Source organism: Taudactylus pleione, unplaced genomic scaffold (genome assembly GCF_031769625.1).
Source record: "Taudactylus pleione unplaced genomic scaffold, aTauple2 ptg000103l, whole genome shotgun sequence".
NCBI lineage: Eukaryota > Metazoa > Chordata > Amphibia > Anura > Myobatrachidae > Taudactylus > Taudactylus pleione.
In genome coordinates, this window is record NW_028284505.1 from 245,691 (window position 1) to 389,869 (window position 144,179).

A 144,179-nucleotide genomic window follows, 5' to 3' on the forward strand; every position below is an offset into this window, starting at 1 on the left:
CAAGTAAACACTGGTAACGTTATTCTGTAGTCTTTCAATGCACTGGTTATAGGCTGCACTAATTCAGTGACTGGAGTAACCCCACGTACACATACAGGGCTGATCCAGCGATGTACACTATATGCCAAGGCATGCAGAAGGAAAGAGACATCTCATATCGGATCAACATCGCTAACCATCTGCCATGATGTTTGCAGCATTGGCCATCCCAAGAAGCCTAAGCTTACTCAGAATGACCACCTCCTGCCCGCTTGCGAGGCCTGTAAGTCTGCGTCATCAGATGCAGACACTGCCTCAGCACTCCAAAAAATGGAGGCAGACCCGCGCGTCACTCATGCTGCAGCTTGGGGGCACTGTGTGCGACCTCGCAGGACTTAGGCCCTCATTCAGAGCCGCTCGTTCGTTCTGACCGATGTTCGCACATCTGCGCATGCGTACGGTTTGTAATACGCATGCGCGAACCAGTCACTGCGGCCGAAAATCGTTTGTTCGCTATATAGCGAATGCCTGCTACTTTGAGTGACAGAAGGAGGCGTATGTGGGTGGTAACCAGGGGAAGGTGTTTGAAAACGGGGAGTGGAGATCAGAACGCAGGCGTGCTTAAAGGTCAAAACGGGCGTTTTAAGGGAGTGCATAATTAATACAGCAGCATCATTGACCACGTCACTTGGTTTTTTTTTTAATCAGAACTGCTCGCAAAATAGCGGTTGAAAAAACCAACCTCAAGAATAGCGAGCAGTTCATACGCTGTACGATGTACTCGATTAATCTATTAAATAGCGGATATGACGTATGGTGCGAGCGGCCAGGGGGTGTATTTTTCAAATTTACATTTGCATGTTTTGCTCGCTCGTTCAGACTTAGAGGCGTGAACAGACCGCAAAGTGCGAACGGTTCATTTGAATAGCCACCCCTTTTTAGAAAACGAACGACCGCAAATAGCGAGCGGCTTTGAATCAGGCCCTTAATCTGCTCATGCACATGATCTGTCCTCCTGTCATTGGAGATGTACACAAACTATCGGGTGTGCTTGCACCTCTGAATCAGGCCCACAGGTACTTAATGGATAATAAAAGCACACGGTTTATCATTGATGCCTACGAGCACTGTGGCCTTGGGTGAATACAAGAGAGCGCTCAGTGTGTAGGTTATACACTAATTAGACATAAAATTAAAGCACCTGCCTAATATTGTGTAGGTCCCTCTCGTGCTGCTAAAACAGTGCTGACCAGGGGCTTATCTACAATGGGTGCAGGGTGTGCGGTGTACACGGGCCCCTGGGTCCAGGGGGGCCCGCACCACACACCCTGCACTCTTTGTAATACTTACCTCTCCGATGTCCTGCGTCGGGTCTCCCAGTGCTCCTTTTGGTCCAGTTCTGATGCTTTCGGCGATGGACAGGGGGTCAGCATGAGCACTCTGACTGGAGTGCAGATACACAACAAGCTTGGAGCACTTTTGGTAGTTACTAATCACTGCATACCGGGAACACCGCACAGGACTTGCCGTTTAGTGATGCTCTGACCCAGCCCTCTAGCCATCACAGTTTGCCCCTTATCAAAGTCGCTCAGATCCTGACACTTCCCATTTTTCCTGCTTCCCACACATCAACTTCAAAAGCTGACTGTTCACTCGCTGCCTAATATAGCCCAGCCCTTGTCAGGTGCCATGGTAACGAGATAATCAATGTTATTCACTATACCTGTCAGTGGTTTTAATGTTATGGCTGATGGGTGTATACTCTCCCTGTATTCGCTATGCCGTTGCTTCGGGTGCTCCAGTTACCTCCTACAGAAATGTAGCCTGACAGCAGAGCCAAGAGATTCACATCATCTGCCCATTTCCATGTTACTTGTTTTGTATTCTAGATCCATATATCTTAGTGAATGTGTAAAATGTTAGGTCACACCATGTAATACAATTAAAGGACAGAGGACTTCATTCAGAGTCGGTCGTTGCGGCCGCACGGTCGAATAGGAAAAGGGGCCGGATATGCAAATGATGCACACGCATGTTGCGTCCCTAAGGTCGGATCGTTAGCTGGCCGACCAAGGGGTGGATGTGGTCGGACAGCTAAAAATACGCCCACATCTCGTACGCATAGCACGTCATCTCCGGCTATTTAAGGATTAATCGCGAGCATCGGAATCCATCGGAACTGGTCGTAGAGCTTAAGGTTGACCATACTCTCTCTTAAGCTCTACGATCATGTCAGTGTAAAACCTCCCGTCACATGTGCCATGACACTACTTTGTTAATTATGCACTCCCATAAAACGCCGTTCGCATAATTACCACCCACAAACGCCGCAATCTGTCACTCAAACTACCGACCTGGCTGTGTTCAAGGAGAGAGAAATTTCTGATCGTAGCAGCTAGTTTGCGCACGCGCATTGTGAACTGTACGGATGCGCAGTTTAGCGAACATCGGCTGCGTACGACCGCTTCGACCGACTCTGAATGAGGTGCAGAGTTACATGAATGTTTTATATAAATTATCCAAAGCATTAAACACAACAAGACACATGTCCTGAAATAGTTAGTATCAAAGAAAATGGCCACCACATACATGTATTTTATTACCAGTTTCTCCTGTAGTGCTAGGAATCCTGCTCAATGGTTAGAATGAATCCATTGTACGAGCTGCATTCCCAAAGTGAAAGACGAGTTGAAAACTGTATTGGGACCACACGCCTTAACAGAGCAATAATACAATACTATGCAGGTTATGGTTCAAAAAGAAGAGGTAAATCAATGCAGCCTTAAGGAACACTAAACGCAGGGCTCCCGTTGTGTCACAGTTCAATGCGGGCAGCCACAGTGCTCATTTCCCAATAATTCACATTTTAATTATATCTATATTAGAGGCAATCAGTTTTTAAAAGTATTAATTTATTGTATTTGGCATCCATGAAAAGAGAGGTATTAAGACAAAAAAGGTGTATAATGGTATAATGCAGCTCCAGACTGCTACAGATGTGACCAGGGAAGAGGGTCCCCATTCCTTACACCCCCAGGCTGGGAACCACTGTGATCAGGGAACAGGGCCCCCCATTCCTTACGCCTGGACTGGGAACCAGCGTGACCAGGGAAGAATGCCCCCCATTCCTTACGCCCGGGCTGGGAGCCAGCGTGACCAGGGAAGAAAGCCCCCCATTCCTTACGCCCGGGCTGGGAACCAGCGTGACCAGGGAAGAATGCCCCCATTCCTTACGCCCGGGCTGGGAACCAGCGTGACCAGGGAAGAATGCCCCCATTCCTTACGCCCGGGAACCAGCGTGACCAGGGAAGAATGCCCCCATGCCTTATGCTCAGGCTGGGAGTCAGCGTGACCAGGGAAGAATGCCCCCATTCCTTACGCCCGGGAACCAGCATGACCAGGGTAGAATGCCCCCATTCCTTACGCCCGGGAACCAGCGTGACCAGGGAAGAATGCCCCCATGCCTTATGCTCAGGCTGGGAGTCAGCGTGACCAGGGAAGAATGCCCCCATTCCTTACGCCCGGGAACCAGCATGACCAGGGAAGAATGCCCCCATTCCTTACGCCCGGGAACCAGCGTGACCAGGGAAGAATGCCCCCATTCCTTACGCCCGGGAACCAGCGTGACCAGGGAAGAATGCCCCTAATCCTTACCCCTGGGAACCAGAATGACAAGGGAAGAGGGCCCCTATTCCTTATGCCCCGGCTGGGAACCAGCATCACCAGGATAGAGTTGCCCCCATTCCTTACGCCCCGGCTGGGAACCAGCGTGACCAGTGAAGAATACCCCCATTCCTTACACCCCGGTTGGGAACCAGCGTGACCAGGGAAGAATGCCCCCATTCCTTACACCCCGGTTGGGAACCAGCGTGACCAGGGAAGAATGCCCCCATTCCTTACACCCGGGCTGGGAACTAGCATGATCAGGGTAGAGTTGCCCCCATTCCTCCAGGGCGTTATCAGCATTACTGATCCTGCTGGTGCAGTGAGACTAAGCCTTGTTGTTTCTTGGATCCCGGATTACAAACACTAAGATTCCCCAAACACAGCACTGTTCCTGCACTCATTTCAGTGGGGTAGATGTATTTATATCTGTAATAACAGAATCACAAATTACTAATCTATACTGGTATCTTATCCACTCAATCAATTATAGGGCCTCTACTACCTGCACTGTGAGAAAAACGTGCAGCGTCCTCATGCTGATAAGATTATACATGTGCAATAAGGTTCCTTCCCATAGAGAGCAGCAGATGTCACACGGGAAACACTCAGGACGTTTCTTGCTCACTGTAACCTCTTCCAATTAGCTACTCAAACACCTTTATGACCTCTTGCTGTATCCACTTTCTTAGTAATACAATTAGCTGCACTGCATACATAGTGTGATCATTCTTTATAACAAACAGAATAAAACCAAAAATACAGAGAATTTAAGTTATAAGCTGTACAAGAAGTGGAAACGAATGTTCTTGACCCAGCTCCCTGCTTCCTCCTCTGTGCCAGAATTCCTGGCAGCAGAAAACAGTCAGGGAACAATAGCAGCGGATGGCGGCGGCGGCGAGCCTTCTCCTCCCCTTAGCTGACCAGCTCCGGCTGTACGTTGATCCTACGCAGGACGTCCTCCGGCATACAAAACACTGGATTCACAGGGTTTATCCCTTCCTCTCCCAGCAGAGACAAACCAGCAATCCCAAACAGGGTGTGAAACGGATCCACCTGCATAACGAGAAAGAGCTTTACCAACTGGTACATCAAGGCAGCAACACAACGGCGATGTAACCAGAGAGTCCAATAAAGGAACAAATGTACCAGATCCCAACACATAACGGCAGCTCTCATATTTGGCATAAGCAGTAACGGTCTTCAGCCGGCTACGAGCTTGTCACCAGCGTCATCCCCCCAAATAAACCATTAGATCATAACTTCTTAATAGAGGCGGAAGAACTGCACCCAGATAATTATAAGAGCACAGATATAGCATCACCTATATACAATTCCCAATCCATAACATCATGTGCAATGTGCATGATCTAACTTTGAATTTATAAAGTAATAAACTGTTATAATTGATTATACTGTACGGGTCTTGTTTGTGCACTTCTCTATAAGGACTGGGGCTCCCCCGTTAGGTATCGGCCCTGAAAATGTGTTTTATGGTTGTGATTTGCTCAGGTGCCATATATGCTCCATCGCTTAGTAAGACACTTCAGCTTGTTCAAAATGTTTTCACTTTAGTGTCAACCAGCCACGTTTTAGGCCCCAGAAAGGCTGACTTCCATGCCCTGCGGAGGTTAATTACAGGAATCAGAAGTTCATACAGAAAAGATTCGGACATGCTCCCAGCAGCTCTGGCTCAGGACAATTAGAGTTATTACAGATATAGAGAACATGAAGCGGGCCGCACTCAGGGTTTGGATAAAACAATCAAATAAAAAAAAGTAGACAACATCCAAATTTACTCCATCGTTTCAGCATATAACATACTTGTCAGAGATACCACAGAAAAAAAAAAAAAGAAGGATTCCCTCCAGCACACTGCAGCAATATCAACAAAAAATGCTTAAATCCTATATGATAATAGAGATTCAAAAGGTATTCGTTACATACATTTGCAAATTTATGAATAAGCGCCAGGCCATCGTCAAGGCTCCTCTATACCAACGTCCCTAACATTAAGGGGTTCACGTCCGAGACGCAAGGTACTCCAAAAAATTCCAGCCAAGGACCATCCCCAGGGCATCACACGAAAAGGGGAAAAAGGTGATAGTGAAGTGTAAAGAATAGATGTGTAAGGATAAATCAATAAGTGTTAATGAAATGAGAAAGAATTAAAATGACAAATAATAAACAATTAGAAAAGGGATAAAAAAAATATCTATGTGAATTAAGTGGTGATGCCCTGAAAAAGGTGGTTCAGTGTAAACCCCGCCCTTTACGAGCACCTGTGCAATGTCATTAAGCTGATATGAGCGACCACCATACTTTATGTTTGCAGTTTTGAGAGGCATGAAGGCAGCCAGCATTGGGAGGATGTGCTGGTCCTTATAGTGCCATGTGGAGGTTTCTCGGGTACCTCCAAGGTGAGTCAGCTTATACATCTGCTGTTATTATGCAGTACATTAATTTGTAATTATATGACCCAGAGTGGGTGCTACTATTAGGTAGCAACAATTATTTTGGGGTGAGCGTTTGGGAGCGTGGCCCCCGGAGTTGTTCTGGCTGGGTCTTTTTCAGGGCATCACCACTTAATTCACATAGATATTTTTTTTATCACTTTTCTAATTGCTTGTTTATTATTTATGTCATTTTAATTCTCTCTCATTTCATTAACACTTATTGATTTATCTATACACATCTATTCTTCACACTTCATTATCACCTTATTTTCCCCCTGGGGATGGTCCTTGGCTGGATTTTTTGGGGTAACTTGCTTCTCGGAAATGAACCCCTTAATGTTAGGGATGCCAGTATAGAGGAGCCTTGACGCTGGCCCAGCGCTTATTCATATATTTGCAAATGTATTTAACTGAACCTCTGAATCTCTATTATCATGTAGGATATAAGTATTTTTTGTTGATATTGCTGCAGTGAGCTGGAGGGATTTTTTTTTTCTGTGGTTCAGTGTAAACCCCGCCCTTTACGAGCACCTGTGCAATGTCATTAAGCCGATATGAGCGACCACCATACTTTTTGTTTGTGTCAGGGATACCCTGAGGAAATTACACACTGAAACAGTGGCGCAAATTTAGCTGTGGTCTAACCTTGCCCCACTGTTTCAGTGTGTGTAATACTTTCCTCAGGGTCTCCCTGACACCACCTTCATTCCACGTCACAAGTGTCACTGTGAGAGGAAGGCAAAGGGCAGAGCTTGGATACCAATTTGAAAGATATATAAGACACAGAAAATACACATTTGCTTGAACGATAAGACTATCAGAGAGGGAAGGTCACATGAAAGCTCCTGGACCTTCACATACATAATCTAATTGCAGATTCAGTGATCATTACAAATCACAGCGTTGGCTGCTTTACATTGTGTTAATGCATTAGTAAGATCAGACAGTGTATAACGGCTCTACAGAGGGGCTTACCATGTCCCCCGGCCTGTCTGCGAATCCCCCCGTCTCTTCATCCTGACAGGCCAAAATAAATAAGCGCAACTTCTCTCTGTCTATCCAGTGTAGTCTCCCAATAATCTTTAGGGACGCCAGAACCCACCATGAGTAACACACATCCGGGAGCTGGAATACACATTCAGTTTCTGTTAATAAATTATTGTGTGACAAAGTAATAGTAACAAGGTATAATGAACAAAGGATAGTGCTAAATAAAAGGGACACAAACGACAATTACTGTAACACCCATTTTATGTCATTTGTCAATTAAAATCACATTTTCGTTTAGATCTATACCCGATTCAGCATTGACCGTATGTGCATTTAGGATTCCCGATTATCTGGAATCTGCGCGTGAGCAGGACCCGTTCTGCAAATGTGATGGAGGGTTCCTGTGTGATCGCACGCAGAACCTACTATGCCTCTGCCTGATTGACAGGCAGAGGCATTTAAGGGGCTATGCGGGGCAGGGACAGCTGGCGTTCCAGGAAATGGATGTGTGTCGGTCCCGTTTTCCGGGAGTGGCAAGGCCATAGACTACGGACGCAGTATCCCGGCCTCGCAAGCCGGCCAACCTGAGTAAGCTTTGAAGATGAATCACCTCCTCTGTTCCCTAATGACTCTGCCTCCACTATCCCCCTCCTGCACAGCCTTCAGGAGGCCTCAGAGAAGCCACAATCGAGGCCAGGTCTGATCCATAGCAAGCAGCCAGCACTGGTAATTGGTAACAGAGTAGGCTGCTGGCTGTAAGGCACTATGAGCGGTGGCTGACAAGTGTTACATGCGCAGAACTAATTGTAAGCAGTCTACTCCGCAAAACAATACAAAGCGGATGGCGTCTTATAAATCTCTATGATTTGTGCATATGGGATCGGTGATTGTTGCCGTTCATAGTAACTTACAGCCTGCCAGGTCATGGGCTACTAGTATGCGCTGCCTGCTATGAGCTGACACTGGTTCTAACTCTGGTCCCAATAATGCTGCACCAGACTGTACAGGAGGGAGGGGGGGCAATGGTAATAGTGGGTTAAATAGGGTACCCTCCCCAAAAACACCATCAAAGTGGTTTCAGACTACACAGGCAGACTGGACTGGCATACACCTCTTCCTAGTGTCAATGGTTGGTCTAACAGAGCTGAAGATACACATGGTAGTGCTGAGACTGGCACAATGCCCCCGAGTCGTGTAATCACAGTAAAGGACTAGCCAGGGGTTGGATACGGGGGGGATAGGTACGGGATGCCGGCAGTCAAAATCCTGATGCCGGCATCCCAACAGAGTTAGGGTACAGACACCCGTCAGTCGGTATCCTAACCTTCCCTCCCCCTAGTGCCTAAACCCTCCCCCTAGTGCCTAACCCTAACCCCACTACTTACCATTGGGATGCTGGCGCCGGGATTCTGACAGGTGTCGGGATTCCGGTGCCAGTATTCTAAGTGATGGCATCCTACACGCAGAGATGCGGACCGCTTCCCGATACGGGATTCAGACAGTCAGAATGCACACAGCGGCATCCTGACTGATTTTGATAAGTATTTTAGCCCAAATCTTAACCCTTACCATAACCCACCCCTCCCGCAGCATAACCCTAACCCACCCCTCCCACAGCCTAACCCTAACCCACCCCTCCCGCAGCCTAACCCTAACCGTCCCACAGCCTAACCCACCCCTCCCGCAGCCTAACCCTAACCCACCCCTCCCGCAGCCTAACCCTAACCCACCCCTCCCGCAGCCTAACCCACCCCTCCCACAGCCTAACCCTAACCCACCCCTCCCATAGCCCAACACACCCCTCCTGCAGCCTAACCCTAACCCACCCCTCCTGCAGCCTAACCCTAACCGTCCCGCAGCCTAACCCTAACCCACCCCTCCTGCAGCCTAACCCTAACCCACCCCTCACCATCCCGCAGCCTAACCCTAACCGTCCTGTCCCGCAGCCCAACCCTAACCCACCCCTCCCGCAGCCTAACCCTAACCGTCCTGTCCCGCAGCCCAACCCTAACCCACCCCTCCCGCAGCCTAACCCTAACCCACCCCTCCCACAGCCTAACCCTAACCCACCCCTCCCGCAGCCTAACCCTAACCGTCCCACAGCCTAACCCACCCCTCCCGCAGCCTAACCCTAACCCACCCCTCCCGCAGCCTAACCCTAACGCACCCCTCCCGCAGCCTAACCCTAACCCACCCCTCCCATAGCCCAACACACCCCTCCCGCAGCCTAACCCTAACCCACCCCTCCTGCAGCCTAACCCTAACCGTCCCGCAGCCTAACCCTAACCCACCCCTCCTGCAGCCTAACCCTAACCCACCCCTCACCATCCCGCAGCCTAACCCTAACCGTCCTGTCCCGCAGCCCAACCCTAACCCACCCCTCCCGCAGCCTAACCCTAGCTCACCCCTCCCGCAGCCTAACCCTAACCCACCCCTCCCGCAGCCTAACCCACCCCTCCTGTAGCCCAACCCTAACCCACCCCTCCCGCAGCCTAACCCTAACCCACCCCTCCTGCAGCCTAACCCTAACCGTCCCGCAGCCTAACCCTAACCCACCCCTCCTGCAGCCTAACCCTAACCCACCCCTCACCGTCCCGCAGCCTAACCCTAACTGTCCTGTCCCGCAGACCAACCCTAACCCACCCCTCCCGCAGCCTAACCCTAGCTCACCCCTCCCGCAGCCTAACCCTAACCCTAACCCACCCCTCCCGCAGCCTAACCCTAACCCTCCCGATTGGAATCTGTCAGGATAGTGACAGTCTGCATTCTGATGGTCGGGATCCTAACTACATTCCCAAGCCTGTAGTGACTTAGGAAAGCTGGTATTATGAGGAGGATAGGAGGACAGGTCATCTGAGGTCAAATAACAGCGCGCGTGTATGTATGTGTACACAATAGAAAATAAATTAGATTTTATATTTATATAGAAAAATCTTTTTAAAATCTGCAAAATTCAAACAAACTACTGACGCCATTATTCAGCAAACACTACTTCTCACATGTCCATGTGTCTATAATACTATACTATACCTTTTCCGGGCGCCCGTTGAGTCCTCCGGATGGGAGCTGCCGTTCACAGAGCCACCAGCCCAGCAAGTCACCGTTTATTTGGTGTAACTGGTTTGTGATGGCAAGAAATCCTGTGCAACAATATATCTAGGATTACAAACAGAAAGTATGAACATGAACTAATGATGAAAAGAGAGAGAGCGAGAAAAGAGAGAGAGCGAGCGCGAGAAAAAAGAGCGAGAGAGAGAGCGAGCGCGAGAAAAAAGAGAGAAGAGAGAGCGCGAGAAAAAAGAGAGAGCGAGAGCGCGAGAAAAAAGAGAGAGCGAGAGCGCGAGAAAAAAGAGAGAGCGAGAGCGCGAGAAAAAAGAGAGAGCGAGAGCGCGAGAAAAAAGAGAGAGCGAGAGCGCGAGAAAAAAGAGAGCGCGAGAGCGCGAGAAAAAAGAGAGAGCGAGAGCGCGAGAAAAAAGAGAGCGCGAGAAAAAAGAGAGAGCGAGAAAAAAGAGAGCGCGAGAAAAAAGAGAGAGCGAGAAAAAAGAGAGCGAGAAAAAAGAGAGAGCGAGAAAAAAGAGAGAGCGAGAAAAAAGAGAGAGCGAGAAAAAAGAGAGCGAGAAAAAAGAGAGAGCGAGAAAAAAGAGAGAGCGAGAAAAAAGAGAGAGCGAGAAAAAAGAGAGAGCGAGAAAAAAGAGAGAGCGAGAAGAGAAAGCGAGAAGAAAGAGAGAGAGAGCGCTCTGCACAGCAAATAAATATAAACAGGGAAGGCTGGAACAGCGTGTAATGAATAGAGATCTAGTAGCAAAAAGACAAATATTTGGAGCACTACCAAGAATTTGCATTATCTGGAGAAGCAAACTAGACGTCCCATGTAGAGAAGTGAGAGTATTACCTGCCCAGCATGGGACTCCGAGCCTGGTCTGCAGCCAAAGCCGCCATCAAAATTCATACACGACAACACAAACTCTATCGCTTTCTCTATATTAACGGCATCCAGCTTCCCCTGCAAGGACACAGAGAGGTATCACGCACACGTGGCCAAGGACACAGAGAGGTATCACGCACACGTGGCCAAGGACACGGAGAGGTATCACGCACACACGGCACAATGCAGAGCACGTATGAGGAGGGAGACAGTGCAGCCATCAGCTATCATCACGTATGCATACAGGGGCCTATGTACTAAGCTTTGGAGAGAGCTAAGTGGACGGCGAGAAAGTACCAACCAATCAGCTCCTGTCATTATTCAAACGCAGCCTGGAAAGTGACAGTTAGGAGCTGATTGGTTGGTACTTTTATCTTTGTCCGCTTTCTTTCTCTCCAAGGCTTAGTACATAGACCCCACAGACTGTAGCACATTTTGTAGGGTTTAGTACTCAATGCAAACACCTTATTTATTAAAGGGGTGTATCATGACAATAGTAAAGCCATCTATTGTAATGTATGGATGAAATAATAGCATTATAGTGCACGCTGGCATCACCTTGGCCCATACTGTACACTAGCATGTTGGATGCAGGTCAAGGGCTTAAGGGTTCTCACCCCCACGTACTGACCCTGGCTGCACCATCATTCGGCTGACCCCCAGCTCCCAGCCTCGCCACTAATGCCCTGCGGTCCCTTCACTCTGTGCCCCCACATTGGGTACTGTTCGTGTGGGACTCCAGCGTATCACAGAGATAGGACAGACCATAGTGGGTTATTATATAGATCCCATATTGTGTTTCTCCTCCCCTTACTCAGGGACCTAACACATCGGCGCTTCAGAGACCTAATTAGCATATCGCCACTCAATGCAGTGATGTCACAGCGGTCAGTCTCTGATTCAGCACGTACAGGTCACAGAGCAGTCAGCGTGCCCCGATCACCCAATACCTCCCCCTCCCCTACACCACAGCAAGTCTCTCCACCAATCAGCAGTAAGCTCTCTCCTCACTAATCTTACTGCACACAAGTGTCAGCTTTAGGACAGAGAGAGCATGCTTGCGATTGGTGGAGGGATTTACTTTGCTGTAAATATACCTGACAGCTGTGGCAGAGACCTTTCCCATAGGTGTTTCTATGGAGTGTCAGCCTGATGACGAGGTCTCTGAGAAGTAACCACATATTCCTAATAAGGGGAGGAACATAGTGACACACACACACACACACGCACGCACGCACACACACACACACACACACACGATTAGCGATCAATTGGGCCAAACTTTACAGAAGCCGATTCAAAGTTTTGCATGAAACAAACTCTTTTGTAATCCAAAAGTTGTATGTGATAAATACCTGTAACCATTCACTGACTAAGCAAATTAATTGGGCTAGGGAGCATCGCTGGGAAGAAGTTTATTCTACTCATTTTACATGTATTTTCTCCAGAGAGATTTCTTTGGTTGCATATTGGAATAAATATATTATTGTTATATAGGTGTTAAAAAATAGCAAACAAACATTTAGCAGATTCTCCTTTTTATATTTTGACACCATTGGTGCAAGCCCATTAGATAGTAATGAGCGTACTCTCCTGACTAATGCCCCTTTCACATCTCAAACCCGGGTCCGACCAGGGATATTGAACCCGGGTCCGACCCTTTCACACTGCACTTTCGATCCGAGTTATTCCCGGGTTGGCCCTTTTCCAAAACTCCATGGATGTCATTATAAATGGACTTTTAGGCTCAGAAAGATGAGGTGTCAGAAAGCGCTCACTCTCTCTCTGTGTAGTGTGCTGGCAGGGCTCGGGCTGCTGACATCATCAAGGCATCAGGTCTGACAACCCGGGTCAGACACTTAAGTGCACATAGACCAGAGTCCCACCAGTGTTTAACACGTATAACCCGGTTTATTCCAAAATGGTGCTTTAAGAATGCAACTCGACCCGGGTCGAGCCGCCTCAACATGGCAATAACCCGGGTTATTTTGGAGATGTGAAAGGGGCAATAGAGACATCTCATGTCTGCATTATACCCCTTTCACATCGCAAACACAGGTCGGACTCGGGTTTTGAACCCGGGTCTGACCCGTGTCAGGGCCTTTCACATCGCCTTAATAACCCGGGTTATTGCAGATTTGGTGCCTTTTAACTCAACCCGGGTTGCCCATGTTAAAACAGTCTGATGTAATTTTTAAAGGATTTTATTGGCTCACAATTATGATGATGTTTTAAGTAAAGAAAAAGGAGGGGCTGGGGAATGCTCGCAGTGCAGCAATCATGGCCGACAGCGCACATGTCACAGATGCAGCCCACATTTTGCTGATGTTGCGATAAGTTATCGTATCCCTGACAGTGCCAGTTATCGGTTTACATATTTCTTCCTCACCCCTGATCCGCAGCAGCTCCATTACTTCTTCATCACTCCAGTTTGCCATGATTCCTCCAGTGAAAGTAAAGTGCAGTATAGTACACTGTGCTGTCTGTATATAGCTAATTATTAGCTGCCTTTTCCCCATAGTGTGCAGTGCAGGACAGATATGTAAATACAGAGACATGTGCTCTGTGTGCATGCTGGTCAGCTGACTGGAAAAAGCCAATCAGCACTATTTTCTCAGACCCGGGGCGAATATCCCGGGTCTGTACCATTTAAAAGCCAAATAACCCGGGTCCGACCCGTGTTTAACCCTTTTTTTTACCCGGTTGAAATACCGGGTCGGTCGACCCGGGTTATTCATTTTGGTGCATTTAAAAATCACATCGACCCGGCAACAACCCGGGAATAACCCGGGTTATTCTGGCAATGTAAAAGGGGTATTAGTGATTAGTGTCTCTTAAGGTGCATACACACGGTACGATATCTATGAACGATAACGTTCAACTATATATCGTTCATATAGATCATTTCTATGCAGTGAACGACCACGATATCTATGATCGTCCGTACATGCAGGACAACTTGCACGATATTGTCAACTTTGCCTGTTCAGAGATGTGGCAGGATGACTTCACTGAAAGATATCAAGTCGTTGGTGGAACAGATCGTTCAGTGTGTACGCAGCTTAAAGGTGGGTACACGCGCACCAATATTTTGGACGACGGAACGATAACGATATTGTTCAGTTTCTGCCCCAAAACGATGACCGATAACGACCAATGCGCGCTTCCGCTGGTTGTTGGCCGTTGCAGTTCATCGCCCGAACCACCTGTCTAACCTGACGATATTGTCAGGTTGTAGCATGTTCGGGGATGAGGGAGGGAGCCCGGCACTGAATGAAATCGTTCTTGATATTGTTCAGTGTTTCCGCTCAGTGTCGTTAACGACATCACTAAGCACACCCCTGCCAGGGACACACTGGATTATGTCGCTCATAGAGCAAATCGTCCCGCGTGTATGCAGCTTCAGACTGCAAACATAAGTGGTATAACTTTCTATTGTCTTATTGAATGATGGATTTAACTTCGGGAGACCCTTTGTCTGTCATTTTTTTTCTAGCACACAAGGATTCAGCATTTACTGGATCGGACAGAGCAGCTACTATGATATTATATGGATGTGCCAGTAGGCAGGAGACCTGATATAAGCTATATAACAGCAAGCTAGGACACTGCTATAATACAGTATGTGGTTGGAAGCTGCTACAGGGCAAGTGCACTCTAGTTCTCATTTGTGAAATCTCTGTACAGGTGTCCCTATGCACCAGTGTTCGCCCCAGGCTGTTTTCTGTGGGCGCATCGCCCGGCAGAAACAGCCTGCCGCCCGGCAGTTTCCCCCGCCGTGGAACGCTGTCCTCTGAAGTGACCGGAGGCTAAAGAAGCCTCCGATCGCTTCAGAGGCCAGCGTTCCCAGTGATGCACTGCACGGGTGACGTCACCCGCGACGTGAGGAGCCTGCCCCGCGCGTCTGCTGGATCTAGTTAGATCCAGTCAGTGCATGGCAGTGGGAGCGGGAGCGGCCAGCAAGTAAAGGTAAGTGCTTGGCTGGGGCCAGGAGCAGTCTGGGGGCACTATTTAAGTCTGGGGGCACTGCATAAGGGACACTATTAAACCTGGGGGCTCTGCATAAGGGACCAGTCTGGGGACACTACTTCAGCCAGGGGGCAATGCATAATGGGCACTTTTGACTGAGAGCCAGTGGGGGAGCAGCCTGAGACCTGTCGGGCTGGATTGGTAAGGGAGATACCCCTTTTCCCGGCGCGCGCATAATTGCGAAGGTCCCCACCCGGCTACTTTTAGATGCCACCCGGCTGGAAAAAAATTCTGGGGAGAACACCGTGCATTATTGCTGCAGTCACCCCAAACAGCCCTTCTCGGCAAGCCAGGTCACGTCAGACTCAGCTTGTGCCGAGCGTCTAGTCAAACGGATGCGACAAGCCGCTTCACGAGACTGCACTGATTATTTGTGACATACGTGTAACTGTCCTAGATCTGACTGTGGATAACGCCACACGGTGGCCACAAAAAATAATTTCTCAGTATGAGCATATCCCACTAGAAATGGCGTAACCAGTTACTGACACGCGCCATCTGCTGGGGGGGTGGTGCATGAACACCCGGGCAATGGGCTGCAATAGGATAGCAACGACACCAAATTTTCATGCATCGCACAAATCTTTTAACCTACCAGGAGTGCAAGTGTGGCAACAGCGCAGAAGGAGAAGCGGGTGTCTATCTCCCCTGAAACACAGAAAACACAACAAAATCACCTTGTTTCTACAATGAGAAAAAAAGAACAATGGCGGCAATGTGGGACAGTCACAGAAGCTGGCGTGATGCGCATAGAGCCAATAACATTTTCATACCTGCCCTTGACAAAATACAGACAGAATTGTATTGGTTGCTACAGGCAACGGCATTTTTTTTTTTTTTTTTTTACAGCAGCTTTCACGAAGATCCCAAAAAGTTTTATTATTAGAGAAACATTTCCAAAGCCAGAAAGGAAACGAGGGCGATGGTTTGTTACGTTCTACGTGTACACCAGGAGCACACGGACGGAGCACATTGTGGGGTCTATGTACTAAGCAGTGTTAGGAGACAGAGTGAAAAGTGATAAGGTGCCAGCCAATCAGCTCCTAACTGTCATATCACAGGCTGTGTTTGAAAAATGACAGTTGGGAGCTGATTGGCTGGTACCTTATCACTTTTCACTCTCTCTCCTAACACTGCTTAGTAACTAGACCCCTATGTCCCCAACATGCAGCTTGGGGTACACAGATGAAAGCGATCCTCAGCGGTGGGTGCAGGACACTCCTATGGTCCTTTTCTGTCATTTTATACAACAAAGGGGCAGGAAGGTAAAACATTGCCTCATTTATCAGGTGATTTACCCCATTTGTCCCCAGAAAACGACCCGTCCTCTTTCTGTAAGCTCTGCACGTACTCCACTATCTTCTCCGTGTCTACTTCAGAGAGGCTGCCGAAGAGAGTAAGAATCTGGAAGAGAAACAGCCAAAGAATATGATGTCTATACAATCACACCAACAATACAGATAAAACACCATCGGTCCTTCTGAGGAAATAGCCAGTCCAGAAGGCAGAGAAACGCATCATGGCACAGAGCCTGCGACTGCCTAGGACAGAGGTACCCTGACTCCATACCCACCAGTGGGACTACGATCACCAGGACCCCCTCTGTGTCCGCGGCACGCTGAGGGAATCCCAAGCGCAGCTGTATATACAGCATCCAGCATAATCCCCTCAACCCACACGGCAGACGGAACAGAGCCGTATATTAGAGTATTCATACAGGCGCTGGATAAACAGAAATGTGCGGACAACCGCCGGAGAAGTCTTCTCCCCCCCTACACTGCATGGGAGAGCGGACTGCTCGGTTAAAGGTCTTGACAGCTAATAGGACTTAGACCCATTCAGAGATCCTATATGGGAATTACATAGCGGTGAGATGCACTCTATTTTTCTATGATTATAATGTACAGCACTGGCTCTAATTGCTGATGACCATGCATCCAGTCATTTTGGTTATATGGTCAATTATATAAATATTTATAACAGTTGGATTTTTTTTCAAATTTACAAGATTGTGATAACACGGACTCTATCTGCTTACTAATACCTGCTGCATTCATTTTACCTTTATACATATACCTTTAATAGGTCTTTGCTCAATTTTTTATTTATTTCATCTTTTGATATATGATGTGAAATGTATTATTGCTCTGATGAATAAAATAAATTATAGAGAAAAAAAAATACAACTCTACTAATCTTAAAATATTTGTATAACTATGTACGCTTGAAACATATACAGTATACTTTTTAGTGCATTTTATTAATCTTTGTGATAGCCTGGAGCACCGACGTGTATTCCCGAATAATTCTGTGCTATACTGCACGCTGACAATCATGGTTGTAGTCACTGCTTCCTGTAACAATTGAGGAATATTGCAACAATAACATATGAAACAAATGTATAACCCAGAGGTTCCCAAACTTTTTGTGAATCACAGCACCCGAGAGGATCAGTATTTTTTCCACAGCACCCCTGAGACAAAAGTTTCTTATTGAGAAATTCAGAAAAAAAAATTAAATTGAAGTAAATTGTGCTTCTATGTCACCCTTAGTTTCAGTTATGTGGTGGGTGATAGGGGCCGCGCTTCTCTCTGTCCACATATTCTTTAATTGGCGGCCATTAGCTCTGGTTTCACCGATCACACTGACTAAAATTAAATTTTATTTGGTACTGGACCACCAACCCAAGGCGCCCGGCACACAGTTTGAGAACCACTGGTATAACCTCTTATGCATGTAGCTTCTACATGTTTTTTTTTTTTTTTTACTTTCTAGTCTGTATATTTTAGTCATTGTGTAATATATTTTTCTTTTGGGAGCAAATGACAATCAACCATTTGCTCCCAAACACCAAAAAACACAAAAAAAGGTTGTTCAGGCAAGTAAATCTAAAGGGGCCTATCCGCTAGGCGACCTGAAAGACTGAAGTCTAGCGTTCAGACCTTCAGGTCGCCGAGGTGCGGTGCCCGGCACTGAACGGCGTTCACTGAACGTCATTCAGTGCAGGAGCCAGACCTATCTCTGAACATGCCGAACCTGACTAGCGTAGTCAGGTTGACGAGCATGTTCCACAGATAGTCGGTGTCGGCAAGGACCCAGCGTGCACGCGCATCGCTGGTCCTTGCCGGCTATCCATTACCCGACTTTGTGAACAATGAGACCAAAACCTCCTGGTTTTGGTAGGATTGTTAAACTCGGGTAATGGATAGGCCCCTTATGATTCAAAAGAGAATTAATTTTTTGAGGTGCACTCTTATCCTCAACTAACACCCTGTCTAAAAACAATTTTTATTAGATATGCATTAAAAAAAACAAGTATTCTCTTGTCTATATATAGTGACAAGAGTACGGATGTCCAACTCTATATATTGTATTGAATAAAATGAGAACCGTATGTCCTTAAATAAGATCACTTAAGCAAATTATAATATAAAACATGATATAGAGATATAGGCCTGTATTCAATTTGAGGCGGAAAGTCCAGATTTTTCGCCTGCTGGACTTTTCGCCTCCTTCGCCGGTTTCCCAGGTGGAAAAATATTGCGCGCTTGCCCGCTATTCAATTCCAAAAGTAGGCGAAATCGGGAACCGGCAAAACTTGGATCGGCGAAAAAATACGGGAATTTTCGGGAAATAATTGTAGGACCCCCCTAAAGATGTCCAGACCTGGGGGGGATCACTATGGGTACCCCCGTTTTTGCCTGCAGAAGACAGTAGGGTTTTTAAATAGCCGCGGCAGGTGTTTTTTTCCCGACATTGAAGAAGTGATGCAGAAGAGCACTTAGCTTTACTATTTTCGTTTTTAAAAGTGGGCCCATCAAATTTGGGGTACATGAAAACAGGTACTAGCATATTTTTAAGTCCCTAAACTAATTTTTTTTTAAATTCTGCAAAAATGCACCTGCCGCTAATAGCCTATTCTAGAAAACACGTGCCGCATACTTACAGAATGCCCCTGAACAGATATCGCTATTTTTAAACACTGTTCCCCTTTTTTTTCTTTTTTCCTCACAAAAATGTAATTAATTAATTTTTTTGGGCTGTTTTTTTTTTTTTTAAGCCTGCACCCTTAAACCCCAACTCTGCATTTTTTTCGCCTGCTATATAGGCTGGCGAAAAATTATCCCCGTTTTTTTACATTGAATTTTCGCACCGGTGAAAAGTCAATGTAATTGAATACGGGGATGTTTCGAATAGGCGAAAATGACATCATCGGCGATAAATTATCGCAGATTCCGACATTTTGCCTCAAATTGAATACGAGCAATAAAGTGATAAAGAAAATGTTAATAAAGAGATATTACAAACTCAACTGTGTGCTGTCTTTATTCATAAATATAATCAAGTCTATCCATTGTGTGTCTCCAAAGATAAATCTGTTATTTCAAGCTCGACACATCTGTTGCAAGGTCATACTGGACACATCTGTTGCAAGGTCATACTGGACACATCTGTTGCAAGGTCATACTGGACACATCTGTTGCAAGGTCATACTGGACACATCTGTTGCAAGGTCATACTGGACACATCTGTTGCAAGGTCATACTGGACACATCTGTTGCAAGGTCATACTGGACACATCTGTTGCAAGGTCATACTGGACACATCTGTTGCAAGGTCATACTGGACACATCTGTTGCAAGGTCATACTGGACACATCTGTTGCAAGGTCATACTGGACACATCTGTTGCAAGGTCATACTGGACACATCTGTTGCAAGGTCATACTGGACACATCTGTTGCAAGGTCATACTGGACACATCTGTTGCAAGGTCATACTGGACACATCTGTTGCAAGGTCATACTGGACACATCTGTTGCAAGGTCATACTGGACACATCTGTTGCAAGGTCATACTGGACACATCTGTTGCAAGGTCATACTGGACACATCTGTTGCAAGGTCATACTGGACACATCTGTTGCAAGGTCATACTGGACACATCTGTTGCAAGGTCATACTGGACACATCTGTTGCAAGGTCATACTGGACACATCTGTTGCAAGGTCATACTGGACACATCTGTTGCAAGGTCATACTGGACACATCTGTTGCAAGGTCATACTGGACACATCTGTTGCAAGGTCATACTGGACACATCTGTTGCAAGGTCATACTGGACACATCTGTTGCAAGGTCATACTGGACACATCTGTTGCAAGGTCATACTGGACACATCTGTTGCAAGGTCATACTGGACACATCTGTTGCAAGGTCATACTGGACACATCTGTTACAAGGTCATACTGGACACATCTGTTACAAGGTCATACTGGACACATCTGTTACAAGGTCATACTGGACACATCTGTTACAAGGTCATACTGGACACATCTGTTACAAGGTCATACTGGACACATCTGTTACAAGGTCATACTGGACACATCTGTTGCAAGGTCATACTGGACACATCTGTTACAAGGTCATACTGGACACATCTGTTACAAGGTCATACTGGACACATCTGTTACAAGGTCATACTGGACACATCTGTTACAAGGTCATACTGGACACATCTGTTACAAGGTCATACTGGACACATCTGTTACAAGGTCATACTGGACACATCTGTTACAAGGTCATACTGGACACATCTGTTACAAGGTCATACTGGACACATCTGTTACAAGGTCATACTGGACACATCTGTTACAAGGTCATACTAGATACAAATGTTTCAAAAGATTATCTTCACTCTCTCAGCCAGAAATGTGTCAAATGATATTCTCTCTGTATTCATTGAGTCCGAACAGTGTATTAATATATTGCGATCTTCACTTATTGTTTTTATTCACCCAATAAGGTTGTATGTTTCTTTTTTAGGTAGCCCAAAATAATCAGTGCCTACAGGGACATCCAATCTCCTAATTCAATATATTGCTGTTTGGATGTCTGTGATCCTAAAGCTTAAATGACAGCAATACACACCTGATCCATGCCTATCTTTACTTATTTATTAACAGTTTCTTATATAGCGCAGCATATTCCGTTGCGCTTTACAATTGGAAACATTAATACAACAAAACTGGGTAATAACAGACAGATATATAGGTAGGAAGGCCCTGCTCGCAAGCTTACAATCTATAGGACTATATCATATTGACTGTTGCGTCAGTATACGTCTCTATTAGTAAAAGCTATAATATATATAACACAGCTTTATATTCACAAGCCTGCACAACTGTATTGCTGGACGCATATACTTTGTAGTACTGGCACAGCAGTCAATATAATAGATAATGCGATTTTCATTCCAACCAACCAACTAGCTGGATGACTGGAGGAAAGTCGGTCTGGTGTATGGCCAGTATAAGGGTAGCTGCTGTGAGGTCATTGGTTACACACAGCTGGATATATCCAGGGCCTAGTACTGTCTACTGTGTACACTGGTTTCATTTAAGTTTCTTAAAGCTGCAGTGTCCTTCAATGGGTTTACCGAGAGATAGTTATCTGTGTGTAGGAAAACACCTGTCCCTATGATCACAGCTCAAATAACCTCTGTTCCTCAAACACACACTATAAAAAAAATTATATATATATATATATATATATATATATATATATATATACACACACACACACACACATACATACATATACACACATACATATACACATATACACACACACACACACACACACATCAATTAAAAAAAGATGAAATTTCAGACATAATCCAGTTTGAATATCAAACCAATAAATTGTCCAATATATTTCCTTTGGTAGAAGATTTTACTGCGTGATTAATTAACCATGATTGTGCTGGAAAATTGCCATAGATTTCAATACACTTACTATTCAATTTTCCAGCACAATCCTGGTTAATTAATAGCTGTATCCATGTTATGCTTTTTCATGTCAATTGATTAGCAAATTTATTATTATCATTAATGGTGTTATTTATTATGATTTAAAATTATTATTCAAATAACCTAAATTTACTATTGTAATATATGAAGAATACATTTATTATGGGTTTATTTAGTAAATATTTTGACAAAAACATCTCTAGGTAGATTGATGCTTTGATTATATCACAGGTTAAAATATTTGTAACCTATGTAGGTACGAGTTTAGATATGAATCGTGAGTAATGTTCTCTGAAATTGTATTTATCTGATGAAAACATTCTCTAATGTGTAGGTCCATCTTACAGGCAGTATTTTGCCAGTTTCTTTCTGGATTTTGTACATTTTCCAAAATTCGGTATGTACGATACATTTTTTTGAATATGAGTTCGGATGAATGTTCCTTGAAATTATATGATGAATTATATTATATGATGCAAATTTTTCATGTATAGGTTAATTTTTGAAGACAATACCTCGCCAGTTTCCCTTTGGATCCTGTGCGCCTCCAAAACATATTGTGGTATGTACTAATTTGAGTTTGTCCCTGGAAATTTTACTATATGATGGTAATTCTTTGTAATTATATTTTATAATTGAAATTTTTCAATGTATAGGTACATTTGAGGACTGTCTTGCCAGTTTCTTTTTTGGATCCTGTGCGTTCTCAAAAGAATGTTCTGGTATGTACAACATTATTGATATTATAGGCATTATGATAAAGGCCCCCCACCTTTATTTTGTACACTTTCTTACTCATGTTTATTTTTAATTGAAGATATTTATGCCCCTGATGAAGTCTTAACAGACGAAACGCGTTGGGTTTGATCTATTTCGATTATCAGAAGGGAGAAACCTACATATTCGATTCTGACCCTTAGGGGTTAAGTACAGGATACTCTCTCCTTATGTAAAATCATTGTGTAAGAATTTTATATAAAGAATTTTCTTGTCATGTGACAAGAAATTTTAATAAATTCATTGTTTATCTGATCTAATAGTGGGCCTATTGGCCATCTTGTTTCGGGTGTCTTTTTGGTGAGTGGGTATTTTTTAGATTATTTTGGAGCGTATGGAATTTACTTACATCTCTATTGAAATTGGTCAAGTCCAATAAAGAAGAAAAGTGAACCATCACACAGTAAAATCTTCTACCAAAGGAAATATATTGGACAATTTATTGGTTTGAAATTCAAACTGGATTAGGTCTGAAATTTCTTCTCTTTTTAATTGATGTTCATTGTACCCTCGAAACATTTTTTGTATTCTTAGATTTGTATTCCCACTAACAGGAGTTCTATTTGGGGAGCAGCATTTGTATCATAGCACAAAATAAGGGCATTTTTTTCTTATATATATATATATATATATATATATATATATATATATATATATATATATATTACACACATCCCTGTTGCAGCCTACTTGCATATTGGAATTGGACATACATAAATGTACACATGGCGACCTTTACAGCATGTATTACCTGCACAGCGCTTAGTGTATACAGGAGATGGGGATCATGTCCAATACTGGCGCTAAATCCGCCGCAGTCGTGCTGGCAGGACTTGATAAACGTCAGGATCTCCTCTTTGTTCATGCGATGAAGTTCACCCATCAGATCCATAACAGTCAGCCCCCAGTACACGCCGCTCATCCGCAGGTACTCAGACATGCAGTATTCCTGCAATCACAGCAACAAGCCATGAAGTCCAACATAAAACCACCAAGATCACCCAAATATCATATAAGCACAGCAATAGGCCATGAAGGCCAACATAAAACCACCAAGATCACCCAAATATCATATAATCACAGCAATAGGCCATGAAGTCCAACATAAAATCACCAAGAAAATTTGAGAAGTTTGTGTTTTGTTTTTAAAGGGGAACCCCACCCAAATATCATTATCACAGTCACTTTCCCTCTTTCCTTCCCTACACTAGCAGAACGCTTAAGACTGCCGAGACACCCTGTGAGACGCAAAACCCATACTTCTTGGTTACAGCCGGCAGAAGTCAGAGCATAAATTGCCACCTTTGGAGACTTCTCAATGGGACGGACTGGAGAAGCCCCGGAAGACTGGAGAAGGTGCTTTGGTGTTGTTGGGAAGGGGAGGTGTTTGGGAATAGGCAGCATAGGATAACTCAATATAACACTTTATTATATAATAAAAAAGGTACAAAGAACCCAAGACAGCGCTGTTAACATTGGGAGAAGAGCTGTTGAAGCCTCGATAGGGAAAACTCCACTAAAGTGCCAACTGCCCTGGCGCGAGTTCCACTCTTATACCAGGTGTTTAAGTAATGTCTCCATCAAACGCTTGTTCTATGTTGGCGATGGCAAAATACATACACAATGATCCACTGAAGCGGACGCCCTTTGCGATCATACACCCGCCATTTATACAGTACAGTTTAGAAAATGAACACCAACACCTGGCTGGATGCCATGGGCTACACCATCGTTTTTTACGTTACCTGTGGTAGTTACTCACATAATCATCTTTCTTTGCTCCATACGATTCAATGTACTCGGCGTGTTTATCCAGCAGCAGCGCCTTTAGCGCATCAGGTTTTATTACAACGTCCTTCTGTGGCGTCCCCTTTAAGGCAATGAGTGACCATTGTATAAGCTGATAATATAGCCACAGGAATATCAATACTATAGGGTCAGATCAGTAATAAGCAGCCAATTGACGTTCTCTGTACATAGGGACGCCTTCTTCTGAGCACAGATTACATGTTCTCCTACTATGTGAAACCCATGGCTCACACACGGGATTGGAACCGCATGTCCGGCGGTTCAAATCCCGACGCTGGAAGACCGGCAGTAAAGATCCTAAGAAGTATTTAAAGTATTCACTAACCTTACCCCCCCCAACGCTCCCTTAAGGGTGCCTAACCCTAACCTCCCACCCAAGTGCATAAGCCCCCCTGTAAGTGCCTAAACCTAACCCACCCTTCCCCACAGCCTAATCCCAAGTCTCCCGGGATGGGGGTTGCCTAGCCCTAAGTCCCCCCCAAAGCCCAGGAGCCCCTAACCTAACCCTCCCCCCCCGCGTGGCTGTCCACGCCTGCCGCCCGGCTTACCTTCCCTGCCGGGATTAGACAGTCGGGAAGCCGGCGGTCGGCATTTCGACCATCGGCTTCCTGACTGCATCCCCTTACAAACACCTATTGGAATAGTCAATGATAGATAATGGGTTTCTCGCACACTGGGCCTGATTCATTATGGATCGCTATTGCGATCGTAGCTCCATAATCGCACGCCGGTTTGCTGCAAAAATATGCTAATGAATGCTATCGCAATGCCGTCACACTGCCAGCATAGAGACGCCCACTACCTCCTACTACCGCCATCTCACATCCGTAATACCTCGCAGTCCTGCGTATACATCGGAAACATGGGAGTACCATCGCCCCCTCACGCACAATTACAGCAGCCCTGACCTTACTCAGAACGGTGAGTACCGAAACTGCGTATGCCGTCGCAGTGGCTAATTTATGCACACCCATGCAATGCCGTTCAAACGGACTGACACGCCAGCTTTTCTACAGATACCCCTGTCAAAAATCACTCTGCGTAGGTTTACCGTGCTCTGCGTGATCGCAGAGTGGACACCTCGATGCATACGTAGTACGCAACTATCGCCCAACTGCGTACACTGTTGCAGTTGTGATCTGTAATGAATCAGGTGCATTAATTCCATTGCACCTTTTTGGGGAGATGTATCAAACCATCAAGAGAGATAAAAGGGAGCAATAACCTATAGTAACCAATCACCTTCTGTCATTTATCTATATAGTCTATAACATGACAGAAGCTGATAAGTTACTATACAGTCTATGAAATGACAGAAGCCGATTGGTTACTATACAGTCTATGAAATGACAGAAGCCGATTGGTTACTATACAGTCTATGAAATGACAGAAGCCGATTGGTTACTATACAGTCTATGAAATGACAGAAGCCGATTGGTTACTATACAGTCTATGAAATGACAGAAGCCGATTGGTTACTATACAGTCTATAACATGACAGAAGCTGATTGGTTACTATACAGTCTATGAAATGACAGAAGCTGATTGGTTACTATACAGTCTATGAAATGACAGAAGCTGATTGGTTTCTCTGGGCAACTTGTTCACTTCATCTCTCTCCGAGGCCTGATACATCTGCCCCATTTGTATCTTCATCAATTATATAACTACTACGGACCATTATTCAGCATGCACAGGGCGAGATAGGGGAGGATAACGATGACAGATATTACAGTAGGGAACAAGGGATTATATGGTGTTGGAGGGGGGGGTGCACATAAGGATAACAGGTGTCACAGTAGGGGTACATGGGCGAGAGGGTGTACAACATATACAGGTGTTACTTGGGGAGGTGAAGGTGGTCATTACATAGGAGCAAATGTAATCTGCTAGGGTGAGAGGGTGTCACTGGATAGGAAATACGGGTGATAGGGAGTCACCAGGAGAGATGGGGTGTTACCAGGAGAGACGGGGTGTCACCAGGAGAGGAGATTGTGATAATCAGGTGACAGAGAAGTTAGCACAAGGGGGGCAGAGAGATTAAAGGGTCACAGGCTTGGAGTAGGTGTCCAAGCAGCGGACATAGTGATTATAGACTGTGAAATATAGGGGTATCAAAAGGTGACATTGGATGGCAAGTGGCGATATGAGGGAGCCATGAGGGGCACACAAGTAATTGTAAATTAATTGGGGATCAGTAACATAAAAAGGAGATAAGGGGGGCACATGGGTGATAGGGAGGATGGTGGGGGCACCTGGGATCAGTAACATGCAGGGGGGATAAGGGCACATGGGTGACAGGGGAGGATGGGGGTGATGGTGGGGACACTGGGGATCAGTAACATACAGGGGGATAAGGGTACATGGGTGACAGGGGAGGATGGGGGTGATGGTGGGGAGACTGGGGATCAGTAACATACAGGAGAGATAAGGGCACATGGGTGACAGGAGAGGATGGGGGTGATGGTGGGGAGACTGGGGATCAGTAACATACAGGAGAGATAAGGGCACATGGGTGACAGGGGAGGATGGGGGTGACGGTGGGGAGTCTGGGGATCAGTAACATACAGGAGAGATAAGGGCACATGGGTGACAGGGGAGGATGGGGGTGATGGTGGGGAGACTGGGGATCAGTAACATACAGGAGAGATAAGGGCACATGGGTGACAGGAGAGGATGGGGGTGATGGTGGGGAGACTGGGGATCAGTAACATACAGGAGAGATAAGGGCACATGGGTGACAGGGGAGGATGGGGGTGATGGTGGGGAGACTGGGGATCAGTAACATATAGGAGAGATAAGTGTACATGGGTGACAGGGGAGGATGGGGGTGATGGTGGGGAGACTGGGGATCAGTAACATATAGGAGAGATAAGTGTACATGGGTGACAGGGGAGGATGGGGGTGATGGTGGGGAGACTGGTGATCAGTAACATACAGGGGAGGATGGGGGTGATGGTGGGGACACTGGGGATCTGTTACATACAGGGCAGATAAGAGAGGCACATGGGTGACAGGAGAGGATGGGGGTGATGGTGGGGAGACTGGGGATCAGTAACATACAGGAGAGATAAGGGCACAAGGGTGACAGGGGAGGATGGGGGTGATGGTGGGGAGACTGGGGATCAGTAACATACAGGAGAGATAAGGCCACATGGGTGACAGGGGAGGATGGGGGTGATGGTGGGGAGACTGGGGATCAGTAACATATAGGAGAGATAAGGGTACATGGGTGACAGGGGAGGATGGGGGTGATGGTGGGGAGACTGGTGATCAGTAACATACAGGGGAGGATGGGGGTGATGGTGGGGAGACTGGTGATCAGTAACATACAGGGGAGGATGGGGGTGATGGTGGGGAGACTGGTGATCAGTAACATACAGGGGAGGATGGGGGTGATGGTGGGGAGACTGGTGATCAGTAACATACAGGGGAGGATGGGGGTGATGGTGGGGAGACTGGTGATCAGTAACATACAGGGGAGGATGGGGGTGATGGTGGGGAGACTGGTGATCAGTAACATACAGGGGAGGATGGGGGTGATGGTGGGGAGACTGGGGATCAGTCATACAGGGGAGGATGGGGGTGATGGTGGGGAGACTGGTGATCAGTAACATACAGGGGAGGATGGGGGTGATGGTGGGGAGACTGGTGATCAGTCATACAGGGGAGGATGGGGGTGATGGTGGGGACACTGGGGATCTGTTACATACAGGGGAGGATGGGGGTGATGGTGGGGAGACTGGTGATCAGTAACATACAGGGGAGGATGGGGGTGATGGTGGGGAGACTGGTGATCAGTAACATACAGGGGAGGATGGGGGTGATGGTGGGGAGACTGGGATCAGTAACATACAGGGGAGGATGGGGGTGATGGTGGGGAGACTGGTGATCAGTAACATACAGGGGAGGATGGGGGTGATGGTGGGGACACTAGGGACCATACAGGGGGATTGGGGCCGCAGTAGGAGTGACATCACCGGGCTCTCACCATGTCGGTGCTGGGAGGAGCTGATATGACCGGACACCGGGCAGGCCAGGGATCGGGACAGGGAGTCTCCCCGGTGGGTAGTGGATGGATCCCCTTCCGTAGAAGAACCCTGACGTCATCAGTCACTGTGCGCAACCGTCAGTCACAGCGGCCTCATATAGCCGCCCTCAGCACTGCCTGTCTGCCATCACTGCGTCATCTGTAATGTGCGGCTGCACGGGGCCTCACTGAGGTGTCCGCGGCGCTGCCTGACAGCTGCATATAATAATATAATATAAATAAATATGATGATAGAATTACAGTAGCAAGTTATATTATTGGGTATGGCTGAGAGGGCTGCCACTGCTGGTGCAAGATGTATCTATCTACCTAAAGATACATTTATATATTTATTTCAATATGTATTAGTAGTATATAGTAATTAAAGAACGTATCCCTGTGTGTATGAGCGGTATATAGAGCGTATCGCAGTTTATGAGCGGAATATAGAGATGATCGCAGTTTATGAGCGGAATATAGAACGCATGGTTGTGTATGAGCGGTATATAGAGAGTATCGCTGTGTATGATCCGTATATAGAGAGTATCGCTGTGTGTATGAGCGGTATATAGAGCGTATCGCTGTGTGTATGACCGGTATATAGAGAGTATCGCTGTGTGTATGAGCGGTATGTAGAGCGTATCGCTGTGTGTATGATCCGTATATAGAGAGTATCGCTGTGTGTATGAGCGGTATATAGAGCGTATCGCTGTGTGTGTATGATCCATATATAGAGAGTATCGCTGTGTGTATGAGCGGTATATAGAGAGTATCACTGTGTATGAGCGGTATATAGAGCACATCGCTGTGTGTATGAGCGGTATATAGAGCGTATCGCTGTGTGTATGAGCGGTATATAGAGCACATCACTGTGTGTATGAGCGGTATATAGAGAGTATCGCTGTGTGTATGATCCGTATATAGAGAGTATCGCTGTGTGTATGAGCGGTATGTAGAGCGTATCGCTGTGTGTATGAGCGGTATATAGAGCACATCACTGTGTGTATGAGCGGTATATAGAGAGTATCGCTGTGTGTATGATCCGTATATAAAGAGTATTGCTGTGTGTAAGAGCGGTATGTAGAGCGTATCGCTGTGTGTGAGCGGTATATAGAGCGTATCGCTGTGTGTATGAGCGGTATATAGAGCGTATCGCTGTGTGTATGAGCGGTATATAGAGCGTATCGCTGTGTGTATGATCCATATATAGAGAGTATCGCTGTGTGTATGAGCGGTATATAGAGCGTATCGCTGTGTGTATGATCCGTATATAGGGCGTATCGCTGTGTGTATGAGCGGTATATAGAGAGTCTCGCTGTGTGTATGATCCATATATAGAGCGTATCACTGTGTATGTGCGGTATATAGAGCGTATCGCTGTGTGTATGAGCGGTATATAGAGCGTATCGCTGTGTGTATGAGCGGTATATAGAGCGTATCGCTGTGTGTGTATGATCCATATATAGAGAGTATCGCTGTGTGTATGATCCGTAAATAGAGAGTATCGCTGTGTGTATGAGCGGTATATAGAGCGTATCGCTGTGTGTATGAGCGGTATATAGAGCGTATCGCTGTGTGTATGAGCGGTATATAGAGCACATCGCTGTGTGTATGAGCGGTATATAGAGCACATCGCTGTGTGTATGAGCGGTATATAGAGCGTATCGCTGTGTGTATGAGCGGTATATAGAGCACATCACTGTGTGTATGATCCGTATATAGAGCGTATCGCTGTGTGTATGATCCGTATATAGAGCGTATCGCTGTGTGTATGAGCGGTATATAGAGCGTATCGCTGTGTGTATGAGCGGTATATAGAGCGTATCGCTGTGTGTATGAGCGGTATATAGAGCGTATCGCTGTGTGTATGAGCGGTATATAGAGCGTATCGCTGTGTGTATGAGCGGTATATAGAGCGTATCGCTGTGTGTATGAGCGGTATATAGAGCGTATCGCTGTGTGTGTATGATCCGTATATAGAGAGTATCGCTGTGTGTATGATCCGTATATAGAGAGTATCGCTGTGTGTATGAGCGGTATATAGAGCGTATCGCTGTGTGTATGAGCGGTATATAGAGCGTATCGCTGTGTGTATGAGCGGTATATAGAGCGTATCGCTGTGTGTATGAGCGGTATATAGAGCGTATCGCTGTGTGTATGAGCGGTATATAGAGCACATCGCTGTGTGTATGAGCGGTATATAGAGCGTATCGCTGTGTGTATGATCCGTATATAGAGCACATCGCTGTGTGTATGAGCGGTATATGAAGAGTATTGCTGTGTGTATGAGCGGTATGTAGACCGTATCGCTGTGTGTGAGCGGTATATAGGGCGTATCGCTGTGTGTATGAGCGGTATGTAGAGCGTATCGCTGTGTGTATGAGCGGTATATAGAGCGTATCGCTGTGTGTGTATGAGCGGTATATAGAGAGTATCACTGTGTATGAGCAGTATATAGGGCGTATCGCTGTGTGTGTGAGCGGTATATAGAGCGTATCGCTGTGTGTGTGAGCGGTATATAGAGCGTATCGCTGTGTGTGTGAGCGGTATATAGAGCGTATCGCTGTGTGTATGATCCGTATATAGAGCACATCGCTGTGTGTATGAGCGGTATATAGAGCGTATCGCTGTGTGTGAGCGGCATATAGAGAGTATCGCTGTGTGTGAGCGATATATAGAGCGTATCGCTGTGTGTATGAGCGGTATATAGAGCGTATCGCTGTGTGTGTGAGCGGTATATAGAGCGTATCAATGTGTGTGAGCGGTATATAGAGCGTATCGCTGTGTGTGTGAGCGGTATATAGAGCGTTTCGCTGTGTGTGTGAGCGGTATATAGAGCGTATCGCTGTGTGTATGAGCAGTATATAGAGCGTATCGCTGTGTGTATGAGCAGTATATAGAGCGTATCGCTGTGTGTGAGCGGTATATAGAGCGTATCGCTGTGTATGAGCGGTATATAGAGCGTATCGCTGTGTGTATGAGCGGTATATAGCGCGTATCGCTGTGTGTGTGAGCGGTATATAGAGCGTATCGCTGTGTGTGAGCGGTATATAGAGCGTATCGCTGTGTGTGTGAGCGGTATATAGAGCGCATCGCTGTGTGTGAGCGGTATATAGAGCGCATCACTGTGTATGAGCGGTATATAGAGCGTATCGCTGTATGAGCGGTATATAGAGCGTATCGCTGTGTGTATGATCCGTATATACAGCGCATCGCTGTGTGTATGAGCGGTATATATGGCGTATCACTGTGTATGAGTGGTATATAGAGCGTATCACTGTGTGTATGAGCGGTATATATAGCATATCGCTGTGTGTGTGAGCGGTATATAGAGCGCATCGCTGTGTGTATGAGCGGTATATAGAGCATATCGCTGTGTGTATGAGCGGTATATAGAGCATATCGCTATGTGTATGATCCGTATATAGAGAGTATCACTGTGTGTATGAGCGGTATATAGAGCGTATCGCTGTGTGTGTGAGGTATATAGAGCGTATCGCTGTGTGTATGAGCGGTATATAGAGCGTATCACTGTGTGTATGAGCGGAATATAGAGCGCAACGCTGTGTGTATGAGCGGAATATAGAGCGCATCGCTGTGTATGAGCGGTATATAGAGCGTATCGCTGTGTGTATGAGCGGTATATAGAGAGTATGGCTGTGTATGTGTGGCATATAGAGCGTATCGCTGTGTATGAGCGGTATATAGAGCGTATCGCTGTGTGTGTGAGCGGTATATGGAGCGTATCGCTGTGTGTATGAGCGGTATATAGAGCGTATCGCTGTGTGTATGAGCGGTATATAGAGCATATCGCTGTGTGTATGAGCGGTATATAGAGCGTATCGCTGTGTGTATGAGCGGTATATAGAGCGTATCGCTGTGTGTATGATCGGTATATAGAGCGTATCGCTGTGTGTGTGTGAGCGGTATATGGAGCGTATCGCTGTGTGTGTGAGCGGTATATGGAGCGTATCGCTGTGTGTGTGAGCGGTATATGGAGCGTATCGCTGTGTGTGTGAGCGGTATATGGAGCGTATCGCTGTGTGTGTGAGCGGTATATGGAGCGTATCGCTGTGTGTGTGAGCGGTATATAGAGCGTATCGCTGTGTGTGTGAGGTATATAGAGCGTATCGCTGTGTGTATGAGCGGTATATAGAGCGTATCACTGTGTGTATGAGCGGAATATAGAGCGCAACGCTGTGTGTATGAGCGGAATATAGAGCGCATCGCTGTGTATGAGCGGTACATAGAGCGTATCGCTGTGTGTATGAGCGGTATATAGAGAGTATGGCTGTGTATGTGTGGCATATAGAGCGTATCGCTGTGTATGAGTGGTATATAGAGCGTATCGCTGTGTGTGTGAGCAGTATATGGAGCGTATCGCTGTGTGTATGAGCGGTATATAGAGCGTGTGTATGAGCGTTATATAGAGCGTATCGCTGTGTGTATGAGCGGTATATAGAGCGTATCGCTGTGTGTATGAGCGGTATATAGAGCGTATCGCTGTGTGTATGAGCGGTATATAGAGCGTATCGCTGTGTGTGTGTGAGCGGTATATGGAGCGTATCGCTGTGTGTGTGAGCGGTATATGGAGCGTATCCCTGTGTGTGTGAGCGGTATATGGAGCGTATCGCTGTGTGTGTGAGCGGTATATGGAGCGTATCGCTGTGTGTGTGAGCAGTATATGGAGCGTATCGCTGTGTGTGTGAGCGGTATATAGAGCGTATCGCTGTGTGTGTGAGTGGTATATAGAGCGTATCGCTGCTGTATGTATGAGCGGTATATAGAGCGTATCGCTGTGTGTATGAGCGGTATATAGAGCGTATCGCTGTGTGTATGAGCGTTGTCGAAGCCAGATAATTGGCTAAGACAGAATCTGTTTACAATCGGAATCTGCACTACGCCATTTTAGCTATAACTAAAATAAAATACTTACATTAAACATTCAGGGTTGACAAGACGGGTTTTGTGGATTTGTCTGTGACAAAGAATAAACAAAGATACAGTGAGCATTTGCTCTGCACACAGAACAGTATGCCTATGAAAATTGAACCACAATACAGACATTGATATACTCAGACAGAGGGCCTAATTCAGACCCGCTCGCAAGCGGGTCGATGTTGGCCCAGTGCGCATGCGCACGAGGGAGCCGGCTCCGTCGTGCGCATGCGAGAGACCCGGATAGCGACGGCCAAGCCGTCGCTATGGGTCTCGCTACAAAGGGGGTGTGCTGTCGATGGTGAGTGACAGCACGCCCCCTTTGGTGGGCGTGCCGGGGCGTTGCTGCCCAGACGGAGGCGTTCCCATGTCTGGGGCCGGCCCCACTGACATCACAAGTGATGTCAGTGGGAGTGATTTTGGCTCTGATAGAGCCGAAAGCACTCCAGGGCTTGCGGCAACGAGACCCTACCACAAAGGTCTCGTCGCAAGCCCGATGGTCGCGATGGTTTTGACCATCGCGACCATCTTTTTGGCCGCTCGCTATAGCTGTGGGTGGTCACCCACAGCTATGCGAGTGGCCAGGAGGCTGCTCTAAAATTAGGAAGGACGGCCCTGATTCAGAGCGAGCGCTCTGTCAGAGCGTCCGGCTCTGAATCAGGGCCAGAGTGAATTAGGAAACCATTGTTAGGCATTTAAGCTATCGATAGCCATTGTAGGCCGTTAGTATCTGATGTGGTTTAAGCGAAATAAACCAGTGTATTTATGTCTGAGGCTTAAACGAATTAGCCTTGCCTTTGTGATTTCATTAGACATCGTGTGATCATCTGTGTAAACCCCATTGCCTGTCATTTTTGTAAATCCAGACAAATAATGTCAAAACCAAGAAATTCACAGAGATATATAAATACAGTTGCTATTTCATACACACGAACGCATACCCACACAGCGCTAGCTAGCGTCCTTTCCTCATATTCCTAATGCTCACATATTATACAATTACATAAGAAAAAGGTTCTGCATTAATAAAGGTTATTTACCAAAGTGTTATTTATATTTGCAATGATGTGAAGTGCATGTTATATGATATTTATGGTTTAGTACATAATAAGTTGATCATGTTTGGTGCCATTCTGATCCGCTGTGTATTTGCAGATCTCCGGTTCTATCGGTGGGGAAATCGCTACAAGCATCTGCAAGTTATGAACTATAGGGAATTAGGTGATAGAATGTACAATGTATGAAGTGCTCATTGCTTAGTTATGCGGCAGGAAAAAGTACACAAAGAGCCACTGGGAGGCTGAACTTCTCAAGTACAAACAGACCAATGAACTATGTCGTAACAGAAGACCAAAGAAGAAGAACCAATGAAACAATACCAGCTCATGTCCATTGTATTGCCAATTTCTGAAAGAGTATATATGTGCGCTCTCTGACCCCAGTCTTGAGTCTTCTTGCTGTGCTGTTGACGGAGGTTTCTAATGCTGATGCCGGTATCTGGGCCCAGAGCGCGTGCGTATATAACAACTGTACCTTGGGTCTGTATGATTTATTTGCACTTATTATATTAGATCACAGCGTGTAACTATCTGTACTTTTCTTGAATAATAACTTTTGTGCGTTGGACCACAAGTGCCAAAGTCTGAGAGCATTTATTGGGGTGTGTGACTGGTCATAGTGCTACTTAGCGCCATCTATGTTTAGAAGTTTATAGGCAGGATTGTCTAGAGGTTTATAGGCAGGATTGTACCAAGGTTTAAAAAGGATATAACAGCGTTATATAGAGCACATCACTGTGTGCCTGAGCGTTATATAGAGCACATCACTGTGTGTCTGAGCGGTATATCACGTATAGCTGTCTGTATGAGCAGTATATAGAGCGTATCGCTGTGTGTGTGAGCGGTATATAGAGAGTATCGCTGTGTGTATGAGCGGTATATAGAGTATCGCTGTGTGTATGAGCGGTATATAGAGCGTATCGCTGTGTGTATGAGCGGTATATAGAGCGTATCGCTGTGTGTATGAGCGGTATATAGAGCGTATCGCTGTGTGTATGAGCGGTATATAGAGCATATCGCTGTGTATGAGCAGTATATAGAGCGTATCACTGTGTTTGAGCGGTATATAGAGCGTATCACTGTGTTTGAGCGGTATATAGAGCGTATCACTGTGTGTATGAGCGGTATATAGAGCGTATCGATGTGTGTGTGTATGAGCGGTATATAGAGTATATGTGTGGTATATAGAGCACATCGCTGTGTATGAGCGGTATGTAGAGAGTATCGCTGTGTATGAGCGGTATATAGAGCGTGTCGCTGTGTATAACCGGCATATAGAGCATATCGCTGTGTGTGTGAGCGGTATATAGAGCGTATCGCTGTGTGTGAGGGGTAAATAGAGTATCGCTGTGCGTGTGTGTATGAGCAGTATATAGAGCGTATCGCTGTGTGTGAGCGGTATATACAGCGTATCGCTGTGTGTGTGAGCGGTATATAGAGAGTATCGGTGTGTGTGTGAGCGGTATATAGAGCGTATCGCTGTGAGTATGAGCGTTATATAGAGCGTATCGCTGTGTGTGTGAGCGGTATAAAGAGCGTATCGCTGTGTATGAGCGGTATATAGAGAGTATCGCTGCGTGTGTGAGCGGTATAAAGAGCGTATCGCTGTGTGTGAGAGCGGTATAAAGAGCGTATCGCTGTGTATGAGCGGTATATAGAGCGTATCGCTGTGTGTGAGTGGTATATAGAGAGTATCACTGCGTGTGTGAGCGGTATATAGAGAGTATCGCTGTGTGTGTGAACGGTGTATAGAGCGTATCACTGTGTGGGCCTGATTCAGAGCCGGACGCTAATTGCGGACAGTCGTTCTGAAAAAGGGGCCGGATATTTAAATTGAGCGCTCGCTATTTGCAGTCTGTGGACGCCTCTATGTCTGAGCGAGCGTCCGAAAAATGCGCTCGCTATTTTGTAAAGACGCCCCTTTGCCGTTCGCATCATACGTCATCTCCGCTATTTATTAGATTAATCGGGAACATCGAAAGGCATCTGAACTGCTCGCAGTGCTTGTGGTAGGATTTACTTCCTGCTATCACTGCGAGCAGTTCAGGCTACAAGACAACCAAGTGACGTGGTCGATGACGCTGCTTTGTTAATTATGCACACCCATTAAACGCCGTTTTGACCGTTTGGCACGCCTGCGTTCAGATCTAAACTCCCCCGTTTTCAAGCACCTTCCCCTGTTACCACCCACAAACGCCTCATTCTGTCACTCAAATTAGCAGCCCCTCACTGTTTTACGAGTGCACGATTTCCGACTGCAATGACTGGTTGGCACATGCGCATTACGACCCATACGCATGCGTAGTTGTGGTATATAGAGCGTATCGCTATGTATAACCGACATATAGAGCGTATCGCTGTGTGAATGAGCGGTATATAGAGCGTATCGCTGTGTGTATGAGCGGTATATACAGCATATCGCTGTGTGTGTGAGCGGTATATACAGCCTATCGCTGTGTATGAGTGGTATATAGAGCGTATCGCTGTGTATGAGGGACATATAGAGAGTACCACTGTGTAAGAGCGGCATATAGAGCGTATCGCTATGTATAACCGGCATATAGAGCGTATCGCTGTGTGCATGAGCGGTATATAGTGCGTATCGCTATGTATAACCGGCATATAGAGCGTATCGCTCTGTGAATGAGCGGTATATAGAGCATATCGCTGTGTATGAGCGGCATATAGAGCGTATCGCTATGTATAACCGGCATATAGAGCGTATCGCTGTGTGCATGAGCGGTATATAGTGCGCATCGCTATGTATAACCGGCATATAGAGCGTATCGCTCTGTGAATGAGCGGTATATAGAGCATATCACTGTGTGTGAGCGGTATATAGAGCGTATCGCTGTGTGTATGAGCGGTATATACAGCATATCGCTGTGTGTGTGAGCGGTATATACAGCGTATCGCTGTGTATGAGCGGTATATAGAGCGTATCGCTGTGTGAGAGGGGTATATAGAGCGTATCGCTGTGTGTATGAGCAGTATATAGAGTATCGCTGTGTGTATGAGCGGTATATAGAGCGTATCGATGTGTGTGTATGAGAGGTATATAGAGCGTATCACTGTGTATGAGCGGTATATAGAGCGTATCGCTGTGTGTATGAGCAGTATATAGAGCGTATCGCTGTGTGTGTGAGCGGTATATAGAGCGTATCGCTGTGTGTATGAGCGGTATATAGAGCGTATCGCTATGTATAACCGGCATATAGAGCGTATCGCTCTGTGAATGAGCAGTATATAGAGCGTATCGCTGTGTGTGAGCGGTATATACAGCGTATCGCTGTGTGTGAGTGGTATATAGAGAGTATCGCTGTGTGTGTGAGCGGTATATAGAGCGTATCGCTGTGTGTATGAGCGTTATATAGAGCGTATCGCTGTGTGTGTGAGCGGTATAAAGAGCGTATCGCTGTGTATGAGCGGTATATAGAGAGTATCGCTGTGTGTGAGAGCGGTATAAAGAGCGTATCGCTGTGTATGAGCGGTATATAGAGCGTATCGCTGTGTGTATGAGGGGTATATAGAGTATCGCTGTGTGTGTGAGCGGTATATAGAGAGTATCGATGCGTGTGTGAGCGGTATATAGAGAGTATCGCTGTGTGTGTGAGCGGTATATAGAGAGTATCGCTGTGTGTGTGAGCGGTATATAGAGAGTATCGCTGTGTGTGTGAGCGGTATATAGAGCGTATCGCTGTGTGGGCCTGATTCAGAGCCGGACGCTAATTGCGGACAGTCGTTCTGAAAAAGGGGCCGGATATTTAAATTGAGCGCTCGCTATTTGCAGTCTGTGGACGCCTCTATGTCTGAGCGAGCGTCCGAAAAATGCGCTCGCTATTTTGTAAAGACGCCCCTTTGCCGTTCGCATCATACGTCATCTCCGCTATTTATTAGATTAATCGGGAACATCGAAAGGCATCTGAACTGCTCGCAGTGCTTGTGGTAGGATTTACTTCCTGCTATCACTGCGAGCAGTTCAGGCTACAAGACAACCAAGTGACGTGGTCGATGACGCTGCTTTGTTAATTATGCACACCCATTAAACGCCGTTTTGACCGTTTGGCACGCCTGCGTTCGGATCTAAACTCCCCCGTTTTCAAGCACCTTCCCCTGTTACCACCCACAAACGCCTCATTCTGTCACTCAAATTAGCAGCCCCTCGCTGTTTTACGAGCGCACGATTTCCGACTGCAATGACTGGTTGGCACATGTGCATTACGACCCATACGCATGCGCAGTTGTGGTATATAGAGCGTATCGCTATGTGAATGAGCGGTATATAGAGCGTATCGCTGTGTGTGTATGAGCGGTGTATATATAGAGCGTATCGCTGTGTGTGTATGAGCAGTATATAGAGGGTATCGCTGTGTATGAGAGTTATATAGAGCATATTGCTGTGTGTGTGAGCGGTGTATTGAGGGTATCGCTGTGTATGAGAGGTATATAGAGCGTATCGCTGTGTGTATGAGCGGTATATAGAGCACATCGCTGTGTATGAGCGGTATATAGAGCGTATCGCTGTGTGTGTATGAGCAGTATATAGAGCGTATCGCTGTGTGTATGAGCAGTATATAGAGAGTATCACTGTGCATGAGCGTTATATAGAGCGTATCGCTGTGTGTATGAGCGGTATATAGAGAGTATCGCTGTGTGTATGAGCGGTATATAGAGAGCATCACTGTGTATGAGCGGTATATAGAGAGTCTCGCTGTGTGTATGAGCGTTATATAGAGAGTCTCGCTGTGTGTATGAGCGGTATATGGAGCGTATCGCTGTGTATGAGCGGTATATAGAGAGTCTCGCTGTGTGTATAAGCGGTATATAGAGCGTATCGCTGTGTGTATAAGCGGTATATAGAGAGTATCGCTGTGTGTATGAGCGGTATATAGAGAGTATCGCTGTGTGTATGAGCAGTATATAGAGCGTATCGCTGTGTGTATGAGCGGTATATAGAGAGTATCACTGTGTATGAGCGTTATATAGAGCGTATCGCTGTATGAGCGGTATATAGAGAGTATCGCTGTGTGTATGAGCGGTATATAGAGAGTATCGCTGTGTGTATGAGCGGTATATAGAGAGTATCGCTGTGTGTATGAGCGGTATATAGAGAGCATCACTGTGTATGAGCAGTATAGAGCATATCGCTGTGTGTATGAGCGGTATATAGAGCGTATCACTGTATATACGAGGGTACATGGAGTGTATTTCTGTGTGTATGAGTGGTATACGGATCGTATCGCTCTCTGGGCCTGATTTATTTATTAACAGTTTCTTATATAGCGCAGCAAATTCCGTTGCGCTTTACAATTTGAATCAAGATTAACATTATACTGGGTTGTAAAAACAAGAGATATGGTAAGAACTTACCTTTGTTATCTCTGTTTCTACGAAGTCCATAGGGTCCACAGGGTGACCTTGGGGTATAGCTGGATCCTGGATCCTCGGGCACCACGGAGTTAAAGCTTTTAGCTGCTCCCAGGATGCACTTGGGTCCAACCTCCCCTATACCCCGCCCCCGAGCCACAGGCACCTCAGTTGGTAAGCAGCCCAGGCCGGAGGAGGAGACGAAACAGAGAGAAGGAAGACTGGAACACACAAGAACCATACTCACAGAAATGGGAGACGGAAAACCGGTGACCAGTCACAGAGCCCATATGAAGCCAGGTGCGTCAGGGCGGGTGCCCTGTGGACCCTATGGACTTCGTAGAAACAGAGATAACAAAGGTAAGTTCTTACCATATCTCTTGTTTTCTACTTCAGGGTCCATAGGGGTCCACAGGGTGACCTTGGGGATGTCCCAAAGCAGTCCAACTAAGGGCGGGGACGCTCCTGTGCTGATAGGAGAACCCGGCGCCCAAAGGATGCATCCTGAGAGGCAAAGGTGTCAAACGCATAGAACCTCAAAAAGGTCTGAATGGAAGACCAGGTGGCCGCCTTACAGAGCTGAACAGCAGAGGCGCCACGGCTAGCAGCCCAAGAAGGGCCCACGGACCGAGTGGAATGAGCCTTAACCAAGGCTGGAACAGGTAAACCCTCCTGCATATAAGCCTCAATAATAACAGAACGAAGCCAACGGGCTAGAGTCTGTTTGTTGGCAGGCCAACCCCTCTTGTGAAAACCAAAGAGGATAAACAAAGAATCCAACTTCCTCACAGAACTAGTCCGGTCCACATAAACCTGGAGTGCCCTTACAACGTCTAAGGAAGTCTCCCCAGCCGAAAGATCAGGTGACTGAAAGGCTGGTACAACAATTTCCTGATTAATGTGGAACCTGGAAACCACCTTAGGCAGGAAATCAGGACGAGTGCGAAGCACCGCTCTGTCCTGATGAAAAATCAGAAAAGGGGGACGACAAGAAAGCGCCCCCAAATCTGAAACCCTCCTGGCAGAAGCAATTGCCAAGAGGAAAACAGTTTTAAAAGTTAGCCACTTGAGCTCCACTGACTCCAAGGGCTCAAAAGGAGGACCCTGTAAGGCATTAAGAACCACCGCCAAATCCCACGGGGCCACAGGTGGCACAAAGGGAGGCTGGATTCTCAAAACACCCTGGAAAAAGGTGTGTACGTCCGGCATAGCAGTGATCCTGCGCTGGAACCACACCGACAGACCAGACACGTGTACCTTCAGTGAAGAAAGACGTAATCCTAAGTCCAAACCGGACTGAAGGAAAGCCAGAATACGCGAAACTCGGAACACCTGGGGATCATAGTTTCTGGCCTCGCACCACTGAAAGTAAGTGTGCCACAAGTGTGCTTCCTCGCGGAAGCAGGCTTGCGCGCCCTCAGCATGGTGGTAATAACGGAGCTAGAAAAGCCCCGAGACCTCAGGACGGCTGTCTCAAGAGCCACGCCGTCAAAGATAGTCGACCCAGATCCGGGTGAAGACAGGGCCCCTGAGACAACAGGTCCCGCCGTTGAGGTAGGAGGTACGGAGTGTCGATGGACAGGCTCCGCAGATCGGAGTACCACGGCCTTCTGGGCCACGCTGGGGCCACCAGGATCAGTGTGCCTCCGTCCTGTTTGAACTTGCGCAGGACCCGAGGCAGCAGAGATATCGGAGGGAACAAGTAAGCCAGTTGAAACAGCCATTTCACCGACAGCGCGTCTATCAGACTTGCGCCTGCGTCCCTTGTCCTTGACCCGTACACAGGCAGCTTGTGATTGTAACGGGACGCCATCAGGTCCAGCTCTGGCAGCCCCCACTTGTCCACGAGTAGTTGGAATACCTCTGGATGAAGCGACCATTCCCCGGGATGCACATCGTAACGGCTGAGGAAGTCTGCCTCCCAATTGAGGACTCCTGGGATGAAAACTGCCGAGAGAGCTGGAAGATAGCGCTCCGCCCAAGCCAGGACGCGGGACACCTCTGACATCGCAGCTCGACTGCGAGTCCCTCCCTGGTGATTGATGTACGCCACCGTGGTGGCGTTGTCTGACTGCACCTGAACGGCCCTTCCGTGAAGAGCGGTGCCGGACGACTGCAGGGCTCTGTATACTGCCCGCAGTTCCAGGATGTTGATGGGAAGAATCGCTTCCTCCGCCGACCAACGACCCTGAAGTGACAAGGAGCCTGTCACCGCCCCCCAACCCCGGAGACTGGCATCTGTCGTGAGCAGAACCCATTCCGGGATCCAAAAGGGGCGCCCCTCCAGGAGATGCGCTGTCTGCAGCCACCAGGCTAGGGACAGACGCACCTCCGAGGACAACACCAGCATCTGAGAGCGGATCCTGTGTGGCAATCCGTTCCATTCTGAAAGAATCAGCCCCTGCAGGGGCCTGGAATGGAACTGGGCAAACTCCACCATGTCGAATGCCGACACCATGGACCCCAAAACTCTCATCGCTGAGTGCACCGACACTCTGCCACTGCTCAGACAACTGTGAATCCGCAGCTGTAAGGAGGAGACCTTCTCTGGAGTCAGAAAAATCCGTTGCTGACGAGAGTCCAGCAGGGCCCCCAAATGAACCATCCGTTGTGATGGGATGAGGGAGGATTTCTTCCAGTTGATCAACCAGCCGTGCGCCTGTAGACAAGCGACCGTCAGGTGGAGATGCTGGATCAGTACCTCCGGGGAGCTTGCCAGCAAGAGGAGGTCGTCTAGATACGGTAGCAACCGTATCCCCTGGCTCCGAAGGTGAGCCGCCATGACCGCCATCACCTTGGTAAATACCCTTGGTGCCGTGGAGAGACCAAAGGGTAGAGCCCTGAATTGGTAGTGGTTGTGGAGAATAGCAAACCGCAGAAACCGTTGGTGCGATGTTGCTATAGGCACATGGAGGTAGGCGTCCTGGATATCCAGGGAGACCATATAATCCCCCGGTTCCATCGCCAGTATGATGGAACGCAAAGTTTCCATCCTGAATTTGGGAACCCTGAGAAACCTGTTCAGGGACTTCAAATTGAGGATGGGGCGATGAGAGCCATTGGGTTTCTGCACCAGAAACAGCGTAGAGTAATACCCCATCCCACGTTGAGACTGTGGTACGGGTATAATGACCCCCGCCGTCAGCAAGGCCTCTATGGCTTCCTGAACCTGCAAGGCCTTGGTTTTGTCCTGAGAAGGACTTGTGCAAAAAAACTGGCAAGGCGGCCTGTGCCGAAAAGACAGGGCGTACCCCTGGGAGACCACTTCTCGCACCCAGGCATCCGTGGTGGTATTGTGCCAGCACTGGGCGAATTGAAGAAGTCGGCCTCCCACTCTGGGGTCCCCCAGAGGGAGGCCCGTCCCATCACGCAGAAGGCTTATCTTCTGGCTTGGAAGAAGGGCGCCTAGCACTCCAGGCTTGCTTCTTTGGCTTTGAGGCGGTCTTGGGTGCGGACTGCCTCGGGAAGGACTGACCCTTTGCCTTGCCCTGAACCCGAAAGGAACGAAACGCCGAGCTCCGGACCTTAGCAGGTGTAGTAGCTGAAGGGAGGAAGGCTGACTTGGATTTTGCCAGGGTATCTACTATTTTGTCCAGGTCCGGACCAAATAGTAATTCCCCATTAAAAGGTAAGGCCTCCAAGCCTTTCTTAGAATCCACGTCTGCTCTCCAAGACCGCAACCACAAGGATCTACGAGCAGACACTGCTGCCGCCGAAACCCTAGAGGTCAACAGGCTAGCATCCAAAGATGCTTCTCCAATGTAGGAGGCGGCATCTCTCATCTGTCCTAACAACGCCCCCTGGACGTCCGGAGATTCATTCGTAAACGTGTCCTCCAAGGCGTTGGCCCACCCCTCAATGGCCTTGGCCACCCAGGAGATGGCCATGGACGGCCGGGCTACAGCCCCTGAGAGAGAATAAATAGACTTTAGACAAGTCTCCACCTTCCTGTCCGTAGGATCCTTCAGCGAGGATATAGACGGCAATGGCAAAGTAGCACTCCTGATGAGGCGTGTTACATGGGAATCGACTGCAGGCGGAGTTTCCCATTTCTTACAATGCGCTTGCGGGAATGGATAATTGGACGCCAAGCGTTTCTGTGGCAGGAAACGCTTACTGGGCGTCTGCCAGGCCACCGCCATGTGATCAGTCAACTGATCAGACAAGGGGAATGCTGTAGAAGTAACCTTAGCTTTTTTAAAACTAGGATACCTTGACTTGGGAGCGGGTGCCTCATCCTCAATCAGAAGAATAGCCCGCACCGCCTTAACCAGAGCCCGCACATTGATGGAAGACTTAGTGTCTACCTCCTGGACTGAGGCATCTGAGGCTGAGTCATCCTGTACCTCACCATCATCCGAGAACCCCTCAGAATCCGAAAGATGCGCAGCCTAATCTTGGACAGTGTGGGAAAGCGCATCCACCCAGGGTGGAGGAGCTGTCACAGGAGCCTGAAACGGCACCACAGCCGGCTGTGCCACAGGGGTGGACTGAATATACATTGGCAACCCCGCATAGGGACCAACAGGCTGAGACCCCGGGGGAGTCTGCAATAATTGTGGGACACCCGGGGAATGGGGGATGGCAGGCTGGGGCAACGCCCTAGTAGGGGCGGCAGTCGGGACCGACAGACGGTCCGCGATGGACACCAGCACCTGGGAAAACATCGCCCAAGGTGGCTCCTGCGAAATGGGAGGTTTAGACGTACCAGGGACCGCCTGGCACCGTCCGCACAGGCCGTCCTGTGACAAATCCTCCCTATCCACTCCTGCAGAACAGCGCCTGCAGGAGAACAATACCGGAGCCCCGGAGTGCTCAATCTCCTCCTCAGACATGACTTAGGAAGAAAACGTGCGCACTCACCAGTGTGCTGAACAACAGCCCACAATATGGCACCGTGTAGCACACAACTGTATGTGACGGACCTCACAAATACGTGATCTATATAGGTGAGGTCAGTAGAAACACCCTTCCCCCGCACACCTGTAGGGCTTGTAGGAGAAGGAAAGGGATAGGTATAGGCTGACAGTAAGTAGAAAAAAGACACAGACAGGCAGCACTAGCAAAAGTCACATACCATGCAGGAAGATATACTCACTGCACCTTTCCACTACAATCAACCTCCCAGATTCAGTGTCTGGGAGGGCTATAGCGCTGTGTACACTGTCCTTCTGCAGGGGAGAGGTACACAGGGGGACCGGTCCGCGTGCTCCCTGAGAGTATCCACGCTGCCACAGAGAAAATGGCCGCTGGAGACCTCAGAGGAGGAGTGGCCGAGTAGCTGCAGCTCAGCGACGCCAGACTCCGAGCTGAAAGGCGCGCTGAGCTGAGGGGAGGAGGCACTAGACAGGGAAGGCTTCCTCCCCTGGCTAGCATATTAACCCCCGGGTTGCCGGCATCCCGCTTGCCGCGATATTAACCCTGGTGGTCTAGTGGTCTGGCGGGGTATGCCTCCGCTGGAGGGGGGGCCCGCCGCCACCGCTAGCGCCCCCGGTCTGTCCCCTAGACCGGGGGCATGGGACTGCATTTAAAAGGAACCCGCGCACCGCCGCTAATCAGCGGTGCGCGGCTTACCTGATCTCCCCGGCGTCTTCCGGCAGCAGTCCCGGGGGAAACCAGAGTCCGGCTAGTACAGACTCTGGCTTCCCCCGCCGCGATCCCCAGTTCAGTGCTGGCGTCGCGGCGCCAGCAGGGAGAAGGAGCGGCAGCGTGGGCGTCTGTACAGACAGCCCAGCGCTGCCGCTCTGTAGAAAAACTGTAGTAAAAAATAAATAAATTTAACTAAGTTAAATAAAAAAATTAAAAGCTTTAGGGGGCTGCTCCTGCAGCCCACCCCGCAGGGTGACCCGACTCCGGCCGGACACCATCTAAAACTGAGGTGCCTGTGGCTCGGGGGCGGGGTATAGGGGAGGTTGGACCCAAGTGCATCCTGGGAGCAGCTAAAAGCTTTAACTCCGTGGTGCCCGTGGATCCAGGATCCAGCTATACCCCAAGGTCACCCTGTGGACCCCTATGGACCCTGAAGTAGAAAGACATACATACATACATGACATACATAAGGGTAAGAGGGCCCTGCTCGCAAGCTTACAATCTATAGGATTGATTCAGACCCAGTCGCAACCGGGTCGATGGTGGGCCAGTGCGCATGCACACGACGGAGCAGGCTCCGTCGTGCGCATGCGCGAGACCCGGATAGCGACGGGCACTCCGTCGCTCCGGGTCTCGCAACAAAGGGGGCGAGCTGTCGATGGTGAGTGACAACTCGCCTCCTTTGGTGGGCGGGCCGGGGGGTGGCTGCCCAAACGGAGGCGTTCCCATGTGAACGCCTCCGTTTGGTGGCGGCCCCACTGACATCACGAGTGATGTCAGTGGGAGAGATTTCGGCTTTATTAGAGCCGAAATCTCTCTGGGGCTTGCGGCCTCGAAACCCTACCACAAGGGTCTCGTCGCAAGCCCGATGGTCTTGACCATCGCGACCATCTTCCTGGCCGCTCGCTATAGGTGTGGGTGGTCACCCACAGCTATGCGAGCGACCAGGAGGCCGTTCTAAAAAAATAAAAAAAAGAAGACCGGTCCTGATTCAGAGCGAGCGCTGTCAGAGCGCCAGGCTCTGAATCAGGGCCTCTGTTTATGAGTGGTATATAGAGCGTAGTATATAGAGGGGTTGGGTATGAAATATCGGCAGTCGGGACACCTGCTGTCAAAATGCCGACAGCGACATCTCGATGCTCGGCAACGACCTCCCCAGTGATGCCTAACCCTAAACCCCCTGTGGTGCCTAAACCTAAACCTCCCCCACCGCGGCTAGATTAGGAACTGCTGTATGTGGGGTCACCATCAGGTATATTATGCTGAGCCACATCTGATACCTAGAATAATGTGCTGAACCATGCCTGGCAAGAGTAGAGCCACAACAAGTCTAATACGCAGATGTACACCTGGTAAATATAGAAGGCAGTGGCGTAACTACCGTGGGTGCAGGGGGTGCGGCTGCTATGGGGCCCGGACCAACCCGGGGCCCGGCCTTCCCCCTTTACCTACGGTGCCAGGCCGCTGTCCGCTGCCCTTCCCTCCGCACCCTCCTCAAACCCCTCTACTGCACTTACCTGCTCCGGGAGCTGCATGGAGAGGGAGCGCCGCTGATCGTCGCTCCACCTCCATTGGCGTAACTACGGAGGGTGCAAGGGGTGCGGTCGCACCCCTGCACCCTCCATTTGCCGGGCGCCTGCTGAGTGCGTTACCAGCGGGCGCCCGGCTCCTATCCTCCTGGCGGTAGCCGGAGGACGGAGCTCCCTCTGTCTTCCGGGTCCCGCAGTGACTATGGGAGTGACGTAATGACGTCACTCCCATAGTGCCGAGGAGCGGACGCCGGGGATGGACGGCAGCAGCACTGGAGCGGGGATAAGGTAAGTTGTTTGTTTGTTTTGTGTGTGAGCGCGCGCGGTGGGGGCCATCACTACTGGGGGCAACTACAGGGGCCTACTACTAGGGGTAACTACAGGGGCCTACTACTGGGGGCAACTACAGGGGCCTCACTACTGGGGGCAACTACAGGGGCCTACTACTAGGGGTAACTACAGGGGGCCTCACTACTGGGGGTAACTACAGGGGCTCACTACTGGGGGCAACTACAGGGGCTCACTACTGGGGGCAACTACAGGGTGCTCACTACTGGGGGCAACTACAGGGGCCTCACTACTGGGGTCAACTACAGGGGCCTACTACTAGGGGAAACTACAGGGGCCTACTACTAGGGGTAACTACAGGGGCTCACTACTGGGGGCAACTACAGGGGCTCACTACTGGGGGCAACTACAGGGTGCTCACTACTGGGGGCAACTACAGGGGCCTCACTACTGGGGTAACTACAGGGTGCTCACTACTGGGGGCAACTACAAGGTTGCTCACTACTGGGGCAACTACAGGGGCCTCACTACTGGGGGCAACTACAGGGGCCTCACTACTGGGGGCAACTACAGGGGACTCACTACTGGGGGCAACTACAAGGGGCCTCACTACTGGATGTACTGCATAGAGGGACCATTACTGGGGAGCACTACATTAAATAAAAGGAACGGCAGCTGGGGCTGGCATAGGTGCTGGGGGGTGGTACATTTTAGTTTGGGGGGGCACCAACATTTACCTTGCCTCCGGGCACCTGGGATGAAGTTACGCCACTGGCCTCAGACCGGGGGGGGGGGGGGGGGGGCAAGAGCGGGACGAGATTGGGGGCCGCGGGCTGAGAGGGGGGCCCATAAAAAATGTTGTTATGGGGCCCCTGTAGGTATAGTTACGCCCCTGATAGAAGGTGTCACAGACCCATAGCACCCTCCTGCATTGTCTTACAGCAGTTATTAGCTCTGCCAATCAAAGTTCATTAGAGTATAGAAAACAGCAGCCAGTGATGGAACGGTTGATCGCCGTTTGGCTGCTCACCGGGAACGGGCGTTCCATTGGTCAATGGCAAGGACAGGCAGCATTAACTGTTTAAGTAAATAATGATAATAAACACACAACTCTTGGGGGCAAAGATGGAGGCAAGGGGATTATATATACTATATCTTAGGATAACATTCGTAAGGGAAACTTGGAGAAAACGGAATCATATCATATCAAAGCTGTATTCATAAAAACTTACAGCCGGAAGCCTGCACATATGGAGACTACAGTAGTAGCAGTAGCAGCTGACTATTGCTTCTAGAAAGCTACGGCCAGTGGCTTATGTAAAAATGAGACACTCTAGAGCGGGAGAAAGTTATAAAGTGAGAAGTTCTCTCTCCCCTTTCACCATTGGACTTATGGCTCATAAAACCAATGTAATTATCAGGAAGACTGGACGGGCACTGGTCGCTTTTTGGAAATAGCTCCATGATCGCATACGAGATGGCATGGGGCACTACAGTATGTGTGTGGAGTTTGTAGAATAATATAATAAAATATATATATGCATACACAGTACATATATATATATATATATATGGTGAATCAGCCACTGAATTAAAATTTTCAGGTTTCATTACAGTAATATTATTTTTAGTGCATGCAATATTAGTTTAGATCTGTTGACTATTCGTCAATCTTTAAACCAAATATGTATTTTGAAAGAATACATAGGAATAATGATGGCACATGTCTCAATACACCGACAATTCCCTTTACGGTTCATTCATTGGACAATTCACCCTATATACAGAAGTGTCCTCATACATCTAAGCCTCAATACGCCACGCAGCGCAACTTGCCTGGTGCGAGTGAGCCGCCAGGTCCCGTGCTACTCTGCTAGCTTCAGGCATATTATTTGCCGAAAATTCTTCTAAGTTGCAATGTGATGTGACTAGAACGCACCTAGGACTGTCTCAGTAATGTGATATGTGACACCTGTATATCTGTGTACTCCTGAGTCTGTATATGGGAGACTGCGCTGAGTAATGTGATATGTGACACCTGTATATCTGTGTACTCCTGAGTCTGTATATAGGAGACTGCGCTGAGTAATGTGATATGTGACACCTGTATATCTGTGTACTCCTGTCTGTATATGGGAGACTGCGCTGAGTAATGTGATATGTGACACCTGTATATCTGTGTGCTCCTGAGTCTGTATATGGGAGACTGCGCTGAGTAATGTGATATGTGACACCTGTATATCTGTGTGCTCCTCAGTCTGTATATGGGAGACTGCGCTGAGTAATGTGATATGTGACACCTGTATATCTGTGTGCTCCTGAGTCTGTATATAGGAGACTGTGCTGAGTAATGTGATATGTGACACCTGTATATCTGTGTGCTCCTGATTCTGTATATAGGAGACTGCGCTGAGTAATGTGATATGTGACACCTGTATATTTGTGTGCTCCTGAGTCTGTATATAGGAGACTGTGCTGAGTAATCTGATATGTGACACCTGTATATCTGTGTGCTCCTGATTCTGTATATAGGAGACTGTGCTGAGTAATGTGATATGTGACACCTGTATATCTGTGTGCACCTGAGTCTGTATATGGGAGTGTGCGCCGAGTAATGTGATATGTGACACCTGTATATCTGTGTGCCTCTGAGTCTGTATATGGGAGTGTGCGCCGAGTAATGTGATATGTGACACCTGTATATCTGTGTGCCTCTGAGTCTGTATATGGGAGACTGTGCTGAGTAATGTGATATGTGACACCTGTATATCTGTGTGCACCTGAGTCTGTATATGGGAGTGTGCGCCGAGTAATGTGATATGTGACACCTGTATATCTGTGTGCCTCTGAGTCTGTATATGGGAGTGTGCGCCGAGTAATGTGATATGTGACACCTGTATATCTGTGTGCCTCTGAGTCTGTATATAGGAGACTGTGCTGAGTAATGTGATATGTGACACCTGTATATCTGTGTGCTCCTGATTCTGTATATAGGAGACTGTGCTGAGTAATGTGATATGTGACACCTGTATATCTGTGTGCACCTGAGTCTGTATATGGGAGTGTGCGCCGAGTAATGTGATATGTGACACCTGTATATCTGTGTGCCTCTGAGTCTGTATATGGGAGTGTGCGCCGAGTAATGTGATATGTGACACCTGTATATCTGTGTGCCTCTGAGTCTGTATATGGGAGACTGTGCTGAGTAATGTGATATGTGACACCTGTATATCTGTGTGCACCTGAGTCTGTATATGGGAGTGTGCGCCGAGTAATGTGATATGTGACACCTGTATATCTGTGTGCCTCTGAGTCTGTATATGGGAGTGTGCGCCGAGTAATGTGATATGTGACACCTGTATATCTGTGTGCCTCTGAGTCTGTATATAGGAGACTGTGCTGAGTAATGTGATATGTGACACCTGTATATCTGTGTGCACCTGAGTCTGTATATGGGAGACTGCGCTGAGTAATGTGATATGTGACACCTGTATATCTGTGTGCTCCTGAGTCTGTATATGGGAGTGTGCGCCGAGTAATGTGATATGTGACACCTGTATATCTGTGTGCCTCTGAGTCTGTATATGGGAGTGTGCGCCGAGTAATGTAATATGTGACACCTGTATATCTGTGTGCCTCTGAGTCTGTATATAGGAGACTGTGCTGAGTAATGTGATATGTGACACCTGTATATCTGTGTGCCTCTGAGTCTGTATATGGGAGTGTGCGCCGAGTAATGTGATATGTGACACCTGTATATCTGTGTGCCTCTGAGTCTGTATATAGGAGACTGCGCTGAGTAATGTGATATGTGACACCTGTATATCTGTGTGCTCCTGAGTCTGTATATGGGAGACTGCGCTGAGTAATGTGATATGTGACACCTGTATATCTGTGTGCTCCTGAGTCTGTATATGGGAGACTGCGCTGAGTAATGTGATATGTGACACCTGTATATCTGTGTACTCCTGAGTCTGTATATAGGAGACTGCGCTGAGTAATGTGATATGTGACACCTGTATATCTGTGTGCTCCTGAGTCTGTATATGGGAGACTGCGCTGAGTAATGTGATATGTGACACCTGTATATCTGTGTGCTCCTGAGTCTGTATATGGGAGACTGCGCTGAGTAATGTGATATGTGACACCTGTATATCTGTGTACTCCTGAGTCTGTATATAGGAGACTGTGCTGAGTAATGTGATATGTGACACCTGTATATCTGTGTACTCCTGAGTCTGTATATAGGAGACTGCGCTGAGTAATGTGATATGTGACACCTGAATATCTGTGTGCTCCTGAGTCTGTATATGAGGCACAACGGAACTTGGAATGAAAACTTCTAGCACTTTGTATACAGACTCAGTTATAAATATTTATTTAATGTAGACCAGTCCGTGAATATGTATTTATCACACATCTGCCCGTCCCATTAACATGCCGGGAACATCAACAGTCTAAATTGTTTAATCTTAGATTTTATTATTTTTGATTGATTAATGCTCCATTCCCTGATGTACTAAGAATTTACAAGAAGTGGCTAGTCAGTGAGTTTGTGGATATTGCATAGCTCACTTTGCTACAGAGTGTTTTAAAAACTTAATGTGCAAACAAAACAATTACCAGGAACAATATGAAAGAGTCTGTTTGCAGGTGATTATACAGTATTACATTCCTGTGTATATAATTAAAAACTCAGATTAGTTGACAATTTCCTGCAGTCCATAGACATTGGAGATTAAACGTGTAATTAAGGCCAGAGCGGTCCAAGGAGGTAGGATAAGGGCGAGGAATTCTTCACTCTTTGTATCGGTTAAAATGCTCGCGGGCCACGATGAGTCTCTGGATTTGTGCTGTGCCTTCGTAGATCTGGAAATAAAACATTACATTCTTTAGGATATTGCACTGACTTTCTTTGCTATGCTGTGCTGTGCTTTGCTATGCTGTGCTGTGCTTTGCTATGCTGTGCTATGCTAAAATACGGTTTAATACCTGGAAATTGGGGACTGAAGGTTAAATTGTGCAGTTAGTAGCCATTTATAATTATATATTTTTGTACTTTTGTTAAAAATATAAAAATATCTACAGTACGGGAATCGGCCTGAAATGCCCGTACTAGGATTTTACTACTGAGCTGGGCTTTGGGCATTGATCCGGGTCGATTACAGCTACTGTACTTTTTTGGTTTCCTGAATGTGCGCATTACATCTTTGCAAAATTATCCAATGCTAAGAAATTAGAAGTCTATGAAAGATTTAACATGATGTTATGTGCTGGATTAAAATGAACTAATGCAGTCTCAATATACAGACTCCCCAGATCCATGGCTAGACTCCAGGGTAACACTTTACTCAGGGCAGGAGCATAGGCCATCGGGGCAGGCTGGGATTGAACGGATACTGATAGTGGGTTTGGACCAGGGTACTGGTTATACGACCCATACATTACTGGTAGCTGTTGGATTAAATGGGGCAGTGAGCTGTAAAGCCAGCGGCTATTACAGGATTATAAGAAGCTCCTGAACATAAATGCTATTAGAGAGAGTACTTCTAACCATACAAAGGAACATCAAAATATCATAGAAATTAGGAAGTAGGAGCCGGATGATATTATCGGTCTGATCAGCAGTGATATCAGGCGTAGTGCAGCGAAGTTTTCTATGTACAGAGTCGCAGTACAGATTGGACGCACAGTAGCAGAAATGTGAGCGGTGATCCTGGACGAGGACCTGGAGTGGCTAAAAAGATGCACGGCGATCTTAAGTATTATAGGAGTGTCGTTATAAGCGTGTAAAGACGCACAGCCGCTCACATAGAGGGCTGACCTTGAATCAGACCGTGATGCAGGAAAAGTCTGGACTGTAGAAAGGAGCTTGTCTAGCGTCTCTGAAGCTTACTATAGAGTATATACATTTCCTGATCACTAATATAAGGACACTAGGACATTACCTAAGCATGCTATGCCCATGGCATGAGGGTACTTTTAATCATTACAAAGTCTCTGCAGAACGTCTATCTAGATTCAGTGTAACCTCTCACCTGATAGATTTTCGCATCTCTCATTAGTTTTTCCACAGGGTAATCGCTATTAAATCCATTCCCTCCAAAGACCTGGACAGCGTCCGAAGCCACCTGGTTGGCAATGTCCCCAGCGAACGCCTTGGCGATGGAGGCGAAGTAGGTGTTTCTCCTGCCGGAGTCCACTTCCCACGCTGCCCGCTGGTAGGCCATGCGTGCCAGCTCCACTTTAATGGCCATCTCGGCCAACATGAAGGAGACGGCTTGGTGCTAGGGTTTGGATAAACAGGGGATATCGATCAGCAAGTTGTATTCATTGTTTTGCAGAGTTTAAGAAACATCAATGCCAGCGTCTGTGAACAGGTTTTATGGACTGTTTAATCAGACGGTCCCTGCAGCCATTATACAGATTACGTTACAGTGGTTTTCTGGAAAAGTTAAATAGTGGCATCTAGAGGACGAAGAGATTCCCAGGACAGCGAGCAAGGAGGCTGCAAACCAACAGCACTTTATAGCTGCAACCAAGGACACCAATCTGACCCCCAGCACAGCCAGCCAGGACCTGGCACAACACTGGAGCTGGACTGTTACTGCCAGTACCAGATAGCAAATACAAAACAAGCATTATTTATTTTAATATAAAGTATAATAACGGAGAGTTGGTAGGGGACAACGTGACTGTCTCTTTTGTCCTTGTAATAAAATCCTTTCCTCTAATGTTTGTGTGGAACCGTGTGTCAGCTCCATCCTCTAGGAGGTGGAAAAAGTGTGGATCACTTGCATCCCTATATATCCCACTTCCCTTCAGCTCTGAGAAAAACCTATACATAGACAAACCATTCATTGGTGGTCCTCTGGGTATTCTGATTGTAAGACACAGAGCTGGCAAATCATTACTGCGTGCCAACCATATATGGCTGTAGGGGGAGAGGGGGGGAAGGGACAAACAGGAGGACTAATCACATTGGGCTTCCTGCTCACACCTCTTCTGCCCAGGCTGTGAGAGAGTAGACAGGACCCTGGGAAAACCAGCTACATGGATACCCCAAGCAGCTGCAACTAGGGTCCGTATTCAATTTGGAGCGAAAAGTCGAGATCGGCGAAAAAGTTTCACCGATGACATTCGCCAGGCGGAAAAGTATCGCCGTATTCAATTAGACTTTCCGTCTAGGCAGAAAATCAATGCAATGTAATAGGCGAAAAAAAGTGCAGAATTGGGGTTTTGGGGTGCAACGTTGCGGGAACCCCGGTGCAGGTTTAAGACAGTCCCCCAAAGGTAATCTGCGTCAATTTAAAAAAAAAAAACACTAAAGACCACCCCAAAAAATGTCTGATCTTGGGGGGTTAAAAAAAAAAAAAGTTGGGGGACAAAGTTAAAAACAGCGAACTAGACTCAAAGGGGTCCCCAAGTATGCCCCAAGAGTTTTTTTTTACTTTGCAGGTGCTTGTGGCAGGTGGATTTTTCACTATTTTTAAAACTTTACATTAGTAACTTTAAATATGCTGATCCCCGTTTTCAAGTCCCCAAAATTTGCTGGGATAAGTTATTTTCAGCAAAAAAACCTCCTGAATACTATTCTGCACCACGTATACAAAAACTCTATTTAGCAGCTATTTAGCCCAATGAAAAACACTAAATACCTTCAGCAACCCAAATCAGGGGTACCATAGCTAACCCCCATGTCAGAGCATCTTTCTGGGGGTGTCAGGCTGATTTCCCCAAATCTGACAGGCCTTTCCGATTGTTCAAGTTTCCCCGGGTCCCGTTTTCGCGTCCTTTCAAATTGAATACGGGGGTACACGGGGAAACGCGCAATACTTTTCCGCCTGCAAAACAGGCGAAGTAGGCGAAAAGTCCGGGAGGCAAAAAAGTATCGCTGGCACAAAACAAATTGAATACGGGCCTATGTAGGAAAATATATAGCTAGGGGATAGGATGTTCAACTAGGCGGAGTAGTACCATGTTTATAGCACACGCGACACACACACACGCAACCCTACAGAGCTGGAGCTCACCTACTATCTGTGACCCCTTGTAAGTAAGCGGCACTGGAACAGGAAGCAGCCAAGGCAAAAATATACTTTACTTGTATTAATTAGGATGACTACAATAGGATATATTATCTGCTTGTATCATCGGGCAATATTGTAAAATTACTGATTTATGTAACTCTCAACATCCAAATAAAAATATGAGATATGGTAAGAACTTACCCTTGTTATCTCTATTTCTACGAAGTCCATAGGGTTCCACAGGATACCTTGGGGTATAGGTGTGACGTCAGTCGCAGGGCACCAAAGAGTTAAGCTTTCAGCCTCCCAGGATGCACTAGGTCCCCCTCCTATACCCCGCCCCCGGGCCAAGGCACCTCAGTTAGTTACCAAGCCATAGGCCGGAGGAGGAGAAGGAAGAGAGAGAACAAAGATCTGGACACATACAAGAATCACATTCTCACCAGAGGGAGACGGAAAACCGGTGACCAGAGCAAAGCCCATCTGCAGCACAGGTGCGACAGGGCGGGAGTCCTGTGGAACCCTATGGACTTCGTAGAAATAGAGATAACAAGGGTAAGTTCTTACCATATCTCATATTTTCTACTTCAGGGTCCATAGGGTATCCACAGGATACCTTGGGGATGTCCCAAAGCAGTATCCTTTAAGGGTGGGGACGCTCCTGTGCAGAAAGGAGAATCCGCCGCCCGAAGGAAGCATCCTGAGAGGCGAAGGTGTCAAACCTGTAATACCTCACGAAGGTATGGACAGAAGACCACGTAGCAGCCTTGCAGATCTGAACTGCCGAGGCACCACGTCGAGCTGCCCACGAAGGACCCACAGACCTAGTGGAATGAGCCTTCAGAGAAGGAGGGACCGGTAGGCCTTCATGAAGATAAGCTTCAGAAATAGCCATACGGATCCAGGCTGCCAAAGTTTGCTTTGAAGCAGGCCAACCCTTTTTACGGAAGCCAAAGAGGACAAACAAAGCGTCCGACTTCCTAAACGAAGAAGTGCGGTCAACATAAGTCCTTAAGGCCCGCACAACATCCAATGAGGCCTCACCCACGGAAAGACCCGGTGAGTTAAAGGCCGGAACAACTATTTCCTCGTTAATATGAAACTGGGAAATAACTTTGGGAAGAAACTCGGGCCGAGTGCGGAGCACTGCCCTGTTCCCATAAAAAACCAAGAAAGGGGGTCTACAAGAAAGAGCCCCTAACTCAGAAACACGTCTGGCCGAAGCAATGGCCAGAAGGAAAACAGTCTTAGCTGTTAGCCATTTAAGATCCACTGAGCCCAGTGGTTCAAACGGCGGTCCTTGGAGAGCCCTCAGGACCACAGCCAAATCCCAAGGCGCCACAGGTGGAACAAAGGGCGGCTGAATGCGGAGAACACCCTGCATAAAGGTGCGCACATCCGGGATTGTAGCAATCCTACGGTGAAACCAGACAGATAGGGCCGAAACCTGTACCTTCAAAGAAGCAAGGCGAAGCCCATGATCTAGTCCCGCTTGCAGGAAGGCGAGAATCCGAGACAGACGAAACTCCCGCGGTGCATAACCTCTCGGTCGACACCACTGGAAGAACGTATGCCACACGCGATGGTATATCCTCGCGGAAGACGGTTTCCGAGCTCGTAACATGGTACGCACCACAGAGCTGGAAAACCCCCGGGACCTCAGCATGGCCGTCTCAACAGCCACGCCGTCAAAGACAGCCGAGTCAGGTCCGGGTGAAGGCAAGGACCCTGAGACAGAAGGTCCGGTCGTAGCGGAATGTCCACGGACAGACCCTGAAGGTCTGAGAACCAGTGCCGTCTGGGCCACGCGGGAGCTATCAACAGGAGCGTCCCTCCTTCCTGTTTGAATTTCCGGATTACCCGTGGAAGAAGGGAGACCGGAGGGAACAGGTATGCGAACCGGAACGTCCACCGGACGGACAGAGCATCCACCAGAGACGCCCCTTTGTCTCTTGTGCGAGACCCGTACACCGGCAACTTGTTGTTGTGCCGGGACGCCATGAGGTCGATTTCTGGAAGACCCCACCTGTCCACCAGTAGTTGAAAAACGTCCGGGTGCAGGGACCATTCCCCCGGATGAACGTCCTGGCGACTTAGAAAGTCCGCCTCCCAATTGAGCACTCCCGGGATGAAGACCGCTGATATGGCCGGAAGATTGCGCTCCGCCCAAACCAGGATCCGAGAGACCTCTACGAGAGCCGCCCGACTGCGAGTTCCTCCTTGCCTGTTTATGTAGGCCACGGTGGTAGCGTTGTCCGACTGGACCTGCACCGGGCGACCCTGGAGAAACCGCTGTGCCTGCTGGAGAGCATTGAAGACCGCACGGAGTTCCAAGATATTTATTGGAAGCTCCGCTTCTGTCGGCGTCCACCTGCCCTGGAACAAGTGTGGACCCGAAACTGCTCCCCAGCCCCGAAGACTGGCGTCCGTTGTCAACAGGACCCAATTTGGAACCCAGAACGGACGTCCCTTGTTGAGGTGGGTCGTCTGTAACCACCACGTAAGGGACAGGCGAACCTCCTGGGTGAGCACAATCGTCTGGGACTTCAGAGACTGAGTCAGCCCGTTCCACTTGGACAGGATAAGGTGCTGCAGAGGTCTGGAGTGAAACTGGGCGTATTCCACCATGTCGAACACCGACACCATGGAGCCCAGTAACCTCATCGCCGAGTGTAAGGACACCCGGCGGCTGTGCAGACAACTGCGCACCCTTGACTGTAAAGCAGAGATCTTGTCCTCCGTCACGAAGATCCTTTGCTGTCCCGAGTCCAATAAGGCTCCAAGATGCAGAATCCTCAGAGACGGGATTAGAGTGGACTTCTGCCAGTTGATTAGCCAGCCGTGCCGTTGCAGCAGTGCAATGGTCAGGTCCAAGTGGCGTAACAGGAGCTCTGGAGATCCTGCCACCAATAACAGGTCGTCCAAATACGGCAACATGCGGACTCCCTGCAGCCGCAGAGAAGCCGCCATGACCGCCATCACCTTGGTGAAAACACGTGGTGCTGTTGCCAGGCCAAAAGGTAACGCCCGAAACTGGAAGTGGTCGCTGCTGATTGCAAACCTGAGGAACTGTTGATGGCGCCAAAGAATAGGGACATGCAGGTAAGCGTCCTGTATGTCCAATGACACCAAGTAGTCCCCAGGTTCCAGCGCCAGAATGATGGACCGTAGGGTCTCCATCCGAAACTTCGGGACCCGCAAAGACTTGTTGAGTGCTTTGAGGTTGAGTATCGGACGATATGACCCATTGGGTTTCTGTACCAAAAATAGATTTGAATAGAAACCCTGGCCCCTCTGGGAGAATGGAACCGCCACTATAACTCCAGCCTGGAGCATAGTGTGCAATACCTTCTGCAGCTCCGTAGCCTTGTTCCGGTCTGATGGGAGACCCGTGGTGAAGAAGCGAGCCGGGGGTCTGTGCCGGAAGGAGAGGGCGTATCCGTGGGAAACCACCTCCAGAACCCAAGTGTCTGTCGTAGTGGTCGACCAACACTGGGCGAACTGTAGCAGGCGGCCTCCCACCCTGGGATCCCCCAAAGGGAGGCCCGGACCGTCAGGCCGCAGGCTTGTCATCTGGCTTGGGGGCCGGACGTCTGGTACTCCATGCCTGCTTCCGGGGCTTGACCGATTTCTTAGGGCCAGCCTGTCGAGGAAACGACTGTGGTTTGGGCCTGCCCTGGGCCCTAGATGACCGAAAGGACGATGGTCCCGAACCAGAAGGAGCAGCGGCCGACGGGAGACAGGCAGATTTGGCTGCCGCCAGCGTGGCCACAATCTTATCCAGATCCGGACCGAAGAGAACTTCTCCGGTAAACGGCAACGCTTCCAGACCTTTCTTGGAATCTGCGTCCGCCTTCCAGGATCGCAGCCACAAGGTGCGACGAGCAGCTACCGCTGCTGAAGAAATTCTAGACACCAGAGTACTAATGTCTAGAGCCGCCTCGTTGATGTAGGTGGCCGAATCACGGAGATTGCCAATCAACTCCGCCTGATCGGCCGGACAGTCGGATTCAAAAGAAGCCTCTAATGAATCCGCCCAGCGCTCCATCGCTCTGGCAACCCAGCAAATGGCCATAGCCGGCCGTGCTGCCCCCCCTGCAAGGGAATAAGCGGACTTCAGGCAGATTTCTACCTTGCGGTCCGTAGCATCCTTAAGGGAGGACATGGATGGCATCGGCAATGTGGCACTACGGACAAGACGGGTCACGTGAGAATCCACCTGTGGAGGGGATTCCCACTTAGCAAAATAATTATCCGCGAACGGATAAGCCACCGCCAGGCGTCTCTGCGGCTGGTATCTTTTGCCAGGTTGTTTCCACGCCTCCTCTAAATGGTCCACCAACTGACCCGAAAGAGGAAAGACTGTGGCATCGCCCTTCACATCTTTGAAAAAGGCATACTTAGATTTAGCCGCTGGGGGAACTTCGTCCTCAATCACCAAGGCTGTGCGGACCGCCCGAATAAGTCCAGGAATATATACTTTGGACTTAGCATCAGCGTCCTTAGTATGGAGAGGTTCCTGATCGTAAGGATCTAGAATCTCCCCATCATCAGACGTCCCTTCGTCATCCTCATAAGGAGCGGACAGAGACGCCACCGGCCTTTTATGAGACCGCATCACAGACTCCCCTTGCAACACATCCGACAAGTGCTGTACAGAACTTGTCAGGGAGTTAACCCACGCTGGCTCCTGAGAACCCGGGAGCGGGGAAATAGGGAGACTGTGGGGTACCACCAATTGTCGTGGGAACCCCTGCATGGGTGACGACACCACAGACTGCTGGGACAAACCCATCGGAGTAAACGCGGGCTGCGGAGCTAACTGGCCCACTAAAGCTGTTAACGCCTGAGCGAAACAAGCCCAGGGCGGCTCCTGTACCGGTGCTGTAACCGTAATAGGCCGCGCCATGGACAAACACTGCCGGCAAAGGCCCTCCGCGCTACCCTCCCCCTCCGCTAACGGTACTTTGCACGTGGTACACTGTAGCCGGAGGGGAAAATCACTTTCAGACATGATGGCACCACGTATGTGACCTCTCTCACCAATTAAGTATTTAAATAGGCGAGAGACCACCCTGCAGCACCGCACCGCAAGGGCTTTAGCAGAAAGAACAGGGACAGTAATAAAGCTGACAGTTTAGAGAAGAAAAGATTACAGGCAGCAGCGCTAGCACAGTCACATACAATGCAGAAAAATAACAATTCCTGCACTAACAGCGCTGATCACTCAACTACACAGACACAGGGCCTGGTAGGACACAGCGCTGCATACACAGACCTGACCACAGCGGAGGAGAGGTATGCGGGGGGACCCAGACCACGATGCTTCCGTCCAGCGCTTCCAGCAGCGTTCACCATGCGTTCTGGAGAAGATGGCCGCCGAGGAGCAGAGAGGAGGCTGGCCTGGGGGAGGAGCGCTGCCACAGGACCAGTCGGCAGCATGCAGAGAGGGCTGTGTGCAGCGGGGGAGGCGCCGGCTGTGAGACAGGGAAGGCGCGCTCCCCTGGCATGCATTTAACCCCTGGGACGCCGCAGCGCTACCGCTCTGCTGCGGTCCGCTGTCCCAGGGGGTAGTGGAAGTGCAGGTTGGTCGCCTGGCTCCACGCTGCAGCCAGTCCCCAGGGAGCCCCCTGCCTGGGGACTTAGGACCATGTGATCAGCGGGGACCCACCGCGGGACCCCGCTGCTTACCTCTGTCCCCCTTGAATCCGGCCATGGTCCGGAGCATCTGGGGTCACCGCTAGCTGTGACCCCAGACGCCCACCAGCATCCCCGGATCAGTACCGGCGTTCTGGTACCGGCGGGGTGTAGGGAAGACAGCATGGACGTCAGGACTGACTGTCCATGCTGTTCATCCAGATGTGCAGCCACAGCTGCATGAAGAATAAGCTTCAGGGGCTCTTCTAGCCCCCACTCCAACAGGTGCACCCGACTCCGGCCGGGCACCAAACTAAACTGAGGTGCCTTGGCCCGGGGGCGGGGTATAGGAGGGGGACCTAGTGCATCCTGGGAGGCTGAAAGCTTAACTCTTTGGTGCCCTGCGACTGACGTCACACCTATACCCCAAGGTATCCTGTGGATACCCTATGGACCCTGAAGTAGAAAAATCTAATTATATGCAGGTTATCTTTTCAGGGGTTATATGTTACAGAAGAGACACAAGGTGCTATATACATTCTATCACAGAGCGTATAGCTAATGGTTATACATAGATCAGGGGTTATATGTTACAGAAGACACAAGGTGCTATATACATTCTATCACAGAGCGTATAGCTAATGGTTATACATAGATCAGGGGTTATATGTTACAGAAGAGACACAAGGTGCTATATACATTCTATCACAGAGCGTATAGCTAATGGTTATACATAGATCAGGGGTTATATGTTACAGAAGATACACAAGGTGCTATATACATTCTATCACAGGGCGTATAGCTAATGGTTATACATAGATCAGGGGTTATATGTTACAGAAGAGACACAAGGTGCTATATACATTCTATCACAGAGCGTATAGCTAATGGTTACACATAGATCAGGGGTTATATGTTACAGAAGAGACACAAGGTGCTATATACATTCTATCACAGAGCGTATAGCTAATGGTTACACATAGATCAGGGGTTATATGTTACAGAAGAGACACAAGGTGCTATATACATTCTATCACAGAGCGTATAGCTAATGGTTATACATAGATCAGGGGTTATATGTTACAGAAGAGACACAAGGTGCTATATACATTCTATCACAGAGCGTATAGCTAATGGTTATACATAGATCAGGGGTTATATGTTACAGAAGAGACACAAGGTGCTATATACATTCTATCACAGAGCGTATAGCTAATGGTTATACATAGATCAGGGGTTATATGTTACAGAAGAGACACAAGGTGCTATATACATTCTATCACAGAGCGTATAGCTAATGGTTATACATAGATCAGGGGTTATATGTTACAGAAGAGACACAAGGTGCTATATACATTCTATCACAGAGCGTATAGCTAATGGTTATACATAGATCAGGGGTTATATGTTACAGAAGACACAAGGTGCTATATACATTCTATCACAGAGCGTATAGCTAATGGTTATACATAGATCAGGGGTTATATGTTACAGAAGAGACACAAGGTGCTATATACATTCTATCACAGAGCGTATAGCTAATGGTTATACATAGATCAGGGGTTATATGTTACAGAAGAGACACAAGGTGCTATATACATTCTATCACAGAGCGTATAGCTAATGGTTATACATAGATCAGGGGTTATATGTTACAGAAGAGACACAAGGTGCTATATACATTCTATCACAGAGCGTATAGCTAATGGTTATACATAGATCAGGGGTTATATGTTACAGAAGAGACACAAGGTGCTATATACATTCTATCACAGAGCGTATAGCTAATGGTTATACATAGATCAGGGGTTATATGTTACAGAAGAGACACAAGGTGCTATATACATTCTATCACAGAGCGTATAGCTAATGGTTATACATAGATCAGGGGTTATATGTTACAGAAGATACACAAGGTGCTATATACATTCTATCACAGAGCGTATAGCTAATGGTTATACATAGATCAGGGGTTATATGTTACAGAAGAGACACAAGGTGCTATATACATTCTATCACAGAGCGTATAGCTAATGGTTATACATAGATCAGGGGTTATATGTTACAGAAGAGACACAAGGTGCTATATACATTCTATCACAGAGCGTATAGCTAATGGTTACACATAGATCAGGGGTTATATGTTACAGAAGAGACACAAGGTGCTATATACATTCTATCACAGAGCGTATAGCTAATGGTTATACATAGATCAGGGGTTATATGTTACAGAAGAGACACAAGGTGCTATATACATTCTATCACAGAGCGTATAGCTAATGGTTATACATAGATCAGGGGTTATATGTTACAGAAGAGACACAAGGTGCTATATACATTCTATCACAGAGCGTATAGCTAATGGTTATACATAGATCAGGGGTTATATGTTACAGAAGAGACACAAGGTGCTATATACATTCTATCACAGAGCGTATAGCTAATGGTTATACATAGATCAGGGGTTATATGTTACAGAAGAGACACAAGGTGCTATATACATTCTATCACAGAGCGTATAGCTAATGGTTATACATAGATCAGGGGTTATATGTTACAGAAGAGACACAAGGTGCTATATACATTCTATCACAGAGCGTATAGCTAATGGTTATACATAGATCAGGGGTTATATGTTACAGAAGACACAAGGTGCTATATACATTCTATCACAGAGCGTATAGCTAATGGTTATACATAGATCAGGGGTTATATGTTACAGAAGATACACAAGGTGCTATATACATTCTATCACAGAGCGTATAGCTAATGGTTACACATAGATCAGGGGTTATATGTTACAGAAGAGACACAAGGTGCTATATACATTCTATCACAGGGCGTATAGCTAATGGTTATACATAGATCAGGGGTTATATGTTACAGAAGATACACAAGGTGCTATATACATTCTATCACAGGGCGTATAGCTAATGGTTATACATAGATCAGGGGTTATATGTTACAGAAGATACACAAGGTGCTATATACATTCTATCACAGGGCGTATAGCTAATGGTTATACATAGATCAGGGGTTATATGTTACAGAAGATACACAAGGTGCTATATACATTCTATCACAGGGCGTATAGCTAATGGTTATACATAGATCAGGGGTTATATGTTACAGAAGATACACAAGGTGCTATATACATTCTATCACAGGGCGTATAGCTAATGGTTATACATAGATCAGGGGTTATATGTTACAGAAGAGACACAAGGTGCTATATACATTCTATCACAGAGCGTATAGCTAATGGTTACACATAGATCAGGGGTTATATGTTACAGAAGAGACACAAGGTGCTATATACATTCTATCACAGAGCGTATAGCTAATGGTTACACATAGATCAGGGGTTATATGTTACAGAAGAGACACAAGGTGCTATATACATTCTATCACAGAGCGTATAGCTAATGGTTATACATAGATCAGGGGTTATATGTTACAGAAGAGACACAAGGTGCTATATACATTCTATCACAGAGCGTATAGCTAATGGTTACACATAGATCAGGGGTTATATGTTACAGAAGAGACACAAGGTGCTATATACATTCTATCACAGAGCGTATAGCTAATGGTTACACATAGATCAGGGGTTATATGTTACAGAAGAGACACAAGGTGCTATATACATTCTATCACAGAGCGTATAGCTAATGGTTATACATAGATCAGGGGTTATATGTTACAGAAGAGACACAAGGTGCTATATACATTCTATCACAGAGCGTATAGCTAATGGTTATACATAGATCAGGGGTTATATGTTACAGAAGAGACACAAGGTGCTATATACATTCTATCACAGAGCGTATAGCTAATGGTTATACATAGATCAGGGGTTATATGTTACAGAAGAGACACAAGGTGCTATATACATTCTATCACAGAGCGTATAGCTAATGGTTATACATAGATCAGGGGTTATATGTTACAGAAGAGACACAAGGTGCTATATACATTCTATCACAGAGCGTATAGCTAATGGTTATACATAGATCAGGGGTTATATGTTACAGAAGAGACACAAGGTGCTATATACATTCTATCACAGAGCGTATAGCTAATGGTTATACATAGATCAGGGGTTATATGTTACAGAAGAGACACAAGGTGCTATATACATTCTATCACAGAGCGTATAGCTAATGGTTATACATAGATCAGGGGTTATATGTTACAGAAGAGACACAAGGCGCTATATACATTCTATCACAGAGCGTATAGCTAATGGTTATACATAGATCAGGGGTTATATGTTACAGAAGAGACACAAGGTGCTATATACATTCTATCACAGAGCGTATAGCTAATGGTTATACATAGATCAGGGGTTATATGTTACAGAAGAGACACAAGGTGCTATATACATTCTATCACAGAGCGTATAGCTAATGGTTATACATAGATCAGGGGTTATATGTTACAGAAGAGACACAAGGTGCTATATACATTCTATCACAGAGCGTATAGCTAATGGTTATACATAGATCAGGGGTTATATGTTACAGAAGAGACACAAGGTGCTATATACATTCTATCACAGGGCGTATAGCTAATGGTTATACATAGATCAGGGGTTATATGTTACAGAAGAGACACAAGGTGCTATATACATTCTATCACAGAGCGTATAGCTAATGGTTATACATAGATCAGGGGTTATATGTTACAGAAGAGACACAAGGTGCTATATACATTCTATCACAGAGCGTATAGCTAATGGTTACACATAGATCAGGGGTTATATGTTACAGAAGAGACACAAGGTGCTATATACATTCTATCACAGAGCGTATAGCTAATGGTTACACATAGATCAGGGGTTATATGTTACAGAAGAGACACAAGGTGCTATATACATTCTATCACAGAGCGTATAGCTAATGGTTATACATAGATCAGGGGTTATATGTTACAGAAGAGACACAAGGTGCTATATACATTCTATCACAGAGCGTATAGCTAATGGTTATACATAGATCAGGGGTTATATGTTACAGAAGAGACACAAGGTGCTATATACATTCTATCACAGAGCGTATAGCTAATGGTTATACATAGATCAGGGGTTATATGTTACAGAAGAGACACAAGGTGCTATATACATTCTATCACAGGGCGTATAGCTAATGGTTATACATAGATCAGGGGTTATATGTTACAGAAGAGACACAAGGTGCTATATACATTCTATCACAGAGCGTATAGCTAATGGTTATACATAGATCAGGGGTTATATGTTACAGAAGAGACACAAGGTGCTATATACATTCTATCACAGAGCGTATAGCTAATGGTTATACATAGATCAGGGGTTATATGTTACAGAAGAGACACAAGGTGCTATATACATTCTATCACAGAGCGTATAGCTAATGGTTATACATAGATCAGGGGTTATATGTTACAGAAGACACAAGGTGCTATATACATTCTATCACAGAGCGTATAGCTAATGGTTATACATAGATCAGGGGTTATATGTTACAGAAGACACAAGGTGCTATATACATTCTATCACAGAGCGTATAGCTAATGGTTATACATAGATCAGGGGTTATATGTTACAGAAGACACAAGGTGCTATATACATTCTATCACAGAGCGTATAGCTAATGGTTATACATAGATCAGGGGTTATATGTTACAGAAGATACACAAGGTGCTATATACATTCTATCACAGAGCGTATAGCTAATGGTTATACATAGATCAGGGGTTATATGTTACAGAAGAGACACAAGGTGCTATATACATTCTATCACAGAGCGTATAGCTAATGGCTGTACATAGATCAGGGGTTATATGTTACAGAAGAGACACAAGGTGCTATATACATTCTATCACAGAGCGTATAGCTAATGGCTGTACATAGATCAAGGGTTATATGTTACAGAAGATACAAGGTGCTATATACATTCTATCACAGAGCGTATAGCTAATGGTTGTACATAGATCAGGAATTAGGTTTCCATAATAGACTATCGATGGTCACTCACCTCAGCAAGCACTTTCCCGAAAGTCTTCCTCTCCAGTGAGTATTTGGTGGCTTCCTCTAGAGCTCTCTGAGCTAATCCCACCGCGCCAGCTGCCACCTGTAACCAGTAAGCTGCAGTTCAGACAACGCGCTTCCTCCAGTCACTGACCTGCTATAAACCAGTCACCTTACCGGCGGCCTGGTCTTATCAAAGGCTCCCATTGCAATCTTAAAGCCGGCTCCTTCTCCGATCAGGACGTTTTCAGCAGGAACCCGGACATCCTCGAATACAATCCCCCTGGTGTCCGAGCATCGCTGGCCCATATTCAGTTCCTACAAGCAAATCGCGTTCCATTACCAGCAGATAGATTTTCACTTCTGAATGATAACTTATTCTGCAGCATGTCTACAATGCGATTACAATCCACTATTATTGGGCCGAATTCAATTCAGTGCGATGTCGAATAGCCCCGTAGCTATTCAATTCAACACGCTGTTAGCGTTGTCGGGAACGGGTTAAGTCTGAGAATGCCGGTTATCGCGACTCAAGGTGGACGTCAAGGCGCGGTAACCGGCATTCTCTGACTAAAGTACCGGGGTGCGCGGTTGTTAGCGCCGCGATAAGCCGGCAAATAGCTGCGCGCCCGGCACTTTTGTCGGATTTCTCCTCGCATCCCCAGGGGGGTGCGAGAAGAATCCTTTAGCCGCCCAAACAGCGCGGTGTATTGAACAGCTGCGGGAGCTCTCTCCCACGGCTATTCAACATAGCACTGAATTCGGGCCAATGTGTACTAAAGTATTGATCCACCCTCCAAATATAATTGCACAGGTTGTATAAAATTATTTACGATTGCAGTTTCCCCCTCAGTTGCAGACTGGAATGTGCGTTCCTACATAGGCGAAGAAAGCACATACTCACACATATACAGATCAGCAGATAAGCGTATATACACCTGTAATGAGCGGCGTATCTTGTAACTATAGCATAGGGCCTCAGCACGTACACGCTGATTATTGCAACTAGTAGTAACCAGGCGCATATTCTGCCAATGTAAAGGCGTACAGTTCTGCATATTAGGTACTATGGCCCTCATTCAGAGCCGCTCGTAAGCGGCCGCTCGTTCGTTCCGAGCGACGTTTGCTCATCTGCGCATGCGTACGGATTTTAATACGTATGCGCGAACCAGTCAGTGCGGCCGAAAATAGTTTGTTCGCTATATAGCGAATGCCTGCTATTTTGAGTGACAGGAGGAGGCGTATGTGGGTGGTAACAGGGGAAGGTGCTTGAAAACGTGGAGTGGAATTCAGAACGCAGGCGTGCTTAAAGGTCAAAACGGGCGTTTTATGGGTGTGCATAATTAATACAGCAGCGTCATTGACCACGTCATTTGTTTTTTTTTAACTCAGAACTGCTTGCAAAATAGCGGTTGAAAAAACCAGCCACAAGAATAGCGAGTAGTTCATACGCTGTTCGATGTACTCGATTAATCTAATAAATAGCGGACATGACGTATGGTGCGAGCGGCCAGGGGGCGTATTTTTCAAAATTACAACCGCAAGTTTTGCTCGCTCGTTTGGATTTAGAGGCGTGAACAGACCGCAAAGTGCGAACGGTTCATTTGAATAGCCACCCCTTTTTATAAAACGAACGACCGCAAATAGCGAGCGGCTCTGAATGAGGGCCTATGCGCAATTGGCCGTATTTACCTGCAGCCCTTATATAGAGCAGAGGGGCTGTGCTTTTATAGTCACAGGTCCTCACCTTTCTACCAATCTGTACTCCTGGGCTGTCAGCCTCCACAATGAATCCAGTAAAAGCTTTTCCTGTTGGAGCTTTTGGGTCAGAGTTAGTGCGAGCCAGAAGAAAGTACCTATACAAATGAAATAGCCAACACTGGTTGCTCTATAGGTCTCTAACTTCCAGTTCTAATTCTATATATACAGGTATTAATAGGAACCACTATAAAGTCAGCCATGTACCAGTTAGCTTTGCCTCCGTTGGTGATCCACATCTTCTGTCCATTGATGATGTACTCATCGCCTTTCTTCTCCGCTCTGGTCTTCAGACCAGCCACGTCCGAGCCGGCCCCGGGTTCAGTTACGCAGTACGCCTAGGGGACACAGTGAGCGGAGACATACTGTACATTAGCCACAGACACGGATGGCTTCATTGATACGTGGAAAGACAGGGACTGGCTTGTTCAGGTCATTACATGTGAACCTCCATTTGGTAAAATGGGCGATACTCTGTGTGACGCACGGGACATTTACATACATTCAACTACGTGAACTGATTCTAGATCACAATTTATTGTTTTCTTCTGTCCAAATCTTTAATAGTTCGTGGCTACAAAATATACACCAAAAAAAAAAAAATGTCAGTACTTCTGGAATTTAAAATAAAAAACTCTGCATACTGCACAGAACTCAGAGAGCAATAAGGCATAAGGTTACAGTTTATATTAACTCATTCATTCATTCTATTAAAATTGCTGTACAGTGTAAGCAAAACTATGCCTCAATTTAGCAGTAGCTTTCTGTTTAAAAGATTAGAAGACTATTAAAACTTAAAAAAAAAACACAACGCATTTTTAGGTCAATTCGATTAGCCACGAGGGGGGCAAGCTTGCCGCTGCAATGCCCAGCCCCTCACAGACCAACCTTACAGAATTTTGGACGCAGTCCTATGGGGCTGTGAGCAAAAGAGTCCGGAGGTACCGCAAGCACGGCATAGGGACGCACTTACTTGCTCAGCAAGCTAACCGAACGGATCACTTTGTTTTGTTTTTCTAAAACCAGAAATGTATTGTCTGGTGATGCCAAGCTATAGTTTTACCACTTTCATTAATATTTGGAAGGAGACTATATTTTGGTAGAAATACAATATTGATTTGTAAAGTGTGAACATAGGTGGCAGTTTAATTAGGGTGAATATATCGCCAATCATCGCTGTGATGCCTGTGTGCACATTGCCGCCAGTTATGGTAGCTACAGACAACGTTCCTGCGCACCGCTATGGGTGTGTGGCAGACCCGGTGGATTAGGAGCCCCTTGATGTGACGTTCGGGAACGCGATGTACGGCACATCATAGCGAACTGAACTGACCCCTTATACTGCAGAGCGAATATAGATTCTGTGATATATGCAATAATGCACTCTGCTGTGACATGCATGGCTATTACAAGCCACTATATAAAGATCACCTAAATCCTAGATCTATAGTACAGCTGGGGACGCACTAGTCTGGTGACATTATTATAATAAGTGCCACTTACACACATCAGAGGTTCCTCTGTCATTCTTCCCAGGTACTTCTTCTGCTGAGCCTGGTTCCCGGCAATGATCACCGGCATTTGCTGCAAAATAAATCTTAGTGTGTTTTTTTTCTTTTAATTATGTCCATTATATCAATGTATATTTAGTTACAGTATAGTCACCCTCACCTGCTCAGATGGTGAAAATGAGCATAGTGCGCCCTGACATTAGAGAATAATCCTTATGAATGACGCGCTCTATGAATGTACATATAGTTACACTGAGCCACGCAACGTGGTCGGATGTAAAGGACACAACAATTATTTTCAGCTAAGAAAAATATGAGATATGGTAAGAACTTACCCTTGTTATCTCTATTTCTACGAAGTCCATAGGGTTCCACAGGATTCCTTGGGTATAGGTGTGACGTCAGTCGCTGGGCACCAAAGAGTTAAGCTTTTCAGCCTCCCAGGATGCACTAGGGTCCCCCTCCTATACCCCGCCCCCGAGCCAAGGCACCTCAGTTAGTTATCAAACCATAGGCCGGAGGAGGAGAAGGAAGAGAGAGAACAAAGATCTGGACACATACAAGAATCACATTCTCACCAGAGGGAGACGGAAAACCGGTGACCAGAGCAAAGCCCATCTGCAGCACAGGTGCGACAGGGCGGGAGTCCTGTGGAACCCTATGGACTTCGTAGAAATAGAGATAACAAAGGTAAGTTCTTACCATATCTCATATTTTCTACTTCAGGGTCCATAGGGTATCCACAGGATACCTTGGGGATGTCCCAAAGCAGTATCCTTTAAGGGTGGGGACGCTCCTGTGCAGAAAGGAGAATCCGCCGCCCGAAGGAAGCATCCTGAGAGGCGAAGGTGTCAAACCTGTAATACCTCACGAAGGTATGGACAGAGGACCACGTAGCAGCCTTGCAGATCTGAACTGCTGAGGCACCACGTCGAGCTGCCCACGAAGGACCCACAGACCTAGTGGAATGAGCCTTCAGAGAAGGAGGGACCGGTAGGCCTTCATGAAGATAAGCTTCAGAAATAGCCATACGGATCCAGGCTGCCAAAGTTTGCTTTGAAGCAGGCCAACCCTTTTTACGGAAGCCATAGAGGACAAACAAAGCGTCCGACTTCCTAAACGAAGAAGTGCGGTCAACATAAGTCCTTAAGGCCCGCACAACATCCAATGAGGCCTCACCCACGGAAAGACCCGGTGAGTTAAAGGCCGGAACAACTATTTCCTCGTTAACATGAAACTGGGAAACAACTTTGGGAAGAAACTCGGGCCGAGTGCGGAGCACTGCCCTGTTCCCATGAAAAACCAAGAAAGGGGGTCTACAAGAAAGAGCCCCTAACTCAGAAACACGTCTGGCCGAAGCAATGGCCAGAAGGAAAACAGTCTTAGCTGTTAGCCATTTAAGATCCACTGAGCCCAGTGGTTCAAACGGCGGTCCTTGGAGAGCCCTCAGGACCACAGCCAAATCCCAAGGCGCCACAGGTTGAACAAAGGGCGGCTGAATGCGGAGAACACCCTGCATAAAGGAGCGCACATCCGGGATTGTAGCAATCCTACGGTGAAACCAGACAGATAGGGCCGAAACCTGTACCTTCAAAGAAGCAAGGCGAAGCCCATGATCTAGTCCCGCTTGCAGGAAGGCGAGAATCCGAGACAGACGAAACTCCCGCGGTGCATAACCTCTCGGTCGACACCACTGGAAGAACGTATGCCACACGCGATGGTATATCCTCGCGGAAGACGGTTTCCGAGCTCGTAACATGGTACGCACCACAGAGCTGGAAAACCCCCGGGACCTCAGCATGGCCGTCTCAACAGCCACGCCGTCAAAGACAGCCGAGTCAGGTCCGGGTGAAGGCAAGGACCCTGAGACAGAAGGTCCGGTCGTAGCGGCAACCGCAGAGGACTGTCCACGGACAGACCCTGAAGGTCTGAGAACCAGTGCCGTCTGGGCCACGCGGGAGCTATCAACAGGAGCGTCCCTCCTTCCTGTTTGAATTTCCGTATTACCCGTGGAAGAAGGGAGACCGGAGGGAACAGGTATGCGAACCGGAACGTCCACCGGACGGACAGAGCATCCACCAGAGACGCCCCTTCGTCTCTTGTGCGAGACCCGTACACCGGCAACTTGTTGTTGTGCCGGGACGCCATGAGGTCGATTTCTGGAAGACCCCACCTGTCCACCAGTAGTTGAAAAACGTCCGGGTGCAGGTACCATTTCCCCGGATGAACGTCCTGGCGACTTAGAAAGTCCGCCTCCCAATTTAGCACTCCCGGGATGAAGACCGCTGATATGGCCGGAAGATTGCGCTCCGCCCAAACCAGGATCCGAGAGACCTCTACGAGAGCTGCCCGACTGCGAGTTCCTCCTTGCCTGTTTATGTAGGCCACGGTGGTAGCGTTGTCCGACTGGACCTGCACCGGGCGACCCTGGAGAAACCGCTGTGCCTGCTGGAGAGCATTGAAGACCGCACGGAGTTCCAAGATATTTATTGGAAGCTCCGCTTCTGTCGGCGTCCACCTGCCCTGGAACAAGTGTGGACCCGAAACTGCTCCCCAGCCCCGAAGACTGGCGTCCGTTGTCAACAGGACCCAATTTGGAACCCAGAACGGTCGTCCCTTGTTGAGGTGGGTCGTCTGTAACCACCACGCAAGGGACAGGCGAACCTCCGGGGTGAGCACAATCGTCTGGGACTTCAGAGACTGAGGCAGCCCGTTCCACTTTGACAGGATCAGGTGCTGCAGAGGTCTGGAGTGAAACTGGGCGTATTCCACCATGTCGAACACCGACACCATGGAGCCCAGTAACCTCATCGCCGAGTGTAAGGACACCCGGCGGCTGTGCAGACAACTGCGCACCCTTGACTGTAAAGCAGAGATCTTGTCCTCCGTCACGAAGATCCTTTGCTGTCCCGAGTCCAATAAGGCTTCAAGATGCAGAATCCTCCGAGACGGGATTAGAGTGGACTTCTGCCAGTTGATTAGCCAGCCGTGCCGTTGCAGCAGTGCAATGGTCAGGTCCAAGTGGCGTAACAGGAGCTCTGGAGATCCTGCCACCAATAACAGGTCGTCCAAATACGGCAACATGCGGACTCCCTGCAGCCGCAGAGAAGCCGCCATGACCGCCATCACCTTGGTGAAAACACGTGGTGCTGTTGCCAGGCCAAATGGTAACGCCCGAAACTGGAAGTGGTCGCTGCGGATTGCAAACCTGAGGAACTGTTGATGGCGCAAAAGAATAGGGACATGCAGGTAAGCGTCCTGTATTTCCAATGACACCATGTAGTCCCCAGGTTCCAGCGCCAGAATGATGGACCGTAGGGTCTCCATCCGAAACTTCGGGACCCGCAAAGACTTGTTGAGTGCTTTGAGGTTGAGAATCGGACGATATGACCCATTGGGTTTCTGTACCAAAAATAGATTTGAATAGAAACCCTGGCCTCTCTGGGAGAATGGAACAGGCACTATAACTCCAGCCTGGAGCATAGTGTGCAATACCTTCCGCAGCTCCGTAGCCTTGTTCCGGTCTGATGGTAGACCCGTGGTGAAGAATCGAGCCGGGGGTCTGTGCCGGAAGGAGAGGGCGTATCCGTGGGAAACCACCTCCAGAACCCAAGTGTCTGTCGTAGTGGTCGACCAACACTGGGCGAACTGTAGCAGGCGGCCTCCCACCCTGGGATCCCCCAAAGGGAGGCCCGGACCGTCAGGCCGCAGGCTTGTCATCTGGCTTGGGGGCCGGACGTCTAGTACTCCATGCCTGCTTCCGGGGCTTGACCGATTTCTTAGGGCCAGCCTGTCGAGGAAACGACTGTGGTTTGGGCCTGCCCTGGGCCCTAGATGACCGAAAGGACGATGGTCCAGAACCAGAAGGAGCAGCGGCCGACGGGAGACAAGCAGATTTGGCTGCCGCCAGCGTGGCCACAATCTTATCCAGATCCGGACCGAAGAGAACTTCTCCGGTAAACGGCAACGCTTCCAGACCTTTCTTGGAATCTGCGTCCGCCTTCCAGGATCGCAGCCACAAGGTGTGACGAGCAGCTACCGCTGCTGAAGAAATTCTAGACACCAGAGTACTAATGTCTAGAGCCGCCTCGTTGATGTAGGTGGCCGAATCACGGAGATTGCCAATCAACTCCGCCTGTTCGGCCGGACAGTCGGATTCAAAAGAAGCCTCTAATGAATCCGCCCAGCGCTCCATCGCTCTGGCAACCCAGCAAATGGCCATAGCCGGCCGTGCTGCCCCCCCTGCAAGGGAATAAGCGGACTTCAGGCAGATTTCTACCTTGCGGTCCGTAGCATCCTTAAGGGAGGACATGGATGGCATCGGCAATGTGGCACTACGGACAAGACGGGTCACGTGAGAATCCACCTGTGGAGGGGATTCCACTTAGCAAAATAATTATCCGCGAACGGATAAGCCACCGCCAGGCGTCTCTGCGGCTGGTATCTTTTGCCAGGTTGTTTCCACGCCTCCTCTAAATGGTCCACCAACTGACCCGAAAGAGGAAAGACTGTGGCATCGCCCTTCACATCTTTGAAAAAGGCATACTTAGATTTAGCCGCTGGGGGAACTTCGTCCTCAATCACCAAGGCTGTGCGGACCGCCCGAATAAGTCCAGGAATATATACTTTGGACTTAGCATCAGCGTCCTTAGTATGGAGAGGTTCCTGATCGTAAGGATCCAGAATCTCCCCATCATCAGACGTCCCTTCGTCATCCTCATAAGGAGCGGACAGAGACGCCACCGGCCTTTTATGAGGCCGCATCACAGACTCCCCTTGCAACACATCCGACAAGTGCTGTACAGAACTCGTCAGGGAGTTAACCCACGCTGGCTCCTGAGAACCCGGGAGCGGGGAAATAGGGAGACTGTGGGGTACCACCAATTGTCGTGGGAACCCCTGCATGGGTGACGACACCACAGACTGCTGGGACAAACCCATCGGAGTAAACGCGGACTGCGGAGCTAACTGGCCCACTAAAGCTGTTAACGCCTGAGCGAAACAAGCCCAGGGCGGCTCCTGTACCGGTGCTGTAACCGTAATAGGCAGCGCGATGGACAAACACTGCCGGCAAAGGCCCTCCGCGCTACCCTCCCCCTCCGCTAACGGTACTTTGCACGTGGTACACTGTAGCCGGAGGGGAAAATCACTTTCAGACATGATGGCACCACGTATGTGACCTCTCTCACCAATTAAGTATTAAATAGGCGAGAGACCACCCTGCAGCACCGCACCGCAAGGGCTTTAGCAGAAAGAACAGGGACAGTAATAAAGCTGACAGTTTAGAGAAGAAAAGTTACAGGCAGCGCTAGCACAGTCACATACAATGCAGAGAAATAACAATTCCTGCACTAACAGCGCTGATCACTCAACTACACAGACACAGGGCCTGGTAGGACACAGCGCTGCATACACAGACCTGAGCCACAGCGGAGGAGAGGTATGCGGGGGGACCCAGACCACGATGCTTCCGTCAAGCGCTTCCAGCAGCGTTCACTGTGCGTTCTGGAGAAGATGGCCGCCGAGGAGCAGAGAGGAGGCTGGCCTGGGGGAGGAGCGCTGCCACAGGACCAGTCGGCAGCATGCAGAGAGGGCTGTGTGCAGCGGGGGAGGCGCCGGCTGTGAGACAGGGAAGGCGCGCTCCCCTGGCATGCATTTAACCCCTGGGACGCCGCAGCGCTACCGCTCTGCTGCGGTCCGCTGTCCCAGGGGGTAGTGGAAAGCGCAGGTTGGTCGCCTGGCTCCACGCTGCAGCCAGTCCCCAGGGAGCCCCCGGCCTGGGGACTTAGGACCATGTGACCAGCGGGGACCCACCGCGGGACCCCGCTGCTTACCTTTGTCCCCCTTGGATCCGGCCATGGTCCGGAACATCTGGGGTCACCGCTAGCTGTGACCCCAGATGCTCACCAGCATCCCCGGATCGGTACCGGCGTTCTGGTACCGGCGGGGGTGTAGGGAAGACAGCATGGACGTCAGGACTGACTGTCCATGCTGTACATCCAGATGTGCAGCCACAGCTGCACTGAAGAAAGCTTCAGGGGCTCTTCTAGCCCCCACTCCGACAGGTGCACCCGACGCCGGCCGGGCACTAAACTAAACTGAGGTGCCTTGGCTCGGGGGCGGGGTATAGGAGGGGGACCCTAGTGCATCCTGGGAGGCTGAAAAGCTTAACTCTATGGTGCCCAGCGACTGACGTCACACCTATACCCAAGGTATCCTGTGGATACCCTATGGACCCTGAAGTAGAAAGATCATTTTGTCAAGGTGGATAGCAAAAGTGTTGAGCGGAGATTAGGAAGGAGGGAAAGAGTGAGAGGAACAGGGACGGAGAGCAGGCAGGGATGTGATGCAGAATAGTGCCTGGGATACATTCAGACACAGGGCAGCAACAGGAGCAATTACTGTACTAGTAACCAAAGGCTACAGCAAGGTAGGACGCAAAGACATGTGGCTGATAAAACACTATTAAACAGGTATGTACAAATTAGTTTACAACAGATAAATTACAGGCAGAGACTAATATATTATGTAAGCCAGAGGTCCCTAAACGGGGTGCCATGGGACACTAGCAGGGGTGCCATGGTTTGGTGTCCAGGACCAAATCAAAATCATTTATGGTCAATGTGAAAGAGAAAACCAGTGCTGGTGGCCCCAATCATAAAATATGTGGACAAACAGAAGCACATACCTGTCCGCCACCACATATCTGACCCCAAGGACGACAGGTCAGCACATCACTGCCCACCACCACATAACTGACCAAAGGATGACAGGTCAGCACATCACTGCCCACCACCACATAACTGACCCTAAGGATGACAGGTCAGTACATCACTGCCCACCACCACATAACTGACCAAAGGATGACAGCTCAGCACATCACTGCCCACCACCACATAACTGACCCTAAGGATGACAGGTCAGCACATCACTGCCCACCACCACATAACTGACCAAAGGATGACAGCTCAGCACATCACTGCCCACCACCACATAACGGACCCTAAGGATGACAGGTCAGTACATCCCTGCCCACCACCACATAACTGACCCTAAGGATGACAGGTCAGCACATCACTGCCCACCACCACATAACTGACCAAAGGATGACAGCTCAGCACATCACTGCCCACCACCACATAACGGACCCTAAGGATGACAGGTCAGCACATCCCTTACCACCACCACATAACTGACCCTAAGGATGACAGGTCAGTACATCCCTGCCCACCACCACATAACTGACTAAGGATGACAGGTCAGTACATCACTGCCCACCACCACATAACGGACCAAAGGATGACAGCTCAGCACATCACTGCCCACCACCACATAACGGACCCTAAGGATGACAGGTCAGTACATCTCTGCCCACCACCACATAACTGACCAAAGGATGACAGCTCAGCACATCCCTGCCCACCACCACATAACTGATCCCAAGGATGACAGCTCAGCACATCCCTTACCACCACCACATAACTGACCCCAAGGATGACAGCTCAGTACATCCCTGCCCACCACCACATAACTGTCCAAAGGATGACAGGTCAGCACAACCCTGTCCCCAAACAAATGATAGGTCAGTATAACTTACTTAAATAATATTTGCTGAATTTTACAATAGGAAACGTCTGGTTTAGGGGTGTTATGAACAAAAAGGCTGACACTACGGCAATATGATTTAAGAAAGTTTGGGAACCAATGATATATGCCAACAGTACTCAGAATTAATTTCCCTAATATCACTCTGTTAAATAGGGACATTTTACACTGCAATAGTTTGGACTCTGCACTGTAATTATATAAGAGAACAGAATATTTGCAGGATGGGTAGAAACTGATCACACTGCGGAGTAAAACAGCATATAATAAGGGACCTAGCAGTCTGCATTGGTCTCATTAGTAATGCATCCACAGATGCTTTTTTGTTAAGTGCCCCCAAGAAGAAAATGTTTCTATAATATGCCCTCTGAGGCCACCAATAACAGCACCTCTATCGTATAGCACCCCTATATTACAGAACATGTACAACGCCCGTACACAACAGCCTCACGTGGAGCGAAGCTGCATTCAGTCCTGTAACTACACATACTAAAAGCTGCGTATACTTACTCCCAAGGAATTGGCCTCTATGGCGGTCTGAATACCGGTACATCCATAGGCGATTTCCTCTGTAATCAGACATGAATCAAAGATGCCGAGGTTCAATCCGCCTGCAGGAGACAGACATATAACACATCAACATACAGAGTGTTCTGCCATGGCTCAGCTCTCCCATCATAACCATCGTCTATATACCATCTACGCAAACAAAAGTACCTCATACCACATTGAGGTTACTGGTTACCAGTGGCTGTATAGGCTTCACATTTCAATATTTATATACTGTAATTACTAGCTGGGACACCAGTCATTGCCCGAGTTGAAGAGTGGACCCTGAAGTACATCGGCAGCCTATATTTTTTTACTTTGTCCTCACCTATAACCTGGATAACTATGTACATTAGGAGTAAGTGACAGTGCAGGCAGCGTATTCTCATACAGTGTATAATGGGGAATATCAGGAGCAGAGTGATTACATTGTCCTCACCTATAACCTGGATAACTATGTACATTAGGAGTAAGTGACAGTGCAGGCAGCGTAGTCTCATACAGTGTATAATGGGGAATATCAGGAGCAGACTGACTTACAGAACAGAAATCAGTATAGCTTCAAAATGACTTCAGTTTCAGAAATGACTGCAGAACACGGGGTGATTTATCTGCACATGGATATACCATCGCAGCTGCTAACATAGCTGTAATATGGTAATGCAGCAGGAGGCGTCACGCCAACGGAGAACCTGGCCTCTCCACTCCACCTCAATGGCGGTGACAAGTCTCGGTTTGGGAAACTGAAATCGTTGCAGCCCTCTCCCCACCCTAAAATAGCCCCAGAATCTGTGTAATTTAAGAGTGTCCCAGTTTTTGGGGATTGTGTGACTTCATCCTTAGGCTCAGTTATGTTGTGGTGGACAGGTTTGCGCTTCTGTTTGTCCACATATTTACATTACATTGGCCATAAATAATTCGAAATGGTGCTGGACCAACAAACTGAGGCACCCCTGCAAATGTCCCGAGGCACCCCAGGGTGCAACAGCGCACAGTTTGGGAACCACTGGCTTGAGTATATTATTTGTATTAATGTGGAATTACTATCCACAATAGATTTAGAGAGAGCTAAAAAAAAAAAAGACCCATCTCAAATGTCACATGCACTGGTCGGTCTATTATTCGGATAGGCACAGGTTACGGTCACATGATTTATGTGACGGTCGGAATTTTGGATGAGGACCTGAAACGTAATAAGTAATAATGTAGCGGAGGAACAGAACGTGCAGCTCATTTATTTTGGCAAAAGAAGACTAATTAATCCTATTTAGAAGCCACATCCCCAGTATATTATGCACAAGCCAGGAGTGTCAGAGAAAATCAACAGCTCCACGACCATGCTCATGATATCGCGGGTATAATCGTGGGTACATTGTGACAGTCGGCCTCTGCCCTCTTACTGCGATGTAGCCTGGTGATAGTCTATCTGGAAACTACATAGCTGGGAACTAACAAAATAACTGGTAACTAAATATGCCCAGTGTGATAGATGATCTAATTAAGCTGGCTGATCTGTCTTTAGTGGTGAGGCTTCTAAGGCGGCCATGTATTGGATATATTTTATATTCACCCGGACCGCAGAAAGTAACATGGTCTGTATACGGGAACATACCACACACAGCCCCATTGCACCCATGGATGTAATATAAAACCCATCTCATTGTAAAGAATGCAGGTCATCTTATATACAAACATAGAACATACGTTTAGATTTGGGCATCAGCCTAAAACAGTTTGTGAAGATAGAGGTTGATTTTCTACATCACTCATTATATAACATAACAGCCCAGGACGACGTTGTATAAAGAGAGGAAATATAAACAGCCACCATAGGAGAGACATCAGCCCGTCCTTACCGCAGTGCTCCGGGATGTGTCCGTTCATCAGCCCAAGCTCCCAAGCTCTTTTGATGATGGGAACTGGATACTAATAAAGCAGAGAAGATTTTGGTCAGTAACGAGCTGGAATGAGATGGTACAGTACAATGGAGGGGTGTCGTCCGGCTCACCTCCCCAGTTTTGTCATATTGAGCAGCCACCGGGATGATCTCCTCTCTGGCGAATTTCCGAGCTGTGATTTGGAACTCCTTCTGCTGCTCGCTGAGCTCTGTACACAGGCAGAGGACACAAATCGTGTAAGACTTATTCTCACGCCAGGGTTAGGAGACCCCAGAGAGTATCACACTGTAGCCAGGGGGACTGGCAGCAGCAGCGTGGGGTATTGGGCCAGGGAAGGGGCGCATAGTGTCACGTAAATCGTACCCTTGGTACCTACTATCTGGCCAGGCACCTCCCACTGCTGCAGTGTCTTACTGGGCAACACGGTATGATTTATACAGAGAGAAGATAAAGAACGTTCTAAAAAACAAAACTCAATATTTGCTGATTAAAGTTGTTGTTATTAATCCAAAACATAATCCCAGCTAAAACGCCATTTTAAACGGACCCTAAACAAGTTTCTTCCATGTAAAATTTCCCTTTATATTTATAACTTATTGTTATAGTACCTCGCATTGCTTTTATAGAGGTGCTCATGCATCTGCACAAAGAGCTCACCATTCAGAACTGTTGCCATTGTTTGACTTCCCTTCCCCATAATCTCCTTTAGCCTTCATTATTGGGAAGTGATAATCCTTTTAAAAGACATTGGCACTGAGGTGTGGCCTAGTGGAAATGGATATGTAATATTGGGGAGGGGGGGCAGTATTACCTTTGGTGTGTGATCAAACACAGAAGGGACTGAAAATGACCGTATGAGAGGTGCCAAACACAAGATGAGACTGCTCAAAGTCAGCAATATACTCTGTGCTGTAAAGCAGTGGTCGGGCAACAGGGGTAAATTAGTAAAAATTAAATTCCTGGGGGTAATAGACGGACAGCCGGGCATGCATATGAATCAGTCTAGAATATAGAATGCATGCCCGGCTGTGCCACAGGGAGGTTCTAAGCCAGACGCCCGCTGAGATGTTATTACCAGCGGGCGCCCGGCTCCTTCCCTGCAGCGCCGCGTTAGCCGGAGGCTGGAGTTCTCTTCTGAACTCCAGCTTCCGGCTCTCTCCATGCGCACTATGGGAGAGACATCATGACGTCTCTCCCATAGTACCGAGGAGTAGCCGGGCGGACAGGACGGCGGCGGATGCAGGAGCGGGGATTAAGGTAAGTGGTTTTTTTTTGTACAAGTGGAACTACAGTGGCATTATATGGGGGCACTACTACAGGGGCATTATATGGGGGCACTACTACAGGGGCATTATATGGGGGCACTACTACAGGGGCATTATATGGGGGCACTACTACAGGGGCATTATATGGGGGCAACTACTACAGGGGCATTATATGGGGCAACTACTACAGGGGCATTATATGGGGGCAACTACTACAGGGGCATTATATGGGGGCAACTACTACAGGGGCATTATATGGGGGCAACTACTACAGGGGCATTATATGGGGGCAACTACTACAGGTGCACTATATGGGGGCAACTACTACAGGTGCACTATATGGGGGCACTACTACAGGGGCATTATATGGGGGCAACTACTACAGGGGCACTACTACAGGGGCATTATATGGGGGCACTACTACTGGGGCATTATATGGGGGCACTACTATATGATTCCCTTCCTTTCAAATCAAGGGGGTAACTTCGGCGGTCTAAATATATTTTGGGGTAAAAGGTAAAAAAGTTCCCTAACCCCTGCTGTAAAGGGATGGACTAAATCTGTGTATTACATACATCACCCTACTCTGTGCGCAGTTACACCAAGATCATTATGGGGTACCTGTAAGCTATTTTGTCAGTTAAATGTGCGCGATACAAATATAAGATATGTTAATTTAACCTGATGGTTCTTTCCCACAATATCCAACGTGATTCAGGGTTTAGCTCCACATTGAAGCTACAAGCTGTGAAGTCAAATAAGTGACCTGAATTCCATCTCCAGCAACTTGTCCAGCGAGACATCGGAAATAAAGTGCGATGTGCAGAGCCAGATCCATGTGGGATCCCTCATACATTTGTCAGCAGCTAATCTTAAATACTGTTCATGAGAGAGAGAGATATCGGATACTTACCGAAGCTGAAGCCAGCGTGCGAGGCTGCGGCGGCTGCGGTGCGAGGGGCGGTGGATGACTGCGCTCTCTGTCCCTGTTTGGCAATGTGTTGCAGCACCTGGGGAAATGTCATCACATGAGAGCACTGCAACAACTATGACATTACAGCGTGTGAGGTGGTCACATGTGCAGCCTATAAAGCCACAAGCTGGCAGTGATCCCGGATAATTATCCCATTACCTTACCCACAGCATTAGCAGGCATTGTGCAAATTGCGCAGAACTACCGGACACGGAATAATTACATTTAACCCCTAAACAAAAAATAAAATAGCTCCATAAAAGAGGAATTTTCCTATAAAATAATAATAATAATTGTATAGTCTTCATTCTAGCACCCAGCACCTGTCAGAACGCGTGCAATTCCTCTTTCCTGCCTGGGGTGTCGCTCTCTGCTCTGGTGCTTCTAGCACACTCAGCAGATGCAGCAAATTGCTAAGATACAGACTAGAGTGTGCTAGAAGCACCAGAGCAGAGAGCGACACCTCAGGCAGGAGAGGGGAACTGCACGGGATGTGACAGGTGCAGGTTGCTAGAATTTGTGCATGTTAAACACTTTAATATAAATAAATTCAGAACTGGACAGAACAGCAAAGTCTTCATTTTCAGAAATGAACCATGAATTCAGTGTCCACCCGACATAACACTGCAGCTGTGGTAAAAAGTAACGTATCACCACCAGACGCCCCTACACAAAGCTTTTTAGGACAGTGGATCAGAGAATTAAGCACTGTGCATTGCTGTGACGGTATGTATGTATGTATGAGTACACCAATCCACTAAGTGTATATCTGTGCAGCAAGTCTGCCAAGCTGTCACTAATACTGTCTGCTCTGTCAGGGAATCCCTCTCCCCTAAAACGGCAGGCAGCTTGGGAGGAGGGAGAGGGCAGGAGACACAAATATAATGAAGTATGAACAATGCAATTATTTCATGTATATTATCCTGGTCACTTGCTGCGTATTAGGACCAATAATAGGTCTACGTGGTAAGGTGTACCTGCTTGTATTACCCTGGAGTGATGGGGACACAGAAGCTTATACAAGCTTTCAAAACTGGGCATCTGAAGAATGATTCTGCCCATCTAATTGCTGCCTGAGCTGTGGTTTTGCCACCAGCCCACTTTAAAATACCCACTTTTCTGCAGTGTCCAATCATAAACGTATCCCTCGCATCTCGTCACCTTCCTACATAGATCCAATCATCCATACGTTCCATTATACTAATGTCCTATAATGCCCCAAACTAAACAACTTGTTTCTAAATGATTCCACAAAGGACAACGTTAATGTGACTGAACCATGGTGTTAGAAGGCAGTTTGCAGGGCTCCAGGGAGAATATATAGCAGCAGTAAGGTTATATCTAATCAGAGATGATCATTGCTGGACCTTGGTCCTAGAAATGTTTGCAGGAGGCTGCAATGACAGGTTACGTATATTATGGGGCGAGGGCTGCAGTGACAGGTTACGTATATTATGGGGCGAGGGCTGCAGTGACAGGTTACACAGTATAGAACAAGTACAAATACTTTCAAGGGTATCAGTCAGAAACAAATGTCAACATGGTCAATATGTTTATTTTATCTACAGAACTTTTTAGTGTTACATTTAGGCTTACACAGGCAAAATAATGTAAAGTGTCAACATGGCGATATTTTGGTGTCCATATATCATACCACACACCTTTCAAGAATCAGAAACAACTGAAAAATCATAAATGGGTATATACTATTATTCTTCTTCATTGTTATGGTGCCACAGGGTTTCCGCAGCACCTTACAAATGAGCAAAACTAGAAAACAGTGACTAACAGCACAGAACACACTAGGACATGGCTTTTATACATTGCCGCCATCATAACACTGAACTGCGCAGAAACCAAAGGTTAGGTGCCATCGTAGGGAGCATAAGATTGTGTAAGTAAGGGAAAGGAGAAGCACATGAGGGTAGAGGGCCCTGCTCAGGAGAGCTTACAATCTAATGGGGAGGAGCAGACAGACAGGGGTGACACAGATGGGATGTGCACATAGATATGTAACTACACAAACATACACACTCACAAGGGATAGGTGCAGATGGAAACCATAGCTGTCCCGCTTACCTGGGAAAGAAGAAACTGTTACATTTGCCACTGAATGTGGCAGAAAAGAAGATTGTGGGCATTGAGGAAAGACCTTAGGCACAAACGTGTGATGTACAGGAGGGTATCGCAATGCAAACAACCACAGCACATGACAAAATAACACCATGACTGTATTAGAAGGCAATGCTAACATAGCATAACAAACACACAGATCCTGTGCCCTGCCTGCCCATTCATTACAATAAGCTCTGCCTCAACTGTACTTAATAAGGGGGAGGTAAAATGTTCTCCACAAAGCAGTGACATTAAATAATCAAATATCCAGCCTTTACGGATTAAATACATCTGTATAATGGTTGGCTGTGTAAATTAAAGACTAATAACGTTGCAGAAGTAAAACGAAACAGGGAAGATAACTGAAATAAACAAAGCCACGTGTATGTTACTGCGCACATTGTTCCTTTGAGAGAATTATATATATATATATATATATATATATATATATATATATATACATACATACATACATAGACCAACGAACGTCACTCCCTGCATGAACAGATGACTTGTGGTGCCCTACATAAGGTACAGCAACTGTATATCACACGGACTGGAAGCACTTGAGTAAATAAATTACAAAACCTGGATTATTATTCCAACATTTCATCAATTACATTTATTTTATAATATTCCTGGTTATATAATTGCTTTTCTCAAGTGCTGTGTGTGATATATATATATATATATATATATATGTGTACACACACACACACACATATATATATATATATATATATATACACACACACACACATATATATACACACACACATATATATATATATATATATATATATATATATATATATATACTCACACACACACATATATTATATATATATTATATATACATATACACATACATACATACCTCTATACAGCAGAATGACAAGGTGGAAGGGTCATGTGACCTTGACGTCCCCCCCTCCCCCACAACAACAACAAGTACCTACTGTTGGTGAACTACATATCCGAGCATGCACAGTCAGCTGGAGGCCAACGAGCTGGGACTTGCAGTCCCACACCGCAGGAGTGAGACCCTGCACAGTGAGCCCAGGGTGGGTATGTACATACATACCATGCTGACCTGGTACTATACCAGCAGCAGCTCCATCACTGGGGTAACCCCAATCCCCGCCCTCCTCCCCCACTCACCCGGCGGGTCACCCTCAGAGCGGCCATGGCTGGAGGTAGTCAACGGACCCTACACACTGATCAACAGGGAGGCGGCGGCGGCGGCGGCGGCAGGGACACTCCACCACGTGACCCACTCTCTCCGTGACGTCACCACGAAGCGTACCCGCCTCCTCCTCCTGGCTCTGTCACTGGAGGAGGCGGCGGCCTCTATACCGCGCATGCGCGGCTCTCAGTAGGTCACAGTTCACACACAGTCCAGCCAGTGTGTGGGGTATATTGTGGTTGCCCATCAGTAGACTGTAGCTTTCCACCCTCCCAGCTGGCTCTGACAGACGAAAAGTAGACAGGCATGCTGCAACTTGTGGTTCAACAATGCAGGACTTGGTACAGAGTCAGACAGGGTGATCCTGATGAAGGGATGGGGACATTTATTTATCTCATTGAACTAATTGTTATTATTATACTTTATTTATATGGCTCCACAAGGGTTATGTACGGTAGCACCTTACAAAGTACATAAAGAAATGAGCACACAGAAAATAGTTATTAGCAGTACAAACAATACAGGACAAATACATTATTTATACACTTTGCAGCATAACACTTACATAAGCAGCAGGGTGTCAACAACCAAGTGTTAGGTGCTGTTGTAAATTAAAATAGAAGTAAGGAAAGGAGAAGCTTACATTCTAAAGGGGTGGGGGCAGGGGCGTTTCTAGAGAGGAGGGGACCCGTGTGCGGTCTCTGATACGGGCCCCTTCCTCTCCGCCCGGCAGCGCACTGAGCTGTGCGCGGCCAGCGCCGGAGCTATAGACTCTGGGCACTAGAGTGTGCCTAGAGTCTATAGTGTATGCACAGATCACCGGGAAAATGGCCACGGCGGCCATTTTCCCAGTACTGCGCATGCAAAAACGACGGGAAAATGACCCCCCCGTCCATTTTCCATTCGTTTTACAGTGCCGGAGGCCAGCGCCGACGTGGGACTCCAGAGAGGTAAGTAATATTATGGGTGCGGGGGCCCCCTGGACCCAGGGGCCCGTGTTCCCCGCACCCCCTGCACCCATTATAGATACGCCCCTGGAGGGGGCAGACAAACGGTGACACAGATGGGCTGGATTGTAAGGAAGGAACATGGAGTAGTGGGTTAGGATGAGCGCTGGAAAGCTTTGAGGAAGAAAGGCATCTTGAGAGCCCAATTGAATATTAGGAGCCAAGAACCAAAGTTATCAGGGAATTTTGACCCAAGTCCAGGGGGACAAAAAAAAGTCAGCGACTCGAGGAAGTTGGAAGAAGCGACCGGTATGTGCATTAAATGGAAATAATGAAATGGAGAGTTCAGAAGGTAAAGGGGGGCATCCACTACACGATTTTAGCAGGCGATTGAACAATAACGATGTCGTTATTGTTCAATCGTTTAAAAATCGTTTATAAATCGTGCAGTGTTTGGTCATTAACGATCAACGATGCACGCTCCCGCTGGTCGTTTGATCGTCTCGTCAGTCGGCTGAACATGCAGGTCAATTTCACTTGATCTATTAAAGATAGTTTGCAAATCGTTCAGACTGAAAGATAAAATTTCAAGGGAAAATCGTTTAGAGATTGGACAGGGAGTAGATCGTCTAGTGGATGTGCCCCATAAGAGTAGGTGGGAGTGACCAAACGATAGAAGCACCCCAACAGTGTGGCAACCTCCAGTCCAGGGAGCGTGAGAGAATGTGAGGCCCCCAAAGGAGATAGCTGCAGGAGAGGTGGTGTCAGACGGGTAAATCCAGGATTTTTTGATGGCTAGGAGATTCAAGGAGTTGGAGATGAAACAGTCATGGATGGGGACCAGTTGATTATAGACAGAACTGGCTTTCCAGAGGAGACAGGAGAGAAGGACAGGGTTGGGATGAGAGAGAAGGGGACTGTTATGGTTGCTGTAGTGTGGGGTTAAGATTGATTTAGTGCAGGGGAATAAGGAGAATGTGGGTATGTGGTGGGCTTCTGAATGAGGAAGGGTGACAGCAGGTGGGCAAGGTGGAGGTTTAGTGTGGCGTGGGTTAAGAAGAGGTGTAACTTGAAGAGTAGGGAGGGTGCAGTGCTTAGGAGTTATGGGAGATGCAGTGGTGAGTACTGGATGGGATGAAGGGAGAGGAGAAGGTGGAGAAGACTATGGAGGGAGGAAAGAGATGGCACCTGGTGGTAGAGGAAAGTATTATGTAGCTTCTGAGTGATGGGGGGAGCAGACGAAAAGAAAGACATAGGGCGCAAATTCAATTTGAGGTGAAAAGCCGCTTTTGCGTGTTTTTGGTGGAAACTTTTCGCCGATGAAGTCATTTTCGCCTGTTTTGATTTCACGCCATATTCAATTTGGAAGACTTTTCGCCTCGGCGGAAAGTCAATGAAATGTAATAGGCGAAAAAGTTTCACCTATGAATAGCAAGCGGAAAAAAAGTGCAGAATTGGGGTTTTGGGGTGCAACGTTGCGGGAATCCCCATGCAGCCTTCAGACAGTCCCCCAAAGGTAAACTGCCTAATTTTTTTTAAAAAAGACTTAACACTCCAAAAAATCACTTTGAATTTGGGGGCGAAAAAAAAAATGTTGGGGGACAAAGTTAAAAACTAGCGAACTTGACTCTGGGGGATCCCCAATTATGCCCAATGTGTTTTTTACATTGCAGGGGCTTGCGGCAGGTGGATTTTTCACAGTTCTTACCAAAGGGAACCCCCATGTCAGAGCATCTTTTGGGGGGTTTCAGGCTGATTTCCCCAAATCTGACTGTACTTTCCACTTGTTTCAGTTTCACCGGGTCCCATTTTCGCCTAGTTTCAAATTGAATACGGGGATACGCGGGCACGTGCGCGATACTTTTCCACCTGCAAAGTAGGTGAAGTAGGCGAAAAGTCCAGGAGGCGAAAAAGTATCTACGGTCCGCTCAAGTTGAATACGGCTCATGGTGTAGATGAGGGTACTGGGAGAGGAGCAGCAGTAGTAGTGATGAGAGTGAGGAACGGTACAGTTAAGATGTTAAAATGAAAAAAAAATCAGAAAAGGAAGAACAGTGCTGGTAGATGTAAAGGCACAACTACAACAGTATATAATACACAAACTCAGATTGGAGCTGTTCAAGTTGAAGGACTTTAAGTTAATTATAAAGTATTCTTAAAGATGTACAAGAGTTAAACAATGGTAGATATACTACAGTGGTATAGAGAGAAAGTGACAGTGGTACAGGAATAATATAAACAGTGTAGAGTGAAAAAAAAAAGACACAAAATTAAAATGGAGCAAACTAACTGGTAGTTGTTTGCAATGCTGAAGCAGGGTGTTGGCAAAAGGTGTGTCCAGGTTATAATGAAAGCTGGTGGGTGAGTTGCAGGGTATCCAGAGGCTCAGAAGATCCTTTTCAATTGTTTCCAAGTTGTAAAGAATTCTTTTTAAATGTTGTTATCCTGTGTTCCTCTTGTTTAACTCCTGTCTAAGGCCCGTATTCAATTTGAGGCGAAAAGTCCAGACTTTTCGCCTCCTTCGCCTGTTTTCCAGGCGAAAAAGTATCGCGCGCGTGCCCGCTATTCCCCATATTCAATTCCAAAGTAGGCGAAAACAGGAACAGGCGAAACTTGGATCAGCGAAAAAATACGGGAATTTTTGGGAAATAATTGTAGGACCCCCCTAAAGATGTCCAGATCTGTGGGATCACTATGGGTACCCCTGTTTTTGCCTGCAGAAGAAAGTCGGGTTTTTAAATAGCGGCGGCAGGTGCTTTTTTCCCGACATTGAAGAAGTGATGCAGAAGAGCACTTTGCTTTTTTTTTTCGTTTTTAAAAGTGGTCTCATCAAATTTGGGGTACATCAAAATGGGTGCAAGCATATTTTTAAATCCCTAAAATGATTTTTTTAAATTCTGCAAAAATGCACCTGCCACTGTCACCCGCACTGAGGAAAACACCTGCCGCATACTCCCATACTTCCAATATACATTGCACCACAAAAATTGACAAGATAAAAGATTCACAGCAAATATACACATTGTTGTGAGAAACTTCAGCAACAAATTAGGCACCAATAAGGATAAATATACATTACATTAGCATGAATTGACTTTGAAATTGATACTGGCAACAAGCAGTGTATAAAAGACAATTTGCATTAACACCAATACCAGCGAATCGTCAAACATTTCATGGCAAGAAAAAACAATAATCAGCATTGACAATATTTATCAGAAAAAATGCACAGTGCCTTGAGAGATCAGTGTTTAAATAAAAACATCAGCAAGAATATATACAGATTGCATTAGATTCACAGCAACAGTTGATATCCCATATGATTGCATCAGACATGAGCCGACACATATAAATCACGTCCCCTCCCAGGCATGAGCTGGAGGTTCACAGGAGGAATAACCACCAATATGACTCTTGGGGGACAGAAGTGGTAACCTATCCCTTACTTTCCCCCTGTTGCACAAACCAGCAGGCTAATTGTCCCGGACTTCAATGAGACATCTAAGAACAGCAACAGGAGAGGGCAATCTATCCCTAACTTCCCACACACAGCTGGATAATAAAAACTAAGGACATGACCTGCCCCCCAAAACGACTTCCTAATCTCCAATCTAACTAGGGGTAGTGTAATTGGTGAAGCAGGACCCCAAATTACCTCTGGGCCCAGTGGAGGGTAAAAAGGGGAGTCCCGGCAGGGTGATTAACTAGTGACAGGGGTATGGCTAGGAGCAAGGCAGGGGAATGAGCAGGTACAGGGAGTCTTTGTTGTTATCTCACCCCTTTGCTGTGGCTGTTCAGCCTCTTCCGATATCCAGCGGAGCTCCGGGATGCTGAGCACCACACCAGAACTCCAAGAAGCAGTTCTCAGATGTCAGTACACAGGGATGTTTGTAGGGGAAATTCCCCTTCTCAGGGCTCTGTCTGGCAGATAAGTTACTGCAGCCCAGGGGTCCTTGAGCCTTTTTGTAAGGGGCTGTCCTCACTTCTGCCGACGGTTCTCTTCATCACTCGCGGGACCTTTTCCTCCGCCTGAACCTCCCATGATAAGGAGGGCGACAGGTCCTTCTGGACAGCTCCTCTCCTCTCCAAGAGCCAGTGTACTTCAGCCGCAGGGAGCCTCCGGGATGCAGGCACTTCTCTGGGCAGCCGGCAGCCGAATGGGGCCTCCCTCCTCTGGGGTCTTGCAGGGAGCTGCCAGGTACAGGTGATAATTACAATAGGAAGAAGCAACAGGGGTGGGCTCAGCTGGGTTCTTTAGCCTTCAGGGTGAGTGTAATTACACCTCAGGCACATGTAGGGACTTGGTATAACACTCCAGTGGGGTACTCCTCTTCTGCTACAGAGTACAGTATTTATAATCCATGGTAAGGCACTTGTAGGGGCTTGGTATAACACTCCAGTGGGGTACTCCTCTTCTGCTACAGAGTGCAGTATTTATAATCCATGGTAAGGCACTTGTAGGGGCTTGGTATAACACTCCAGTGGGGTACTCCTCTCTGCTATGGAGTACAGTAATTGTAATCCATGGTAAGGCACTTGTAGGGGCTTGGTATAACACTCCAGTGGGGTACTCCTCTCTGCTACGGAGTACAGTAATTGTAATCCAGGGCAACCAAGGGGTGAACACACTCTCCCCATATTCCACAGACCCAAGGGCACTCCACAGAAAGATCCTCACATCTCACTCCCTCTACTCAGGGCTTGCTCTTTTAAAACCTTCACATCTCTCTCCTCCCTGTCGGTCCGGCTTCTATGAGTGGACAGGTGACCCCCAGCAACAGGCCGCCCACAAGGATCTCTGCGTGGACACCCAGGGCTACCAATTAGTGGGGCAGGATTTTCCCGTAAAAATGGGTTACTGACCCAGGAGCATTTTCTACCTCCCTGTTTGCACATGCTCAGTATGGTCCGAGGGTAGCAGGTTCAGTGAAAGGTGACTATATCTTTCTATGGGATCCATAGTGCTCTATTAACTTAGTACAAAAAAAAACTGACAGGGGTCTACAGGGTATTTAAGTCCCCTTATTAGCTAAAGGGGTAACCCCATAACTATGGGGGTACCACAGTAGACAAATGAATTGACCTAGATACGAGATAGTGCAGTATTGTCCTCTGTATTATATTCATGTCTTAGCAATTCAAGAGTTACAAAATGCTGTATATAGTAGTGGGTGCACCCTTGTATGGCTGAGAGATGCAATGGATAGGGGCACCCACGGAGCTGGGGCCTATGCTGGCTGTTCACAGGGCTGAATAGATGTGCTTAGATGAGAACTTTAACCGTGACACAGTGAATAGCATTGCTGTGTCAGCGCTGGGTTCCAGGGTCCTATCTCTGGGATATTTGTGTGGGGTCCCATCAGCTGATCTGGTTTCCTCCCATGCTGCAAGGCGCACCGGAAGGTTATCTGGTTTCTGATGATATCATACTTCCAGGAGACTCCTGAATTTCGGTGAGTTCCCTCGGACTCCCCCTCGGGGAGAAGACCAACCTCTCAGATCCCTACTTCCCCAGTGAAGAGGGTGGTTTTGGGGTTTGACAATTCTCTACACTGTAAACTCTAATGAGACAGGGACGGATGTGAATGAGTGAATAATATAGGGGCGCTATTCAAATAGTGTAGTCCAGAGGTTCCCAAACATGGTCCCCAAGGCACCCCAAAAGTTCATGTTTTAGAGATATACTTGGTTGAACAGAGGGGGTTAATTCAAATTGACTGACGTACTAATTAAGCCACCTGTGGTCAATCATGGATATCCTTAAAACCTGGACTGATAGGGTGACTTGAGGGCCGAGTTTGGGAATCCTGGTGTAGTCGGTGTTTATGCACTGGAATAAACCATAAACTACGCTGGTCAATACCAATTTGCTTTATGTTCTTCCCTTATTCAACATGTTCCTTGATAATCCACCATTTTCACCTAGGGGTAAATTTACTAAAGTGAGTTTTTAGAAGTAGAGATGTTGTCCATAGCAACCAGTCAGATTCTAACTTATCTTCTAGAAAGTTCTAGTTAAATGTTGTTGAATCTGATTGGTTGCTATAGGCAACATCTCCACCTCTAAAAACTCTCACTTCAGTAAATATACCCCTAGTCTCTTGAGAAATGTAACGGTGTGATAAAGCAGCCGATCCGACAGATTGGTACGATTTGGCTGCTCTATCGTACCACATATGGGCATGATATCGGACGCACCCATGGGGGTCATACATCGCACCCCCAGATCTTACTGCAGGTTCAGTCGATCTGGGGATGCGATGTGCGATCCAATGCAGCGCTATGTGAGTGGGGGAAGGGGGAGCCGGCATATCGGACGGTCTGCCACCCAATTGCACCGTGTGTGGGGACCGCCTGATATGTCAGACGTCGAATCCCCATCCCGTCGCACGGTGCATATGGCAGTTCCAATACAACTGGAGCGCTGCACATTGCCTAACCCTAGTTTAAGGCTTCATAAAAAGAACCCTTTGGAGTATATTTACTAAGGTGCGGGTTTTTAGAAGTGGAGTTATTACCCATAGCAGCCAATCAGATTCTAGTTATTATCTTCCAGGAGGTGCTAGATAAATGACAAGTTGAATCTGATTGGTTGCTATAGGCAGTAACTCCACTTCTAAAAACCTGCACCTTAGTAAATATACCCTGAAGAGTCCTTTTTAGAAGCCTTAAACTAGGGTTAGGCAATGTGCAGCCTCCAGTTGTATTGAAACTGCACATTCCAGCATGCCATGCCATAGTTTAAGCATGCTGGCATGTGTAGTTCAACAGCAGCTGGAGTGCCACACGTTGCTTATCCCTGCCTTAATCCATGCCTCATTTAACAGCTCATGGTTTAAGCCAGAGGTTCCCAAATGCGGTCCTCAACGCTCCCCAACAGTCCAGGTTTTATGGTGCCTACACACGGTCAGATCTGTCAGACGAACGATTTTACCAACGATTTCATGAACTACGAACGATTTTTGGACAGTCTTAAAATGAATGAAAATCTGACTGCAAAAACATCAGATGTCACATATCGTTATCTGACAAACGGGAACGTTCATCATTGCAGGGATAGATGTCAGATTTTCTTTCAGATTTGAACGATTTTTAAAATCGTTATTGTACAAATCGATAATCTGACCGTGTGTATGCACCGTATTCTGTTGAGTGGGGAAGGGGGACAGAAGGTAAGGGGATACACCACATAGAGGAGGTCTAGGCAACTCTCAAGATCACACACATAAATAAATGCTAATAAAAAGATAGCAGATTCCTGATAAAGATATTACTGTTATGAGGATGCTCCTAAGGAGCAATATAGAGCTATACAAAAAAACAAAAAAAAAGAACTCCTATGTATAAGGGCACACCTCAATAACATATAACTTTTAATAGGAAAATCAATTATAATATAGGAATCACTCAATTAGTACATATAGAACACACGTGAGATCAAACACAAGATCTCAAAATTCCACATAGTAATCTATGCTCAATACACAAGTACATACAGTAATGAAATAACATAAATCTAAAAAAAAGGGGGAAATATTAGAGTATTAGTGCATAAAGTGTAAAGTGAATTGGTGTAGTTAGTCACCATTAGGTGACGGCAAAAATAAATAAAAACATATAAATCACATGTATAAAACACATACTTATTAAAAAGCAACATGACCACTTGTATGCTCAAAATTATTAATTTATACACATTGAGGCGTCCCTCTAATAAATGGGAATGTGGAGTATGCTTAACACCAGGTACAAGGTACAATGATTTAAGTATAGTAACTGATAGAAGAAAAAATAGACCGTGCATTTACATATAGTGTACCCACTAAGCTGTTTTAGCAGGGCGCCGCGGCCTGCCCAATTTCTGCAGTGCAGATCGCGCCCTGCCCTATTTCTGAAGGGCAGAACGCGCCCTGCCCTCCAGCGCGGCGGCCCGCTGAGTCAGCCTGCGTGTTCTGCCTCCACCCGTAGGTCTCTGTGTCCCATGAGTGGTCAAAACGGCGGCTCAGCGGTCACAGCCGGTGAATGGACGTCGGGCGCATGTGCCCAGCATCCATTCACAGTGACCACAGCGCTTGGGGGCTGCCCCGCATGTCCGTCAGTGCCGGGCACGCCCCCAGGAGTGACAAAAAGGGGACGTGTCATACAGACACGCCCCCTTTTCTTTGGCCACGCCCCCTTTTCGGACGCGCACGTGCTAAAGTGCCCTAACTCTGGGTCCAGCGCCCTGCCTCTCGCCGGACCTAGAGTGAACACTATACATACACTGGGATCTGCTTTTCCCAGTCCTGCCAAGCATCAGACTATGAATGAGAGTCCCGTGCCACGGCACAGTGACAGAACAATAGGCCCATTTCTGCTCCAGCACTGGACTATGAGTACCCCCTGTTGCAAAGCATTGCAGGATGCTGATCAAAGTCGATACTGGTGAGAGAACAGAGAAAATAAAGTAAAGTACCTGTCGGTGATTAGTAGAAAGATTCCCTGTGGGATAGTGGTCAATGATGCAGGGGTCCTCTGTGCACACAGGGGTACTCCTCGAGCACTGCCGACGCGCGTTTTGCTGGGGGCTTTTCAAGGGAGCTCATGTGTGTTCATTTGGCCGGATGTAAATACCCTCAGGTAAACAGCGATTTGTCCCATTCGTCTGATTGATAGATACGTTCACCAACCGCATTGTGAAATATGGACATGGCTCAGATCACATGACCAATAGGGCAGTTTGTCTCATAATGCCGTCCCGTTGGTAGATCCGTGTCACATGATCTTAGCACAAGTCTGTCAGCCCCTGATTGGGCCTATTCAGTTGATTGACAGCAAAGAGGTGTGGCATAACTGCACAGACAGGGAAATCCATAATTCTGGTAGTGCAGCCATCACATTTTAAAATAAAGATAGGAAATGTACATATATGCATGGTAGATAGTTAGCTTATCCTCATTAAGCAATAAATCATGGGGATTCCCGTGTAATACTTGTGGTTACTTTATTGTTAAGCATAATAACACAAAACATGAAGTAATAAAATATAAATTAGTCTCAGGTAAGTAACAATTAATCCCATCTATAACAGTTGGAAACAGAAGGTTGCTCTGATGATGCTACTAATAGGACAGCTTAACTTGTTAATACAACTTTATGAACCCTAATCAGGTGATAAACGTGATTGGAGCGTGGTATACCTGCATAAACAGGAAAATCCACTACTCATGACAGTACAGTCACCAGGTCATCATAGTAACTGAGAGAATGTGTGTGCAAGTATACTGCTCAGATGTAGGTCACGTATCTTCTCATGTAGTATTATCATTTTAGCATTTAATCGCGTCTCAGTTGCAAACAAAAGATAACAAAAGGTGTAGTACACCCATAAGAATAGAAAACTTTCATATTGAACATGATGAAGTCCAACAAGTGGTGAGGTGCCATTTAGGACACATGTGGGGCTTAAACCAAAAATGGACAATACATTATTATACACATGTATAGATAGATACCCCCTGGATCATAAAGTACAACAATGTACAACATTTAATTGATTAAGCAAATAAGAAAAGGGAAATGGAATATCTTAAGCACTGATTCAAAACACAAAAGATATGTAAATTGAAGATAGGTGTAAACCAAAAAATATCAAGATACAAGAAATAGTTATAACAGAAAATCTCTCTATGGGGGTGCACTCTTGAGAGTGGTGTGAAACGTAAAGTCAAAAGAAGAAAAAGAACTCTCTTTTGTGGGGCACTCAACCTACCTATATTTATATAGGTAGGTTGAGTGCCCCACAAAAGAGAGTTCTTTTTCTTCTTTTGACTTAACATTTAATTGATACCATATAGAGTGGAATATCACATGTTGCAATCCTGTGGATAAAATAATAATAATATCATGGCTGTATTGTGGTAATTAGCATCATTGGAGCATGATATATCTGCATAAACAATGAAAATCCATAGCTCAATCACTAACACTATTACACTGGCACCCACCGCCCTGGGGTGCCGGGGAGAGGGGGACCCCTTTATTGGGGGGGGTTCCCAACTCCCCAGGGATCCCCGGCTTGGGCTGACTAGCGGTCAGGGGTAATGCTTTGGCCGGGGAAACCGGTGAAAGGTTCTCCCTGGCTGTGGCATTACCCCCCCCCCCCCTCCCGCTAGAAAGAGTCTGGTGCTGGTTATGGAATTAACAGGGGACCCCTACTCGTTTTGTCACCTGTTTTTCCATAAGCAGGACTGGCTCTGCAAAGCCCTGTGCTTGTTCTTAATGTACAGAGGAACCCTACGCATTTTGTCCCCTGTATTTTTAGAACCAGGACAGGCTTTAGAAAGTCCGGGGCCGGTGAGGCTATGGGAGGGGGCTGTACGTCATTTTTTTTTTTTTTAAATACAGGCAGAAGCCACCACGGATCTCACTGATCTGTGATGGCTTCTCTAAAAACTCGCACCTTTTAATGCTAGTCGCATTAAAAGGTGTTAGTTTACCTAGGGAAAAACTTGCCTAAACTCGTAAATGGAGTAGCCTCGAGCTGAAAAGTTCGCAGGCTATTAAATTTGCGAGTCACAGCACAAACTCGCACCTTTAAAAAATGCGAGAAATTGTGAGTTTGTACTGTTACTAAAACAGACACCCTATTACATTTGGCCCCTTTTGTTTGATCTCACGTGTGTTCTATATGTACTAATTGAGTGATTCCTATATTTTAATTGATTTTCCTATTAAAAGTTGTATGTTATTGAGGTGTGCCCCTATACATAGAAGTTCTTTTTTTTCGTTTTTTTATATAGCTCTATATTGCTCCTTGGGAGCACACTCGTAACAGCAATATCTTTATCAGGAATCTACTATCTTTTTATTACCATTTATTTATGTGTGTGATCTTGAGAGTTGCCTAGATCTCCTCTGTGTGGTGTATCCCCTTCCCCTTCTGTCCCCCTTCCCCACTCAACATAATACTCTGCTGTACACTGGGTACACCCAGATCCTGATACACCTAGCATGAAGAATAGGGTACAATTGTAAACTCCCACGCACCACATATATTTCTTGCTATATCAATTTACATGGCCGCATTCAGCCTCAGAAACGAACTTGTAACAACGTACCAATGAAGAATTGGACAATATTTTTTCAGATACAACACCTGAGGGAATACCCAATATCCGCTGGGAACATGACTTCAATGCACTAAAACAAAACCTATATAAAAGAACTAGGGTGCACTGGGATTTAACTACAATTGAGAGCTATATTAAACAAAAAATCTCCCCCATTCGTCTCAGACCAAGAATTTTTCCTACTTTTCAACTGGCAAGTATCAATCTGCAATATGAACGGGAATCAAGTTTGCTAAAATGCTCACAGGAATTGATGACTATCCTTGTTGAACATAATTTATTGATTTTGGAAGAATGTGATAAGGAAGTAGAGTCATTAGGAAAAAGACTAGAAGCCTGGGAAAAAAGATAATTGTTTCCAATAATGCTTTGAAAAAATAAAAGCAGAACTCCACGATTATGAACAAACTATCATTGACCACAAATAATTGAAGTTTGCTACTGACAAAAAGGATTTTGCCAGTGGCAGAGTATTCAAATGGCATCATAAGGCTGGTAGAGAACCAACCAAAATTTACAGCCATCAATATACATCATCGGAAGTGGAATCCTCTGGTACTGAAGACTCAACAGATCCTAACACAACCAGTGCAGGTTACCTATTGTCTTCTTTTTTGGGTAGTCCTCCTGGAACCAAAGGGAGATACCGAACAACAAAAAGCGGAACACAAGGAGGGGGAAGAAGAGGAAGGTAGGAAAGACTCTGGGAAACACCTTTGCCATAACGCCAATCCCAACGGACCATCAGGAGAAAATGAATACAGATAATAACCTACAGTTCATCAGTCTTTCAAATATGGCGTTATCCACAGATCATATAAATGTTTTACAAAATGGGCTTCCATTTTCACCCACCAATACTCTCAATCATTTTGAATGGGAGAAGGACCTTCATTTATTTGGAAGGAAATTGCTCCTTACTAAATTCTTGGCAAATTTGTCAAGGAACAGATATGACGACCAAGTAGACAATGGGACAGAAAATATTGAAAGTGATCATTTCATGTCTGGTCATCATAAAGGACAGCCCACCTAGTATCAATGGAGGCTAGATGATCCTGATGGTATAAAGGGTGATGTAGCACATCTATCTCCTCCCCATACTACTCAAGAAATGGAAGCTTTGAAAATTCTGGAAGAACAGGGAGAGGATATGCAGGAGGCAAGTGATTATTAAATTATTAAATCAAGACCTCTGTGCAAATGCAAATCCTCATTTTATCCCCAACAAAACATCTGTTCTGAGGTTGGAATTTTCATGGATCTTGTGTCCAGGGATTTGGATAATTTAACCCAGACGAATAAGATCAAACTGCCCTGAAGGAGATCCAGAGTGGCCAGTTGTTATTATTTAACCCTCTGACAAAGGTGACAATGTTGTAATTTGGCCACTGGAGATGTATCTGAAAGAGGCACATCGACAATTAGGGGACAAAAAGTGCTACAGTCAGCTCACCTTTAACCCCACTGAAAATTTCACTATTTTTGACAACAGGATCATAAATAAAGCCAAAGCAGAAGGCATCATTAATAAACATGAATATGAGTTTCTTCAAGTGTCTCATCCCAAAATATCCACATTCTACCTCCTGCCCAAGGTTCACAAAAATCAAATAGAACCCCCTGGGAGGCCTACTGTGTCAGGCATAGGAGGTTTGTCAGAACAAGCCAGCAAATTTATTGACACGCATCTCCGGCAACATGTGACTACTTTACCCTCCTATGCCCAGGACACATCTTAATGATTTGAAACTTGATGAAAACACTATGCTGGTAAGTATTGATGTTGAATCATTATATTCCAGCATCAGTCATGACCAAGGAATAGAAGCCATCACGAATTGATTCTCGAGCTCCTGGAATTCATACTCAATAAAAATTACTTTATATTCAACAAAAAAATCTTCCTCCAGATAAGGGGTACAGCCATGGGGGCTGCATGTGCTCCCACCTATGCCAACCTCTTTTTGGGGTGGTGGGAGCGAACACATGTCTTCAACGAGGAGAACAAGGAATTTACTAAACTGGCCCCCCTATGGATCCGTTATATCGACTATATCCTGCTAATCTGGGCCGGTACCATTGAGAGATTCCATGAATTTATGCTGAAGCTCAATTAAAACAATCTGAATCTTAAATTCACATATGAAATAAATGCCATAACCATTACTTTCCTTGATCTGAGACTCTCAATTGATGGCCAAGGTAATCTAATCTCAGAATTGTATAGAAAACCCACAGCCACCAACAATCTCTTGTATCGTGAAAGTCATCATTTTCCTCCTACTGTTCTCAATATTCCAAAAGGGGAGTTTCTTCGACTCCGTAGGAACTGCTCAGATGACACCATTTTCAAAATCCAGGGTGACGAACTAGCCACTAGACTTCAACAGAGAGGCTATACAAAATGATCCATCAAAAGAGCCAGATATACTGTTGCTAGGACCAACAGGGACTCCCTTATCTTCCATCAGAATAAACAACAGGATGCAAAAGAACAAGGTAAATATGCTACATTGGGAACTTTTGTAATGAATGGAGGATTATTAAAAATATCCTCCAAAAACACTGACATGTCCTACTTTTGGATTCTGATTTGAGAAGTCACCTAGACCAACGAGTAGAAATGAGCTGGAGATGTGCACATAACCTCAGGGATATGGTGGTTAGAAGTAATTTCTCTACCCAACCCAAGACCAAACCGACAGTCAGTGGCTCCTTCCCATGTGGCCACTGTAACGCATGTCTCAACATTTGGAAACAAACGGTCTATACGCCAATTCATCAACTGCAGTACCACAGGAGTGGTGTATTGCTTGGACTGTTAATTCCATAACCAGCACCAGACTCTTTCTAGTGGGGGGGTAATTCCACAGCCAGGGAAAACCTTTCACCGGTTTCCCTGGCCAAAGCATTACCCCTGAGCGCTAGTCAGCCCAAGCCGGGGATCCCTGGGGAGTTGGGAACCCCCCCAATAAAGGGGTCCCCCTCTCCAGGGCACCCCAGGCCTAAACTGATAGCCCGGGGCTATCCCGGCACCCCAGGGCGGTGGGTGCCGGGTTAATAGTATTAGTGGTTGAGCTGTGGATTTTAATTGTTTATGCAGATATATCATGCTCCAATGATGTTAATTACCACAATACAGCCATGATATTATTTTATCCACAGGATTGCAACATGTGATATGCCACTCTATATGGTCTCAATTAAATTTTGTAAATTGTACTTTATGATCCAGGGGGTATCTATACACGTGTATAATAATGTATTATCCATTTTTTCCTTTAACCCCCACATGTGTCCTAAATGGCACCTCACCACTTGTTGGACTTCATCATGTACAATATGAAAGTTTTCTATTCTTATGGGTGTACTACACCTTTTGTTTGCAACTGAGATGCGATTAAATGCTAAAATGATAATACTACATGAGAAGATACATGATCTACCCTCGAGCAGTATACTTGCACACATTCTCTCTGTTACTATGATGACCTGGTGACTGTACTATCATGAGTAGTGGATTTTCCTGTTTATGCAGGTATACCACGCTCCAATCACGTTTATCACTCGATTAGGGTTCATAAAGTTTTATTAACAAGCTAAAAGTCCTATTAGTAGCATCATCAGAGCAACCTTTCGTTTCCAACTGTTATGGATGGGATTAATTGTTACTTACCTGAGACTAATTTATATTTTATTACTTCATGTTTTGTGTTATTATGCTTTACAATCAAGCAACCACAAGTATTACACGGGAATCCCCATGATTTATTGCTTAATAAGGATAAGCTAACTATCTACCATGCATATATGTACATTTCCTATCTTTATTTTAAAATGTGATGGCTGCACTACCAGAAGTGATGGATTTCCCTGTCTGTTCAGTTATGCCACACCTCTTCGCTGTCAATCAACTGAATAGGCCCAATCAGGGGCTGACAGACTTGTGCTAAGATCAAGTGACACGGATCTACCAACGGGACGGCATTATGAGACAAACTGCCCTATTGGTCATGTGATCTGAGCCATATCCACATCTCACAATGTGGTTGGTGAACGTATCTATCAATCAGACGAATGGGACCAATCGCTATTTACCTGAGGGTATTTACATCCGGCCAAATGAACACACATGTGAGCTTCCTTGAAAAAGCCCCCAGCGAAACGCGCGTCGGCAGTGCTCGAGGAGTACCCCTGTGTGCACAGAGGACCCCTGCATCATTGACCACTATCCCACAGGGAATCTTTCTACTAATCACCGACAGGTACTTTACTTTATTTTCTCTGTTCTCTCACCAGTATCGACTTTGATTTGCATCCTGCAATGCTTTGCAACAGGGGGTACTCATAGTCCAGTGCTGGCAGCAGAAATGGGCCTATTGTTCTGTCACTGTGCCGTGGCACGGGACTCTCATTCATAGTCTGATGCTTGGCAGGACAGGGAAAAGCAGATCCCAGTGTATGTAAATGCACAGTCTATTTTTTTTTCTATTAGTTACTATATTTTAATCATTGTACATTGTACCTGGTGTTAAGCATACTCCACATTCCCATTTATTAAAGGGATGCCTCAACTAATTATATGTGTATGAATTATTCATTTTGAGCATACAAGTGGTCATGTTGCTTTTAAATAAGTATGTGTTTTATACATGTGATTTATATATGTTTTGATTTATTTTCGCCATCACCTAATGGTGACTAACTACACCAATTCACTTTACACTCTCTGCACTAATACTCTAATATTTCCCCACTTTTTTTCTTAGCATGATGTTATTTCATTACTGTATGTACTTGTGTATTGTCTATTGAGTAACTATACTGGATTTAAACCTCTATACACTCCTGCCTATACCTTCTAGAATTGTCGCTATTTGCGTGCGCAGTCATACAGTAAATAAATGCCTTCAGACTTTGAACATGGTTTCCAATGCACAAAGGTTATTATTCAACATAAAAACAGTAGGTTACACGCTGTGATCTAAAGACAATTTAGCGCAAAGAAATCAAACAGACCCAAGGTACAGTTATACATACGCACGCGCTCTGGGACCAGTTACCGGCATCAACAAGAAACTTCCATCATCAGCATCAGCAAGAAGACTCCAGATTGGGGTCTGAGAGCACATATATACCCTTACAGGGATAGGCAATACAATAGGCAAGTTTGGCATGATTCCATTGGTTCTCCGTCATGGTGCTTCTGTTACAGGACATTTAACAGGTCGATTCAAATGGACACAGGTCAGCCTCCAACAGCCTTTTGTCTCCTTTTTCCCGCCGCATGCAAATCTAAGCTGCTAACATTACACAGTACATTTTAGTGTTTTAACTCTCTACAGTCCATAAGTTGCGAACGTATGTTGAGATCTTCTCACCGATGACACCGGAAAGCTGTTGAGACAGAGTAGACCAGTACAACACCAAACACGGTTTGTTTATCATATACTAAACCGTAGACATCAAATAGTCTTTATTTCACAACATTAGTAATAAATGAATAAACCTTGAATATTACACTTTGCAGCTATGGAACCTTTTATGTGAGTGTGCAGTGTGTAAGTATTAGGGGTTTGGGAAAAGACGCTAGTTAGATTTATGTAGTGAGGACTTTTAACTTAGGGAAGATGCGTACGCATGAAGCTAATAAACAGCGTTTGCTTGCGGGGTATTATGCATTCGCTAATGTGCGTATTTTAATCATACCAACTCTCCCTGATTGTCAGGGAGACTCCCTGAAACAGTAGTAATCTCCCTGTCTCCCTCAAGAGCCTAGCAATCTCCCTGATTCTACCTTACCCCCATTATGAATATGTTATATATAAAAATAAACAGAGATATTACATTCAAATGGGATCATTCGTATCATGTCCCTGCATTGGTTATAAGGCACAATGGCTATATGCATTTTCTGTAATGTATCAGAGTGTTTTAGATCTTACTAACTGCTTTTAGGCTCATTTACATTTGGATGTAAGTCAGTGTTATGACACGGCCCTCAGATGTAGCTGTCCACGCCCATCACATGTATGACACGCCCCTCAGATGTAGCAGGACACGCCCACTTTACCACCACGCTCATAGGTGTTGCTTCCACAATCTCCCTGAAATTATTTTTCAAAAGTAGGCAAGCATGATTTTAATGTGAGTATGGGGGTATGGTGAAATATGCGATCGCATGATGCTAATAATACCATCGCCATATGTACTTAAGTGTGAGTTTCTCTAAAAATGGCGCTGGGCGGCCATTCGCAAAATGGAGTCGTGCAGATCTCATTTTTTAAAATGGCGTCGTTCCAATCTAATTTTAAACTGATGCTGTCTCAGCCAATTATCCAGCTTCGACATGAGCATAGATTACTATGTGGAATTTTGAGATCTTGTGTTTGATCTCACGTGTGTTCTATATTTACTAATTGAGTGATTCCTATATTTTAATTGATTTTCCTATTAAAAGTTATATTTTATTGAGGTGTGCCCCTATACATAGGAGTTCTTTTTTTTCATTTTCTTTTTTTCGTGTGTATGCATCATTAGAGGTGTCCATGGTTGAGCACAAGTGACTTAGGGCCTGATTCAGAGCCGCTCGTTCGCTCCGAGCGATGTTTGCCCAACTGCGCATGCGTACGGATCGTAATACGCATGCGCGAACCAGTCAGTGCGGCGGAAAATCGTTTGTTTGCTAAATAGCGAATGCCTGCTATTTTGAGTGACAGAATGAGGCGTTTGTGGGTGGTAACAGGGGAAGGTGCTTGAAAACGGGGAGTGGAGATCCGAACGCAGGCGTGCTTAAAGGTCAAAACGGGCGTTTTAAGGGTGTGCATAATTAATACAGCAGCGTCATTGACCACGTCACTGGGTTATTTTATAGTCAGAACTGCTCGCATGATTGCGGTAGGAAAAACCAACCACAAGAATAGCGAGCAGTTCATACGCTGGTCGATGTACTCGATTAATCTAATAAATAGCGGACATGACGTAGGATGCGAGCGGCCAGGGGGCGTATTTTTTCAAAAAACGACCGCAAGTTTTGTTCGCTCGTTCAGACATAGAGGCGTGAACAGACCGCAAAGAGCGAACGGTTCATTTGAATAGCCACCCCTATTTTCTGGACGAACGACCGCAAATAGCTTCCGGCTCTGAATCAGGCCCTTAATTAGTACCTCAGTCAATTTGATTTCACCACCTGTACTCAACCATGGATATCTCTAAAGGTGCGTACACACATAATGATTTTTTGAATGATTTAACTATAACGACGTTATCGTTAAATCGTTTATAAAATCGTTCATCTTTTTAAGATGAACGATAATCGTTCATGCGCGTTCACGTTTGTAGTTCATCGTCCATTCTGACTGTCCAACAAACGATTTTCGTTCAGAAAATCATTCATGTTGTACAGAATGAACGATAAACGCTGAACGATTTCCATTCACTGAATGCATGATTAAAAAATCGTTCATCGTTCATGAAAATCGTTCAGTAATTTAGTGACCAATGATTTTTAGTGAACAGTTTTCGTTCACTTTTTCAAAGGAAAATCTGAGCGAAAATCGTTCACTAAAATTGTTGGTGACTAGCATCGTTGTCTGTGTATGCAGCTTTAAACCTGAACTGTTGGGGAGCCTTGAGGAGTGGCGTTTGGGAACCTCTGGTTTAAGTATATTTTATTATCAGAAATATCACAATGTCAAAGTCCCCAAAACTCTGAATGGGGAATTCGGTTCAGACTATTTAATAAGCTCTGAATAGCTATTCTTTTTCGGAACTTTACCCCAATAGCTATGTGATCTGAAGAGGGCATTAGCAGTTCTAGCCTATAGCTACAGTATTCCCTGATACCCTAGACCAAGGGTAGCCAACCTCGGTCCTCAGGACCCCATACAGGTCACGTTTTCCAGGTCACCCAGCAGGAGCACAGGTGTATTCATTTCTCACTGACACATTTTAAAAAAATCCCCAGGTGGAGCTAATTATTTAAAGAACAAGAAAATATACACACCTGCACACATAGTTGAAAAAATTCCTATTATTAAAGCCCCATATTGGTAATTATATTTTGTTATTAGAGTCAAACAATGGGGGTGCTGCCACTTGACAAAGAAATAATGCTTTACTTGTAAGAGAAGAAGAAGAACAAAGATTTGTCTGCTTATATGGCGCACAATCAAGAAATGAATTAAAACTTATATATCTTTATTAGGTATACATTAAAAGAGTTCGTTGGGAACCAAACTTAGCGAAATAAAATTAGAAAATTATTACATAGAGTATAATGTTGAGAATATTAGTAATGAAAAAAAGGAAAGAAAGAAAATTAGAATTAAAATTGAACAAATAACCCGCCGCGTGAAATTATCAATAGTTTATATTCTTCTATAAATAGTATTGTTATAAACTAGTGCCTTCAGAAATTGAAAATATTTTACATATTAGTTCTGACAGCTTCCTAAATGACAGATTAAGGATGTATTGTATCAATCATATGCGGGATTCTATCCCTTGGGGTATCTGTCAATTTAAATACAATTGTCATACTTGTTCATTATTGCTACATGCATGTAAGGATATTTAATAAAGAATTTTGTTTGTATATTACATTGTTTGCATATATTCCTACATTGCTGTTACACTGTGATGAAATAAATTACAGTGTTAATCTACTGCAACATTTTCGCTTTCCTTTTTAGTATCGTTCACAGATAGAAATAGAGGGCCTGATTCAGAGCCGGTCGCTATTTGCGCTCGCTCGTCCAGAAAATAGGGGTGGCTAATCAAATGAACCGTTCGCTGTTTGCGGTGTGTTCACGCCTCTAGGTCTGAACGAGCGAACAAAACTTGCGGTCGTTTTTTGGGAAACTACGCCCCCTGGCGGCTCACATCCTACGTCATGTCCGCTATTTATTAGATTAATCGAGTACATCGACCAGGGTATGAGTTGCTCGCTATTCCTGTGGTTGGTTTTTGCTACCACAATTTTGCGAGCAGTTCTGGCTATAAAATAACCCAGTGACGTGGTCAATGACGCTGCTGTATTAATTATGCACACCCATAAAACGCCCGTTTTGACCTTTAAGCACGCCTGCGATCGGATCTCCACTCCCCGTTTTCAAGCACCTTCCCCCGTTACCACCCACATACGCCTCATCCTGTCACTCAAATTAGCAGGCATTCGCTATTTTGCGAGCACTTGAATTTCGGCCGCACTGACTGGTTCGCGCATGCGTATAACGATCCGTACGCATGCACAGTTGGGCAAACATCGCTTGGAGCGAACGAGCTGCCACTTACGAGCGGCTCTGTATCAGGCCCAGAATCTCTGTGTGTTACATACACAATGAGATATCTACTAATGGGAACATTATATATACATCATATTGTTTTCACACACGGATTTCATCAGGTTTGATAATCCTACAAATATTTATTTATAGGATTATCAAACCTGATGAAATCCGTGTGTGAAAACAATATGATGTATATATAATGTTCCCATTAGTAGATATCTCATTGTGTATGTAACACACGGAGATTCTATTTCTATCTGTGAACGATACTAAAAAGGAAAGCGAAAATGTTGCAGTAGATTAACACTGTAATTTATTTCATCACAGTGTAACAGCAATGTAGGAATATATGCAAACAATGTAATATACAAACAAAATTCTTTATTAAATATCCTTACATGCATGTAGCAATAATGAACAAGTATGACAATTGTATTTAAATTGACAGATACCCCAAGGGATAGAATCCTGCATATGATTGATACAATACATCCTTAATCTGTCATTTAGGAAGCTGTCAGAACTAATATGTAAAATATTTTCAATTTCTGAAGGCACTAGTTTATAACAATACTATTTATAGCAGAATATAAACTATTGATATTTTCACGCGGCGGGTTATTTGTTCAATTTTAATTCTAATTTTCTTTCTTTCCTTTTTTTCATTACTAATATTCTCAACACTATACTCTATGTAATAATTTTCTAATTTTATTTCGCTAAGTTTGGTTCCCAACGAACTCTTTTAATGTATACCTAATAAAGATATATAAGTTTTAATTAATTTCTTGATTGTGCGCCATATAAGCAGACAAATCTTTGTTCTTCTTCTTCTCTTACAAGTGGAGCTAATTATTTCCCTTGTGATTCCGTGAGGAGACCTGGAAAACATGCATTGTTTGGGGTCCTGAGGACCGAGTCTGAGAACCTGTGCACTGAGCGTGTATGTGCACTAGAGGCACCTAGGGCCTTATTCAGATCAGCACGCAAATGCTGATGTTGACGCAGATGGAGCGATTATTAGACATTGCGCATGCGCAGCGACTGAATTGCCATTACGCTCGCACAGAAGCATTACTCGCAAACAATGACAGGTAGTCAGTGTTTGGGGGAGGTTATGGGGCGTATCTGTAACGTTTAAACAGTTATCTGGGCGTGCGTGTCTGACTTACTCAGAAGGCCGATGGCCGCCTGATCTGCGTTCCGTGTTTCCGGTTTTGTGCATGATCGGCGGATGTGAGATGCTTTCAGTTGGCGTCTCTAAGCACTCCATGGCGAGTGAGTCATTAGCATATTTTCACAATTGAGATCCGTTAGCTATTACAGCTGCCATGACATTTGCGCACACATTTGTATCAGGCCCCTCGTCAGAACTTCAATTTCATTATTTCACCGCTGCCATGCGCCAGCAGCGAAGGGTCTCTGGCTCTGATTCTGAGGTGGGAGTAAAACAAAAAAAACAGCAAGTAACTGAGCACCGTCGCAAAACCATGATGTAATGCAGGTGGGGCAGGTTTAACAGGAGATTGTGATTTGAGAGGGGTGTGTCCAAACTCCTCTAAATTGCAGTCGGCGGTATCACATACTAATTCCGTCAGGACATCACGCTGTGCTGGCATAACTCTAATGAGAAATCCGTCCCATTAATTCACCTCTTATTACTGAAACTTCATTTGGAAAAATGTGCTTAATGATTTAGTAATTTTTATAGACTGGCAACGCTTTTGATGTCATTTGCGCACCTTTTATGATGCTGAATGGCGTTTGTATGTGTTTTACAGGATACCAAAACAATTTGCTGTTAGCTAAGAGACGGGATCCGGATTGGTGGGCTCTCCGCAGCGTATGGAGATTGAGGTAAGCAGGTCTCCAAACAGGTTATGTGATTAGTGGTTCATGTAACTCCCCATGTAACCTTTAAGCTTTCAGAGGAATGGTAGCAGTTTCATTTATGCTCCATGCAGAGCCAGATTTAGGGCCTGATTCAGAGCCGCTCGTAAGCGGCCGCTCGTTCGCTCCGAGCGATGTTCGCACAACTGCGCATGCGTATGGGTCGTAATGCGCATGCGCCAACCAGTCAGTGCGATCGGAAATCGAGCACTCGCCAAATAGCGAGTGCTTGCTAATTTGAGAGACAGGATGAGGCGTTTGTGGGTGGTAACAAGGGAAGGTGCTTGAAAACGGGGAGTGGAGATCCGAACGCAGGCGTGCCAAACGGTCAAAACGGGCGTTTTATGGGTGTGCATAATTAACAAAGCAGCGTCATCGACCATGTCACTTGGTTGTCTCTTAGCCTAAACTGTTCGCATGATTGCGGTAGGATAAACCTACCACAAGCACTGCGAGCAGTTCAGACGCCTTTCGATGTACTCGATTAATCAAATAAATAGCGGAGATGACGTAGGATGCGAGCGGCCAGGGGGCATCTTTACAAAATAGTGAGCGCATGTTTCGTTCGCTCGCTCAGACATAGAGGCGTCAACAGACCGCAAAGAGCGAGCGCTCAATTTAAATAGCCGGCCCCTTTTTCTGACCGAGCAAGCGCAAATAGCGTCCGGCACTGAATCAGGCCCTTAGGCCCCAATGGGCCCTAGGCACAGTGCTAGTTTGGGCCCCCCACCGCACCCACTCCACCTTAGGGCTACATCTACTGTTTGGGACAGTATTAAAGATTTTCTGCCAATGCTTATTGCCAACATAGAAAAAGTTATATACTGTAGTGCCCTGGGACGGCTTAGCTGCGCCGATTTAGGGGTGTCCTGCGCTCTGGATTTGAACCCTAGTTTGTTAGAGACCTACCTGGCAGAGGTTACCTGGATATGGTGGGTAGGCCCATAACCTTGGCCATGATTATGCTAAAAACCTCTATTGATTGCAGCATTTTATTGCATAATGTATATATAATCAGTAATTTGGATTTGTGCATCTGTGATTTGTCTGTTCCTGTGCCTGTAAGAAGTCTCGTCAGGTCGCACCTTCCATTATATATATTCAGGGCGTGCAGTCCAGGAATCTTTCCTATACATAGAAAATCTTCTATCAACTCTATTTAACATATAAAGAAAGCCAGGAAAGCTAAGTGATGCTCAGGTACCTGGTGCTACAGGCTGGCAGCAGTAATAAGCCACTTACACTATAGCCTTGGCCACCAGGTATAGTACCTTCTGCACATGCGAAGCCCGGCTCTGATGATCACACTTGCTGAATGCACAGGAAGCCTTGACTATAGCTTCCAGCGGGTTCTACAAAAAATAATGAAATGAAAAGTTAAATTGTTGAAAAAATAGTAAAAAAAATGTATATTTTAATTATCAAATAAAAATTATATACAGCTATAAACAGACACACATTTTAATAAATATATATATATATATATATTGTATATATGAATCCTGTGAGGTGTATGGAGAGAGAGAGAGAGAGAGAGAGAGGAGAGAGAGAGAGAGAGAGAGAGAGAGAGAGAGAGAGAGGAGAGAGAGAGAGAGAGAATGAATATATTTCTATTCCAATACAGCACGGGCACGTAGTGAGTTGCATCACTTGAACCCTCCGAGGGAAACAATAACATATCTTCCACGGCCTGCATCCAGACGAAAGAACCAAATACACAAGTTCTGAAACGTTGATATTAACAAGATGGTCCTGAGAATAATTTTGGAAGTCCACCAGAGTGCCGCCCGTGGATGATATAGAGAGATAATATATATATATATATATATACACACACACATACAGACTCACATACATACATACACATGGGTTTGGCACAGGATGCCGGGGCACGGGAACCTGGCGGTCAGAAGCCCGAGGCCGGCATCCCGACAGGGTTAGGATACTGACACCCGTTGGTCAGTATCTTAACCCTCCCCCTCTCCCTAACCCTCCCTTCCTGGTGTCTAAACCAAACCTCCCCCCTAGTGCCTAATCTTCAAAACAATATATATATATACACACACACAGTATAATATATACACACATGCACTATATATAAATTTTATATATATACATACACACACAGTATAATATATATACACATGCACTATATATAAATTATATATGTATATACATATATATATATATATATATATATAAAAAAAAATAGGTAGGACAAGCGCCAATGATTAATATACCCTTCACTTCTATTTTAAATCAGAAATTCAACAGCTGCCCATCAGCCTTTCAAAATGTAGGCGTCAGCTCTTCTGTCAATAACTAGTTAGCAATGGTAAATTTACTAACAGCAAAGATAGTTGTACATAGATATTAACTATAGAGCGACCGGCTGGTTGGTTAAAATATAATGAATGATGTAATTCAAAAGCCATGTGTAGACATAAGTATCATGAATATAAAGTGACAGTGCTAGATGTGCAGAAGTGTTACCTTTCCTGCCACATGAACTTTTAAGCTACTACCTAAGATAAGCTGCGCTACCTATTTATACACCTATTTTTTTGTCTTGTTATCTTGTTATTTATTAATTGCCCTATTTTTAATAAGTGATGTTTTTAGTTTAATTCTTATTAAATCATTGTATTTTAAACTTTCACTTGTTGCACTTTCCTAAAATATAATATCAAATACACTAGTATATTGGGTTAATTATAAATTTAGTATTTATCTTTGTATACTTAATGTTATGTAATTATATTAATATATGAAATAAGCCTTTGCACACTTTTGCACATCTAGCACTGTCACTTTATATTCATTATACTTATGTCTACACGTGGTTTTTGAATTACATCATTCATTATATTTTAACCAATCGCTTTATAGTTAAGAACTATGTACAACTATATATATATATATATATATATATATATACAACCAAAACCAACCTGCGCTATATTAAAAACAGCCGCTCCTTTCAGTAAGTCCTCTGTTAGTAGGACCAACACATAAATACAAAACAATGACTTCAAGGGTGCTACAGCACACTTAATAATACAGACAATTCTTATATTCTTCGTAAATAACAATCCCTTCAGCGTTTATAGGCTCCAGTTATTTCTGTTTTGTGAATGTAGATAACAACTTTCGTGCTCGCTTTTCAGAGCTGATCGGAGAGTTCATATGACAAAACTTGTTTTAACGTCCTTCTTGAGGTTCTATAAGATACCCTCATACCAGAAAAACACCCAAGATAGGCCCAAAGGCCAACATTAATACAATGTAAAACAATCTTTATTCAAAAATTCGCAAATTCAGATAGATAAATGTATAAATATGTTAATACATCAACATCTTTTATACAGATAAAAATAGATTTTCCACACCTTACAAATGAATGAAGGTTTATAACATAATGTCCACCATTAGTGTAAACACTACGCGTTTCGTCTTACGTCAAGACTTCATCAGGGGTAGATCTCGAAATACATATATTTAAGGATATAGTATGACAGTGATCAGAACGGCTCTCGGAATCAATAATTAACCTCACACTTGTTGTACATATTGAGATAAATCAGATCTTTAGATCATCAACATTAGGTTATACAACACTTTTTAGGTCCTTCTTCCTCTCAATCCCACTGCCAAATCGGGAGGGTAGGCAAGCCTGTATGAGATAGAGAGATAGATAGATAGATAGATATGAGATAGATAGATAGATAGATAGATATGAGATAGATAGATAAGAGATAGATAGATAGCTATGAGATAGATAGAGAGATAGATAGATATGAGATAGATAGATGTATAGATATGAGATAGATAGATAGATAGATAGATAGATAGATATGAGATAGATAGATGGATAGATATGAGATAGATAGATAGATAGATAGATATGAGATAGATAGATAGATAGATAGATAGATAGATAGATAGATATGAGATAGATAGATATGAGATAGATAGATATGAGATAGATACTAGTGATGTCAGTGGGGCCGGCTTCAGATGGTAGGCGTTCCCATGAATGCCTCTGTCTGGCAGCCATGCCCCCGGCACGCCCACCAAAGGGCGCGTACTGTCAGTCACCATCGACAGCACGCCCCCTTTTTTTGCGAGACCCGGAGCGACAGCTTGGCTGTCGTTGTCCGGGTCTCGCGCATGCGCACGACGGAGCTCCCTCCGTCGTGCGCATACGCAGTGGGGGAACATCGACCCGCTTGCGAGCATCCCGCGCTCGCGAGCGTGTCTGAATGACCCCCTTTATTCCTTCTTTGTATCCTCCGCTAACTCCATCCTGAGATAGCGATAGCGATAAGAGGTTTGAGGTGCTACATTTAGTGCTACAATCCTCATTTAATGGATTCCCCCATCTAAAGCAGAGACTATAGGGACCCAGCAAAAGCGATAGGTATCACAGGCCCGGGGGCTTCAGTAAATAGACCTGATAGATTTTGACATTTTCTGTCGTATTGGTAAATGTGTCCCAGATATAGAGTAGTGTCAGGCTTATTGGCTAGTTATGTCTAAATAGATGTAACCAGAACTATTCTGCATAGTGTATTACAATCAGTAAGTGAGACTAAATTGGATTATTAGCAGAGTCAGAGTCGTATTCAATTTGAGCGGACCCGCGATACTTTTCCGCCTCCCGGACTTTTCGCCTGCATCTCGTGTTTTGTAGGTGGAAAAGTGTAGCGCACGTGCCTGATACACCCCATATTCATTTTAAAAGTACGCGAAAACGGGACCCGGCGAAACTTGAACAGGCGGAAAGTGCTATTAGATTTGGGGAAATCAGCCTGACACCCCCAAACAGTGGCGTAACTAAGGGGGGGTCGGGCAGGGCGTGTGCCGTGGGCGCCGTAGGACAGGCAGCGCGGGGGTGTGTGTGTGTTGCCGCCGGCCACGGTAGCGACCCGCCCTAGTTAGGCAGTGTAGCGCCGACTGCAATGTGTGCGGTCAGTGCTACACATTTACAAAGGACCGGCGCTAGGCTTCCCTGCGCCCAGCGCCGGTCCTTTGCTGCACAGCCGAGACCTTCCCTCTCCCTGAGCTCTTACCCAATAGCTCCAGGAGGAGGGTGGGAGGAGGTCTCAGGCTGTGCAGTAACACACACATCTCCGTCAGTGTGGCGGTGATGTGTGTGTTAACCAGCAGCCAATGAGGTCAGACAGACTCTCATTGGCTGCTGCTGCTGCACACACATCTCCGCCACGTGGCAGCGATGTGTGTGTTACCCAGCAGCCAATGAGAGTCAGACAGACTCTCATTGACTGCTGAGCTCCCACTACAAGAGCCGGCTCCCTTCCGGCTCCTGCAGTGGGTAATGGGAGAGACGTCATGATGTCTCTCCCATAATGCAGAGCGCGCCAGTCCGGAAGGACTGACCTGCGGCGCCGGGAACAGTGGCTGGAGCCGGAGCGTGGATTCAGGTAAGTGTTTTTGTTTTTTTTACTTGTGTTCTGTGTCTGCACATTGGGGGGGGGCACTTCTCGGGGCACCATTACAGGGGGGACCACTACTGGGGGCACCATTACAGGGGGGCACTACTGGGGGCACCATTACAGGGGGGGTACTACTGGGGCACCATTACAGGGGGGGACCACTACTGGGGGCACCATTACAGGGGGGGACTACTACTGGGGGCATCATTACAGGGGGAGAGCACTACTGGGGGCACCATTACAGGGGGGACCACTACTGGGGGCACCATTTTAGGGGTACCACTACTGGGGGCACCATTACAGGGGGGACTACTACTGGGGGCACCATTATAGGGGGGACTGCTGCTGGGGGCACCATTACAGGGGTGACTACTACTGGGGGCACCATTATAGGGGGGCCACTACTGGGGGCACCATTACAGGGGGGGACTACTACTGGGGGCACCATTACAGGGGGGAGCACTACTGGGGGTGGGGCATTACTGGAGACTACAACTGGGGGGGACTACTGTTGGGGGCACTGCATCGGGAGGGGGGGACTACTGGGAGGGGGGAACTACTACTGGGGGCACTATATAAGGGACTTACTACTAGGGGACCACTACTGGGGGCACTAAATGGGAGGAAAACCACAGGGGGCACTGTATAAGGGGCACTGGATAGGCTGGATCACTGCTGGGGGCCTGCATAAGGGGGGGACTGCTACTGGGGGCACTGCATAAGGGGGGGACTGCTGCTGGGGGCACTATATAAAGGAGCACTGCATAAGGGGGACCACTACTGGGGTACTGAATAAGGGGAACTAATGAGGGGCTGCATAAGGGGGACCACTACTGGGGGCCCTGCATAGGGGGGACTACTGCTGGGGGCACTATATAAAGGAGCACTGCATAAGGGGGACCACTACTGGGGACACTTCATAGGGGGGAGCACTGCATAAAGGAGACCACTACTGGGGTACTGAATAAGGGGTACTAATGAGGGGCTGCATAAGGGGGACCACTACTGGGGGCATTGCATACTGGGGGTACTGTATAAGCGGCACTACTATGGGCCTGCATAAGAGGGACCACAACTGGGGTTAAGGTGCATATGGAAAGGAATGTTCAGAGTGACGATAAAGGGATGTGTCATGTTGACGCCCCATTTTTAAGTGACCATGCCCATTTTTTGCTGCGCGCGCACATAGGGGGGCTCCATTTTTACATTTGCCCTGGGCTCCAAATACCCTAGTTACGCCACTGCCCCCAAATGATGCTCTGACATGGGGGTTAGCTATGGTATCCCCCGATTTGGCTTGCTGAAGTTATTTGGTGTTTTTAAACGGGGTCAATAGTTGCTAAATAGCGTTTTTCTATACGTGATGCAGAATAGTATTCAGGAGGGTTTTTTTTGCAGAAATAACTTATCCCAGCAAATTTGGGGTACTTGAAAATGGGGGTCAGCATATTTAAAAGTTGCTAAAGTTAAGTTGAAAAAATCGTGAAAAATCCACCTGCAGTAAGCACCTGCAATGAAAAAAACACCTGGGGCATACTTGGGGACCCCCCCAGAGTCAAGTTCGCTAGTTTTTATCTTTGTCCCCCAACATTTTTTTTTTTTGCCCCCAAATTCAAGGTGATTTTTTTTGGGGTGTTCTTAAGTGTTTTTATTTTTTAATTTTTGACGCAGTTTACCTTTGGGGTACTATCTGAAGGCTGCACGGAGGTTCCCGCAACGTTGCACCCCAAACCCCCAATTCTGCACTTTTTTCCGCCTGCCATTCATAGGCGAAACTTTTCCGCCTATTACATTTCATTGACTTTCCAAATTGAATACGGCAGAAAGTCAAAACAGGCGAATATGACGTTATCGGCGAAAAAGTATTGCAGATACAGACTTTTCGCTCTCAAATTGAATACGGGCCTCAGTGGTTGCTGTTGTATTGGTAAGTTTGAATCGACTGTTGTTTGTATTCAGTACATAAAATGTGAGGCACTGTCATATGCGCAGGCTATCCTATCTTTGTGTTTTGTTTTTTCTGCCAGTGATTGACAATCGAGTCTGCTAAAAATAATTAGATGATCTTGTTCAAGTATTATAATAAAAGCGTCCTAGCACACACAAGTGGAGATAGGAAGGAGACTGTACGGGGTGGCGCTGGTTCTGCGTTACAGGATAGAGGTGACGTTAGCTAGAATATCGAGAATCAGTTGCTTTGACTCCTGAGGAGAATATCTGTAATATCTGCAGTATTGGCGCCTGTAGTGCTGCGGTGACTATGGGGCATGTTAGGTAAAGTTAAAATGTATAATCAAAAAGAATATGTCTGCGCTAGTGTGCACATAAACCACAATAAAAACAATTATTAAAATTAACAATTTATTGCACATAATAATCCAGAACTGCAGTTCCTGTTAACATTAATATCAACAAGGTTTAATTTAACAAATTTAATTGCATAGACTGCCCTAATGATTTCTGTGTAATTAACCATATAGTGATGGTAAATGAATTAATCACGTAGGCAATTATTAACCATGAAACACAATTAACAAATAAATAATGGGTTAATACCCCACTACTGGAGGGAAAATGAACCGGGGGAAGACAGGTGACAATAGTCTAAAATATAGGGTGTTCACTGTGACCCCAATAAAGAACTGTTAGTGTTCCCAACATACAGTCTCATGGAAAATCCTGATGGAGAATATAGACAAATGGCCAAATGGTATGAGCCAATGCAATGGTTAATCGTCGTCAGTGAAATCCAGGTGGAAAAAGGGGACTCTGTTTAGGGATCCGCAGTGTCCATGAAATCGGAGGACACAATGTACTGTAATCAAATAAGGATGATGATACAATTTCCGCTCACCGTCAGCTCAAGCCGCCCAGGGGGGTCCGTCTGCTCCAGCAGGTTCCCGACTCCTGATGGTGCAGTACGCTTGAATGCTGCACCGCTGTGTGTGCTGGTGCACAACACAGCTCGCCATTGACATGGCTGTTCCAGGGGGTCCGTCTGCTCTGGCAGGCTTCTGGCTCCCAGTAGTTAGATGCAGTGGGCAACGGCTGATATCAGCTGGTGGCGGCTGGGAATTAGTGCTGATGCGGTCTCCAAGTACAAACAGGAACAGATGCAGTGCTGGTTAGATCCCTTGACGCGTTTCTCCCCTCTCACAGGGGTTTGATCAAAAGGCTGAAGAAACCATTGTATCCATGAGTGCATTTTTAAATGGGTCATGACCAATCAGAACTTCAATAAATCACCATTATTCATTTGAAAGCTAATTGTATACCATTACCTCATTGTTGAAGGTTTAAAATACATTTCAACATACTTCATTATTAAGCAAGTAATTATTTAAAAACATACTATACAAATCCTTTTTTGATTGAGACTCTTGCTGGGTGAATATAGAAAAATATTAAAAGTATCAATCATCAAAAATAATAATCAAATATATATTCTTTTATTAGTTTATTCAAAAACCTTCATAAATATATATGATATATAGATGCCCTCCAGTTAAATAATATATTGAAATAAAACAAACTAAAAATATAACTACATAAGGACAACAACCATAAAAATAATAATGAAGAAAATATTAAAAACTGAATACCTAAGAATAAATTATTGTAAAGAATATATTATTAGAATTTAATGAATATATGAAAAAAATTATTTTTTAATTTTTTATATGCAAAAACCCTCCAATATAGGACAACTAATCTAAAAAATATATACAAATTTTTTTTTATATATAAAAAATATATATACATAAGTGAATGAATATAAACAAAAGAGATCAGAAATCTAATTCAACCATTTTGTTAAGCCCCTCTGGATATAAAGTCCGTAATGTATGCATCCAATAAGCCTCACGGATGCATAGTTTACGATATCTATCCCCCCCTCTAGGAATTTTTGGATTACTTGAATAATAACGCTTATCACCTTACCTTCACTAGTACGTTTCATTCCTCCACAATCACCTTCTTGGATATTAGATTGACGATCTTAGATGGAACCATTCAAACTAGCACTTTTCATAAGGAAGTGGATTCCTATAACTATATAGACTATTCCAGCAATCACAACAAACAATGGTTGAAAAACATTCCTTCGGGTCAATTCAGACGGCTACGTCGGAATTGTTCATCGAGGAATGTCTTCAACCAACAAGCCACACATCTCTGTGAAATTTTTAGGGAAAAAAATTACCCTGAATCCCTTTTACATGATTCTCTTAAAAAAATTGAAGATCTTGATCGTAGTGTTCTTTTAAAGCCCCCCCAAAAGAAATCTTCCCAAATAGGTCTGGACAAATCGAGTGTCTTTATTTCCAAATATAACAGTTGGTCTCATCAGATTGGGAACATTTTTAGGAGGAATTATAAAACATTACTTTTGGATCCACTTTTGAAAAAAGAGCTGAAAGTGAAACCGACTATAATATTTAAAAAGGCAGACAACCTCAAGAACATATTAGCTCCAAGCTTCTTTAAGAGAAAAAAGATAGTGGAAGCTAAATCTATGAAAACAGATTGGCTATCTAAAATTGTCGGTTGCTACAAATGTTCCCAATCACGGTGTATTACGTGTGGTTACATCCAGAATAAAACTCTATCCATTTCTTCTAAATATTCTCTTGTCAACCACTCTATTAAGTCTTTCATCAACTGCAACAGTGTTTATGTTATATATCTATTGCAGTGTCCATGCCTTTTGCAATATATAGGACGTACCACAAGATGTTTAAAAACAAGGTTTTTAGAACATAGAAGGAATATACTTAATGATTTACATACACACAGTGTCTCAAGACATTTTCGGTTGGAACACTCTGGGAACCCTGAAGGTTTGAGACTTATAGGCATTGAATTTATCCCCCCCACTCCTAGAGGGGGGGATAAATATCATAAACTATGCATCCGTGAGGCTTATTGGATGCATACATTATGGACTTTATATCCAGAGGGGCTTAACGAAATGGTTGAATTAGATTTCTGATCTCTTTTGTTTATATTCATTCACTTATGTATATATATTTTTTATATATAAAAATTTTTTTTAGATATTTTTTAGATTACAAAACATTATTATTATTTTTGTACAATAGGGGACTTATCTATTTATATATATATATATATATATATATATATATATGGATGAGTTGTCCTATATTGGAGGGTTTTTGTATATAAAAAATAAAAATATATATTTTTTCATATATTCATTAAATTCTAATAATATATTCTTTATAATAATTTATTCTTAGGTATTCAGTTTTTAATATTTTCTTCATTATTATTTTTATGGTTGTTGTCCTTATGTAGTTATATTTTTAGTTTGTTTTATTTCAATATATTATTTAACTGGAGGGCATCTATATATCATATATATTTATGAAGGTTTTTGAATAAACTAATAAAAGAATATATATTTGATTATTATTTTTGATGATTGATACTTTTAATATTTTTCTATATTCACCCAGCAAGAGTCTCAATCAAAAAAGGATTTGTATAGTATGTTTTTAAATAATTACTTGCTTAATAATGAAGTATGTTGAAATGTATTTTAAACCTTCAACAATGAGGTAATGGTATACAATTAGCTTTCAAATGAATAATGGTGATTTATTGAAGTTCTGATTGGTCATGACTCATTTAAAAATGAACTCATGGATACAATGGTTTCTTCAGCCTTTTGATCAAACCCCTGTGAGAGGGGAGAAACGCGTCAAGGGATCTAACCAGCACTGCATCTGTTCCTGTTTGTACTTGGAGACCGCATCAGCACTAATTCCCAGCCGCCACCAGCTGATATCAGCCGTTGCCCACTGCATCTAACTACTGGGAGCCAGAAGCCTGCCAGAGCAGACGGACCCCCTGGAACAGCCGTGTCAACGGCGAGCTGTGTTGTGCACCAGCACACACAGCGGTGCAGCATTCAAGCATACTGCACCATCAGGAGTCGGGAACCTGCTGGAGCAGACGGACCCCCCTGGGCGGCTTGAGCTGACGGTGAGCGGACATTGTATCATCATCCTTATTTGATTACAGTACATTGTGTCCTCCGATTTCATGGACACTGCGGATCCCTAAACAGAGTCCCCTTTTACCACCTGGATTTCACTGACGACGATTAACCATTGCATTGGCTCATACCATTTGGCCATTTGTCTATATTCTCCATCAGGATTTTCCATGAGACTGTATGTTGGGAACACTAACAGTTCTTTATTGGGGTCACAGTGAGCACCAGACTATTGTCACCTGTCTTCCCCCGGTTCATTTTCCCTCCAGTAGTGGGGTATTAACCCATTATTTATTTGTTAATTGTGTTTCATGGTTAATAATTGCCTACGTGATTAATTAATTTACCATCACCATATGGTTAATTACACAGAAATCATTAGGGCAGTCTATGCAATTAAATTTGTTAAATTAAACCTTGTTGATATTAATGTTAACAGGAACTGCAGTTCTGGATTATTATGTGCAATAAATTGTTAATTTTAATAATTGTTTTTATTGTGGTTTATGTGCACACTAGCGCAGACATATTCTTTTTGATTATTCATATTTGTTGAGAGGAAACTGGCAGTCTCCTCTATATGTCAGCTGCTGTGTAAACATTCAGATCACCAATTGGACTAAGCGCTCCACTGATTTTTGTAAAGTTAAAATGTACCTATCTATCTCTGTCCCTGGCATTGCCTGACTGATGTACCACTTATAACTATGCTCCCCTGCTTAAATAGAGAGTTTTCACCATCGTATTACAATCTACCATTAAGTCTAATTACTGATAATGGTCAAACTCCTCTTTGGATATAAATAATCCTTAAAAATGTGAAGAGGATTCCGTCAAAACGTTACGTAGCGCTGCCTCTGTCCCTGACGCGCGGAATACTTTGCTATACGCAGAACAGGAATCTTCCCCACAGTAGCTGCTTAAGAAACGGATTCCAATTGAACAACTATGTTGTTACCCATAGCAACCTATGTCGTTTGATCAGGAGTCAAAGATCTTTGCGGCATCTGAGGAGACCGCCACATTTTTACTATTAGGTCCCAAATAATTTATATCAGGTATAGGGCCATATTCCAATTTATCCTGCTAATTTGTGTTCATGATGATCTAAATGAAATCATGGTCATTTCTGTATTGTTATGTAAGACTCTCGCACCGCTCTCTACTGCCGCTCCTGCATTCAAATTTCCTGTTGTCTTTCATTTTGCTTTTCTGTTGCTCATATTGTATAGTATTTTTTTTTCAAAGTATCTCCAAATATCCCAGATTTCAAAAGCGCAACAAAAACCCGAATTCGCCTACGAAACATATCTCAACCTTCCTGAATTGCGCTGGATGGCCTCGTTGTAAGAGGACTGTCCCAATGTGCCACAATCTACAGATTTACCCAATTAGCTGAAGGTTGAATGTATTTACCCTGCGGCACGCAGTACAGGCAGGTACCCTCACTGTATGCAGTGGTTTTCTCTTAATCGTGCCTATCGGGGTATGCGCACACCCACTATAGCCTTGATCATACTTCCGTCAGGATTTGGAAACACCCAGGGGGAAATGTACTAAGAATAGGATTGAGATAAAGTACCAACCAACCAGCTCCTAACTCACTTTACAGGCTGTGGTTGAAAAATGACAGGAGCTGATCGGTTGGTAGTTTCTCTCTTCACTTTCTCTTTCCAAGCAGCGGCGCCGCATATTATGGTGATATTGCAGGACTCCTTGCATGGCCTCGCTCCACAAATCCATGCCCCCTTATTTGTGCAAAGCTTTGAGGCATGCCCGCATGTCATGCCACCCGTTCTCGGCACAGCCACACACAATGGGCTTGCCTTACACAGCACTCCAGCAGCTGCTGGGGGCAGTCCACAGCCTCTCCCCCCTCCTCTCTCTGCTTGGTGACACCAAAATTGCAGAGCAGCTCTGCTATTTTGGTGTCACCTCCTCAGATGGTGTCACCCAGTGTGGCCCGCACCCCCCTAGTGACGCCAGTGTCTCCAAGGCTTAGTACATCTACCCCCACCCAGTATTATGGGGTAAGGATACTAACTTTAAACCTTTAAATCTCTATACGCTCCGGCCTATACCTTCTAAAAACCTGCCTATACCTTCTAAAAGTGACGCTATTTGCGTACGCAGTCATACAGTAAAATAAAGACTTTAGACCTTGAACATGTGTGTTCCAAAGCACAAAGTATTATTTCAAGCAAAGTACAGTAAGTTACACGCTGTGATCTAAGTACAATTTAGTGCAAAGAAATTATACAGACCCAAGATACAGTTATACATACGCAAGCGCTCTGGGACCAGATTCTTGCATCAGCAAGAAACCTCCATCAGCAGCATCAGCATGAAGACTGGGGTCAGAACACACATATTTATACCCCTACAGAAATAGACTACACAATAGAGAGGTTCGTTACGATCCCATTGGCTCCCCATCATGGTGCTTCTGTTACAGGACATTTAACAGGTTGATTCAAATGGACACAGACCAGCCTCCGACAGCTGGTTATCTCCGTTTTCCCACCTCACGCAAATCTAGGCTGTTAGTTTTACAAAGTACATTTTGGTGCTTTAATTTTCTACGGTCCATAAGTTGAGAATGCATGTTGCGATCTTCACACCGATGATACCGGGAAGCTGTTGAGAAAGTGCAGATCAGTATAACACCAAACACGGCTTACTTATCATGTATTAAACCTTAGATACCAAATAGCTTTTATTTCACAGCATTTGTAATAAATTAACAAAACTTGAATCTTACACTTTAAAGCTATGGAACCTTTTATGTGAGTGTGTATTGTGTGAGTATTAGGGGTTTGGGAAAAGACGCTAGTTAACCTGGGGCAGATGCGTACGCACAAGCTAATAAACAGCGTTCACATGCGGGTTATTATGCATTCGCTAATGTGCGACATGTTAACAGCGCAACTGTGTGTATGTGGTATGGTAAAATATGCGATCGCCTGATGCTAATAATAGCATCGTCCTATGTACTCAAGTGTGAGTTTATCTAAAATGGCGCTGGGTGGCCATTCGCAAAATGGCGTCTTGCAGATCTCATTTTCAAGATGGTGTCTTGCGACCATTCGCAAGATGGCGTCGTTTCGATCTAATTTTAAGCTGATCTTGTCTGAGCCAATTATCCAGCTTCGACAGGTGTATGACGAAGCGAGCCTTACAATCACTCTTACACATCAAAATAAATAGTGACCCTACCCCCAAACATTGGAAAAGACATAGGCCCTGATTCAGAGCCAGACGCTCTGACCAGAGCGCTCGCTCTGAATCAGGGCCCTCCTCCATTAAAATGGAGCGTCCTCCTGGACGCTCGTATAGCTGTGGGTCACCACCCACAGCATATACGAGCGTGCAAAAAGATGGTCGCGATGGTCTTGACCATCGCGACCATCGGAATTGCGAGGGAAACCCTGCGGTCGGGTTTCCCAGCCGCTAGGCCAGGAGTGATTTTGGCTCCATCAGAGCCAAAATCACTCCCACTGACATCACTAGTGATGGGAACGCCTCCGTCTCGTCCCAAAATCACTCCCACTGACATCACTAGTGATGGGAACGCCTCCGTCTGGCAGGCACGCCCCCGGCACGCCCACCAAAGGGGGCGTGCTGTCAATCAACATCGACAGCATGCCCCCTTTGGTGCGAGACCCGGAGCGATGTAAAGTCCTTCGCTCGCCGGGTCTCGCGCATGCACACGACGGAGCTCCCTCCGTCGTGCGCATGCGCAGTGGGGACCATCGACCCACTTGCGAGCGTACTGCCGCTCGCGAGTGGGTCTGAATGACCCCCATAATAATTATTAAGCCCCGGTAACTGAATATGAACTGCAGCTGGTGTGACTTGTTGGGATTTGTAGTTCTACATCATATCAAACACTATAGGCTTTGCACAACAACATAAAATATTTCCCACATGTTTAGTTCCTCATTTATCTAACACAAACTGACATGTTCAATTGTATTATTATTATTAGAAGGTCAATTGGATTACATGAAGCATTTATCACTCCCCAACAGTTTTTTTCACACAGTTTAGTTCAGTGTAAATCAAGAAAACTGCTATTATTAATAGACTGCATTATCTACAAAAGTAAAATATCGCACTCTCACTCCTATCTCTTTAAGAAATTATGGCCCTCATTCAGAGCCGTTCGCTATTTGCGGTCGTTCGTTTAAAAACAAGGGGTGGCTATTCAAATGATCCGTACGCACATTGCAGTCTGTTCACACCTCTAAGTCTGAATGAACGAGCAAAACATACGCTCGTTTATTTGTTAAAAACGCCCCCTGGCCGCTCGCACCATACGTCATGTCCGCTATTTATTAGATTAATCGAGTACATCGACCAGCGTATGAACTGCTCGCTATTCTTGTGGTTGGTGTTTGCTACCACAAATTTGCGAGCAGTTCTGGCTCTAAAATAACCCAGTGACGTGGTCAATGACGCTGCTGTTTTAAATATACACACCCATAAAACGCCCGTTTTGACCTTTAAGCACGCCTGCGTTCGGATCTCCACTCCCCATTTTCAAGCACCTTCCCCTGTTACCACCCACATACGCCTCATTCTGTCACTCAAAATAGCAGGCACTCGCTATATAGCGTACAAACTATTTTCGGCCGCACTGACTGGTTCGCGCATGCGTACTAAAAACCGTACGCATGCGCAGATGTGCAAACATCGCTCGGAACGAGCGTACTGCCGCTAACGAGCGGCTCTGAATGAGGGCCTATATTTTCTGTCAAACCCAAGCAAAGAAAATAGGTTTTACTGAACATTATTATTTTATGTTTTTTGCAGTTGCTATGGTAACTGGAAAATTTTGTAGATATAAAACCGTTTTCAGTATTCTCATAAGTATAAAAACAATTGGAAAATGTCTTTGTATCAGTAAAGTAAAATCTATGCCAAAAATTCACAGACCTCTGTTACTCACAGAAATTGTGCTGTACTGGACCCAGCATCGGCCTTTACCTTCCCCTCTGCCATCAGAATAAGTCCCAATAGGAGGAACCAGGGGAGCACTTCTGCTCCCCACACATGCAGCTATACAGATGGTTGGCACAGTACCCAAGTGACCATCAGGGGCTATATTTGCTAAAGATCGATTTTGGATTCTGTTCGATTTGCCATTCGAATTTGGTTCGATTTCCATTCGATTTTGATATTGGAGTTTTACTAAAGCCAAAATCGAATGTCAAATCGAACCGAAAACGGAATTTCACTCAAGATCGAATATAGGCAAAACATCAATGTTTTCCCATAGTCAAATATAGGATCCCTTCATTTACGAACATTCGATTTACAAATCGAACTAAAAATCGAACTCCAAATCCCCAAATGTATAGAATAATGAGAGACAGTTGATTAGAGCTTCTAAACACCATTCTTTTGGCTGGAAATTGATTGTGATGCCTTTAAAAGTTCCCAAAAGCATGTGGGGCAGTCTGGCTGTAAGAATAAGGCTGCTCAAGGCTATACTATGCTGCGCACCTATCTTGGTATTAGGAGCGTAACTATCTCTTTCGGGGCCCCAGTAAAGGTGCACACAGGCACGGATTCCAATTGAACATTGGTGGGGTTCAGCCGACATATCCAGGCAAACTAAAAAAAAGGTTTAAAAGAAATATGTATATACACATTTATACAGTGTATGTATGTGTGTATATATATATTTATATATATATATATATATATATATATATTACATTATATATATATATTTAAGATGAGCATATTATATTTATGAAGGAATTATAAATTACTTTCACTCTTCTAGAGTGTGCACAAGAGTTTCCAATTTTTTTCCCCTGTTAATTAGTGTGCATGTGATACATTGAGGAAGTTCAGTTCGATTTTAATTTGGGATTTGAGGTTCGATTTTTGAATGGATTTCATAAACTGAACACAAACTCCCTTCTTAAAATCGACCAAAATTGAATTTCATTTGAAAATCTAATGCAAAATCGAATATGAGTAAATGAGGGATTTGTTAAGGGATTTGGCAGTTCGGTCTAAATTCGATTTCAGTCGATTTTATAGATTCATAAAATCGAATACCAAATTGAACTTCAGTAAATTTAACCCAGATCAGTGAGCAATTTCCTCATACAAGGATGACCAAATTGTATGAATATGGTTGTACAGGCACCAGGCCAAACAAAGTTAATGACTGTATAAAGCATGTGTTACTATATTATTTTACTGTGCTCACAGGAACACCCCAATCTCATCAGATTGTTCGTTCATAATGCATAACGGTATTTGAAGCTCACAAGTGGTACAGTGGTCAATTATTTTGTTAAAAAACAAACAAATGATTAATACCCTTTTCAAACTGAAAATGAAATTACTGGGTGATTCACTTTTACCTGGTAATTTGCTAAACAATCCGGGATTTTTCCCTGTGTGAAAAGGTCATCCCGGGACTAACTTCCTGGGTCTCCAACCCTGTTTTTTTGCAGGATTGGAGACCCAGGAATTTAGTCCGGGATGACCCTTTCACACAGGGAAAAATCCTGGGTTGTTTTGCAAATTACCGAGTAAAAGTGAATTACCCGGTAATTTTTCATTTATTTATTTTTTTAAACAATTTGATTGAATTCTGAAATACATACATCAGAAAAATCTATAAATATATTCTGTTAACAAATAATTTGAAAAGCCATAAATATAGCCTGCAATGTAACAGAATGGGTAAATTGAGAATATATAAAAATTTAGACTATATTATTATTATTATTATTATTATTATTATTATATAACTTGAAAATATCTGATATAAGCCATATTAATAAAATTGAATTGTAATATTTATTCCAGTCAAAACCTGTAATCTATATATTATTTATGAATTCTATTTTTAATTGTTAAAGAACATTAAACTCAATAACAATATGGATAATAATCAAAGAGAGAAAAAAAAATTAGAACTAAAATATAAATAGAGAAAAGAAAGAAAAGTCAGGAGAAAAATTGGGGAAGTAGGGGAGGGATGAGGGAAAGAGAGAATCAGTTATCTTGTCATTGCCGTAGGTGTTATTGTATAAACTGAGCAATATTTCTCGAGGGAGACAATCAGGTGACGTTTACTAATAAGGACCATGTGGTGTTTTCAAATATTTTCATAATCTGATCTGATGTGGCTTTGGGTAAAATGTAAGAAATTATCCACTTATTATAAAATTTAAGAACACCCTTTTCAATACCATATAATGCTGTACGTCTATCAAAATAAAGTATATTAATCAATTCCGACTTAAGCATTTCTAAAGAAGGTGCAGTTTTGGAAATCCAATTCCGTAGAATCAGTTTCCTGGCTAGAGTGACCAATAATGTAAGAAAAGGTAACACTTTAGAAGGGACATGTGCTGGGGAGCAAGCAAGAGGTAAAGTCCGCTAGAAGGAACATTTCCCAAGAAAATGGCAACCTGACTCCAACAATCCGAACAATAAAATCATACACTTTATACCGAAACTTTTTGATTTTAGAACATTGCCAGACATTATGTAGAAAATTAGCTGATGTTGCATGGCATTTTGGACAGGTACTCAATGCATTTGGTATCAGATGGCTTTGCTGGACTTGTGATATATATATGCCCTGATTAGAAATTTTATATGAATTTCCTGCAGTTGGGCAGAGTGTAACCATTTCATAATAGTTGGAATCATGGTCATGATACATTCCGAAAAATCAAATTCTGGAAAATCCTGGTACCAAGCCAAGATTGCCAAACTCGTTTCCATAGGCATATAACATCAGTAGATAATAAATCATTATACAGATATGGGAGTTTATACTTAGTATTAGAAATTAATGTAAAAAGTGAGTATAAAGGTGAGAGGGTAGGCGGATTGAGCAGTGAAATACAGGAGCCCGAGGGAGATTTACTGTTATGTAGTTTAATGTAGTGTCATATTTGTAAATATAAAAAGAAATGGGAGTTGGGAATATTGTAAATGTCTTTGAGTTGTTGAAAAGAGTAAAGGGTGCCTTCAGGATCAAACACATTTCTGATTGCGGCAATCCCTTTTTGTTTCCAAATTTTGTAGTGGGAGATTGAGAGATGGTCTAAAATCTGGGTTGCTCCATATAGGTAAATATTTTGTGACATGTGGGTTTGACTTTAGGCGTTTGTTTATAGCAGACCAGGACTTAAATGTATCCATAAAGAAGATGTTATGGAAATTTCCCTTCGGCAGTTTTGCGCGTGGGAGGTGTAGAAGTGCTGCAGGGGAGAAGGGGGCGAAAAATTCTTCCTCCAGTCTAAGGTTAGTGAAATTGGATTGATTTAGACACCAGTTGGAGATATATCGAAAAGCTGTAGCATAAGAAAAGGTCTGAATGTCTAGTAAGCCCAAACCCCCTTTATCTTTAGTATATAACAATCTGTTTCGGGCTATTCTGGGTTTTTTACCATTCCAAATGAATCGTTGAAAAGCAGATGTACATTTTGTTATATCTGAATTTGATAAAAAAAATATGTGAAGCATCTGTAGAGGATACGCCAGTTTAGGGAATAATACACTCTTAATGACTGCAATTCTGCCTAATAATGAAAGCGGGAGAGTCATCCAATGTTGAATTTTTTGAGTCATTTGATCGATGATGTGGGGGAAATTGGCGTTACAAATGTGATGCATGCAGGATGTGGTGGAGATACCTAAATATTTTATTTTAGATTTGGCTATTTGAAAACTAGAGGCAAAAACAGGATATTGGCGCAGCAGGTCTGAGCGAGTTAATGGGAGAGCTTCAGATTTCATGACATTCATTTTTTATTCTGGAAAAGAGCTGAATAAAAGACAAAGGGGGTCATTCAGACCCACTCGCGAGCAGCAGTACGCTCGCAAGTGGGTCGATGTTCCCCACTGCGCATGCGCACGACGGAGGGAGCTCCGTCATGCGCATGCGTGAGACGGGCTTTCCATCGCTCCGGGTCTCGCACCAAAGGGGGCGTGCTGTCAATGTTGATTGACAGCACGCCCCCTTTGGTGTGCGTGCCGGGGGCATGGCGGCCAGACGGAGGCGTTCCCATGGGAACGCCTACCGTCTGAAGCCGGCCCCACTGACATCACCAGTGATGTCAGTGGGAGTGATTTTGGCTCTGATAGAGCCAAAATCACTCTAGGGCTTGTGGCAGGGAGACCCTACCGCAGGGTCTCCATCGCAAGTCCGATGGTCGCGATGGTCAAGACCATCGCGACCATCTTTTTGGCCGCTCACATATGCTGTGGGTGGTCACCCACAGCTATGCGAGCGGCCAGGAGGCCGCTCCATTTTCATGGAGGAGGGCCCTGATTCAGAGCGAGCGCTCTGGTCAGAGCGTCCGGCTCTGAATCAGGCCCAAAATCCTCCTCTGATTACCACTTTTGCAGTCTGCCAGTATAGAAAAGGGTCAGTAAGATGTTGGGAGTTAGAGAAGGCAAAATCATTCCAAGCAGTCTGCAAAACATCTTTAAATTTGTGAAGCTAGGAAAGACAGGAAGTGCCATAGTCTGTGATTACCTGTGGGAGTTGCAGAAGTAAGTTTAATCCAAATCATGGCATGGTCTGTCAAACCTGAGGCTTCAATACCAGATACTTTAATTCTAGGAACTAAATAAATTTGAGGGCAAGAAATAGTCTATTCGAGAAAATGTAGCATGGTAAAAAAAACATTGGGGATGCGTGATAACCATCGTGTTAGCTGACATCTCTGAATCAGACTCTGTGTGTGTATGTATATATACCACGAAAATCTTTGTGAGAAGTGTGTAAAAAGCATGGATGAGGCCATTAAGGTGTGATCAATCAGTGATTGTCCAACAGATTATATTTACCGTATTTGCCGGCGTATAAGACGACTGGGCGTATAAGACGACCCCCAACATTTCCTCTCAAAATATAGAGTTTGTTATATACTCGCCGTATAAGACTACCCCCTCTTCCGCACACCTTCCACACACCAAATAAAACGTAAAAGAACATCAGATTTAAGTTTAAAACTTGCATCATATTTCTTTCTTTTTGCTGGTGCCATGATAGGGGTTTGACTGCTGGACATTTTCTATGCTGTATTGTACTGATGACCCACCGCGGCCGCACTGGATACCGCGCGATACTGGATGGTATGTAGAATGAGGTGGGCGGGCATCGGGAGGCCACTATGGGCACCGGGCGAGTATCGGAAGGCCACTATGGCAGCTATGTCTATCCCAACTGAAGTGCACCCGGCGTATAAGACGACCCCCCACTTGGAGGCATGTTTTTTAGGGCAAAAAAGTCATCTTATACGCTGGCAAATACGGTAGTATTAATCCTATGCCAGTGGAATAGAGTCAAGGTTCTTGTTGGGACCTGTTTAGTTGGGTTTGTTCTAGTTGGTTTGAGCAGCAAGTGAATACATGTGAGAATGGTTCCCTGCAGTAATCCATTCCTGATGTCTACTCCTGTATGTTGGAGAGTGGAAGGTGCCAGGACTATTCTTGTCCTGGGATAGACTCTTGATGGTTGTGAAGGATCATTTCCATGCACAGGTTTTTTGCCTTTATTGGTCCACCAGGATCTATTATAGCTGGACAACTACCGCTCCTGTAAATGGAGCCATGAGGGTTAAAGCGACCTGTCGCCCATACACAAATGCCCATGAAACAGGTAATTGTGCAGGCAGCAGAGAACACAGTCTGGTTTAAAAGTATCTTTATTTTCACTGTGGGGCAACCACTGAGTGCTGGCCATTGACGTTAACGGGCACCAGCTGCTGCTCTATGTTGGCACTGGGCTAGGAGCACCACACTCCCAAGAAAGTAAAAGTGGTTCAAGGGTAGAAATGGGAGGGTGGAAACTGAGTGGGTGTGGACCCCAAGTCTAGAGGCCAGGTGTATGCTGAGAAGGAAGTATTTTCATCCTCCATCTGAAGGCCGATCCTACATCTGCCCAGTAATGTTAGATACACTCTGATATAGAGCGTCTCAAAGCAACAGTAATAGCAATATAGGAACTTGTATTTGCAAAATTGACCAGTTATGTCTTTCAAGGTTAGTTTTATAATCTACTTTTTATTTTTTATTTGAAATAGAGAAAATGAAGGTGCACTTATCTTTGTTAAGAAAATATGTTTTTGTAAATTAAATCTTAAATTCTAATGGTAGTTTCCCAAAGACATTAGAGCCAATCATTAGGAGTGCAATACAATACTATACATTTTATATACACGTCACTTACTGTTCTGTAGTCTGCATGTGCTCTGCTCCCTGTATGAGCGCAGTGACAAAGCTGACATCTTTAGAATGAGAAAAACAATGTTTTCCTAAATAGCTGTTTGTGCCTGCAGCACTGAACGCTACAAGCCACTCATGCAAGAAATTCTCATTTAGCTTGTAGACTAGCAGTAGCTATCAGTCTTATGGGAGCCGAGCGCTGAGGACCGGGCTCCGCTGACAGTCTCTTCTGCTGTGGCTGCAACAGTCCGTGTATTATTCTCTATAACAGCCACTTTGTAAGCGTCCTGGTCAGATCATGTATCTATCTACAGCAACATAGCTCTCACTAAGGAGGGCAGCAGTCTCTGTCAGAGATGAACAGAAAGTTCTGCTGATACACTGATCTTATACCAGTGCACCAGGAAATGGATAAGCAGACTGTCCAATTTTTACCCGTCAGTAAGAAAAACAATAGTGGTCAGTAAACAGGGACTGGCAACTTTTAGCCTGGGGGCCAAATGCATGCAGGCGGCCCTGGCAGAGGAGTAGCGTGTAGCCAGGGTGCTCGAAAGAACGTGCGTGCTACGGCGCCCCCCCCCCTCAAGGGTCTCTAGGGAGGAGGCGGGACCATATGGGATTAATGTAAGGTAAAAATAAAGATATGGGGCAGCCCCCTGTCGTAGTGCCCATATGCAGTGCCACCCTTATGCAGGCCTTGAGTAGTGCCCCCAGTAGTGATCCCCCCTATGCAGTGCCCCTAGTAGTAGTCCCCTCCCCACTATGCAATGCCCCTAGTAGTTGTCCCCTCCCCTTGTAGTGCCCCTAGTAGTAGTAATCCCCCCCTTGTAGTGCTCCCAGTAGTATTCCCCCCATGTAGTGCTCCCAGGAGTCCCCCCCTTGTGCCCCCAGTAGTATCCCCCCCCCTGTAGTGCTCCCAGTAGTCCCCCCCTTGTAGTGCTCCCAGTAGTCCCCCCCCTTGTAGTGCCCCCAGTAGTATTCCCCCCCTTGTAGTGCTCCCAGTAGTATTCCCCCCTGTAGTGCTCCCAGTAGTCCCCCTGTTGTAGTGCTCCCAGGAGTCCCCCCCCTTATAGTGCCCCCAGGAGCCCCCCCTTGTAGTTCTCCCAGTAGTCCCTCCCTTGTAGTGCTCCCAGGAGTCCCCCCCTTGTAGTGCCCCCAGGAGTCCCCCCCTTGTAGTGCTCCGAGGAGTCCCCCCCTTGTAGTGCTCCCAGGAGTCCCCCCCTTGTAGTTCTCCCAGTAGTCCCCCCCTTGTAGTGCTCCCAGGAGTCCCCCCCTTGTAGTGCTCCCAGTAGTCCCCCCCCCTGTAGTGCCCCCAGTAGACCCCCCCTTGTAGTGCTCCCAGGAGTCCCCCTTTGTAGTGCTCCCAGGAGTCCCCCCTTGTAGTGCTCCCAGGAGTCCCCCCTTGTAGTGCTCCCAGGAGTCCCCCCTTGTAGTGCTCCCAGTAGTCCCCCCTTGTAGTGCTCCCAGGAGTCCCCCCCTTGTAGTGCCCCCAGGAGTCCCCCCCTTGTAGTGCTCCCAGGAGTCCCCCCCTTGTAGTGCCCCCAGGAGTCCCCCCCTTGTAGTGCCCCCAGGAGTCCCCCCTTGTAGTGCTCCCAGGAGTCCCCCCCTTGTAGTGCCCCCAGGAGTCCCCCCCTTGTAGTTCTCCCAGTAGTCCCCCCCTTGTAGTGCTCCCAGGAGTCCCCCCCTTGTAGTGCTCCCAGTAGTCCCCCCCCCTGTAGTGCCCCCAGTAGACCCCCCCCTTGTAGTGCTCCCAGGAGTCCCCCTTTGTAGTGCTCCCAGGAGTCCCCCCTTGTAGTGCTCCCAGTAGTCCCCCCTTGTAGTGCTCCCAGGAGTCCCCCCTTGTAGTGCTCCCAGGAGTCCCCCCTTGTAGTGCTCCCAGGAGTCCCCCCCTTGTAGTGCCCCCAGGAGTCCCCCCCTTGTAGTGCTCCCAGGAGTCCCCCCCTTGTAGTGCCCCCAGGAGTCCCCCCCTTGTAGTGCCCCCAGGAGTCCCCCCTTGTAGTGCTCCCAGGAGTCCCCCCCTTGTAGTGCCCCCAGGAGTCCCCCCCTTGTAGTGCTACCAGTAGTCCGTCTCCCCCGCAGTAGAGACATAATAATTAAAAAAAAAAACACACTTACCTGACACCCGCTCCTGCTCCTGGTCCCGCCGCCGAGATCAGCTCCTCCGTCCGCCGCTTTGCATTATGGGAGTGACGCGTCACTCCCATTACCCACTGCGGGAGCCGGAAGATGTCCGGCTCCGGCAGTGGGAGCAGCAGCCGATGAGAGTCTGTCAGACTCTCATCAGCTGCTAAAGCAAACACACAGCTGCCGGCTCCAGCGGCTGTGTGCTTGTGCTGTGTAGCGCTGACCGAACTCCGTCTGGTCAGCGCTACACACGCAGTGCAGTCTGTGTAACAGTGACACAGACTGCACCGCGGCCCGCATGACGCTGCGGCCCGGGGGGCACATGGCACCCTGCCCCCCGGCCCAGCCCGCCACTGACAGTAAATATCTGAAATTCCACCAGAAATATGTTAAGACAGAATAGAGTTGTAAAATGTTTATTTCCAATCCGGGAGCCCTGTTTTACTGTATAATCTGCTTTTACCTTCAGTTCTGAACAGATTTTTAAAAACAAACGTTAGTAAATAAAAAAAAAATTCCAGCTGTCAGTAAACGATAAGTGTTGGCAGTTTTGGGTTGGGTACGGGATGCCGGCAATCGAGCGGTCACAATTCTGACAAAGGGCGGTAAGTACCCTAACCCAGCCTCTACCCCTAAACCTAACCCTCCCTCCCTGAGAAAGGGGGGCCCGATGGTACTCACCCCCTGTCCCCCTTCCTTAATGGGGCCATGGCCTACCCTCTGAAGCCTACCCACCATGGCATGCTTCCAACTCATCACGGGTTTCTCGCTTTTTGTTTTCGACCGACTCGGCACCACCTCAAATCCAGCGCCAATGACCATTAGATCAAAAAAATATACAAGTGGTAGTTATATTCAGTGTGTTACCTGTGAACATTTCACTTCGCATACAACAACAACAAAAAATCAACAAAATCTAAAACATTTACAGCCAACCAGAAGAGTTATCTGTGGTACACGGTCTTCTTGCCAGCTTAGCAAAGTGTAATACACGTTTCTATAAAAGACGCTATTGTTGGACCGCACCTCGCAACATTCACACGTCACCAGGAAAGAATATGGACCTCATTCAGAGGCGGTCGTTAGATGCAAGCGGTCGCTCTGAATGAGGGCGGCCGCTTGCATTTTGTAGTGCCGCCTCTTGGTCGATCGCTAAGCTGTGGGTTACCACCCACAGCTCTAGCAACCGACCAGGGTGATGGTCAAGACCATCGCGACCATCGGGGCTTGCGATGAGACCCTAAGGTTGGGTCTCGGCACTCGCAAGCCCCAGGGAGCTTCCTGCTCTGATCGAGCAGGAAGTTCCCCACTGACATCACTGCTGTTGTCAGTGGGGCCGCTCCCAAACGGCAAGCGTTCCGTCGGGAACGCCTCCGCTTGGCCGGCCACGCCCCCTGCCCACCTCCCAAACGGGGCGAACTGTCACCATCGACAGCTCACCCCCTTTGGTGCGAGACCCCTAGTGACGGAGCGCCCGTCGCTAGCCGGGTCTCGTGCACGCGCACGTCAGAGCCGGCTCCGACGTGCGCACGCCCAGTGGGGAAACATCGACCCGGTTGCGAACGATCCGCACTTGCGACCGGGTCTGAATGACCCCCTATATTCCCTGCCCCAATCCTCTCTGTCTGCCCAGAAATGCCCACTTTTGCTAGAATCTGCCCCTTCTGCGGCCTGCGAATCGGGATTGTGTCAACAAATTCAGGACAGTCGCAAGATATGGAAGTAGGGGGCTTATTCAGTTAAGCGTATCGTGTTTTGGACAATAAACATTGCTGTGAATTGTATCCAGTACACGTAGCTCTATTTATCCCACAGGGTATTAACGGACAGAGCATACGCTGAGGTAACCGAGTTACCGGTGGCTGACCTCCTTACAGGTACATGGTTCTCAGGCTGCTATGTGCTAATGAAAGGAGAGTTCTTATTACATGTACACCCTCCTCCTCTACTGAATTACAGTCACTGCATCTAAATAGAACTCTTTGCTTTATTACAGGCCCCCGGGTCAGCATTCTGTTTTCACAGAGTGTGGTGGTGGTGGGTGATATAATATAGATATATAGTGATACTCCTATACATATACCATTTAGGTAAAATGATGATCAGGGTGTGTGTGACAATTAGCATACATTTACTATAGTATAATAAATATAAAATATATGTAACTTCACCCCACTCCCTTAATATTTGTTTGAATTCCTCTATTTGCAACCTGTATCTCAGCTTATATCCAAGTCCTGGAAAGTCACATGTTTCCTTCTTACTGTGAAATAACTAATTGTTAGATCAGGGAGTGTTTTTTTTTAATACCTGGATTGTTATCTGATCATCTGATGATCATCTGGTGAGGATTAAGTGCAAGACACGTACAGTGCTCCCATTGGCTGCAATGAATGACAGGTAAATAACTCGCTTGTCATGTACGCACTTGAAATTCGAGTACATTAGTTACAGCAGTTACCCGAAGCCACCTGTCTGTATTCAGTTTGTACTACAATACTGCAGCTGGAAAATAAATTGTATTTGTGCTTATGAATCCCTCTACCACTTCTGTGTCCTTTACTGTATAATGTAGCAGAGCATGGACATTGTAGGTACAGTGGGGGAGATGTATCAAACTTTCTACAGAGTGGAGAAGTATCCCATAACAACCAATCAGCTTCTAAAAAAGCATTTATCTAGTACATTCTATAACATTATAGGTGGAGGTTTGATACTTCTCCCCATGGTAAGCCTCTTTGCAGTCTTCACATTTCTAATACTCTGTACATGTCACAGCTAGAATTAGGTGATTTCTCATTGGTGGCAGTAGCCAATGACAGAATGTTTTCCTTTCCAGGTAACCATTGATATAGCTATAAGTGCATTTGGCTGAGCTTGACTCAACTTGTAGACTAGGGAGACACCAGTGGTCGTCTGGCTGAGACTGTGAGGGAGTCACCACCAAGCACGTGTTTGTCCTCTTACAATAAGGATTGGGCCCTGCTAGCCAGACTCGAGCAACCTCCCTGGGCAGTGTTGGATTGGAGCAATGAAGGGCCCACTGGGCAATGCAGGGGTTGGGGCCCAAGCTTAATAGGTGTGGCCTGCCACCAGAGGGGGTGTGGCCTGCCACCACAGAGGGACATGGCCAACCATTAGAGAGGACATAGTCAACCTGCAAAGAACAGGGCCCCTTTATTAAGGAGGGGACAGAGGTGTGTCAGCACCTTCTAATTTGATTGGCAGGAAGGCTAATCTTGGTGTAGTTTCCATAGAAAAGAGCCAAGCACCCAAGTTCGTCAATGCTCCTGTTTCACCAAGTTACTGAATATCTTGTAGAGAGACAATGTATAATTTGAGTGCACAGCCTGGAACCTGACCCCCTAGAGGAGGTGGTGGGGCCCTCAGTCAGTGGGGCCACAAGGATTTCCCCTGTACACTTGTGGGCCCTTACGACCCTGTCCCAGAGAAATCTAGGTTAGGGGGTTCTCTGGAGACCAGTAGCAAAGGAATCGGTATGAATTACCGCCTGACGCAAGTAAGGTAAGTATTTACTAACCTAACCTCCCCCTCTAACCCTCCTTAGGGGTGCCTAACCCTAACCTTCCCCCCTAATCCCCCCTCTTAGTGCCTAAACCTAACCACCCCTTCCCCACCGCCTAAACCTAAGTCCCCCGGGGGGGTGCCTAACCCTAAGTCCCCCCCCTGGGTGTGCCCTAACCCCCCCCCCTAGCCTAACCCTAACCTCCCGGGGGGGTGCCTAACCCTAAGTCCCCCCAGGGAGCCCTAAACCTAACCCTCCCCCCCCCACGGCTGTCACTTCGATCGGGACGCCAGTCATTTAACCGTCGCTGGGATAAAGCAGTCGGGAAGCTGGCTGTCGGGATTACGTCCGCCGGCTTCCCGACTGCACACTGTAGCAACACGCTTGTTCCACGTCTATATTATTAAAGCATTAAAACCACATAGAAGCTTGCCTAATAGTTCTTTATTAATCTGCACTTCATGTATTAGTGACCCCTGATCCGTTTTATTAATGTCCAGAACGTATCAGCAGATTGGTGAAGTTATTATACAGTTTTTCACACTGGTTTGAAATGTATAAATCCTGTAATCCTGCTCTAGTCTTCTGTGGTACCCTGACAAACGGTATAACAGCACAGTACAGCCTTCTGCTAATCTAGGTCTACGCAGTGAGAGAGGGGAACCTCCCTAAGGATTGGTAACTGTTCATTATTAGGTGCACTATGGGCCACAAACCAATGCAAGCCTATAAACCAGGGGTGGCCGGACTTTTGTGACCTGGGATCTAGTTTTCCTTCACTTACTTAGCGGTGATCTACCAGCGTCAGTGCGTTGAAACTTAGGGCCTGATTCAGAGCCGCTCGTAAGCGGCCGCTCGTTCGCTCTGAGCGATGTTCGCACAACTGCGCATGCGTATGGGTCGTAATGCGCATGCGCAAACCAGTCATTGCGGTCGGAAATTGTGCGCTTGCAAAACAGCGAGGGGCTACTAATTTGATTGACAGAATGTACCGTTTGTGGGTGGTAACAGGGGAAGGTGCTTGAAAACGGGGGAGTGGAGATCCGAACGCAGGCGTGTCTAACGGTCAAAACGGGCATTTTAAGGGTGTGCATAATTAACAAAGCAGCGTCATCGACCACGTCACTTGGTTGTCTCTTAGCCTGAACTGTTCGCATGATTGCGGTAGGATAAACCTACCACAAGCACTGCGAGCAGTTCAGATGCCTTTCGATGTACTCGATTAATCAAATAAATAGCGGAGATGACGTGTGATGCGAGCGGCCATGGGGCGTCTTTACAAAATAGTGAGCGCATTTTTCGTTCTCTCGCTCAGACAAAGAGGCGTCAACAAACTGCAAAGAGCGAGCGCTCAATTTAAATAGCCGGCCCCTTTTTTGGAACGACCGTCCGCAAATAGCGTCCGGCTCTGAATCAGGCCCTTAATGCAGGTTATATTGATGCGATGACTTGCACTGCAGGGCGTCAGCAAGCTCCGAATGATCTGGGCAGCAGGTTCTCATTCCTACCTGTACATACATCAAGGTGGTCAAAAATATAGCTTTAATAATAATGCCCACATCAAACAATAGCACCGATAATCAGACACACATTCATAATAGCATCAATAATAATGCCCACATCAAATAATATTTTTGTTTTCTGGGCAGTGATTTTCTGAGTGTCAGGTTCTATTTAATGCGACCAATCACAGGGCCTGTCTCAGGAGTGGGCGCTATACTGATGATTGCGCATTTGAGCGATTTATTTGCTACTGCGCATGCTCAAACTCCAGAAAACCCCTTACTGTGCATGCATGGACTGATGTGTACAATGGTGGTCGCAGCTGCTTACTGGAGCGCTGGCATTAGAGATGGCGGCGGCGTATCATGGAATTGATAACGCAATAGTTCTGGATTACTTACAATAAAGTACTGAAGTAATTCCACACAAATACAGATTCTAAAATAAATGACAATGCTTTTACTTAAAGACAGCTTAGTTACACATATATTTGCCATGGCAGAGTTACAACAGAAAATATAGGTTATACCAACAGCAGTAGGGAATACTTGTAAAATAAATTTGTGACACCCAGTACAGAATAACAGAATAGCAGTCAGTCAATGTTTCATACATACATAACGGTAACTGCACCCCCCGATCCTCGTTCTGTGCTCTCTCCTCTGGTCTCCGATTGCTCCCCCCCTCCCTCTTTCTCTGGTCATATTTATACATTCATTTTGTTTATACATCCAATTAATCTAATTACTATTTATAAGTACTAGGCCCTCATTGGTCATCTGTGCTTTAGCCATAATATTGACACTATTCTGTGTTATCTTTTTGTTCCCATGTAGAATTCTGACACAATAGCCCATTTAGCCTTCTTTTCTGCATATTGCATATCTCAGGGCCTGATTCAGACCCGCTTGCGAGCGCTGAGCGCTCACAAGCGGGTCGATGTTGGCCCAGTGCGCATGCGCACGACGGAGCCGGCTCCGGCGTGCGCATGCGCGAGACCCGGATAGCGACGGGCAAGCCGTCGCTCCGGGTCTCGTACCAAAGGGGGGCGTGCTGTCGATGTTGAGTGACAGCACGCCCCTTTTGGTGGGCGGACCGGGGACGTGGCTGGCCAGACGGAGGCATTCCCATGGGAACGCCTACCATCTGGGGCCGGCCCCACTGACATCACAAGTGATGTCAGTGGGAGTGCTTTTGGCTCTGTTAGAGCCGAAAGCTCTCTAGGGCTTGTGGCAACGAGACCCTACCACAAGGGTCTCGTCGCAAGCCGATGGTCGCGATGGTCTAAAAAAACAGAGGACCGGCCCTGATTCAGAGCGAGTGCTCTGTCAGAGCGTCTGGCTCTGAATTAGGCCCTTAGTTAGATCATTTGTTTATGTAACTGAGATTTGCTGTCAGCGATTCTGCACATATTAAAACTTATACATTTTAAACCTATAATTCTTGTTGCTAAGACTACTTATCTAGCTATATATATATATATATATATATATATATATATATATATATATTAGTTTAACCTATACATATCTCTGCAGTTAATCACACCTGCAGGGAAATAAAACACTAATCATTACACACTTTTTAATACAACATTTAACATGCTTTTAGCTAAACTATAAAACAACATGGCTGCTGCATCAGACACACACTTGCTTACTTTAGAGAGGAAAGGGAAGGCCTTATCCTCTCTAGGCCTGGGGCCATTCGACTAATGCGGCGTACCGGAACTCGCACAACAAATATATATATTCTCAATCATTTCTATATGCTCTAAATTGCAATGCAGTAAAAATAAAGTTACATAAGTATGCATATATTTGTGAATTGCTGAAGGAATGTGTCCTTCAAATGTCCACATATTCCTGTTTTATCAGGTTGTACTATTAGAAGGGTAGCGGACACTCTACTTTTGTTCAATAAAATTTTTTTGCTGCACAGATCAGAGGGGTCCGTGCAGCTGTGCATACGGACATAAGTTGTGACTAATTGCAAACACAAAATGCATTTCAGAAAACCCCATTCTGCTACCTATACAGCCCTGGTCACATCTCATGCGTACGGACAGTTCTGTATAATGGTTATAGCTCCTTTTATGTATATGTATGATGACCTCTCACCTGTAATAACTAAGATGTGTATACAAATACAGGCCCTGATTCAGAGCCGGATGCTCTGACAGAGCGCTCGCTCTGAATCAGGGCCGTCCTCCTGAATTTTTAGAGCGGCCTCCTGGCCACTTGTATAGCTGTGGGTGACCACCCACAGCTATAGCGAGCGGCCAGGAAGATGGTCGCGATGGTCAAGACCATCGCGACCATCGGGCTTGCGACGAGACCTTTGTGGTAGGGTCTCATTGCCGCAAGCCCTGGAGTGCTTTTGGCTCTATCAGAGCTGAGAGCACTCCCATTGACATCACTAGTGATGTCAGTGGGGCCGGCCCCAGACGGTAGGCGTTCCCATGGGAATGCCTCCGGCTGGCCAGCCACGCCCCGGCACGCCCACCAAAGGGGGCATGCTGTCACTCACCATCGACAGCACTCCCCCTTTGTAGCGAGACCCACTGCGCATGCGCACTGGGGCAACATCGACCCGCTTGCGAGCGCTCAGCGCTTGTGAGCGGGTCTGAATTAGGCCCACTGTCCCTACCTTGCCCTCACCGCTCATATACTGAGCTCTTGGTCCTCCGATTGTATCTGGGGCTATACTTCAGAGCTAACGTCTCCGTCTCTGGCAGGTAAAGTCAGGTGTCTGGCCGAGTGCTCTTTAATGACTGTATTGTGATGGGTAGCAGGGAGCTGTCAGCCTGGACACCCACAAGATCTGATAGCCTGGACACCCAGAAGGGCACGGACGACAGAGTGACCCAGCTGCCGACAACGGCAAGTTCAATGGTGCTGGTAAATGACGTATCGGATGGTCGGTCACCGGATTGTGCCTGATAATGTCGTTCATCAGCACCATTGAGCATGGCATCGTGGGGTTCTTCTAATGTGTACTCACCTTTAAAAGGGGTTCCGAGCAATAGATAGACAAGTAAAAAAGATCTACAATGTCTTGATAGACGCCAGATGTTAGACAGTCAATAGGTCGACTGGGACAAAAGGTTGACACACTAAAGGTAGACATGTAAGAAGGTCGAAGGTCAAAATGTCGACATGAAGATGGTTGACACAAAAGTGGTCGACACATTATTTTTGTTTTTTTTTAGGGTTAGGCTTGCCCCGAGGGTTAGGGTTAGAAACCAAGAGGGAGGGTTAGGCACTTGCCCCGAGGGTTAGGCACTAGAAGGGATGGTTAGAGTCAGGCACCAAGGGGAGGGTGAAGATTAGGGCTAAAACAAAAACTTGCGTCAACCTTTTGTCCCTGTCGACCTTTTGTCCCAGTCAACCTATTGGCTGTCTAACATCTGTGTCTATCTAGACACTGTCGACCTTTTTACTGTCTCTGTTAATCCACACCCCCTTAAAAGCTGCTCGCTTTCTAAGCTCCACACAGCGCACGCGCCGCACTACTGGGAGCTGAGCTTCTGAGCCCTCAGAAACCATGACAGGTTTATTTTAACATGTGGACAAACAGATATTTTTTTCAGAATTTCTCAATAAGATACTTTTGGCCGATTGGTGCTGTGCATAAAATGCTGTTTCTCTAGGGCAGCGGTGGCCAACCTGTGGCTCTTCCATTGTTCTTATGCGGCTCCCCTGACTGGCACTGACTGCCTCCTATGATAGGCGCGCAGCTGCTCACAGAAGGATCGTCCCTTGTGGCAGCAGTCTGCTCCGCTCTGGAGGCAGGTATGGGCGATGTGGTGATGTCACTCCACAAACAGGAGGCGGAGCTCAACTTGTGACACAACCTACAGCCACGAGGAGGCCGCAGACACCGGAGCCTACCTACCTGACAGACATGGGCACCAGGAAAAGAACTTTGGTTTTTTTTTTATTTTTATTTTTATTTTATTTTATTTGTGACGTGAAGGGGCTGGAGTGGCCCGTGGAGTGTGAGGGAGTGTGTGGGAAGGTGGCTGGACTGGAGTGGCCCAGGGAGAGGGGATGCTGTTGTGATACATGAGGGTCTGCTGGAGTGACATCAGGGGCTGCTAAAGTAACACATGAGGGGCTGCTGGAGTGATACATGAGGGGGACTGGAGTGACACCAGGGGGGTTGGATTGTTTTATGTGAAATCTGTTTTGTTTTTCAGTGTATTTTATGTGGATGTGGCTTTTTCAGTGTATTTTATGTGGATCTGTTTTGTTTGTGGTTCAAAAAAGTTTGTTGAAAGTATAACTTGCAGTATAACTTGCGGCCAACAGGTGGCAATACAGAGCTATAACAGTCTGCATACCCACAGATTACATGCTGACACTTTAAGGGGCCCATTTATCAAAGTGTATTTGAGGTAAAATCCCCGAAAACACCCATTTTCAGCGGTTTACCTCAAATACTAAGTATCCCTTGTATGTATGAAGGAGGGACCGCAGCATGTATCTCTGATACCTGCTGTGATCCCTCCACTGCCGCTGGCAGCCGCCTCCCCCATAGGTTTCTATGGAAGATGCGATGCTGCCAAATTTACCAATATCCAGAATGCGATGCATTCCTGATAATGGCCCCCGCAGCTAACGCTATCTGAAGATGACGTTAGCCGCTGTAGCCTATGGGCTACACCGCACACTATTAGCCAGCGTAGGGATCCGCCGGAACCCTCCCTGGCTGTTGCGGATGAGCATGTGCAGTCCGCGGGACTGTGTATGTGCACCACCACCTGCACTGGCCGGCAGCTCTCCGGAGACATCGCAGGGACGGGATCCTTTCAGATCCCTGGCTGATAGGATCGCTTTTTCCAATGCGATCAGGGACGTTACTGGCGTGTCCTGATCTCATTGCAAAAGCCATCATTGATAAATGGGCCCCTCAGTGAGTAAATCTGGGATGACTGGTCGCAATGTGCTCCGTCCTGCGCACACACCGAATCGTTGCCCACATCGCACATTGTCCTGCGCACCTCTATGGGGTGTGTGGGAAGAAATGTGTGATGGTGGTCCAGCGCTCTGACCATTTCTCCGGCATTTAGTGGCCATCGCTGCTAATTGAATTGCTCCCAATCCAGTCCCTTCCCAAAAAAATACACCCGCCGACAATCACAAATAAAAAATGTGTACACACCTCAAGCGCGGAAGCAGGGGGGGTTTCAGAGTACCTAGAAGCCCCCCATGGCCGCTGATTTATCGCAGCTGACTATTTTTCATTTTTATTTTTGGATCAGTACATCACTGCCGGAGCAGTGCAGCCACCCCAGTACTGTGTGTCACT

At 46.0% G+C, this 144,179-nt stretch overlaps 2 protein-coding genes across 2 annotated transcripts; both read right to left on the bottom strand.

The window, feature by feature from the left end:
- Positions 1-4,163: 4,163 nt before the first annotated feature.
- Positions 4,164-28,671, bottom strand: RABGGTB (Rab geranylgeranyltransferase subunit beta). Its single transcript, XM_088470757.1, has 9 exons — positions 28,430-28,671; positions 24,392-24,499; positions 23,381-23,578; positions 16,341-16,446; positions 15,638-15,690; positions 10,981-11,091; positions 10,119-10,244; positions 7,074-7,223; positions 4,164-4,698 (listed from the first exon to the last, which is right to left on the bottom strand). Exons 1-9 carry the CDS (start codon positions 28,430-28,432, stop codon positions 4,558-4,560), a joined length of 996 nt encoding a protein of 331 aa, XP_088326883.1. The 5' UTR covers positions 28,433-28,671; the 3' UTR covers positions 4,164-4,557.
- Positions 28,672-51,699: 23,028 nt separating this feature from the next.
- ACADM (acyl-CoA dehydrogenase medium chain) lies at positions 51,700-85,908 on the bottom strand. The gene is made up of 12 exons (XM_088470758.1): positions 85,750-85,908; positions 82,414-82,510; positions 80,346-80,443; positions 80,194-80,263; positions 78,299-78,399; positions 70,176-70,256; positions 68,880-69,010; positions 68,662-68,770; positions 67,092-67,232; positions 66,922-67,017; positions 53,276-53,524; positions 51,700-52,106 (listed from the first exon to the last, which is right to left on the bottom strand). The coding sequence occupies exons 1-12, from the start codon at positions 85,774-85,776 to the stop codon at positions 52,035-52,037; spliced, it is 1,272 nt and encodes a 423-aa protein (XP_088326884.1). The 5' UTR covers positions 85,777-85,908; the 3' UTR covers positions 51,700-52,034.
- Positions 85,909-144,179: the final 58,271 nt, after the last annotated feature.

Bases quoted from the DNA above. Each gene is read 5' to 3' on its own strand.
- RABGGTB (XM_088470757.1), bottom strand. The intron at 16,447-23,380 runs GTAATACATGCT...TTTCTCTTCCAG, and splicing joins ATACACTAAGCGCTGTGCAG to ATTCTTACTCTCTTCGGCAG. The intron at 4,699-7,073 runs GTAAGCCCCTCT...CTCGTTATGCAG, and splicing joins CAGACAGGCCGGGGGACATG to GTGGATCCGTTTCACACCCT.
- ACADM (XM_088470758.1), bottom strand. From the start codon at position 85,776: ATGGCCGCTCTGAGGGTGACCCGCCGG. The intron at 80,264-80,345 runs GTGAGCCGGACG...CTGCTTTATTAG, and splicing joins AATATGACAAAACTGGGGAG to TATCCAGTTCCCATCATCAA. The intron at 52,107-53,275 runs GTGAGAGGTTAC...TTTTATTTCCAG, and splicing joins GAGATGCGAAAATCTATCAG to ATCTACGAAGGCACAGCACA.